This window comes from Polyodon spathula, chromosome 5 (genome assembly GCF_017654505.1).
Source record: "Polyodon spathula isolate WHYD16114869_AA chromosome 5, ASM1765450v1, whole genome shotgun sequence".
Lineage (NCBI taxonomy): Eukaryota > Metazoa > Chordata > Actinopteri > Acipenseriformes > Polyodontidae > Polyodon > Polyodon spathula.
The window spans coordinates 28,018,614-28,162,078 of record NC_054538.1 but is presented as its reverse complement, the minus strand read 5'-3'; the positions used below and the strand labels follow the sequence as shown (position 1 = coordinate 28,162,078).

Below are 143,465 nucleotides of genomic sequence, written 5' to 3'. Positions count from 1 at the left end.
TTTAACTTAGGAGGCTGTGTGGTCCAGTGGTTAATGAAAAAGACCTGCAACCAGGAGGTCCCCAGTTCATATCCTGACTCAACTGCTGACTCTCTGTATGCTCTGTCTTTCAGGTGAGACATTGTTGAAAGTGACTCTGCAGCTGATGCATAGTTCACACACCCTAGTCTCTGTAAGTTGCCTTGCAAAAATTAATGAATGCCGCAGATGCCTTGAGACTCTGAGTTTGAGCAATTACATCACATAGCAACCATTGCTGACTTCATTCCAGATTAGAAAATAATGATATTTGAAAAAATGTTATTAGTTTGTGAACAAAACTTCGACCATCTTATATGTGATTATATTATGTGTCTGTAGGGGTCAAAAAATAAAAGATAATGATACAATAACTTGTGCTAAAGAATGTTTTTAGGAAGTATAATTAAAATTGGCTGAGTAGCACGCAGATGGGGGATAATAATTATCTTTGTTACAACAATTAAACACTTTAAAACCTCCAATGAAGCAAAAGTCTGGTGGATATATGATATGTTGGGCCAAAAGTGTTTGACTCCTTCATTCACATAAAATAGCCAATAACCCATAGTCCCTGTGGGGTAAAGTAATACGTTAAATGAATAAAATATCAAATTATTCCATTAAGGGCATGAGCATAACAGTAAGATATATAAACAAACATATGAATTAATCACTTTTGACTATTATACCTCTATTTTATTTTATACATTTTTTTCTAAAGTCATGGCTCTAAATACATTAATCATGTATTTGAAAGAGGTTAATACTGCTGCCAGCCATGCATGAATGGCCTTCTCTTGTTTGTATCTGTTACTATGTTCTTATGCACAGAAATCAATGGAACTGAGAGCAGAGCTGTCTGTAAGTTAAAGCAGATATTATAGGAGAGAGTATTACAGCAGTTTAGTGTCCTCTGCATTTGGCATTTTCACATTTCATTCAGACTTTCTTCATGCTATAGTGGATGGGGGGAACTTGTCCCAAAAATATTAGAAGAGTTCAAATCAGTGCTGGACCACCTCAGTACTGGCATTGTTTTTTTTGTCTCATATCCATTAAAGAAAAAAAAAATTTTTTTATATATAATATTATATATATATATAATATATATCTATATATATATATATATATATAGTCTTGGATGACCCTTTGTGTGTCTGCTAGATTCTAATTTTTGTACACAGTGTCGAAACACAGTCAAATTAAATTTCCAAAAAACTGATTTTTACTACTACTTCTGAGAAGATCTGTGGTTTCTAGAATCTTAAGATTCTAATATCCATCATATATATATATATATATATATATATATATATATATGATATATAGATATATATATATATATATAATATATATATTAGTGCCATTTTAAAATGAAATTTGGCTTTGCAATTCTATCAGCTTATCACAGCAATGTGCTTCGTACATCTGTGAGTCTGTACTATTTATAGAGACTACAAAAGATCAGCTTGACTCTGATCCTGTGTGAAAAACAAATCTGAAACAGTATGAGAACTGTGCCACAGCCAACTTATACAGAAGCCTCCTCATCCCGAATGTAATGCGAGTGACATTTAATGGACCTCTGTATCTGTTCCAATGCCTGCCCAGAGGATTTGGTTATATGGGTGTTGCTTTTTTTCTGCTAGTTTTGGGGACGAGCAATATGTTTAATCCCCTGTATAACTGATGATAAATTACACACCATATGGTCTACTCTTTGGCTCTTTAATGACCAGGTTCCCTATTCAATATGTACCATCTGGGTAAGTCTACAAGGTGGTGTTTGCACTTGGATGCCCGTTTTCAATTAATAACCAAGGAGAAAGATGCTGGCTCACAGACAGTAGGGTTAGGCTGATGTGTTAATGATACAATGCATTCTATTTTTGACTTGAAAATATGCTAAAATGTGACTATATACAGAGGGAGTACTTAATAGATTTAAACAGTGTTTTATCTAAATATTAAGGCTGGGGTGATGCCTAATTTTTCAAAACAACCCCCCCCCCCCCCCCCCCCCCCAAAAAAAAAAAAATGGAGTAATACATGTGGAGCTGTCAATTACTGTGTAACATTGCTAGTAACACTTTAAAAACTATTATGCTCACTAATTTTATATATATGAAATAGCAGGAACCGGGATTCATCAGACCAGGCAATGTTTTTCCAATCCTCCAGTGTCCAGTGTTTTCGTTCCTTAGCCCACAGCAACCGCAGTTTCTTGTGTTTTGTTGAAAGAAGTGGAACTCTGTTAGGTTGTCGGCTGCCATACCCCATTCGTGTCAAGGTACGAGGAGTTGTGCATTCTTTTATGGGTCTTTCGGCACCAATGTTGTACTGGACTGTCAGTTGACTAACTGTAGCCCATCTTTTGCTCTGCACAATTTGTGTCAGCCTCCTTTGGCCTCTTTCATCAATGAGTTGTTTTCGACCACTGGCCTGCTGTTGGCTCAATGTCCTTTGGGTGGTGGACCATCCTTAATACACACGGGAAACTGCTGAGCATGAATAACCCCAACCGGCCTGGCACCTTCTACCACACCCCGTTCAAAGGCACTTAAATCTTTCATCTTGCCCATTTATCCTCTGAATGGCACACATATATATTCCATGTCTCAATTATGTCAAGGCTTAAAAATGAACCTGTCTCCCCTTCATCTACATTGATTGAAGTGGATTTAACAGGTTACATCAATAAGGGATCATAGCTTTCACCTGGCTTCACCTTGTCAGTCTATTTCACGGAAAGAGCAGGTGTACCTAATGTTTTGTACACTCTGTGTGTGTGTGTGTGTGTGTGTGTATATATATATATATATATTTACATTATTCTTGTTGATTTGTACAAGTTGTTTAAATCCATAACAAGGTCGGACTAACAACCAAGCAAGAGAAAAAATAAACTCATTCAAAAAAAAGTTATCACTCTCCACAACAGATTAGTAACAAAAGTGTTGTCTGTGGCTTACACTTTCATTGTGTTAATGAACATGATAGTGTCCACATTTTGTTTTAATATAAGCAATGACCTGCACTTGCTTACAATCTGCCCAGCATTACTGAATACCTGCTCACTAGGGACTGACGTTGCCAGGATGCTTAATACTTCTGACCAAAGATACAACTTTTGGAAAGACCTTGGTTCATTTTTACACCGGGGTAGTTCAGATGAATAAATGCAGATTTTGTTCGAAGTTTTGTGGGGTGCCATCTTATTAAATGGTCATGCAGATTAGTTGTGTTGCCGGAGTATTCCAAACATGACTTTTGTTTGATATCAAGAATGGCATTTTTGATATCAGTGTTCTAATCACATTTTTTATATCAAAAATACAATTATTGATATCAGAAATGCCATTCGTGATATCAGAAATGCAATTTTTGATATAAAAAAACATGACATTCCTGATATAAAAACTCCATTCTTGATGTCAAAAACACCCTTCTTGGTATCAGAAATACATACTAGTGAGCATCCGGTTTGAATTCTTGATATCAGAAATGCATACGAATTAGGTGACGAATTACACCCGGTCTGTATGTCTGTTTTGTGTTTGGCAAAATGTCTGAGAATTCTTGTGACAAGGTCAATGTTTTACGAGCAATTCATAGAAAATGCACTTCCATCAGAAGAGCTTTAGATCTACAAACTGCAGGCCAGCGGGAACGGCAACAGATTAATTCGGCAATATTCAATTTAAGAATTGAACATTTCCTCAGTAATGAAACAAGAGACTATGCTGTAGCAAAGCCTTGATGATCTTGATGATCTCACAAGGCTTATATTATACAGTTTCTAATAATTAAGACAAAAATTGTAATGCTCAGTTAAACCATTCTGAATGCAGAATTATTATTTTTTTTAATATATAGGTTATACAATGTGTTATGACCATACAATAAATTGTTAAATCTCTTTTTCTTCGTCTTTGAAAAAACTCTAATGCTATTATTAGAGTTATTGTTAGACATGTCCGTTATCGCCCGTTCTGTAGATGAAAAAACATGCCTTAATAAAGCAGAAACATTATCAACACTGTTAGCCATGGCATTCTTGGCATACCCAGGATAACGTGCTTACAAATGTGTCGACCGGAAGTCTCCGTCTTATTTGTATGCATTTTTTAAGTCCAAAATTGAATCAGCATGCATTTTTTATATACAAATTTCAGACCAGATGTTCATTAGCATTAATTTTGATATTGGAAATAGAATTGTTGATATCAAATATAATTGTTATTATCAAAAATAGAATTGTTGATATCGGAAATAGAATTATTGATATTAAAAATAGAATTGTTGATATAGGAAATGGAATTATTGATATTAAAAATAGAATTGTGGATATCAAAAATAGAATTGTTGATATCAAATATAATTGTTAATATCAAAAATAGAATTGTTGATATCGGAAATAGAATTATTGATATTAAAAATAGAATTGTTGATATCAGAAATGGAATTATTGATATTAAAAATAGAATTGTGGATATCAAAAATAGAATTGTTGATATCGGAAATACAATAAAAGGTGCTATTTTTGATATCAACAATTGTATTTCCGATATCAACAACTCAATTTTTGATATCAAAAAATAACATTGAGAATTGCTGATATCAAAAATAGAATTGCTGATATCAGCAATACATTACTGATATCAGTATTAATTGCTGATATCAGCAATTGAGGATTAAATGTTAAAACGGTTTGCAATATGGGTATGCCAAAAATGCCATGGACGATAGTGTTGATAATGTTTCTGTGGTATTAAGGCACATTTTTTCATCTATGGAACGGGCCAGAACAGACATGTCTAACAATAAAGAAGCATGAGAGTTGGTGACTTTAACATGCAGGTCTTTTCAAAGACAAAGAAAAAGAAATTTAACAATTTATTGTATGGTCATAACACATTGTATATCCTATATATTTAAAAAAAAATAATGGCATTTTTGATATAAAACGTGATTACAATACTGATGTCAAAAATACCATTCTTGATATCAGAAATGCCATGTGTGATATCAATAATGCCATTCTTGATATCAGCAATTGACGATCATAGCTTGTATACGGAAAGTTACTGGAGGAAATGCATCAGGACTATACTTTGTAAAGACAACATAGAGCATCCACTTAAAGCTCAATTTACATAGATCATATTAGACAAACTACTCTCAGACTATAGAAAGAAACAAATTAAGTAATGAGATAGGAAAGTTAAATATGACAGGTTGCTTTCTAAACAGCACGATTGTATTCTCATGTACAGTTATTGAAAAAAGTCCCCCCTCTCCCCTTATGGAATGGCATCACTGCTTTAAACAATGGAACCCAATGAACAAAAACACTTATTTACACAAATCCACTTCAGGTACTGAAAACGACTGTGCTGCTAGAGGCTGTGTGAACAGTTTAAAACTAAAGTAAACTCCACTACAAAATAAAACTTGTTTGGAACAGAGCAATGCCTCCATATACAGAATGTATATGGAGATGGCCAACTTCCACCTAACCCTGGGAATAAACTGTCATGCCATTTATTCCAGGGTAGTCTGTTCCCTTTATGCAGCTGCCTCACAGGTCGGGAGGGAAACCTAACACCAAGAATCTCGATCTCTGTCACAGTCACCCATGGTGTCTTCATTACATCATGACACTGGGTGCAGCACACTTCATAAAAGAGAAAGTGGTATCACTGTGTGTAAATAGTACACCCAGTCAAATGAATGCTATTAATATATAAGAGGCAATGGCAGAGAGTAATAAATCACACATGAATGTAATTGTTGTTTAAATCCTAGATAACAAATTCACAGGCTTCCTGAAATCCCCCCAACCACACTTATAAAGCTGACAGGAAGGCAATTGAAGAAGCTCTGATACAATAAGAAATGCTGTATTTGTGTGTATAACTTAATTCAAATATTGCATTACAAAGACATTAAATAAGTATTTAAAAGGACCAGTTGTTTGTAAATTAATTTGCATATTATATTGTATGTAAGCACCCTTAGTACCTGTGCCCAAAAATATTTTCACAACACAGAACAATGTGAACCGGCTTTGAAATACACAAGACAACACCTTATTTCTCTTTAAAAATTCATGACTATTTATATTTGCATTAAACACAAAATATTTGCACTGTGAACAGTTACTTTAGAATTAAACAAGAATGTGTTGCAATGCCTTCAGAATTAAACAGCAATTTATAATTAAACAGTAGAACCCTGTACAGGGCATTATTTAAGCAATAGTGCCCATCGATGGAGGCTCTGTGTGGTAGTTGACCACGACTGGCAAGGACACTAATGAAAAGTCAAGGTCAACTGCCAATGTAGATCCTTCATCGAGAGGGCACTATCGCTATTATAAAACGAAAAAGCCAACATTTGCGTGGATTGATTTTAAATTTGATTCACAGTTGATGTGGTGATGTTCCAGTTTGCATGTAAAACCTGATAGAAGCCCACTAGAGCTGGAAGCTGATTGGCTGATGATGCTGAATCATTTTCGAATGCCTTCTATTGCGATTATAAACCAGTAAACATATCTTTAATCTTATTATTTTTAAATTATGAATATATTTACCTTTTCAAGGTTGTGTTTCTCCTTTTTCAGTTTGTAAAGCTACATAATCTACCATGAGGTAGTGCCCACCCATGAAGCCTCCTGATTGGTTGATGAAAGTTATGTTAACTAGGTGTACAAACATTAACCCTCCTTGTGATGAGTCAAAGGGGTTTCGGTCTGCAATTCAGCCTCCCAACAGTAGAAGGCATCAAACCAACTCGGGACTTCCCTTACCAAGGTCTTGTGACCATGACAAAAGTCATCTTTTTGAGGGGCGGCACCTTGGTGAGGGACGGAAGTACGAGTATGTAAATTCCAGCCACTGGAGTCAAGTGAAATTAAGGATACCTGTCAGTTTGGGATTGGTGATCCACTGACTACCGGGGCGGGGTTTGCATACTAAAGGGAACGTGCTACTGTGTTCGGGGTTGGTCCTAAGGAATAGAGGCGGGGGAAAAAAGGCTGGAGGGAAGTACGTGGGAGTTTGGACTGTGTCACGAACGGAGGCCTTACTAACTTGGCTCTTTTCTGTTTTTATTCCTTTTTGTTTTATTTTTGGATTTAAGCAGAACGCGAAGAGGACTAAGAGGCTTCCGTTCCTTTATTTTTGATTACTCCAGCACTCCCTCCCTCACATCCTTCTTTATTATTTTTTTTTTTTTTCCGTGTAATATTAAATAAAATTTTAATTTTTACACGTAAATCACTGTCTGGAAAATCCATTTTTACTCGCACGCCTCACACTCCTGTTTTCCACTCTCTCTCTCTACAGGGATTTGTGACACCAACCCTGACCCTCCAACCAGATAATCATCCAAGGACCACAATACAGGTAAGTAAGTTTCAATTTTTATTGCAATGAATGGCCACAATAATCTTTACACAATAAAATACAATCCCAACTAAAACTATAAATTTGACATCTATCTAAATAGCAATTCTTACTAAAACAATTGGATTAGGTTAACACGATTTAAAAACAAGTTCAATTGTGCAAATAAGCAGAGATGGTCGACCATGAGAACAGGCTGTAGCACAGAAAAATACAACCTTGTATTCCTTGTGTCCCGGCTTGTAGTATCACTCTAGGCCAAAAAAGGCCCTTGTCCTCTTTGCTATAAATTAGCCCCACACAGACAAGCCCCGTCAAAACCCGGGGCCGGCTTTTCCCCATTCTGAATGATGACCCGCTGGTCACTATCCAGCAGGGGGTCAGCCCAAAACCCTGGGCCCAGGTACCTGCTGTAACAAGTAAAATGAACAAAACAAAGCCACCGTCAGTGCAGTTCTGTTGCAACGTATTGTATCCCAATTTTAAGTTTCTAATGATACTCAAGCAGGTTGTCTTATGTACAGACCACCACAATAATTATGTACCATCAGTATAATGCTATTTCACAAACTTCATAACTCATACATAGTAGTAAAGTCAATATATGTGTTGTACTGTCGAATAAAATGGTTTCCAATCGCACACTGACAAAATTATTCTAGCCCTGTGCACTTATCTGCAAGCTAGACAGGGTCACCACTCAAACAAAAGTACTCATTCTTGGTTGTAACTTCCCTTTATCTCTTGGTCCAACTTTTTCAGGTTCTTCCTGTAGTCTGTACCTCCAGCGATTTGTCTCATCCACTTCTTGGTCTGGGTCCTCCGGCAACACAGTCTGCCCTGCTCTCTCCTGCACTGTGCTGACAACACACCTTTTATAGGCAGTTAGAAATTGAATGACGTAATGGGTGATGCAATTAGGTTCCTCTGAATGGCAATCAGTTCTGCCATTTGGCCACCAGTGTACTAATAATAAATACAACAACATAGTAAAACACACAAAGCAAAAACTGTACATAATAAGCAATATAAAATAAAACAACCAAATAATCACAGCAAAATTATAACAAACAATGTAAATCAATCAATAAAAAGTGAAAAACTGCAGTGCTCAATTTGGCCACTTATGACACAGACACAGTGGTCATTACCCATTAAATAACTGACCTCAGAAACAATTAGGTGCCTGAGCCACTTTTTAGGATTGCAATGGTATTATAAAGCAAACAAATGTTTTTTGTGTATAAAGACATTTTATAGCACTTTCGATTACAGAGCATATTACGTTAATAACTAGATAACTACCAATGGTTCCTGTTCTTACATGGCAATTACTGGTGGAATTAGTTTGTAATTACAAGGACATACTTTGTACCATGGTGTAACCATGTAATTGTATCAGTTAAGAAAATATTGTTCACAAGCCTATTACCATGTAATTACAAACTAATTCAACCAGTTGTTAACATGCAAGAGCAGTAATTGTTGGCAATTAATCAGTTATTAAAACAGAATTACATGCAATGCATGCTCTGTAATCTACATTTGTACCAGACATTTTTAGGACTAGATTGCTTAGGTTGATTGAAGAGTTTGTTGAAATGACCTCCATGTTTCATTTGCTTGACTATTTAAAGTTATTTCATTGCCATCGTGCTTCAATGAAACATTGGGGTAGGCTCTGTGATGACAACAACACATTAGACATGACCAAATTAACACAATCATACAGAAGTTATATATAATTATAATATGACTGATGGAACTTAGCAGAGCTAAATCAACTAATGAAGCCGTGGGAGATAAACTTGTTAAATGTTATATCTATTAAATGTTGCCAAAGTGCAACTGAGTATCCTGATATTTGAATACTGTATTGGCCAATTAAATGCAAATGCAAACAAAAACATGTAATGGAGGAACTGGAATCAGTGACCCTGCTGATGCTCATGTATGTCAGTAAATCCAACCATTACATAGTAATAAACCTTGTATAAGAGTACAGCCAGGGATTTATTGAGCATCTTTTTTTTCTATTGTGAATTTATTGGTCATAAAAGTGAGGGACTATGGTCAGACACGATACTGGCAGAAGGCATTAGAATTTGTTCTCACCCCACAGCTCTCTGAGTACACTTTAATACTGGCATTCAGGCCTAAGTGTCTAACAGACTGCTTATAATGCTGTATTGTGTTGTGCTTTTGTGATGTGGACTAATGGGCCCCTGATGTAAAATATATAAAAATGATCCCACAATGTCACCAAAGCCCAGAAGTGTGTCCTCTTTATGAAAGCCAGTGCTACGTCCGCAGTGAATTGAGATGACTTGCTTTTTTGTCCTTGCATTCAAATGTAATATCTTTATTTTTATTTTTTTTAAAGGAACTCCACTGATTTATTCATCCAGAAATTTGATTCATTGCTGGTTTGGCTATGTAAATATGACAGTAAAATGTACTATAGTTTACTGCAAGTCTATTCAATTGATGTCTCTCGAGCTCCACAGTATGGTTATTTTAATTTAGAGGTGAAGAATCCCATTTAAAATAAGTCTGTTGATGGATTTGAAAAGACTGCAGACAGTCAGTAGAATAATAGAAGTACAGTCAACATGTTTATGAGTTTAAGCATACAATATGTTAAATGCATACAAAACGAATGAACTTCTGTCTGTTTGTCTTCTGTAATATTTAGTACTTTTTAACAAATGCCACGATTCTCTGATGATGCTGAGACATTGTTAACAAGGCAATTGAAAAGGAAATGCAGCACAGCTTTGAAGTTTCAGCCTTACAGGCTTTTACAGTAAATAGAGCACATTATGCTACTTGGTTTTCAGAGCAGTTTAACATACAGTCTGTGATTATTTTGCAGCAAATCTTGCAGAAAATTTTAAATTTGTCAGTGGTGGCAACAGCTTCAAGCAATTTCTAAAGGGAAAGAATTTTAAGGTTACAAACGAGAGGAGGCCATTTGGTCCATCTTGCTCATTTGATTGTTAGTAGCTTATTGATCCCAGAATCTCATCAAGCAGCTTCTTGGAGGATCCCAGGGTGTCAGCTTCAACAACTATGGTGCAATTTGAATGGGCAGATAGCTATCTGTAACAAAGTGGTGTGGCTTAGAAAATGAACTACATTTAACAAATTTTGCCATTTTCATTTCCCTATTGGCGTGAGACTGCTATTCTCTGAGCAGATTAAAAATTTAATTACTACTGTTACTAGGTTCTAATCGGGACATGACTTATAATATCTAACGCAGCGCAAGACTCAAGACAAAATGCAAATGTATTCAAGAGATGGGTGCAAGTACTTCCTAAGGACCCGTTTTTTAAAACTGATTTGTTAAATAATTTCTCAGTTTCTTGCTCATACTAGTTTCACATTTATTTTAGTACAATTTAAACCAATTACTGACAAGATAAAAAATAAATAAATAAATGAATTAAAAAAACTTGAGATAGCATACATGTACTGATGTTCTATAGCATGCAAATGCTGGTTCATACACACTGCTTTAATTTTGCCTGCATTGCTTTGCATTCACAAAGGCTTATATTAGTTACAGTTTCATACTATGTGTCGTATTGTCCCCTCACAGATTTCATAGTAACTAGTAAATAATGACACCAATTTAAAAATACCCCAGAGATTAGCAGATACAAAATGCACCTATGCAAATATGATGTGTTATCTGTGACCTAATATCATAGGGACACAGATACAACACATAGTTCACATACAATGCATGATTTAACCAATCTGGAACAAAAATGTACATATGACTCATAAAGGACATTGGGAGTGTATGTTTGTCCTTTTGGCCCATGTCTAAACAGTAAGTAACAGCACAGTATTCTTGTTTTATGGCATCAACATGCTCAACGGAAATGTCTGGATGCTATAAGTGGTTACTGCCAACTGAATTGCAAATGGATGTTGGATAGTAGATAACCAAGCTCATAGTGCCGCTGTAGTGTCATAAAAATGAATACTATCAGGAGGTAATGGTTTTCTTTATTATTAACTCTCTTGTTAGGGGTGTGACAGTGATGAATGGTATATGTCCTGTGAGATTAGCATTTCTGTCTGAATGCATCACAGGTCAATTCGCAACATATGACAAGAAGTGTCGTCGTAATTTAAGGATATGTCTGTTTGCAATTCCCTGGCATTAGGGTGTGGATCGTCTTAAGCCCATTGGGCTGAGAACACTTGCCTATTTCTTCCTTAATTTCGCATCACATGCAGTGTTGATTAATTGTATTTGTATACAGCAAGATTAACAGAATACAGTACATATATCTGGTGACCCCTACTGGATAAACAATAATTATCACCCTCATTGAAGGACTAAAACAGAAGTGAGTTCCAATAAAAAATGTATTGTTGTTATTGTAATGGCAGTGTGCATCCAGTTGAACTTACCAGGAAACTAGTTACCTTACAATATTTTACAACTTCTAAGATTTCAAGACTGTGTCTGATTACCTTCCAAGTGCAGGACAGTAGAAAAACATTTTGATTTGAATTAGTTTTTGATACAAGTACTTAAATCATAATTTTGTTGCCTTGCGTTACAATTCTCTTAGTCCTAATGAAAAAAAAAAAACAGAACATAGTATTTCTTTTTTTTTCTTTCAACTTAACAATGGAATTGTCTCCAAGGCATCAAGTGCATCTTTTTTATTCCGTACATAAACACATTTTAAACACATTAACATTGTATTACTATATACACCCTTCCTGCATGCTAGACAGTTGATGATATTCTAGGAGGAGACTACATATAAGAACATGATTGCAGCGTCATTTTTGTGTTCTTCACAATATCAGAAATGCAGTGAAGATTTGAAAAGTTACTGATCTATTTCTATCAAACCAAAAACCCTTTCACAATAAAAATAAACATTAGATTATACCATACTGACTATGTGTATTAATTATGTCTTATTCCTGCACTATTTAGTCTCCTAAACATAACATTTATTAATAAAGTATAATCACGATTCTAATGACTTATGATTGACAGACATTTTATTAAACAGAATTTAGACAGAATAGTTAACAGAGTTGATGCAATTTATCTGCATAAATCTACATGGCAGAGGCCATGTGCAACAGTCCATAGCTGTAATTTGTTTTTCGGCTGGAGTTGCTTTTCTTGATACTATGGATTCACACATCCAATTAAACAGAGCAATGAGTAAATAAGACTGCTTGTTATTTTAGAGTTAATTCCTGCATACTGTATCCGTTCTCAAAATGAATCTATAACAGCTTCTGAAACTGCTGTTGCAGACTGCCAAAATGAATTCAGGTAGTTGATGGCTATTAATAATTTGCAACCTGCGACCTTTGAGTACCTTAGAGTAATGTCATGAAATATGTTTCAAATGTGCAGCAAGATCCGTTAGTATTTATTGTGTGCATATTTGTTTATGACTGAAAATGATTTGAGACATATTACATAACATAGGAAATTCTGGGAATATAAAGAAGCCATTCTGCCCTTTGAGGCATGCCCCTTGCTATTATTTTAGACATTGCGGAGTTAAATATTTCTATTAACAAATTTTAAAAAGTGTAAGTTATTTTTGTATCCATGGTGGACTGTTTAATTTTTTTATACAAATATTTTGTATTTTCATTTTGCACTTTGAGAAGTTTTGTTTCACTCCTGTTTACTTGTATTTATGCTGCAGCTGATACATCCTGAAGGCTCATTTTTCTCTCTTGTGTGTGATTAATGAAATGTTTAGGTAGCAATGTGGTCCAGCAGCTTATCAAAACATGTCCACAAAGTTATAAAAGATCTGCCGTTTGGCTGCTCAGTGAAGGGGTTCAGAGTGGAGAACGAGTGTGGAGAGGACGTAATAAAGTAAAAACACATAAATAACAATTGCTAAATGTCCTGGTTAATAAACCACCACGACACTTGTTATTGTTTATTATTTGTTTGGCCAACATGCCTTTTTGTTTGAAAAAAAAGTGTTTTGTTTTGTTTAAATCTTTTATTTGTTTAGTTATTAAAACACTGAGCACCGTGGCGTCTCAGTTTCACCAGCCAGTGCTTGTGTTTTGGTTTCTGTTTGTGGTCTGACGTCACCGTACAGCCATCACTATCACAAAGTGTAAAGATACACCTCAGGTATTTTAGTAACTGTGTATTGTTGTTTTTTATATTGTGTTGTCACTTATAATAATATTACATAAAAGCTTAAACTTATACTTGGCCTGGTTTAATTATTCTGGTTTGTGACAACTCTTTTCCCGGTTCCATCCCTCTATCAGTGGGCACCCCTGTAGTCGTTCATTTCATTCTAGTCTCACTATCTTTTGTTCCATTTCATTTTTGCCTCACTATTCCTTCTGTTTTTTCCCTCCCCTCTCTATCACTCATTAGTTTCCAAGTGGGGGCAGCAGCACGCTACTGACAGTTAGCGATACCCAGTGCGCTTCCCCTACCCAATAGTCTGGTGATAGTTAGTGTGGTCCAGTGCACTCCCCCAGTAGGCTGGTGGTAGTTAGTGTGGTCCAGTGCGCTCCCCCAGTAGGTTGGTGATAGTTAGTGTGGTCCAGTGCGCTCCCCCAGTAGGCTAGTGGGTGGTGAGCCTCCTATCTGTCTAGTAGAGTGTATAGAGGGGTTTGTTACAATTCTACTGCTTGTTTTCACTCACTGCCTCAGTCTTTTCGCTTTGCATAAAAGTAACGCACTGCATTGAATATTCCTAACTCAGTTGAAATGATTAAATTTAAAAAAAAAAACAACAAAAAACAAAACCATTAAAACGACAGTTTAGTACTTTTCATTTCAACAATATAAAATATGTGCCACAGTGTTCCCGGGGATAGGAATATCGCATCACAGTATTTCCATATTATATGTTTTTAGAGAGCTTAGCTGCATATAATATTGTAGCGTGTACCGATATACGCTCCTTGCAAAGAAACCGGCTCTTTTGTACAGCGGTATGCTTCGGTGTGATGTGCCTGCCTGCGTTAACCAAGAACGCTACAATAGTATGAGTTAATGCAAAACCAAGAGAGTCTATATTTGTTGCTTGACTTGTGAACTGTACCGTAGTGTGAATTTCAGAATTGCTATTTCAGCTCCATGTTATTATATGGGTTTATTCAGCCAGGTTTAATATCTCACAAGACTATATGCCAAAGGAACATTTCCTTAACACTACTTCAGAAAACATTCTCCAGTCATTTTTTAATTTCTTCCCATCCACCTCGTATTCGTATTCTGGTGTGTTTATATGAGTGCAACACGTTGTGGGGACCAGCACTTATATTTACATTTACCGATACTGGGATCTGAGGATTATTTGTCCCTCTATTGTGTGGTAGGTTTTATCAATTGTATGTTTGTAATTTATTTTCTAAACATATAATAAACATGCAATTAGCTATGTGTGCTCTGTTGGTTATAGCACATTATCTCATTTTCAGTAATTAAAAAAAAATATTTTAATTGAAATGATTTACTACAGTTCAGTAAAGTATATTGCAGTTCCTGTAGCTTTGCAGTATATATGCTACAACAGGTGAGGGCACTGTTGCTTTAGAAACATACTGCATGTCTAAAACATCTGTTTTCAGTAGTGTGAAATACATTCCTACCCCACATACAACAAAAGAAAATACCTTTAATATCCGAGAAAAATCCTTCAGAAAGCAAGGACAAGTTGTAATATATTTTAATCAGCTTTGTAAATTACTTTTAAAAGCTTTTTTTTTTCCAGTTTAGGTGGTTTCTGTAGTACCGGTCTATTATTTTCAAGTCGTTCATGCCTAAACAACTTCTACTAAGACAGCATGTTAGCCCATTGAAATCTGATATGCTGTTTTTTTTTTTTTTAAATTGAATTTATAGTATTTTTCCACTATTAAGAAAAGAGTTTTCAAATACTGTGTTTATCATATGCAATACATATACTTCTGCAACTTTGCGGTGGACTTCTCATTTTGCCTTGTTCGTCGTAAAATTGCTTTTTCTTTTTAGAGAAACTGATTGTCTGTTTATGGTTTAAGTTTGCCAAAAAAAATTATGTATAACTAAGGGTTTGCAATATAAACAGTTGCAATACAAAACAGCCATCACTACCACAAGGTGTAAAGATACACCTCAGGTATTTTAGTAACTGCATGTATTGGTGTTTTTTATATTGTGTTGTCACGTATAATAATATTACTTAAAAGCTTAAACTTATACTTTTCCCGGTTCCATCCCTCTGTCAATGGGCTCCCCTGTAGCCGTTCATTTCATTCTAGTCTCACTATATCACTGGTGGGTGACTTAATCACATACAAAGGCATAAGCCCGGAATACGCTCCTTGCAAAGGAGCCGGCTCTTTTGTACAGAGGTATCGGCGCTATGCTTTAGTGCGAGAGGTCCCGGGTCCGGGCCTGCCCTCCGCCTGTGTGTGGATTGCCTCGCCCTGTGTGATGCAACTGCCTGCGGGAACCGAGATCGCTATAACCGATATATATATATATATATATATATATATATATATATATATATATATATATATATATATATATATATATATAATGGTAAATGTACCTCAGTTTGACAATAGGAAAACATATGACATTGCAATTGATTGTACCTGCACCAAAATCTCACAGCGTACCACTTTCAATGTGACAGAGTATCACTTTCTAACATTACACAGGTTAAGTTTTAGTACGTGTAACACATTGTGACAGTGTACCACAGCAGCTGGGACTCGATTCCTGAATCAATACCCTGTTTGTGGACAATGTTTGTTAGCAATGTAATATATATATTTATTACAAATGCCTTTTACATTGTAGTCCTATGTTTGGAAATAGATTATACAGTAGGTTTTTGTAAAGATTTGTTTTGCAGGCGTAGTCCTTAATCATAAAAAACTAACCTTATAAAGTAAAACATCAGTTCATCAAGTTAAAAGCCTGACAAAGCAAAGGCATACTCCATAAAGAATAAATAAAGCATGGTAAACAATTAGACCTTTATATGGTCTGTCACAATAAAGTGGTAAAATCGAACCTGTAACATCTCTATTTTTTACAATGTGGAAAAACTGACATTTCATGTTTGACCAATAGGAAAATAATACACATCTAAAAAAAAAAAAAAGTTTGGCTAGGCATGGAGATTGACCTTCTCACTCACATCGTAAGAAGGTGGTCTCTCAAGAGGCACACATCGGTACTGCTCTGTGGATAAACTCGGTCTCCAGTGCTGCTAATACATTACAGCAATTTTCATGGGCACTGTATATCAGATTTGTACGCAACACAGTCAGTACGCAAATAAGAGGGGTCAGAATAGATGAACAAGCATTCAATTTAAAAACAACTGAAGATGTTCTTGTCAATAGCTTACAGCTATACTTTATTGTTCACTATTAGAGTTAAAAAACCTATCTGAATGTAAACGTGTATTCATATTGTGTGTTAGCAAAGTAATCAACACCTAAAGTACATATTCGATTTAAAACGATGATCCTTTGTATGCTTTACATGATTATAAATTGTTAGTTCATCGTGTTCTTTTAATGATAATGTAAAATGCTCTCATTTATTTAAACTTTTATTCACATTTTATAGTTGATAAATCATGACCAGATAAATGCCCTAATCCAGCTACAATTTCTGAAGGCATTCAATACAGAATATCTGCACTGTATAAGCAATATATGCAATATCAGACGTTAAACACCAGTATTTAAAATAATCAAAGAAAAAACATAATTGTCCCTCCAAGCCCAGTATATATTTTCAGTTTCCAGAAAGAACAACAATGCAAAAACTTAGTCAAATGATATGCTTTGTGGCAAAAAGTAGGTCAGGTGATCCTGTATTTTCAGCCATGGTGACAAACTGTCCAGTGTATTACAAAACATCATCGATTGCTTTGCAAAAAAATACTCAAATTGTTTGTATGTATCTCATAATGAGTAAATATTAGTGTTTAATCAACATTGGTACTATTTATCTTTTACTGTACTATGACATATGTAGGTTTTGACATGGTTATTTAACGGTTTAGAAATAATTTGGTTATGCTTCACTATGGAACCTTATGGTAACAACATGCTCCAAAATAACTGCAGAAAAACACATTTTAAACTTCAAACAATATCGCTGTAACTACTTTGCTACAGTTTTAAGTTTTTAGAACTGACTTTTAACTACCGACATTGCACTGTTATTCCTAGTTACACTTTGAAGTTATTTTCCACTGTTGTAATAATACAATAGCTTTTATATTGGGATTGATATAGTTCAGTTTAAAAAAATATGCTCAATACAAACCCCTATCTGTCTATAATCAACTCCTTTTTTCAAGAAATTATCGAGCAAATTTCTTTCAACATAAGAATGTTTGTTTTTTCTGAGAGTTCACCAAACACAGTGAGAAAGATTTCTTGGCCAACTTTAATGGGTTTTTTTAAAATTATTATTATACTTATTTGCTTAATTGACTTTCTTCAAATAGACCATGGTCTTTCCCAATTCAAAATGTATATACGCCACTTGTGAAAACAATTTTGTACTAGAATTTGCCTTTTGTTCAATAAAATTCTATTATTTTATGTTGGTAGTTCTCATGGAAGCTCATTGAGATTCCACTGATTTTCCCATACTTTCAATACTTATTTCTTTCAAAGAGTACAACAAGGAGTCTCTCTTTAGATTCCTGGCATATACATCGTCTGACAGTGATGTAATGGTCAAACCCTAAAGAGATTGGATGCAAGGAAACTGGTTATACTCAGTCCACAAAGGAAAGGGGCACAATCGGCTTAGAGCTAAATAAGGTCTGAACCCAAGCCATCCTCACAAAGGTTGATAAAAGCAAGCATTCATGGCAGCTGACAAATCATCAGTGAAGCATGAGAGGGAAGAAACCCTGGACAGTGCTTTTAGCCTTTCCCCACTTTTCACACACATCCCCATCATATGGGAAAACAACTGGTGGACTCAGCGTGTACAGAGGCACAATGCTTTGTACCCATTGATGTACAGGGTTGCACAGTTGTATTTAATGAATGCACAAAGTATTTACTGTATAGGTAGAACAGTCCACCAAGCCCCCCCCCTCCACACACTTCACTTTCTTTACTGTCCAGGTGCACTTCACTTCTGCTACACTATGACATATTTTTTATTTTTGAAAACTATCCCATAACACACAAATTATTAAGAAATAATGCAATATTATCTCGTAATTACGCAATAAATCTTTTGTTTTCCTTTGTGGCACTAATGAGCTTCCGTAGAACTGTGACTTTGTCTCAGTAAAGTAATAATCACAGTTTAGATTGAGGCAAACAAATAATAACAATAGAGAAAAAATACATGTGTTACATGAAATGATAAAGCTTCATGTAAAGGTGAATTTAATAAAAATTACATGCCGAGAAAAAGATAATTGCAAGAGTTTATAACCAACCATCAAAAATGTACTCTTCAGCACAATACTAAGCAGCATTCACAGCCGATCAAATCTTTAGGAACGCTTTCTTAATGAGGATTACTACATGAGAGCAGAGAGGTTACTCCAGTTCACTGACAGCACCCTGCCTGGCTGTGGCACAGTTACTGAGCCAGACAAAAAATACTTGGGAGCTGAACTGAGTTCAGGAAAAAAAAAAAGCACTCCGATCCCATTAGGGCTGTTTTGTACTGGATAAACAACAAAGGTTATTACTAATAATTGTAGATTTTAGATCAGAATTACTTTGATTGTTTTTATTTCAATTGAATTAAAAGATTTTAAAGCCAATGTGACCGAAATAAGACGGTTTGTATCTAGCATTGCACTTTCAGGAAAGTAAATATTTGTATAATTTGGCCATCTAAGCAATAAGAATTTTGTTATTTGATTTAATGCAAAGTGTTTTTTCACAAAAATCCTGATATATGGCAATTTATGTTACTAAAACAACTGTATGGACTGCTGTTTAATATCAGCCTAATACAATATTCCTAAATAATATAAATATATATGAAGAAACAGTGCATCTAAGCAACATATTATGGTTCTTCAATTTTTTTTATTTTTTTTGATAGTGCCATTATTTATTATTATGCATTTTGTCCTCCTTATTTAGTTTACCCTAGGACTGCAGGTTAATATTAAATATTGTGCACAGGCAAATTGGTTTATGTTTGTATTATGATACAGTAAATTATTTATCATGACATACTCAGTTGGATTGATCTTTTGCTAACTTGTGTCTTCTAAGTAATATCAGTTTCTTGGTTACTGGGGTCATTGGTCCATGAATGAGTTCCCTCTCTGAGACATCTGTACACGACAGACTGAACTAACCTTTGAACATCCACAGTACCCCTGTGAAATGGTCCAGTGGAACAATAGCTAAGTGTTGGGTTACTTCCTAACATTTGGCAATACACTGCTTCCAGCTGTCTGGCTCTAAATCGTCTTCATCTCCTTTATAAACAAGAACGCTGACAAAGACTTTATTTCTCCACTTACTCCCTCTCATGTATGTAGGTCACTGGAGTGGACATCTGTATTGATGTGTTTTTCTCCTACAGAATCGCAGTTTTAAAACCTCAAATGCATGTTGTCCTACACAGTGGGCATCTACCTATCTTATTACAGTCGCCACCTGCTGATAAAGAAACGAAATTACGACTACATGAAAAAGAAAGCAGCGTGGCACTGAGTTCTGCGACGTCGAGCATATCAGTGAATACATTTTACAAGAATATGAAGGATAATTCATGCAAAACTGAAATAAATAAATAAACACAAAACGAAATACATCATCTACTGGAAGGGCGGGACACTAACGCTGGTGAGTTCGATTATCTTCCAACTGGTCTGGTCTGCTGGCTATTCAGCGTAGAATCGAGAGCTGACGACTGATGAAACCAATCAAATTAACACCCTTAAAAAGCGGTTGCTAAACAGGTGAACATTTAACTAATTAAAAACAACAACAACAACAACAACAACAAAACAGTTAAAAGGGCTGTAAACTGCACAACGAAGCAACAGACTTCCTGGAACTGGAACAACTAGTCCCGCCTCTATTTCCAGCAATACTAGTCCGTCACACTGCTCTTTTGAGGTCAGTGAGAATTATTTTGCACAGACAACAACCAGAGGGCTTGTTTCTGTATTGCAAGATCGTGAGTTCATGTATGATAGATAGGTCTTTCGATCAGTTATCACTTCCAATCTGTGAGCACCGTTATCTAGAAACGCTGTATAGTACGACATTGTATGATATGCAAACGAGCCCCACGTCTTTCGTGCGAACAAATTACAACTACTGTATATAAAAACAAATAACTTTATATTTTGGTTTGGCAACAAAAAATAAATACATACAGAATGACAAGTATGTAACATTCTTAACACCCTACACAAACCCGATGTCGAAACAAGCCAAAAATCGTGTTTGTATTTAATTCTATAAAATCGGAAAAACAACTGTGGTTTTTTAAAAATTATTATTTCTCTGCTCACAGAGCTAAAACAAAAAACGAGTTGTTTTCCCGTTTTCCATTTTCTATTTATAAAAGGAAAAAACAATTTTGTGTTAAAATGGTTGTACGATGGATTCCTAATGATTTTGACCTATTGAATCCAAAAATGCTGTATACCAAGCTGACATTTGTGTTCTTGACTCTCAAAAATGGGAAAAACAGAATAGCAGACAACTCTACTATATACCTCTATAACTAAGTAACTGGAATAGACTGGTGATCTAAGTGTCCTGTCCTACATTTTAGGCATCCACAAGTCAACTAAAACTAAAATTCAAACTGTACGAACATGTCTTAAAGGGGTTTCTAGGTATGGTCAGTTATTTTCAAAATGGCGGCCATACAAATATTGATTATCTAGGCATCAACGTACGTCGAGAAGTATGTAGTTATTACTGTGGATGAAGCCTTGTTCTGCAAGCCATAAAAATTCATACATGATAACACATGCATAAGTTTATGCACCGCCCAAAGAATATAAAATAAAGATAAAGTATTAAGACATTTGAAAAAGTGAGTGACTTTCTTGGTGGACTTCCATTTTCAGATAGAATAAGTCTGTCCTTAAAAAATTCTTCAACCTGCATCTGGCCAAAGTCTTTTGCTTTAAGAAGCACATTTGTCATGTCCATTGTTTCTTGATCTTTTGTCGCAATGTTTTCCAGTGTCTCGCCCTGCATTCTGTGTTCTATCAATATGCCAAATCTCTTAAAGAGATGGACAACTTGTTCTTCAGTTTCAGAGTCTTTGTGTCTATGGCTCATGCTTGCTTCCTTGTGAGTCAGGGAGTCATCTAAAGTGAGAGCATAAAGTTGCCTTGTGTGAGCTGCAATTTGTGCTTGCAGTTTGAAAGACAGACTTTTGCATTTATGTTTACTTTATTTGCACAAATAAGAATTTCAGATTTCGCTTTACAATTAGCTGTGCCAAGAGCATGGAGTAATTCTTTATTTCCATAATGATGTTGTCCACTAAAATAGACACTTCTGTGACTTCTTTAATTTTTGCATTTAAAAAAAAAAAAAAAATTATTTTATATTACCTAAAGTGAATAAAATATATTTGGAAAAAAATGTTGCTTGGTGCTTAAAATGGTAACCATGGTAAGACTACGTATGTTTTACCCTCATGAAAGCATGTTAAAACGTAGTGATTTTGAGCCTTCGATGAATCTCTGGGACACACTGGGCAGATACACTGCTGTGCAAAAGTCTCAGACATTTTTCATATTTTTTGGGGGGGGTTATACTACGATAGAATCAATCTGCTTTAATACTGCCATATAATCAACCCATGCCATCTACAGAATGTCATGTCATGAATACATTTTAAATTTTAAAGTAGTGTAACCATTTTTCTTTTCAATTTTTTTTGGCCGCTTCTCGAGCAGATCATTTTGGTAATCAAATTCAAATTAAACCCTGCAGTCAAGAGTTAAAAAACATTACTATAACATACCCTTCTCTCAAAGTTTGGATTGTAAAGTGGGCAGTGTGTAATTAATGTTTGCAAACACCAGTCTACTGTATAAAACTAACAAACTTTGTAAACACAACAGTAAAAGGATTATCATTTTATATATATTGGGTAAAACACCTTCTCTCAGGGACTTGGGTGAATTCATTCTGTTAATAATAAAACATAGCCTGTCTTAGAAACACTTAATTAGTGAGGAAACTGAGGACAGTCCAACCCATCGTACCATCTCAGTAAATAATGAGGCCAGGCGTAAACTGAGATTACCTTCAAGCCTGATAAATACTTCTGCTCACTCAGAATGTATGTTGAAGTATGATGAGAGGGTTACTACAGTTCAATCTGCCTCATTAGAAGCATTGCAATATCCCAGCTGCTGAGTGGAGATTAACGGTGCTTATGTACAATAGTGAGCTGTTATTCTAAGTCCAGTCATTACTATAGGTTAGGTAGACAAAGAAAATATTGTCCCAGAAACTAATCTTCTTCTCTAAAAGAAACTACATTCTAGCATAACAAAGATAAAACTGAACTTGTCCTTGGGCCAACTGTACTGTATATCAGTCGTACTAAGTCATTCATTTTGTAGTACTCCAAAATTTCTCTCACTCTGTTTCATGATCTGGCCTTGGCATATCTGGTATATGAACATAGCCTTATCCTGAACATAGCCTCGGAATGGACATATAGACATATATATATATATATATATATATATTATATATATTATCATGAATATATATATATATATATATATATATATTACGTAGATACCTATTTCCTAGTATTTAAATACATGATTAACAAAACTGGCACAAACATGTTCACACTGTTGAATTAATATGACTGCAATCTAAACAGCCATTGATAATTGCAAGCTTTAAAGCTTAAGACCACCTGCTGAGGCAATTAACATTGACCTTTCTGCTAAAGTTCAAAACATGTTAAGACTATAGGAAATACTTGATAACAGTGGCTGCTAAGAGAATTTAATTTTTTTTTTTTTTTTACCATTTTTAAAAACAGTATATCGCAATGTTTTTAATGAATGTAACTATTAACAAATGTAGTTAGATTTTAATTAAAAATTATAGATACAAACTATTCCAAATGCATACTGTGTAATCAAGTAGGAAAGCACTGTAAACAGTTAATTTACTCATTTAACATGAGACTCTTAAGGGAAATGCATACTGCATTGTAATGTTCCTGTCTGGCATGTATCAAACAATTAGCAAATAGACTCTCCAATGTGCAACCCCTCCTGAAACCGAGACAATGTGGAAGTTGGGATGGTCTGTTATTTCCCAGTCTGCAGATATTCGCACTTTCGCTGGTCCAGCCTCGTTGTATTTGTGGTACACATTACAAAGTAACCCAGTGGTCCTAGGGTTTAGTCCCTATCGTGACTAATTTTAGGGGTGACTGGTCACGCAAGCCCCATAATTCTGGCACTAGTTTCTGGCCTGATCTGTGGTTGAACCATGGCCTGCCTTCAGTTCTCAGAGGTTGAAGGTACTTTTATAAGCAGTGGGGGAAAAAAAAAAGACTGTTGGTGATCACCAGGAACTGTAATTGAGACTCTATGTTCTTGTTGGAGAAAAATGTTCTATTTGTAAAAAAAAAATACAAAAAGTAAATATTTTGCTCTGTCATCTTCCTGCTTAAGTTTGAGCATTTTACTGTGCATTTTACTGTGAAAGCAGCTCAACTGTTTTGGTTGTGGTTCATGATATAAGTCTATCCTTCAGTATTAAACCAAATAAACTGTTAAAACATAAATTCCTCTGTCCATATTAGCATGCATTCAAAAACATACTTACTGTACAAGTACAATCAGGTCTGTACAGGCATTCTGTTTGCTCTTTGTTAAACCTCTTAAAAGATTAGCAATAACAGTTGTGTTACAGTCCAGGTGTACCAGGGGTATAACTTAAGGATGAAATCAATTACCATTAAAAAATAAATAAATACTAATCCTTGTGCAATTGTGAGGACCTAATTTGTTAAATGTTACACTGCTTGTGAGGAAAACTTCAATCATGTGTTACATAATTGAATCTCACAAACAACACATAACTAACTAGGGTAATGATTTGAAGGATTTGTTGGTAAAGTTTCAATTTGCACAGATTAAGGCAGTTCTAGGATATTAAAAAAGTTTACAAAGACACTTTCAATGTATTGTGGTTTAACAAAACCAGGCTACTGTTATATGTGAAGCATAAACTAAATCTTGTAAAAGCATGTTGTCCTGATAAACTTCCTAATCTGAGACGTCCATAAAGAGGTATGTGAAAAATACAGCGAACAAGGGGTGGGGCTTGGCTGGAGATGCAGTACTGAGTGTCCTTTTTTGATTCAGCGCCTTTAAACCTGTTTTACTCTGAAGAAAAAAAATTTAAACAGTGCGTGTAAAATAAACAGCGCGTGTGAAAATAAATTGGACCTGATGCACCTGACAAGCTATGAATAAATGGACCACTAAGGGTTAAACACTCAATCATTGGAGCTATTCACAAAGCTAAAAGACATCGGTGGACTCAACAAAATGTCATATTCATGAAACTCCCAGAAGTTTGTAAAAGTAGCAACAACAGTCTAGAACAGTTTCAGAATAGTTGATTGCTATAGATCACCACTGGTTCAAATGCATAAGCATGAGAGTACAGAAAAGTACAATTCAGTTTTGGAAATCCTTTCATAAAGAAAGAATAAATAACATTTAGCAGTAGTCCATGGCCAATTAACACTTCAATAAAAACAATTAAAAGAAGATGTCTTCTAAACTAGTTGTTTTATGTAATGTTGTGTCACCAAAGTTTACTAGTAAAATTCACCATAGTATGCAAAACAATAACCAAACACTCATCAATTGATTCCCTAAAGAGAAATATTTAAAGGCAGAATCCTTTTTCTATCATACACCTTTAAATATAAAAAAACACTGGCTCTCTGCAAGCAGTGTTGTTATTAATGCTTCTTTGAGTGGCTCACAGTGTATTTATGTTTTTATCTATCTTTTATTTGAGTTACCATGGCATTTGGCTTCCTCTTACCAAACATTTACTCAACTGGCAGAATCCCTTGAACAGTGACTATTATACCCGGCACAAATTCATGCACCTTCTGAATGCTAATCATTTTACTTGAAAGCGTTTCTTCAAAACTAAAAGAAACTGTTAGCCCTGCCAGAAGACAAAAACTTTAGGAAATGTTGCCTCGTCCATGTTTTGGGGTTAAAGCTGTGTCTGACTCTGTGGGATGAACCCTGCAGCTCTTCTGTTTCGAGAAAGCGTTTTGTGACTTTTCTTTTGTTGTGAAGGTCATGGGCAGCCCTCTCCCACAGTACACCCTTTGAGCAGCTCAGGCAGAGAAAAAAAAATCACTGCAGGGAATATAAATCACAACTGAAGCAACTTCACTGGAAAATGTTAGTCCATGAAACTCAAAATCATGGTCCAGTTTGCATGTAGTTTTTACACTGTATCTCAACTCGGCTGTGTTATAGAATATACCAGAAGGCACATTGTTCAGCCTCCACTTCAGATACAATTTACACAAGCAAGATCACATCTTGTCCTTCACGCGTCGACTATCATGGTAACATACTGTACTGCTAACATTTCTGGACAGATATGAATACTTCAAAGGTATTATATTGTCCCTGTGCGCCAGTTTTTATTTACATTATTGATTCTTCAAAGGGAAAAGTAGTTTTGACTTAAAGGGCTATAGCAGCATTTTCACAGATTTAAATTCTAGCCTAAATCAGTCAAAATCCTAGTGTAGTATTTGTGTATAAAGGGTGGAATACATCGATATTTTGATTATTACATCTTTGGACTGTTTGTTTATTTGCATACTGTCAAAATGGCATAAGAAGTTATACAGAGATGCCAAGGGTTGACTATCCCAAAGAGTTAGACTCCCAGCCCCAGAATGAGCCTTTACAGCTGGTGTGCTATGTCATTGCTCAAGGCAGGGTCTCTAGTCTCTGGTCCTTGGGGGCTGTTTTTAATCCAACCAGCACATAATAGTTTATTTTAAAATGTACACTACTTAATATTGCCTATGAAACACTTAATGTAATAATATTTTCACATGCATGTTATTATTATGATACAAATAACTACTATGACTATTACAAATAATAATAATAATAATAATAATAATAATAATAATAATAATAATAATAATAATAATAATAATTTATAAATAAAAAAACAGGCACTTTTCACTGGGAACAGACAAAAAAGTAAATAAACCAGCCAGATGGCAACCCTAGCAGTATATTGATTCTCTATAAATATACAGCTGTTAAAATACTGATTCAATCAAACTACCCCATGTTAAAAAAAAAAAAAAAAAAAAAAAAGATTTTTGAGTGACGACAGAAGGGCAAATGTCCAGACGAAAATGTCAATGCAGGGGGAGGGAAGGGGTCACAAAACGTATTATATTTGTGCAGTTTCCCTTGATACAAGTTTACAGTTCAAGCCCTCTTTAAACCATATGAATACTATTTACAAAAGAACGGCACTTAGAGTAGATCATATATAAGTGCAAAACATAAGCAAATAAAAAAGTACAGACAAACAAAGAAATGTGTACCTGCAATTAAAAAAATGACTGCAAATACATAAATGACTGCATTTTAAAATGTCTGCAAACACACACACAAAAAAAAAAAAAAAAAAACACCGGCAAACAAATCAAATCCCAAAACGGAAATAACATAGCTAAGTGTGCGGGTGTTGGTAGTGGAAAGACATAGATCAGATCGCCAATTGGATGAACATTTACTCAGTTACTATGAACCTCGACCGCAGAAGCAAACATATTAAATTGTATAATTTCTAGGGGTTGCCAAATTATTATGGGAAGGCACTGTATACACATAAAAATAACTGTATACACGATAAAAAAATACATATTTATATAGTCTGGAGTAATAAATGAGAGATTAATCTTTTATTTACACTACTCTTTTACTGGCCAAATTTTGAGCTTCATGTCATGAGAAGATCATGTGACTTTGACTGTTCAATGGATGGAGATTGGTAGAGGTCTGATTAGCAGGAATCACATTGATGAAAAGGGGTTACATACAAGTACCTGAAATGTATTTGGAAGTGCATGATCAAGTATTTGTATTTAGTTTTGGTAGTGGACGCTTGAACACTTTCAACAGGAAATTATTTGAATTTTCATTTAAATGCATTTGACCCTAAGTTTGAAATTTCATTTAGTGTTTCTTTTTTTCATTAGGTCACAGTTTTGCCTGGAGTTGCTGGAAGACCTGAACGATTCTGGCCATTTCAATGGAAAATATGAACACAAGTGTTTGGTAAGGTTTGCTTTTCTCGACGTGCTGCAAATGGTTTTAGACAAATGCAAACTGCTGTGGAATCTGCATAGGATAAGGCTGTCAAGAATGTCTTGCTGTCCAGCTGGAATACCCAATTAATTTGATGCCTTACCGCACAGGTATGATTATTATTTATAGAACTCTACAGAATAAGAAGTAAGCCTTCTCTCTCTCTCTCTCTCTCTCTCTCTCTCTCTCTCTCTCTCTCTCTCTCTCTCTCTCTCTCTCTCTCTATATATATATATATATATATATATATATATATATATATATATATATATATACAGTATATCCTTGATGAAAAGTACATTTAAAAGTTTTAATTTTACATTTTCAGTAGCTCAATTATTTAAGTTTTGTTAATGTTTAGGTTTAATTCACAAGTGGATACCCAGTTTTACAGGAACAGCTACAAAAATTTGAAACACTGGATCAAGATGCATGTCCTTGTGCAGATGAGACCATTAAGAAGCATCTTACTCTAATACAACATGAAAACAACTTATAACCGCCTCAAACATGGGAGTCTGCTGTAAATTTGTATTTGAAATTAAAGGAAAAGCAGATTTGTAAATGTTATCCCCACCAGTGCACAGTAGCTAACGTGTTTTTTCTTTATCTTTTACAATAATATTATCCCTCCTCAGCACTGAACAAATTTGTATCCTGCTATTTGAAATATAAGCCCTACTGAATTTCTTCCTTAACTTATACTTCTTGCAAGGTCTTTCCTCATACATGAAGACTGTACATTTAAATATTTTGCCAAATTATATTATACTACCAAATTAATTTGTACATTTTTAAAGATCTCACATTACTGAATTCCTTGACTCAGACTTTACCATTCAATAATAAAATCCAGTTAGTGATTTATATTTTTGTAAATGTGTTTAATGTGTAGCTCTTTTTCATTGCTCAAAGTAAGCACAGATAATGAAAAAAAAAATTACCAGTAATATAAAACTGGGGAATACAATAGGAGAGAGGCTTTCCAAAAATGTTTTGGAAAAAGTAGATTTTTTTTTTTTTCCAATAACACATAACATGCACTACTTTTAAGCTGTCGTTGTGAGTAACATTATAACAGTATGTATTATATACAACATGCAAGTCTTATCTTAATTTCAACCACAAATGGACTGTCCTTTTTGGAAAAATAATAATAGCTATACTTTGAATTGTGTATGTTGTTTTCCTTGAGTAAAAAAGCATAATTGCAGACATCAAGCATGCGGCCCATGTTTGCTAATAAACTGATGCTACACATTTTTTAAGTTTTTTTAATTACTTTTCAGTTCCCAGCATTATATTTTGCATTACAATAACTTCTCTGGGCCAAGAATTAAAATGGACATAAAATGTTTACAATGAAAAGAAATATTGACATTGTGTAGCCAATAACATAAACACATAATTTCACACCATGTTAGAATTGTAGTCTCTTTAGAGGCATTGGATATGAATGTATTTCTGAATATATTACTGTCATTATAACAAATTTACACATCCAACAGGATTCTGTATGACTAAAGTGCTGCAACAAAAATAACTGTCAAATATGGCAGTATTTTTTTAAGGGAGTAAATATAATCTTGTGACAGAAACAATAATTCTTGGTGGTAAATCTCTCTCCTGACCTGTGAGGGTGCTAAGTAATGGGAACAGAGTATCCTGGACTGGTTGGCCTGACAATTCACCAAGTACCTGGCGAGATGGTATAATTTCAAACCTGGTGAGAAGGTATAACCAGACACACTCTTTCAATGACAGGCCACAAACTGGGAGACCAAGAGTCACAATACCTGCCCAAGATCGACAGATCATTTTGCAGCACAATAAAAAGTCACTGCATCTGCTCTAAAACAGAGTTTGTCATTTTTTCAATCACATCTAGTAAATTTTATCCAAATATAAGTGATAAGTTTCTTTTGATGCTTAAATATAAGTGATATGTTTCTTTTGATGCTCGAATATACAGTGTTTTGCATAAGTATTCACCCCCTACCAATAATGTTACATTTTGTTGAATTACAAATAATGTACAGTTATTCAAACAAACTTTTTTTTATTTATTTATTCAAAGCTGTAGTGGTTAAACTGAACACTGTTATATGAGGAGGAGGTTAAGTGTCAGCAAAATTTGCACAAAATGTACAAAATGAAATTTGTTGGTTGCAAAAGTATTCAGTCCCTTAAGTCAATACTTAGTAGAAGCACCTTTTGCAGCAATTACTGCTATGAGTCTTTTTGGATAGGTCTCTACTAGCTTTGCACAGTAGGATGGTGACATTTTTGCCCATTCTTCAGGGGAAATTGCTCCAGTTCTGATAAGTTTGTTGGGGATCGTCGATGGACTGCAATCTTCAAGTCTCGCCATAAATTTTCGATTGAATTCAAGTCAAGACTTTGACTGGGCCACTCAAGAATATTAATTCTCTTCTTGTTCAACCACTCCACTGTGGCTTTGGCTTTGTGCTACAGGTCATGCCCTGCAGAAATGTGAATTTTCTCCCCAGTTTCTTGGCTGACTTAAACAAGTTTTCCTTAAGGATTCACCTGTACTTTGCACCATCCATTCTCCCCTCTATCCTGACAAGCTTCCCAGTCCCTGCTGAAGAGAAGCATCTGCATAACGTGATGATACCACTACCATGCTTGACAGTTGAGATGCTGTTGACTGGGTGATGTGCAGTGTTGGGCTTGCGACCGTGCTAGAAATTAGACCAAAAAGTTAAATTTTTGTCCCATCTGACCACAAAACATTTTTCCACATATCTGAAGTATAATCTACATGCTTTTTCACAAACTCCATAGTGATTTAAGGCTTTTTGAGTAATGGCTTCTTTCTTGTCACTCATCCATACAGGCCAGCTTTGTGAAGGGACTGGCTTATTGTTGATGTGTGAACACTGACTCCCATCTCAGACACAGAACTTTGCAGCTCTCTCAAGGTCATTGTTGGCTTCAGAGTGACATCCCAGACCAGCTTCCTGCTTGCCTGGCTGCTCAGTTTGGGAGGGCGACCTGATCTGGGTAGTGTCTGGGTGGTATGACGGACTCACTGAGCTGATAGGGCTGAGAGGGATAATCAGCGCCTTTGAATTTTTCTAGGTTATGCTTCATAAATTGGGATGCAGTTTAACTTCATCTGTACAATTCCTCCCAAATAGTTTGGTAATTTTATAAGCTGTCTTTGTAGAAATAGCTAACACTTTGCATAAGAATCAAAGCAGAAATCATAACATGTACAAAAGTAAGAAACTATAGCAAAGGAATTATAGGGATTGAGTTTGTTGCTCGGACAAGACCACCGCAGTAGTTGTCTAATGTTGACCAAACCCTGGAGAATTTTGTATTCCAAAATCCATGCTGCTTTTGAATTTTTTTTGGAAGTCTTATAACATTTCCGCAGGTGTTGGACAAGGGGAATGTGGAATTGTAAATTAAATCTATGGATGGCTGTGGCTGCATCCCTGCAGATGGCAGTGTTCGGAGTCCTGTGGCAAATATCAAGATCTCCTCCAGTGAAACTCTTTCATTTTGCTCTGAAAAATATTTATACAAATATGTTATGTATGTCCTGATTTAAATTTTACAATTTTCAAAATCATGTTATGACAATTTTTAACCCTATTAACATAAATTTATTCACAGAAAACTGTAATTCAAATCTATTAATAAAACAAGCATAGCATTTGAAAAAATGACATGAAAAGTAAGCGCACAAAGACAAAGTGACCATGTAAAACATTAAAAAGTAGAATTGTACCTTAAACAGAACCAAGAACAAAAATACCAGCATGCTTCCATATATCAATGTTAAAAAAATAAATAAAAAAAGTTACTTTATATGTAAAGTATCTTGATCATCGATACAACAGTCATTGACCATCGGTTCAGAGCCTTAAACACCATTCGTCATAAGGTGATGTATCTTGTAAAGCATGGCCTTAAGCATCCTGCAGGGCATGATGCAAAAAAAAAAAAACCCTTGCAGAAAGCTTATTTATATATGACACTGGTGCAGCTGTACTGTGGGAAAACTGGACGGTTCCACTATGTTTACGCGTTTTATGGAAGAGCGCTATAAAACAACAGTTGCAATATATTTTATAATAAAGTTGCATTTATTAGGAAAACGATTTGTTTTATTAGTGAAAATGTACTGTATATGGAACGAGAAGCACATACACGAGAAAAAAAAGTAAATAAAATGTAAACAAAAGCACACCTTCACAGCCCATCAGGGAATCTGCCCAGTAACCCATGATTCTGGTTTCATCTCTGCGTCTATTACTACCTGCCAAGCTAAACTCCACTCCAAAAAAAACTTTCTATGTCAGCAACTGTCATTTTCTTTCCACTGTAGCACATGTAATCAGCCAAAACACATGGGTGTTGCTACAGAGCATTGAGAACATTTTGAGTGGCCAGTCCTTCCTTGAACCTGAAAAATAAACAGTAAAATAAAATTGATAATCCAGTAAAGACTAGGAACTACACCTGCTATAAGGATTTAAATATATAATGACCTGTGTTTTGTATGAGTTCAAAAAGTTAATTAAGATTTTTTTTTTATTTCCTCATCGTTTCCCACGTATTTACTTGAACATAAATTTTAGATCCAGTATGTGATTTTTTAATTCTCAATTTATAAAGCTGGGTAAATTATTAGCATACAATAACAAAACAATTTGAACTACTCCAACAAAAAAATATACCTTTTCTTTAAAAAACATGTCCAGTAGTGCTGCACGCCATATGATCGCCCCACCAAAGGGCCAATCATATTTTGCAAACAAACTATTCTTCACCACTTGTATGTGTGTGTATATGATTAACAAAGTCTATTTTCTTGATATGTCACTAACTTCAAATATTTAAAAGTTTATCATTTATGTTGGTCGATGGTTATATAGTAACAAAAACCCAATACCTTTGAATTTGAAAGTGATTTCTAAATATACCACCAAAAGTAGTCCCTAACAATGGTCTTTCTATCCTCCACAGTTTGAGCGTAGTGTAAGCATCCGACTGTCTGAAACAGCACTGTTTCTGATCATGACAGTTCTGAGAGCATCCAATGATTCAGCATTTTCTACCTGTTAAGAACCAATTTAATCTTAATTCCTCAATAGCTCACAATTACAGTGTAGACAATAGGAGTTTGTGTTACAGACTAAGGAAAAATACTCAACTTTAAGTGTAAGTGGAGGGTATGTATGAAATGGATAAAAAAAAAAAATTCAAAAAACCACTGCCTTTGTACCTTTTCATCCATTTTTTTTATTATATATTTTTAAAAGAACGATTACTGAATAGTAGAAAACATGATTGGGCACAACTAGTGAAGGGTTAAATGTAGAATGCTTGCTGCTTGATGTTAAACTGTTTAAGTAACTGCATTATTATGCACTTCATGTGTTGCTTTTATCCTTTGTGAAACAATCCAGCAGGTTTTATAGATAACCATTAAATCATCAATTTCCAAAGAGTTGGAACAATTTAATTCTGATCATTTAAGCAGGTGATTTTTTAAAACAAATACCTGCATACCATTCAGCCCTCAAAGACCAGAGTTTCATTAATAGAACAAGTTAATTGATCAATAACTTAGATTTGTTCCCAGAAGTTTGTGATTTAGGGGGACCTATAAAACTTACTTGCTTGTTGCCATCCAGGAACAGGGTTGAGGACCACTGGTCTATCATCTCCCTACCTCAAAGAGAACTTTTCTGATTTCTTTATCAGTGATGTCTGTAATGGTAACAATAAAATCTGGCTTGTTGCAAATATGATCAATTAGATCTCTTCATTGGCCCACCATAAACTATTGAGACAGCTATCATTCTTCCAGCCAGATTGCTATCATTCTTCTCTAGCAGCTAAGAAAAAATGAGTTGTATTTTATTGTAATACTTTGTGGGTTTTGTGTTTCTTCCAACAACATTTGCTGTTATTATTGTCACATGAATTAAATACCAAATGGCAAAAATCTGTCTTTAATTTTTATCTATAGCACATATTAAATTTAACTTTCTATGACATGTTACAGTACTCAGATCTCCTCAGAAACATACTGTAAGAATAGGGACATTCCAGCATTTAGAACAGCTGTGGTACTACCTTAGACCTTATGGATATTTATATGTATACTCCAGCCTTTCCTTTAACTTGTGTGGAGTCTCTACTGTGACTAAAGAAAGTATATTTACAAGATCTTGTGGAACTTGATTATAACACTATGTAACACAATTTTTGTTCCTGGGTAGTAAGTGTTATTTCCTAATTGCTTATGCCTCAAAAGTATAGAAAATGGCTATTATTCCCCACAAACTTTGCTTTTGCGACCAGGACAGTGATATTTTGAAATTTACCAATTTCCAATGAGAAAACGGTTTTTTCGTTCACATAAAGTCAGAAAAAAACAACATAGGAATCCAAATTAACATGTATTTATACTAAAGTAATACAAAAATGACTACAAAAGATTTAGAAGTGAGTAGTTTTTTGGGATTTAAGATTATACTATAAATCACTTTCACGAATCAGCCCCCAAATGTAGTCTCCCATCATATTCTTGTTATACTGTCCTTGGTAGCGACGTTCAAAGTCCAGTATATCCTGGTGGAAGCGCTCGCCTTGCTCCTCCGAGTATGCTCCCATGTTCTCCTTGAATTTATCAAGATGCGCATCAAGGATATGGACTTTGAGGGACATCCTACAGCCCATTGTGCCGTAGTTCTTCACCAGAGTCTCAACCAGCTCCACATAGTTTTCGGCCTTGTGATTGCCCAGGAAGCCCTGAACCACTGCGACAAAGCTGTTCCAAGCCGCTTTCTCCTTACTAGTGAGCTTCTTGGGGAATTCATTGTACTCCAGGATCTTCTTTATCTGTGGTCCGACGAAGACACCGGCTTTGATCTTTGCCTCAGACAGCTTAGGAAAGAAGTCTTGAAGGTACTTGAAGACTGCCGACTCCTTATCTAGAGCTCTGACAAATTGTTTCATAAGGCCCAATTTGATGTGCAGTGGTGGCATCAGCACCTTCCGGGGGTCCACCAGTGGTTCCCACTTGACGTTGTTCCTCCCCACAGAGAACTCGGTCCGCTGTGGCCAGTCCTGCCTGTGGTAGTGCGCCTTGGTGTCCCTGCTGTCCCAAAGGCAAAGATAGCAGGGAAACTTGGTAAAACCGCCTTAGAGACCCATCAGGAATGCCACCATTGCAGCCTCTTAATGCCATCTCAGAAAAATGCAGATATGTATCCACTTAGGCAGCTGGAACTAAACTGAACTGGTGGGCTTAAAGCCCCTGTATTTATACTACTATTTATATTACTGGAAAGTTATATGAAGTTACTCCAAGTTTACTCAGCACTGAATCTATCTGGAATGTTCCGGAAAATAGGTGAATTTCAAAATATCACTGTCCTGGTCACAAAAGCAAAGTTTGTGGGGAATAATAGCCATTTTCTATACTTTTGAGGCATAAGCAATTAGGAAATAACACTTACTACCCAAGAACAAAAAAAAAAAAAAAAATTGTTACACGGTGTAATCAGTAGACTATGGATATTATTTTTGGACATTAAACCAATAGAAATATTTATTGTGATTTAAAATGAATAGATTCAAAAAGTAACTAATACTGACCTGTCATGTTGCATGTTAAATACTGATGACCCATCAAATATATATCGATCCTTAAGGTTATCCACAAGCAGGGTTAAAAACTCCCTCTCTGGACCATCAGTATCAACAGCTTCCTCAGCGCAGCTAGCATCGTCTGTTAACTTCTGTAAAGTTATGCAATAATAGGGTTTTCCAGTTTCTGTTTTGTATTGTGCAACAGTAAAGGACTTCTCGTTTCCTGGAATTGTGTTAGCTTCACTTCCATCAGAATATAACAGTATGCGTGGTCCCTCACACATATCTTTATTGAAAGATTTCTGTTTCAATCCTGGTCCTGGAGGGCCAATAAGCTCTTGATTGGTCCAATTAAGTAATTTAGTGTACAGTTTGAACAAAACCCAGGAATAACACTACCCTCCAGGACTAGGATTGGATGTTGTGTTATCGTTGTATGGTGGATTCAATAACTGCCAAACAACTGTTGTACGTTTAACTATATGTTTTATTTCAAACACGGCATCATAACACTTGGTAATTCTCTCTCACTCTAACACACTCGGTTCACTATTCCAGAACAAGAACACTCCATAACCTAACACCACATTGGAGACGCCTAATATACATGTATATTGTACACCTTTACCTTATACAACAAATTAAATATATGATTAATAAGTATTAATAAGTGGACAAATCAGCAATACTTAGATGCCACAATAGATTAAATTGTATGTTATTTTAATGGTTACATAGTGATATAGGTTATATATGTTTATGAATATATATATATATATATATATATATATATATATATATATATATATATATATATATATATATATATATATATATATATATATATATCTGTATAATATATACATATATGATATATAGTTCTTATTTATATATGTATGTAAATATGTGTGTTTCAAGACCAGGTTCTCTCAAAGTGCTGAACACATTTTAGCAGAGCAAATATGATTAAAATCTAATGGTTTAAAATTAATAACAAACATTCCAGTTATTAGTCAGCTATTTAAAATCATGTCCTAACTTTAACCCTTAGAGGTTCATTTATTCATTGCTTGTCAGGCGCTTCAGATCCAATTTATTTTCACACACACTGTTTAAATTAAACAGGTTTAAAAGGCATTGATTTGCAAAAGTACACTCAGTACAGCATCTACAGCCAAGCCCCACCCATCGTTCGCTGTATTTTTCACATAAGTGCAGAGAAAAAGTTTTATATTTCACATATTTCAAACCTAAAATGTTATTAGATCTTAATCTAAGTCCTATTAATAGATAAAGATAACCTAATTAAACAAATGACACAAAAACATGATACTTTTTCAACATTTATTTATCCACATTTATCCATTTATCCATAATAAAACGTGGAATTTCTTCTTCTGCCGCCATTCTTTTGTAGATCTGTTCGTATGTTTAGGATCATTTTCCTGCTGCATGACCCACTTTCGGGTCAGCTGCAGCTCACAGACGGATGGCCTGACATTCTCCTCTAGAATCTTCTGATACAATGCAGAATTCATGGTTGTGTCAATGATGGCAAGCCGTCCAGGTCCTGAGGCAACAAAGCAGCCTCAAACCATTGCACTTTCTCCATTTGTAGACTATCTGTCTGACAGTGGATTGGTGGAGCCCGAAATCCTAAGAATGTTTTTTTCAGCCTTTGTAGACTGATGAGCATCAATAACTATTTTTTTTCTGAGGTCCTCAGAGATTTATTTCGATCGTGGTGTGACGTGTTTCCACACACCTGTATGGTGAAGACCGAACTCACAAAGTTTCTGATCTTTATATAGGATGGGGCCTCCCAAACTCACCCCTGAAGATCTACCTAATACTAATTATCCCCTTATTTGAGCTGATAAAACCAGGGGTTCACTTACTTTTTCACATACCCTGAATCTTAATTACTCATTGTTTGTCTAATTCATACATCATTTTGTTTCAAAAGACATGGAATTGGTTAATATAAACCCTTTTGGATATTTAAGAAAAGTTTTGATTCAAGAAGGCTATCATGGTAAAACTATGGAATTTCCATAACTATCATTGGGATTCACAAACTTTTTCTCGGCACTGTACCTCTTCATAGACATGCATTCTGATAAATACTCTGCTGATCACTGGTTTTATCATCAAACTCCTCAATAATGCGATCCAAGTCATTATTTTATTACTTTAACATCTCAAAAAGCTCTGCAAATGTCCGTGATATTCTTTGAGCACTGGATGCAAAAGCAGCTGTCTCCTTTGTTTATGTCCGTGTTATCTGTGCTGCACGGTGCTATCAGATGCTCTTTTTTTCTGTCTCACTCAGCCATTGAAAAGTTTTCTCTGCTTTTTCCGGAGAAAAAAACAACTAGAGACCTGTGCTTTATGTCTTTTTGATGATGAAAATTGTAATGTTGGACCTGTTACGACGTAGGACCGCAAAGGGTTAAGGCAATGTACCAAGAGATGATTATAAACAAAATCTAAACATGAATATTCTTAAGCTGATGATGAGAACCCAGAAGCATTATCACACTTGAATCTGAATTCAGAACAAACATGGTGCAACCCATATGCCAGCTAATACCTATGCCCCCTAGTGATGGTGGTTATGTAGGGAGTCAGTTCTGGAGGAGTCATAAATGTGGAGCAGGGGACAGAGCATCATGACTTCCAATATGGTGTTTATCACAACCTACTGTTGTTATTAGCTGTAATCAGTCTTTGTTTGGGTTCCTCCAAGGCTCCTCCCAGGTAAATGCAACCACTTCTGTGTTAATCAGTGCTGGCAGAATTGGCATAAATTGTCTATAACAAGATTTTAGGTAGCAATTGCCACTTGAATATCCTTAATAGTTCACCATATGAGCAAACAGTGCATAGTTGCTTGGCTTCACTTTTATTATGGTACTGTATCATGTTGCTTCTTCAAAAGTTTTTCCAGCCAAGTCAGATATTCCTTGAATGTTGATGCATTCGTAAACTCGATCTGGCATTCTCAGCCAGAGCGTGGATTTCTTTCTATTTTCAATACCAATCAAACAATGCTTCGCGTGAACCATTGGAAACAAACTGAAGGTTTTCTGGAAAGAAAGAAAGAATGACACTTAGTAATTAATGACGTTTCTGTCGCCCATGAGGTTTATGGAATTGATGGAAGATTAAGTTGATCAACATGTGCTAGGAAGTGTGCCGAGCCTTATAAAACTTCGCAGTTGATCACCAAATGCCGCAGGTTGGGTCCAGGTCCAGAGAGATTTTGCAAAATGTTAAATTGCATTAAACCATGACGGGCACAGATCGATGAGTAGTGCACTCGAGTAAGGATGGATTCACAGATCTCGTCAGTAATAATAATAATAATAATAATAATAATAATAATAATAATAATAATAATAACAAAATTTATTTTGTATAGCACCCTTAAAAGCAGTCATCTCAGAGCGTTTCACAATTAATAGTACTGCAATAAATAAACAGATTATGCATAAAATAAACACAAGGAGATAAAACAATCATAAAAACACCTTTCTAAAAAAAGTCTTTAAATTAACTTTAAAAACACTCAAAGAAGCAGAATCCCTGATCTCTTGTGGAATAAAGTTCCATCATTTGGGGGCATAGCAACAGAAGACCCTGTTCACAGGCGAGCAGGAGGGACACACAACAGTCTGAGATCAGCAGAGCGGAGGTTGTGAGTGGGAGTGTAAAAAGATGAAAGATCTGACAGATCAGAAGTCTGTGCTAGTCCATGAACAGCCGTATATGTCAGCAATAAAATTTTAAAATCAATTCTAAACCTGATAGGCAGCCAGTGCAAGGCCGCCAAGACAGGAGTGATGTGATCTCTTGAGCGCAACCGAGATAAAATTCTGGCTGCAGAATTTTGAACAAATTGAATTTTAGTGAGGATGCTATTAGACACCCCAGCGAGCAGGGTGTTACAGTAATCGATCCTGGAGAAAACAAAAGCATGAACCAATTTAAATGCCAAATCTGCTATTCAAATGATGCCAAGTTGTTGTCGATATGCACATCCTAATCGGATTTAGCACCGTTTCTGTGTGGTAATATCAGATCCATTGTATGTGTGTACTGCACATAATAAGAAATCATAAAACAGCAAAGGGACAGTAAATGAAAGTAATTTGAAATTATTACTCTTTAGAAAAACTGTGGTATACTCATTTTTTGTAAATTTGACATTTAGTACTTAACTTTTACTCCTCATTTATATGTATTTGAATATTGCATTTTCCATAAACTAGGCTATTTTAATGTATATGAAGGGTCATTTCCAATAAGGAAATGGGGAAAATCCATGCCATTATAACACACAGGAGGCTGTATGGTCCAGTCGTTATAGAAAAGGCCTTATAACCAGGAAGTCCCCAGTTCAAATCCACTGACTCATTGTGTGACCCTGAGCAAGTCACTTAACCTCCCTGTGCTCTGTATTTCGGGTGCGATGTTGTTGTAAATGACTCTTCAGCTGATGCATAGTAAACACACCCTAGTCTTATATCTTTTAAAACGCTTTGTGATGGTGGTTCACTATGTGTCCTCTATATAAAATATATTAAAATTAAAAATGGGGAAAAAAAAAAAATTGCTTAAAGTTTGGCTTCAGATTTGAAAATACCCTCCTGGGTCCTTAACAGAAAAATACAGTAATCTCTGAATATAAAATTACTATAGAACCATTATCACCACACAACATGGCACAATATTTGAACAACAATAAAATTATTTTGTTTATTAAAAAAAGAACATTAAAATGAGATACAGTATGCGGTATCAAGCTCATTGTATGATTATAAAGGTCATCCTTCTTCCTACTGTACCTTTTAAAAAGAAGATTGTCATAGAAATAATCTGAAAAGTATATCAATATATTTATCTAAAGCAAAAAGAATCCCTCTTAAAAAATGCAAGGTTCAAAATAGCTATTCCCAGCATAACACAGACAATTGTAGTATCAGTTTAATTAACTCTAAATACAAACGGTACTGAACTTGAACTCAAGGAAAGTTATTATTTCAGTCTGTGACTAAAGTGTGGGGGTTAAGCATGGACACACATTGACAAGGAATGTTTAAGATGGACAATAACTCTTTGTGAACTGTCAAAAGACAGTAAATGACACAACTGAAGTATAAAGCTGTGGCTGGCTATGGCAATGATCTTGTTTTCTAAATGGCATTTAAAGGTATTTTGTCTTGCACTGTAAGAACATCAATCAAACAGCACGTTCATATACTGATTTCACATAGTATTGGATACATGGTAGAATAGCACTGTGGCAGTAATAAAGTTTGTCATCGCTTCTTAACAGCTGGTATGATGTACTACACCAAGCCCTGTAATTGTTATGTACCTAGTTTATGCATTCAAAATGGGTTGCATACTCTTGTCATAGAAAACAGTAAGGATGTGTATTTGTGTTCTACAGCAATATCCTGTTGCTAATCTAGTGTGGCTATAATTAAAGGTGAGGATGTAGCCTCTTAAAAAAAACATATCAGCAAAAAAATGCAACAATCTTTGGCAACAATAACATTAATAAATGACACCATGTGTATGTTTTTGTTCTCTCTTATATGTGGTCTGTAATAACCATTCTAGTCGTGTGTCTGCCCTCTTGATACAAGCTGAATACGAGTCATGGTCTAAGAACTGTATTGAGCACACTTGATTTGCTTTACAGAATCCTTCACAGACAATACTGTTGTCATAACTTACTATGAAATTATTAAAATATTGCTGAAACTCCTTACTGTGTGGTTTTTCAAACCTCTGTGCAAGCTCATATAAACTCTTTGGCTGAATATCTTTAATATTAAAGAATTTGGTCATGATGTATTCCAGTTTCCAGTCAGGTTTCTTTTCTTCATTGGCTTCTGTAAGATTCAGGTAATACTGCCAGATGTCCTAAAACATGGATATTAAAGTAAATAAATATGGGTGCACTGTGTACCAAAAACAGGAGATCATAAAAAAATCAGGTGACATAATGATCCTTCAACCCTTGTTGACTCGGGTAGATTATAGAAGCAGGCTAAGTAAACAGAGTTGAAAGTCAAAATGTCACATGAACCAGGAAGCAAATAAAAAAAAAAAAAAAAAAAAAAAACTACACGGCCTACAAGCAAGACTGCATCCAGTTAGACTGTGCAAGAGAGACAATCTCAATAATTGCCAACGTCATAAAAAGGTAAGCAAAAACAATACTAAACTTTGGAGCTATTGCCTTTATTTTCAAAGCATTTTTAAACTTAACTCCTATATTGAGATATACAACACATTGAGTACTTAAGAGTACTTGAAATCTAACTTTGTTTGGTTTTAGTTTTGTAAAACTGACAGGCGTTCATTAAAGATTGGAGTAAACTCTTTGGAAATATGGCCCTATTTGTTCTAACCCTAGCATTTTTAGTGTAAAAACAGGCTGAGATTCCACTTAAACACAAGGGTACATAAACATTGAGGAATATGTATTTTCTAATAAAAGGTTGGTGCGCTGTGACAGACATGAATTGGAAATGTGGCAAAGCCTTTGTTAGACACAATAAGGATGGTGCCTGGCAACTTACCAGTAAGTTGTAATCACTGGAGTCATACTGGTATAAACGAAAGCCAGGGTTATTAGACTGAGACTCCAAAACTCCCATGATTGGTGTTACAGCTGGTGCCACAAACAAAGAATTGACAGCATTCCCTTCAAAGATAAAGATTAAAAATTACTTCTGAAATGGTTATTTTCTGTAATTGGTTTCCAGATGTACCTGGAAATATAGTATTGTTTTTAATTAAATGGCTATGCATAAATCCATCTTACAAAACATTTGAAGAAATCCTGCAAACATTTGTACTGAATAAAGCCCCTAGGCATAAATACAGGAATATTGTTACCAGCCTAAAACAAAAGCACGTTATCAGTCTCTTTTGTATAAATATCAATAAATAAATAAAATACTCTGAACACAAATACAACTGTTTAGAGTACCTTGCTCATCCAAGAGGACCATTATGCTGTCTCTGTGAGTGTGACCATAGAAGTGACCTGCTATGACATTGCTGTATTTGCGGAAAATGCTCACGAGTCTTTCATTGAAGTGTTCTCTTACTGCAGTGGTATTTCTTGCAAAAGGCAGGTAACCAACAGGGACATGTGCAATGATGTACACCTTCCAAAAAATAGACAAACATTGTGCTAAATTTCTTACACTCCTACAAAAGAAAATACTTTTTTTCAAAGGAATTGTCTATTGTTTCATTATTTGGTAATCACAATTATACTAAATTAATTCGATTGCTTAGCTTCACACACTCCCACGCACATCATTTCATTGGAGTTGTACATTTGATGTGACAATACCCTACAGAGTGCTGTATGATACAAGCTAATATCTATTCCACAAGAGTTCAGAGCGGCTTTGCTCTCGCCCTGAGTGGCTGAAAATCTGCTTTTATTATACACAGCATATTATACACTGCTGTGCAAAAGTCTTAGACATGTTGCATTTTTCTACTCTGATGCATTGTGAGTATCAAGAATTTACTCAAAGCCTCCACTAGTGTTTTCTACTATTATAACAATACTTGAAGATAATATCCTTACGGAATAGAAAGAAGACAAGCGTTGAATTGACAACAGAACTGGCAGATGGCACAGGTGTCGTTGTCCATCAAATCAACAGTATGAAGGTCACTCTTGAAATCAGGACTTAAAGGATGTGTTGCAGTAAGAAATACCTGTTAAGAAAGGGGAACTAAAATATGCTCAAGAACACAGAAATTGGACTATGGAACAAAGGTCAAAGGTGCTTTGAACTGTTGATGGATGTACAATGACACCTGTGATTTCTGCCAGTTCTGTTGTCAATTCAATGCTTGTTTTCATTCTATTTCTTAAGGATATTATCTTCAAGTATTGCTTATCCTTGTTAGGTAGCTTTCTGGTTCTTCCAGTCCTGGGTTTGTCCCTTAGAGATGATGTTTGTCTGTACTTGTTGATTATGCTTTGGATACCACACCTTGAAAATCAAGTGATGCGAGCTATTGCACTCAATGTTTTTCCTTCTTTATGCAAGTCAAGGTTGTTATAATAGTTAAAAACACTAGTGGGGAGGCTTTGAGTAAATGGTTGTTGCTCATAATGCATCAGAGTAGAAAAATGCAACATACCTAAGACTTTTGCACAGCAGTGTATATATTCTTTCCAAACAGATATATAGGAATAATTAAACAGTGTAGCTAATTTTAATGGAACGGAACCTCCATCTGATACAAATACATCTCAGATGTGAAATTTCAGAAATGCCGATTGCCACTGCCACGATGGGACTCAAAATAACCACAAACTTGATACTTGGTACTTGATATATTGTTCTTAAGGCTTTCATTCTCATATAAATGAAATAAAAATGTTTCTTTTGGGAAAAATTGCATCTGATCATTTTGGGGATAGATGGATGAACAGCAAATATGTTTGAGACATACAACTTGTTTGTTGAAGTGCTTTCTGTGTGACAGTAAAGTAATATGGGGCATTTCTCAGGGGCTTTAATCAAAGGAGAGGTCCCAGTACAAACTATAGGGAACCGTGTTTTGGAACAACTTTTTAATCAATCATTTTACTTTTTCGTTAGTCTGTTGAGAAGTGTCCAATGTTCCTTCGAGCCACTCAAACTGTCCTGCAGGGTCTGTCATATTCTCAGTCGCATGGTTTGGACTGTAGTACAGAATGGTATTCAAGCTTATTAGCCTTAGGTTTGGCTTCACAATTTGTGAATAGAAACCACCTAAGGAACAAAACAACATAAGTGTTAACTCCTTACCGATAGGGTGACCATTTGGTAACAGCTTATTTGCATTATTGATGGGCTTAGGGTTAGCACTATTAGTTAATAATGCTAAAATACATGAATAAATCATGCAAATGAAAAAGTAAAGCCTACATGTTTATATCATACAAAAGGTAAATGCTTCTGAGGAAGAACATGAACCAGTAACCCCCACAATATATATAATATATATATATATATATATATATATATATATATATATATATATATATATATATATATATATATATAGATATATATATAGATATAGATATATATAAAGGACAAGCTGGAATAAATACATGTGCATTTAGATATGCTTCTTGATGGTTAGACTCTTATTACAATGTATATTATTGCCACTTTATTGTGCCATACAGGACAATGCTGCTTTATAGTTCTTTATTTTTAAATAACTTTTTCAAACTAGTCATCAGTTTATTAAGCTAGGTGTACTGTAGTCAACATCACAGCCTTGTTTTACCTGCTGACAAGGTGCTGAGGGCTTCAGTTGTTAGCCAAGGCTTCCAAAGCTCAGCCACTGCTTGGTAAATTTTATTAGTTGACACAGGGAGCTGATCCTGAAGAGGAAGATGGACAGTTTAATAGCAAACTGCACACAAATAATATCTTTCACTAAACCAGGATGTGGTTCCCAGAAGTAATTATGAAAGCAGAAACAACAGCTCATGAAGGGTCTCCATTACCAAAATACACTGGCTCAGATGCAAAGTTATATCTCGTCATGACAACCTATTAAGAAGAATCTACAGTATATAAAGTTAAATTATTTAGCTTATTCGTTTAATGTCTGATTCTAATCGCTTACCTGTGGCCAATAATCATGGTTGCCTAGGGCTGGGTAAACCTGAAGGCTTGGGAAGAACTCTCGGATGGTACGAGTCATGTTGCTTATAACATCTATGACAATTTCAGTGGAAAGCTCCTTTGCAGGAACATGTGGAGGGCTGTCCCTAAAGCAGAAGGCATATCAGCTGAATAACTTTAAAAGGTTAAATCACTTCTTAAAAATAAACCTTAAAATATGCTAATTTATCTTTGTGCAGTGTTTACCCAGAGGCAACAAGGTTGCCTAATGAGCACAAGACTTGCTTATACATTTTAAAATATTTTTTTCTGCTGCTGTATGACCACATACCCAAAACACCAGTGTGTGCATATATGACCATGTGTGAAATCCCAATTTTAGTGAAGGCCTACTGTATTGCATCCCGGAATCTGAAACAGCTTTAAAAGACAGACACTCTGTGATAAAGGACAACAGCTTTCGAAATGCAAAGTACAAAAGCAGCATTTTTTAACCCTTTGTAAAATATATTCCTTTCCAAGAGAAGTTAAAACACTGAAAATGCTTTCAAGGCTCTGAATCACAAGTGTTTTCTAAAACTGTGGTGTATTTGGGTCAGTGTCTTCAGTGAAGGGAAGTGATTACCACCACAAAATGGAAATAACACATGTCAGTAATTAGCACAGTATTTTTTCATTAAATCTAAGGGCCACAGTCACAAAGCATTTACCTCCATGCTATGTTTGTTTTACAGAACGAGCAAGATACAACAGGGGCATGGTTGAAGTCTTATATTAACTGACTGTTTGTTTTATCTGATGCTTTTTAACATTCACATTTTTAAAAATAAAAATGGTGTTAACTTATTTGTGTTTTATAAATCATACACACAAGAAACCACAGAGGAACTTACAAATCATCAAAGGTTGTTCAGCTTTTTAAATAATATACGTTATTTCGTAATATACAAAAATATGTACCCTGTCCAAATCATAAATGCTGGTTGCTGATCCACATCTTTCATGTGCTGAAAAGCTGACTGAATCAGCTGATAAGGTGAGTCACACATAAAATCCCCCAAAAACCCTGGGTTCTTGGCTGGGAAACCCTTAGATGAGAAACAAACTTTGGTGTGATCATCTGTGAGGTGGTAAGTTGAGTCCAAATGCAAGTCAGATACATGCCAAAACTTCCCTATTTAAAAAAAAAAAAAAAAAAAAAAGTAGTATGTCATTTTTACTATTACTGGACTTCTGTTACATTAACATAACAATTGTTCTGTATGGCAAAAAAGATCACAGTAAAAACAAATCCATAAGCAAGGATATCTGCACAATAAGCACAATATCAAACGTCACTCCACGAAGCATCATTACAGAAGATCACATGTTTTCATGTTTCAAAAGTGGATAATCAGTTCTCTAAATATATGCAACTGTGATATACAGACAGGCACAGACAGCTTGGTTTGATAGCTGACCGCCTGGCCGATTGGACGTAGACCCCAGAAATTCATTAGAAAGGGATGCAAATGAACTAAATAAAAGTGATGTGCTTTCTGCACTTTGATGATAACTTGTGTAGGGGCAGTCCTGCCTCTCTAACCAAAGTGTCAAAATTTGATTTATGATATAGTCAATAACTTAAACAAAAAAAATATTCTAAAACCTTCAATACAACTGAACAAGCGTTTCTAGGGATACATGTAAAATGTGTGCCATTAAAAGAGACAGACAGACTATATATATCTCCAGATTATAATATATTTAATAATTTATAATAATGAATGTCCCTTGCAAGATTCATCACAGTTGGACTTGTGGTTCTCTAGAGATTATTAATGTACAGGCTTTACTAAGTAAACAAGCCTGTCAGTATCCTACTTGCCCTTCCGAGCTTGTAAATTCAGAGCGATCACTGTGGTGAAAAAGCTGATGACCGTGACTTATATAAACTGTATGTACAGAACAGTATAGAACAGGGGGAAAAAAAGCAATTAAACATTAAATCAGAGTCTGATAAGAGATTCTCCAGATCTATGGAATACTAAGTGACAAACAGATAGATGTACATGAATGGACACACAGAAACATCTATATGTGAAACTCTCAATGACATATGCTAAACAATGTTATTAATGCATAAACACATAAACAGCAAAATCACATTTGTACACAAGTTGTTTGGCCAATTAACCCTTACTACTATAGTAGTACTATAGTATTTTCTAGTAATTTGCAGTATTTTGTAGTAATACTACAGGGCATCCTAGTAGTGCTATAGTGCTTTATGGTAGTAATATATAAAAGATAGTAATAGTATGGTATTTTACATTATTTTGTAACAATACTTTAAGACAGCATGGTTCTACTATAATAAACTACAGTGATACTGCCAAGTTAAACCAAGTTATACACAGCACACTAGTACTATTTTACAGTACTATAGTATTCTCATTTTACTCGTACAGTACTATAGTGTTTTTATAGTAATACTATACTACTTTTTGGTAAGGGACAAACACAACTGTCTACCCTAACCTAACCTAACCTAAACTTATCTGTTTATCAACAATAATTCTAAGGCTAAGGAAACACAAACCCCTTATTGGTAAAACTAGAAAATTTAAATTAGTCCCCCCCCCCCACTCCCATGCAAACAGAGAAAATCTATGTGTGACATTAAAACTTCTGTGGCCCCAGGGCCTGAAGGGGTTAATTATAATGCCGTCAATACCGGAGGAATTGCGTTTTAATTCATTTTGACACGGCATCCATCTGCAGTGATACAAACAAACACAAATAATGACTGTAAATATGTTGTTTAATCTTCTAATAAACCATCTGCTCGGTACCGGCAGATGTTGTTACACGTATCGACACAATACAGTGTTGCAAATGTCACTAATGTATTACTCTTGTCAAAAATATTCAGTTTTCTCACCAATAGCCTCTTCAGCAGTATGTACGTGATCCCTGTTGTCCAGTGGCGCAGGTGAAACAAAAGAACTGCTCCACAAGCCAAGAATTAACCAGCAAACACAACATTGCACACTTTCGACCATGTTTATACTGCTCTGACTTGTTCTTCCACGATGTCAGCATTCCATACACGGGACAGAGACACGAAACACAGTCACGTGGTTGCATTGTGAAATCTGCGTTGCTGCAGTACAGTAAAGGTAACGGCGTATGTTTACGTTTTAAGTAAATGAAACTGTCTTGTAGTTTGCACTGACCGTGTGTTGGTGATAATACCTAAATTAAGATTTTTGCAGGAAACCTGGCAATGGTCGTTAACAGAAACAAATTAAACAAGTATGGGGCTTTAGCATTGCTCCATTTTTTCCCCTGGGACAGTTTGGGACAGTTCAGGCTTTTTAACTAACACCTCAATGCATTCTGGTAAATGTAGTCAAGCTTCTCTTAAAGAAATGAAACAAGTGAAAGGTACCTGAGACAGGTAAAAGGTACCAGAATGCACTGTAATGTGAGTTGAAAAGCCTGAACTGTCCCAGTGTACACCCTACCATAAAAAAGCTATTTAAATTCATGGAGATTTTATTTAAACAGCCTGCAATGGAAATTGTTTTGCACAATTTTGCCCTGTCCTCCCCACCCTGCCTGGAAATCATATCCATGTTAACCCAGGTTTGGAGGTTGCATGACAGGTTTAGGGTGCTTGGCTAAAGCCCCTCCACCCTCATTTTCAGATATAGTCAAGAGAAATGGCATACTAAGGGACTGAAACGTTAACCCTTTGCATCATGCTAAAATGCCAGGCCAATTCAAATGTATCATTAAAAAATTGCATGACAAGCCTAAAAATTGCTTTTGCACGTAAGCATATTCACTGTCACTCATTTGCTTGTTTTACGCTAATTGTTTTACAGCACTGTGTTGCCTTTTCTAGGAATACCAGAAAATAACAATTCAGTTGAGCTCTGGCCAGAAGCTTTTTTCTCAACTGCAACAGATGATATTGAATCACTAAATATCACTTCATTAAGTTTCACTTTAATTTAATTGGCAAAGTGGTGGACCTTACTTGTTAAATCTAGATTGCCCCATATTCTTGAAGAACAGAACCCGGGGCCTGGTCTGATCACATTTCTGTACAAATAGCCTTTGTTTTGGTGCGCCTGTGCTTTGAGTGCTGCATTAACCGAAATGGCTAATGGTGTGTTGTTAAATTAATGAATGAAAGTGCAAATTGACAATTCTGGTAACACAGGCCTCTATTCATCAAAATGTTGGTGTTCAGATTTTTTGTAGAAATGTTTTCCGAAAGTTTCCTGTTTACATGTGTTTTTGTTAAATGGGGAGTGATTCATCAAAGTTTTTTTGGAAAAAAAAAATACATTGGGAAAGTCTTTTCAGTCAGATATTCTACCCGTTTGACGCATAAATTAAGGATGCTTTACATGGGGACCACCTTAAGAGCAACCTAATTTGAATGAAAACTGTCAGAGTTGATGATTTTTTTGCTGTAAAACGGAATGAAAGAGCAGGCTTTAATGAAGCACACAGATATAAATTAGTGGGTTTAAACCATCCTACTTCTTTTTAAGCCTATACTCGTATAATCCAGTGGCGGAGCAATTGGTTCAGCAGGTGCAACTGCACTCGGGCCCAGGCACACGGAGCGGTTCGAAAGGGTTAATTTATTTATTTTTTTAACAATGGTAATATCCTTTGCATTTATACTTGTAGATCATACACATTTGTATTACTGTAGCTGCCGGTGTGCGGTGCCAGTAATTCAGATTCTACTATCCTCCCTCATTTCAACGGTTATTTCTATTATCTTAATTATCCTAACCTAAAGTAGGCGAGTAGAAAACGTTCTCATTACGTACTGTTTCATAAATGCTAACATTCTGACAATTAAATATAATGCAATATTGAACACTTGATTTGGTGTGCTTGATATTTATAAAAAGGGTTAAATCAACGTTTGGGGGGGGGGGGGGGGGGGGGGGGAGCACAATAAGGTCCTGCACTGGAGCCCATCTTCCTCTTCGTCCGCCACTGGTATGATCAACTCGTTTTTACCTAATCTGCACTGTCACAGCACACAGCTTTGTTATTACTTAGAATTACAGGGTAGCAAGAGAGGCAAGTATTTTTTTTTTCTCTCGCTCTGATACTTTGTAAAAGTTGTAAATGTTAAAACGTCATCACTAGTAACCAATGAGAGAGCACTCCGAATTACGCGACAGGTGTCGCAGCCTAATGCTTACCCCCAGATATCTGGGCTGTGTAGTCCAGTGGTTAAAGAAAACTGACTTGTAACCAGGTCCCCGGTTCAAATCCCAGGTCAGCTACTGACTCTTTCTGTGAGTCTGAGCAAGTCAATTTCCTTGTGCTTTGTCTTTCGGGTGAGACGTTGTTGTAAATGTTCACACACCCTAGTCTTGTATGTCGTAAAGCGCTTTGTGATCAACTATCAAAGGCGCTATATAAAAAATAAAGATTATATTCCCTTTCTCCTTCTCTATCATCTTCTGCTGGCCGACTTGTTCTCTTCCCCTGTCCTCCTGTAGTGGAACCAGCGAGGTTAAACTCAGGAGTGTTCAGTCGTTTATTGCTTTCTGCCGTCTTCTCAAAACCCACTTATTCAATCTTTATTTGTAAATTCCTATGTATTTTTCTTTACTTAAATTTATTTTGTATATAGGATTGTATATATGTGTTTGTTTTTGTATTTTTATTTTCTGGAATTTGTATACTTTTATATTTTGTTTAATTTTATGGAAGTCGCTTTGGATAATGTCTGCTAAATAATTAAGTAATAAAATAAAAATAATTAAAAATAAATAAATAAAACAACAGCGCGCGGAAGTCCAGAGTACGTCTTCGGAATGTAGATAAATAAATGAACCAGACACAACGGTAAGAATTCATATAGTGTACATCAGTTTACTTTCATCAGTTTGATTTTATCAGGTTTGTGTTCTTGTGATTTTTATATATTAATTTACATTTTGTTTAAATAAGTAGCTAATCGGAAAATTTTTAACCCATATGTGTGTAATGCGTTTACCGGTTTATTTCAACAGTACAGACCTGTACAGGTCTCCAGAGCATAGCATCAAATCGTAAACTTATACAGTCAGATATATATATATATATATATATATATATATATATATATATATATATATATATATATATATATATATGTGTCTCACACACACACACACACACATCGTGGTTGGAGTAGTAGATAATATAAGTATATATATATATATATATATATATATATATATATATATATATATATATATATATATATATATATATATAGACACACACACACACACACACACACACACAGTGGCTTGCAAAAGCATTCGGACCCCTGACCAATTCTCTCATATTTCTGAATTACAAATGGTACATTGAAATTTCGTTCTGTTTGATGTTTTATTTTTAAACACTGAAACTCAGAATCAATTATTGTAAGGTGACATTGGTTTTATGTTGGGAAATATTTTTAAGAAAAATAAAAAACTGAAATATCTTGCTTGCATAAGTATTCAACCCCTGTGCCGTGGAAGCTCCCAGTTTGCACTGATGAAAGAAATTGCTCTAACGAGGACACAATTACCTTACCATTCGCCTCCACCTGTGAACCATTAAAGTTGCTTTCACATTTTCTGGATAAAAACCCCACTGTTGAAGGATCATTGGTAAGGCTGTGAGTCTGAAGGAAAATGAAGACCAAAGAGCATTCTACAGAAGTTAGAGATAAAGTAATACAAGTGCATAGATTAGGGAAAGGGTACAAAATAATATATATAAAAGTGTTTGGATATCCCATTGAGCACAGTTGGATCAATAATCAGGAAGTGGAAGCCAAGAAAAGGCCGTCCTTCAAAACTCAACGCTCAAACAAGAAGGAGACTTGTGAGAGAAGCCACAGAGAGGCCAACAATCACTTTGAAGGAGCTACAGAGTTCAGTGGCTGGGAGTGGAGTAATGGTGCACCAGTCAACCATATCAAGAGCTCTGGATAACATTGGCCTGTACGGGAGGGTGGCAAGAAAGAAGCAGTTACTCAAAAAGTACCATCTGAAAGCATGTCTGTGACCCAGAGTGACCCAGCTGCGATGTGGGAAAAGGTTTTGTGGTCAGATGAGACCAAGATAGAGCTTTTTGGCCAAAACTCAAAGCGCTATGTGTTGTGCAAACCTAACACTGCCCATGCCTCAAGACACACCATCCCTATAGTGAAGTATGGTGGTGGCAGCATCATGCTGTGTGGATGCTTCTCATCAGCAGGGACTGGGCATCTTGTTACAATTGAAGGAAGAATGGATGGAGCAAAATACAGGAAAATACTGCAAGAGACTCTGCTTCAGTCCACTAAAAAACTGAAGCTTGGGAGGAAATTTACCTTTCAGCAGGACAGTGATCCCAAGCACAAGGCCAAAGCAACATTGGAGTGGCTCAAGAACAAAAAGGTGAATGTCCTACAGTGGCCCAGTCAAAGTCCTGATCTCAATCCCTTTGAGAATATGTGGCACTATTTGAGAATATGTGGCACTCTAACCAACCTGAAACGTGGAGCAAATCTGCCAAGAAGAATGGGTCAAAATCACTCCAACACTGTGTGCAAAGCTGGTTCATACTTACCCCAAAAGACTTAAAGCTATTATTGCAGTGAAAGGTGGCTCTACCAAATATTAATGTGTGGGGGTTGAATACTTATGCAAGCAAGATATTTCAGTTTTTTATTTTTCTTAAATATTTCCCAACATAAAACAAATGTCACCTTACAATAATTGATTTTGAGTTTAAGTGTTTTAAAATAAAATATCAAACAGAACAAAATTTCAATGTACCATTTGTAATTCCGTAATATGAGAGAATTGGTCCGGGGTCTGAATACTTTTGCAAGGCACTGTGTATATATTGTTTTAATTTTTTTTTTCAGTATGGATACTGCTTATTTAATTATCCTATGGTAGTGTAACTCCTTACTGCTGAAATATTTACTGAAATTGTACCTTAAGTTTTTGGCAGTATTAGTGGACATTTACTGCAGAAATGTTCTGAAACTGATTATAAGAATGGATGCAATGTATAACAGTGGGACGGGGAACTCCCTGTCTATATGAACAAATTTGGAACTGGCAGGGAGGGGGTTAAATTTCTCCCTGCCAGGAAAACATATGAGAATGTGCCTGGAGCCCTAATTGAATAATTATTAATTGGGCTCCAGTCACAGGGGATAAAAGCCAGGGTAGTGAGCAGGTGTGTGTGTGTGCGTGTGTGTTCTTTTGTTTGAGAGTTTGCATTTATGTTAGAGTTTTGTCTTTTTTTTAGAAGAAAGAAATATCTTGTTTAAAAACTCTGGAACCTGACTGTTTGCGTGAGTTCATTTTGATTATTTATTTTTTTAACCTCTTTTTGTTGGCCCTTGTGCCTGTTTATTTGATTACTTTTGTTTAATAAAATAACTTTATTTTTAATTTAATCTGTCTCTGAGCCTCAACACTCTGTCATTCTGTCACAAACAGTTTTACCCAATGCTTATGAGTATGTTTTATTGTACTACATAGCCTACACCCAACTGTTTTTTTAAATTAAGCTTTAACACTCAACACTCTTAAAATCAGGCAGAAGTTCATATGCAATTTTGCACAGTGCTAAATCTTATACAGATTGTAAACACAAAATGTGTTCATTTAATTTTAGTTTGATAAGGTAATATAATGCATTTACTTGTAAAACAAATGCTGTCTTTTTATTTCTCGTTTCTACCTTGTGTTGTATGACAGCATGTGTTAATGATGTTTATCATATACACACTCAAAATAATTAGCATTGTATGTATTTATATTATTGCTCAGTCGTGATAATGACTTCAGAGATCATAGAAGCAACAATGAGGTTACTCTGGGTTGTCGGAGCTTATTAACCTGAAAATGTTCTCCTTTGCTTCTCCCCAGAGGCCAAGCCCCACCCAAGACCAGCTATTGGTTACATAGCAGTTGAAAACATGGGCTAAAGCTTTAATGACTCAATACTGTCGGAAACAGTCTTTAGTAAGAACTTTTGGGACTGCCACTTTGATAAATACCAGACAGCTCTAATTATGGATGGTTCAATTTTTTTTGGGAGGGGGGGGAGGGGGGGGGGAGGGGGAGGGGGGGGGGGGGGGGAACTAGAGCACCCCCCCCCCCCCCCAAAAAGAACGGAATTATAGTCCAAGCTCAGCTAATCATGCATGAGTACCATGATCGTACACATGTACTGCTGCAATACTGGACGCCCTGTTTACTTAAATTAATCAAAGGCAAGCAACCTTGGTCCTATCTGTCCATTGCATTGCTCTATCCAGTTCTTTAATTATTAATTGATCTTCAGTGGGGTCAAGCAATTTGGGTCCTGGTTGGAACAAAGTCCTGTAGACTGGAAAAGCTCTTCTTTATGACTATTCTGTTGATCTCAACAGTGTTTAAGAAAGAGTCTGAGATGCCAAGAAGTTATTTTTGAACAGCTGGTAAACAAGAGTTAATGGAACAAAAGAAACAGCAGTGGACTACATAATAAACTTTATTTCAGTCTGTTTTGCACTGGTTCACAAAAAAAATATCTCATATGAAACCGTTTTATCATTTTGAAGGTTTTTTTTTTTTTTTTTTTTTTTTTTAAACTGAGCTTATAAAAACATTATCTTCACAAAACATCTGAGCTGATGAAATGCAAACAGTAATAAAATACCGCTGGAACTCTGTAGTCCAGTAAACAGGGCTGAAATAGATTTGGAGACGTAGGGTTCGAAGCAGAAATCATGCCTTCTCGTATGTTCGGACAGCCTGGACATCACCAAAAGTTACAGTCTATAATAAAGAAAAAAAAAATACAAACAGATTAACTAATTACACTACAACCTGTACTACACCACAAGAAGCAAGCGACTACCTGCTACCTTTAAAACAAACAAAAAAATACACGTGAATAAGGCACTTTGAATTAATTTAGGATTATAACAAAAACATATAAATAACACTTTGTAAAAGCAAAAATGTGTCTTGTGTCTTATGTCATTCTAACCTAAATACTTATTAACAGTATGTGACTGATATAAGACTTAACGAAAAACCTAACGCATCACTACATGTGTATCTTACTTACCATAACCATTTTGCCGTCCTTGATCTCTCTGATAAATGTGGTCTCCTTGCCGTCCCACTTCTGCACATGCACAAGTTTGTCTCCATCCTGGCTCACAGTGGACTGCAAGATTATTATTATTATTATTATTATTATTATTATTATTATTATTAATCGAATTGATTTGCGTTAATGTTAAAACAACAACATAGATAGAACAACTTTAAAAACAAACAGTATACCTTCAGTATACGTAAATAAACGGTTTTTATTACGGTCATTCTTCATATGCCTTAAAAAAATTAAAAAAAAAAAAAACCGTCTTGTGCTTAGGTGAAAACGGGATACACTATTTGAGAAACAAAGGGGCAGCAAAAAAGTACACACGGGAGTAACTGTCACATTTAACAGTATAAATAACAGCACATATTTAATGAGCTCGAATCATTTGGCTAAAATGTAGGTACATTGAATTTTACGGTATTTGGTACTCAAACACTGCCTTGTTTCGTTTGTTAATTCTCTGGTCTTTAACCCGGTCTGTATTAGAAAGCTTCTGCAGTAAAATCACACATTGAACAGTAAATACATGGCCGTTTCTAAACTTCAAGGAACTTAGTCTTATCTAAATCTTAGCAACAATCTTAAAAAGAATAATGATGATATGTTGAAGCTCGGGGTTATAAAGTGAACTGTTACATTTGAAAGGGTTGTTCATGCTAAAATAAATCTTTGTATTCTTATTATTTAAACTTTATAAAATGCACATCACTACACTACTTGTTAAATCACGGCTTTCATAACTTTTCTGTTTAGTAGGCTACTTTGTTAGGAAATTAAACACACAACAACAAAATACAACGGCACGTTTTCAGAGAATGAATCATTTACAATTACAAATCTAAAACGCCTTTATCTGTCAAGCTTTGAAAAACGATTTTATACATAAAACGTCATTTGATTCTAGTCAACTTACTTTGCAGTTTCTGTCGTCTGCAGTATTTTCATCAAACTCCTCTCCAAGTTTGAAGGATATTTCTGTGTTCTTGAAAGTACTCTGTGTTTTGATCACAATCTTATCGCCCTCTTGGCTGATGATGATAGTTGGTTTAGTAACATTTCCAACTTGCCTTGTCGCAAAACCTACACCTGCAATAGGAAATAAACCCGGATTTATGCACTCGGTGTGTTACCAAACAAGTTGAAGATGTCATGAAAGCATAGCGTTTTGCATAACAACTATCATATAAAGAGGTAGCAGAGCTCTTCCACGCAGCTTTAACAAGGAGAAAGCTTTATAACTTTATAAAGTTGTGCTACCTTGATAAATACTCCAACAGCAGTGCACTGCAGTCTACACAGTGGCTTTACGACTGTTTAATATGATACCGGTGCTCTAATTCACATGTAGCAGTGAAGCTGCTCTTGCAACTTACCTAGGGCTTTCATGTACTCATCAAAGTTCTGGCTGTCAACCAATTTCCAGGTGGCACAGAATGCATCAACCATGTTGTATTTTTTAAAAAAGAAATATGTATGTAACAAACAGTAAATCTGAGGTAAGAGTTGATGTGTTGCACAAATCGACAATAACGTGCTATCAGATCCCTGCACACTCGCAACATTTCTAGCTAACATTAATACCCGGAGACTTGGGAGGAGTTAGACTCAGCACTATGTCTGGACCCCGCGATTGGCTAACAGTTACGCTTTCCTACATTGTGATTGGTTTGAAAATATGGTCAGAGCAAGGTGTTGTACATTGAAAAGAAATTAAGCACTAACGGGCCACAGTTCAATGAGATGACCCTATGCAATAGTAAAACTCTAAGAAGAATACATAAAAATGGGTAATACTTTTTGAAATACAGTGCTTTTGTTGTTTACTACTTTTTTTTTGTTTTGTTTTATCAGCAACCTATTTAATACTTACTATACTAACAAGTTCCCACTATTTGTACAGTAAACTAGTGACCTTACACTTAAAACTACCTTTGGTGAAAATACACAAGATGTATTTCTTTTTAGTGATGCAGCAGTGTACACAGAAGGCTATACTGAAAGTCTCTGGTTCAGATCACTTTGTCTTCTCAGCCAGCACCCTTTATACCACAACATTCCTGTTTTAAGTTACACCTGTTATGCCTGGATCATATTCCTGGAAAAACTACACTACAGTCCTGGCAACTGATCCCAGCTAATCTCTGGCTAATCTTTGGCGACCAGTGGGGCACAAGACCCTATTTTTTTTTTCCTTATTATGCTTGGCTACCTTTACCATTTAGAAATGACAGTTAAAACAAATAAGCCACTTTGTGTCCTCTTTCCATCTCAAATTCTTGGTGTTGCAGACAACTTTAATATTGAATGTTGGACACTCATTCTTGTCAAGCTTATTTTTATCCAATTTGTGACACATACCATACAAGCAAGATCTTGTATGACATCGACAGTTTTGGAACATCAGCTTAGCTTTAAATGCCATTTCATTTTTTCCTCTTTCCTTAAACTTTAAATTCAAAGAGATGCATACAGAGATGTTAAAAATTATGTTTATGTACTGTACTGTATATGCCTACAAATTAAATACTTATTTGTATTTCTTGTTTTTTACCATAACCCTTCGTATCTTTTTTCCAGATTATAGAGGCCATTCATTATTGAATGGATGGATACGCAAACATGTACGGTAGAGAGCAGCCCATCAAATAGAGCAGCATTCTGGTATGATATGAAGTATTTCAACAGAACTATATAATGTGGAAAACGCTTCAGCAACAAGGATGATTATATTTTCTACATTCAATTGTCTCATAGGTTCAGTAAAGCAATATGTCATGAATTAAATTATATTCTATTTGGAAAGGGACTCTTCAGCAAATAAAGTTTTTCAAATGGATTATTTCGTGAGCACGGCATAACAACTAATATATTTTGAATGGATTAAAATCATTTTGGGATTACACATTGTAACCTCAACCTCAGACATGTATTTTTAGTCGGCCGCAGCATTTAAAAAAATAAATAAATAAAAAAGAAAAATGTCTACCGTAGTTGATGAGAATTTACAAAACAGTACATCTAAAACAAAAATGTTGCCCTTTGAAACTTACTGTAGCATTATCCTTAGTGCAACGTACTTTAGCATTATCTAAGACACCTTAATTTTAACAGGGGTCTGTTACTTTATGAAAAATGCAATATCTATAGGTGGCCAGGGGTCACTGTGTATAAAAGTTGAATATATACACACACACACACACACACACACACACACACACACACACATATATATATATATATATATATATATATATATATATATATATATATATATATATATATATATATATATATATACACATACACACATTGCTGTGCAAAAGTCTTAAACACATTCAGAAGTTACAGTATATATATATACAGTGTTTTGCAGAAGTATTCACCCCCTTGCAAAGTTTTCACATTTTGTTGGCAGCTGAGCATACTCCACAATGCTTTCAAATTAGACTTTACATGCAGAATCTACACAAACTACTCCACATTGATAAAGTAAAAAATGCATATAGAATATAAATAAGTAAGATTTAAATAGATTCATCTCAGTTGCATAAGTATTCAACCCCTTTGCTACTACAACTATAAATCAGCTCAGATGCAAATGATTGTTTGAAAAGTCACAAAATTAATGAAATGGTTTCCACCTGTGTGTACTCAAAGTGGTTCAACTTGTAGATAATTTCCCTCAGGTATATAAAGACTTTCAAGCTGCAACTCACAAACTGATCCAACAAAGCAATCATGAAAACCAAGGAGCTTTCGAAACAAGTCAGGGATAAATTGGTAGAGAGGCACAGAGCAGGAGAAGGGTACAAGAATATTTCAAAGGCGCTGATTATCCCTCTCAGCACAGTGAAGTCCATCATTAAGAAGTGGAAGATGCATCATACCACCCAGACACTACCTAGATCAGGTCGCCCTCCCAAACTGAGCAGCCAGGCAAGCTGGAAACTAGTTTGGGATGTCACTCTGAAGCCAACAATGACCTTGAGAGATTTGCAAAATTCTGTGTCTGGGACGGGAGTCAGTGTTCACACATCAATAATAAGCCAGTTCCTACACAAAGCTGGCCTGTATGGATGGATGGCAAGAAAGCAGCCATTACTCAAAATGCCTCATCTTAAAGCATGTTGATGATACTGCAGACATGTGGAAAAATGTTTTGTAGTCAGACGAGACAAAAATGTAACTTTTCTGTCTAAATTCCGCGTTACGTCTGGCGCAAGCCCAACACTGCACATTCCCAGTCAACACCATCCCAACTGTCAAGCATGGTGGTGGCAGCATCATGTTATGGGGTTACTTCTCTTCAGCAGGGACTGGAAAGGTTGTCAGGATAGAAGGGAGAATGGATGGTGCAAAGTACTGGTGAATCCTTGAGGAAAATTTGTTTGAGTCAGCCAAGACTCTGCAACTGGGGAGGAAATTCACATTTCAGCAGGGCAATGACCCGAAGCACAAAGCCAAAGCCACACTGGAGTAGTTGAACAAGATAATTAATGTTCTTCAGTGGCCCAGTCAAAGTCCTGACTTGAGTCCAATCGAAAATTTATGGCGAGACTTGAAGATTGCAATCCATCGATGATCCCCAACAAACTTATCAGAATTGGAGCAATTTTCCCATGAAGAATGGGCAAAAATGTTACCATCTTACTATGCAAAGCTAGTAGAGTCCTATCCAAAAAGAAGGACAAGTACTGACTTAGAGGCATAATAAAATTGCAACCAGTAAATTTCATTTTGTACATTTTCCTTATAAGTTTTGCTAATATTTAACCTCCTCCTCGTATAACTGTTCAGTTTAAACACTGCAGCTTTCAATAGAAAGTTTGTTTGAATAACTGTGCTTCCTTATTTTGTAATTCAACAAAATGTGACATTTTTGGTGAATAGTTCTGTAAACCACAATATATGTCGATGTTATAAGCATAAACAATTTATTTAACGCCTCCACTAGTTTTCCACTATTATAACAACTTTGACTGTTATTAATACAGCTTAGATTGGATGAGAAGAAACCAAGCTTGTCATTTAGCAATCTTTAATTCACACTGATCAGAATCTTCAAAAACTTGTGATCACAACAACTCAAAGTAAACTATACATGAGCGGCTAATATGAAGTATTGTAACTAATCCTTCACATTTGGTATTGATCCTGTATACCAGTCCTAGGGTAAAATAAGATACTGGTATTGGAAAAAGTCTTCTTTATTTCTGTGTATTTCCTTGCAGAAAAGGGGTTTCCTTTTCTATAGGAAGCAAAAACAAAGCCTACAGCTATTAAAGTCTATATCTGAATATTTTGAATCTGACTACATCAAGTTTTCTGTTACCACAGGAATCTACTCATGTGTTCAGGCAGTTAAAGCAAAAAATAAATTAAAATAAGGGTTATGAAATTTAACATGTGACTTAAGCCTATTTCACACTGCGTTTGATAAAGCAGGGTTGACCTGGGTGTCAGATGCAAGTGCACAATACCCGTATCAATGCCTCGGGAAACAGTTTGTTACTGACGCTTCCATCCACACTTCCCTGTATTAAACCGTCGGCCTAAATGATGATTAGAGCAAATCATCCCTGCTGCAATCTGGCTCATGCGGTGTCTCAATCAACAAAAATATGGCTAAACAGAAATGTTCCTTGAGGAAGTGAAACCTTCATGCAGGCGAGGCTGTATGTTACTGTGTCACGAATGACCGTCAAGCATTTTGTCTCACTCAGCCCTGGTGAAAGCGTGTCAACATACATCGTGACGTGTATCGCTGTGACCCAGGTTAACCCAGGTATGTGGTTTCACACTACGCAGGATTGTGACCTGGGTAGCCAGGACCCGGGTAGAAGTGCCAGTGTGAAAGGGGCTTTTTATTCCACAAACTATCTATTTCCTTCAGCAAAATCAAAACCACATGGTGTGCAGGCTTGCACTCTTCTTGTTTGTAAAAGTGTAGATGTTAACAAAATCACACGTGACAAATGAAAAAAAAAGTGTACTGTGGTCTTTATATTTCAATCCTGTTATTGGCTATTGTTATCAGATGGTTTGGAAAAGCTTTTTTCCCTACAATTCTAATAAACATTAATAACGGGTTTGCAGATTTCAGTTGACTGAATAATTAATATACATATACTAAATATACAGGCCTAAAAAAACAATTGTATGGTAGTTCATTACTGCCGCCTAGTGTCCAGTACTGAATATTCATATTCAGACTATATTATACATACACTATTATTGTCATCTGAGCTTTCCATAACATTAAGATCATCTGTGCATACTATGTGACTCCTAAATCGAAAAGGGGCATGTTGCACTTGGATATGTTGTGCACTCTAGCACAGGAGGATTTTTTTAGAACAATGTATGACTGGCTACAGAGGTCATAAAGTCAAATTATGTATTTGTATATTTGGATCTCACATCGTTTAGTTGATATAAAACAATTTTTTGAATAATATTTATAATAATTGTGTTTGAGTCAGACTACATGTTCTGTTAAAGTTAGATTACCAGTTAAAATTTTCAGGGCAAGTATATTTACAACAATGTAAACATGTCTGTGTGTATATTCCCATGGGGGGGGGGTACAAAGTAAGTTAGGGCAGTCAGCTGTAGTATCAAAAATAAACCTAGAGTATGAAGCACCAGGGTACAGTGAGAAGCAAATATCAGGCGTTACAATTGTGAGTACAGGGGGTTCCACTAATGTATCTCATGAACAGACCTGTATGATTCCGTCTAACAAGAACTATGGTCTTGTGGATCCTGCTGTTTACTTCCAATGTTGCTCCTGGGCTACAGTCAACACTAGATTTCCCTTTCTTGTCAAAAAATACTCTTCATAAAGCAGCTTCATATCCCTTGTGGTGAATCTTTAAGGACTATGTTCAACAACTCCACATTTCAGCAAATGTTTTACATTTTATGAATGAAATGTTTTAGTAAGTACACTATAACAAATGGAAACCTTTTTTTTTCAATGAAAAAGTCATGCAGCAAAGGGTTAAAAAGCCAGAAAGAGTTTATTAACTTTCAAAAATCTAATGGTGAAGAAAACAAATGAAAAATAAATGTTTTTACATTTAAATGTCACTTTATCTCATAATGCCTAGACCTAAAACTCCAAAAGAGAATAAAACTAAAGCATAGGAGTTTTGTGTGTGTGTGTGTGTGTGTGTGTCTATATATATATATAGACACAGACACACACACACACACAGTGCTTCCTCACTATAAGGCTCTCGTTTATAACTCGCCTCAGATATAATACTCCTACATGTCCCCTCTATACTAGTGAATACAGTGCCAGTGTTGTTCAAACTGTAAACAACTTCTCATTTAACTTCCGTTTCTGTCTCTCCCTTTTGATACAGTATCTGAACTGAAGAAAAGCTGCGCTGGCACTTTATAACACAGACATCTTATTCAGCATTCGTTTTATAACTAAATAAGTATTAGGCCTATTATGTGGTTATCTTTCGTAATGAATTTACTTTTTTCCTGTGATTTTCCATGCATGGTTAATTCAGGGAAAGTTACATTTTTGTAAATTTCAAGAACTCATGGTTAAAAACGAAAGTATATGCACTAATATATCTCCCCATCAATAAAATAAACATTGAGTGTATCAGACTAGCACAATACACATCTGTGTGTTATGTGGGGGGGTTGGGGGCCCCCCAACCCCCCTCCCCCCATTTGAGAGACTAGTATTGCGATCATAAAACGCTCCGGACATATATCGCTCCCTCGTGGATATGTAATATGAGGGGGTTTTAGGAGCCTCACTATATATATAATATATATAATATATATATATATATATATATATATATACACTTAAATCAAGTGTTTACCAAAACTGGAACTATTAGAAAAGCACACGTTTAAGTATGTAGTATGTGATACAATAAATACAGCAGCAGTTGAGCTAGTGGCGAGAGGACTGACAAAATGATGCCATTGTTATTTATTTATTAATTTTACATGGGTAACATTACCTAAAGATTTTTTTAAATTACCCCCCTGCCCCCCTTTTTTTTAAATGGAAGTATCATTAATTAAAGCATTTCTTTTTACTGTATAAAACATGCCAGGCAGAGGTTTTACAGCACCTAATAATTCACAGCTAAAAGATTAGCAAACATTATATAAATCTGACTATTCAATACAGACGTACATCACCAAATTGTGTGGTGCAAAAATACATTCCTCCAGCTGCATGTTGACATTCTGTTTAAAAAGTACACATCTGCAACATATGAAAACAACAAGAAGTCCTATTTTGAGTTATACAAAAGACACAGTATTACTTGAGCTCCAGGTGTCTGAGCAGCACAGCACTCTAATATGCTATTACAAAGTACAGTATGGATGGAATGCTTTTTCAAACAGACAATAAAACTACCAACATCTTAGTGTTTCCAACAGCTTTAAAAAAATCTCCCCTTTTCCCCAGTCTAAGCGATCAAGAAATCCCAAGCCACTTTTGCATCACTGGTGTGTCCTGATGTTGCATAGCACTGTGCGTATCTTCATAGTTCTCAGGTAACATCATTTTCAGATGATCAGCCTGTCAGTCATGCACATTTTACACTGGGCCGTTATGTTCCCTTGCTCTTCTCCTCAGTTTCTGAAGGATTTGGGTCCGCTTCAGCTGAGGATGAAGTCTCTCCGCCTTGTGCTCCCTCATCTGTTGAAAGAATAAAGTGAAAACTCAATAACATATAATACTGCAGTATTTGTTTTCCCCATAAACTTTACAGACTGAACCACAAAAAAAAAAAAAAATACCAAAAACCAGTAAAGTAGACAAACAATTTGGCTGAAAAAGCATATATTGAAAAGTGGAAGCAAAGCCTCCCCCACCTCTTGTGGTGGATTGTGATGTTTTAAAATGCGCATACTGTATTGAAGGCTTATTTAGGATATTTTGGTGACCCAGAAATGCAGAGGGTGAATTTCACAGCGTTTAGTAATTTATTAATTTAATTTAATAGAGGAGCAGCTCCCTTAACTCAACAGTAGACAGGTTAAAAGTTGTTTACACACAATTTAATGCAACAGTAGCTAGGTGTAAATGGATGATATACTGCATATATAAAATCAGTCCCACATTTCAATGGCCTTTCTCTTAAAATACATGAATACATCATGCCATCAAGCCAAAATGAAAGCACTATTTCATGCAAGAAGGTACAACCCCATGCGCTGTAGGTCAGGTTACTTGCAAAGTAATAAATCTAAAGTAATAAATCTTTCAGTTTGTGTAATAAATATATAAACCAAATACATACAAGGGTTTTATGAATAAAAAATAAACACTCAAGTTGTTTATTTAAAAGATATAGCCCATGAGTCATAAACTTTGTGGGTTTTTTTTCACCGGTATACTTGAAATAACTTAATTCAAGTAAAAATAAATAAATAAATAAATAAAACAGAAATGCAAACAACCAAAACATGAAAAAGGGCTTCCATAGCCATTATTTCACAATACATTAGGAGGAAGTACACTGGGGGGAAAAAATATGAAAAAACACATCAATATGGGAGGAGAGAATGCTGAGGGGTATGGCTGATCTGAGAAGGGTGAGGGGAGGAGGAGGGAAAGTACAGATGGAAGAGGAAGTGTAGGCTGTACTATTATACAAAAAGGGGAGTTGCTCTGCTCAGACTGATCAGCAACAAGCTTTTCGATCACTTACTTGAGGATTCAATTTCACTTTGAATTACAATGTTGTGTTCCTCAATACAGGACTCATTATCTGCACATCTACTATTTTATTACACAGGTCTCTTAAAAGAAAAATTATGAAACACTTGAAAAGTCACCTGTAGCAGGAGAAATTAGTGTTGGTGTAAATGATATGTAAAATCGGGTTTGTTTTATGTGCTTTTTGGAGTTGTGAAGTTTAATTGATTGTTTACAGATGGTCACTCATTTGCTGCTTGCTAGGCTTGGTTGAGAGGAAGGGCAGTGAGTGATTGGCTGTACCGGACCTCAATCAGCAGGTGGCCGGGTCTCAACTGTGTCCGTCAGCAAAAAAACATCCGGTGAGAATCGTTCTGGGCGACTGCAACACCATGCTATACAGAGGGGCACTGCATACACTCAGGAGGAGAGCGCCCGCTCAGCAGGAACTGCAGCTACACAACCCTGAAACTGCAAGCGGTGCTTGTGAAGCCAATGCCCAGCCAAGGCCGTATGAAGCAGCAGGAGTCGTTATATGAATACCGGCTCATAAGTAGGTTAGTTCAGGGGATATTGATGCCATGTAATGTATAGCGAGAGTTACACAGCGTAGTTACATTTCTGGAGCGAGACACCTTGTTTATTAAGGCCAGCGCTCACCCTGTGTGGCACTTTTTATTTGTAGTTTTTATACTGGGTTTTATTTTGTCTTTAGTGCAGTCTTCTGTATGTGTCCTCTGTGCTTTACCATCGCTGGTAGCGTCACATGACCAGTTTGTTTACTTTTTCGCTGTGTTAATAAATCCTGCATGCCTTAGCGGCATTTCAACTCCCATATGTCTCTGTCTTGCATATCAGAGGTTACCCACACACGTGAGACGAGTACCCTGTCACATCACCTTACAACAGACTAGGATTTGACTGTCAAAAAATACAGTAAGTGCAAACAAAAACTATCGAGGCACCAATGCTCAACCAGACAAAAAGGTAAATACCAAACAGTTGGATTACAATGTATTTTCAACGACACTAAATAAAGGTGTTTTATCAATCAAAATGTGTGTTGGCATTTGTTCAAAACTGTTACGTATAAACTTGTACACACAGTACATGTGAAGAACACAAACAGAGCTATTTTACTACATTTCTGATTTAGGTGCACTAAGGTGAACCCCAATTTTGTAAACCTTATTAACTGGTAAAACTCATGTGAAAGACCCATTTAAGTCTGGTGCTTTCTTACAATCAAGTTTGCTATATAGGCATTTTTATTTGAGATAACTAGTCTGTTCCTCAATGCCCTGTACTTACCACTCATTGAGAGCTCAGCTAGTTTATGGGGCAGCTCAGATGTTCCCACTCCTGCCGGGGATCCCAGAATGTCAGGCAAAGCGTTCCTGCGGCCAGTCCTTCCTGTTGCTTCAAAATCTATGACGACATCAGTCATCTCTGATTCCTGTCGTCATAGCAACATCTGAAATTAAAGAAAACACTACAGTTAAAAAAACACACATTTTGTACTTTAGGCTCATACTGTAACACTATGGATAACGCAGAGTATATTGCATGTTGAAAGTAATTGATAAAAAGAAAAACAATTAGATATCTCTGGATATCATTATTTAAAAAAAATAAATAAATTCTGGGAAATGCCCACAGTGGTGTCCCTGTACTTGTTGCAATACTTTGCAATAAACAAGCAATTTGTTACTTGGCAACTAGAAAAAACTTTCTTAAAAAAACAAAAAAACAACTGATTAACATACTTATATTTACAGATGCTAAATATAATAAATCTGCAAGGTGCCTGAGGTGTCTGAACCAATGTCATGATTAATATAACCTATTACATCAAGTTTTTTACAGATAAATATTTATGCAGAATGCCATGTGACAAATGATCCCAAATGAAATGGTTTAAAACTTATGACAACATTCCTCTTGATTGATAGCACCTCATTTCCAAACTTAAGGGTTGATGTAAGGATAGGTGTAATGCACACAATTGCAGCTAAAATCCTCAGCTTGTGCATCAGGCTACTTAGTGGCTGCACTTACAGCCTAGAGGTGAGGTGAGTTAGGGGTATAGAGTGCAGTAGGTGCTGTATGAGATTTGTGGAGCACGAAAAATCAAACCAAACAAAAAAATGTCAAAGGAAGGGCAGCAAAGTCCTCTTGGTGCACGGAAATGAAAAGACAAAAAGAGGAGGAGCGGAGAGCTGAGAGTCCTTATTGATTTATCTAGAAAAGCTCAGCCAACATCAGTTATGCTACCAAAGAGGCCATATGGTCCTCTATTGTGGAGAAAGTCAAAGGTGCTGGTGTTACCAGGAGGACAGTCAACCAGGTGATGAAATTCAGCTATTAAGTCTAGCATGAGCTGCGGAGTGAGATGATACCGCCTTACCACTGCATCATCTGGCATCCCAAACAAAGTGACACTGGGTTTGAATATGCAGGGTCTTCTCTGTCTTACCCTTCTCCTCAGGTTTTCTTGCCTGTCCTCAACAAGAGCCAAGCGTCACCGCATCAGGAAGTGTACAACAGCAGCCATCCTGAGGCCAATGACAGGTCTCTGAAAGTGTGGTTTTATACAGCTCTAAATTACTTGCTTCTGCAATGGTTTGCACCTTGTCAGAGGAGATTTTTTGGAGGGTCAGCAATTGCCCAAGAGCAAATCTGAATCTTGTCTAGATAATTTTGAATGACCTTTACTGCTGCAAGTGTTTACCTCTCCTATTTTTGTGTCGTCTGCAAATTTAACAAGTTTGCTTACTATACCAGAATCTAAATAATTAATGTTGATTAGGAAGAGCAGAGGACCTACTACTGATCCCTGTGGTACTTCACTGGTTACCACACTCCATTCTCAGATTTCTCCTCTAATCAGTACTTTCTGTTTTCTACATGTTAACCACTCCCTAATCCATGTACATGTGTTTCCTTGAATCCCAACTGCATTCAGTTTGAGAATTAATCTTTTATGCAGGACTTTGTCAAAAGCTTTCTGGAAATCTAAATAAACCATGTCATATGCTTTGCAATTATCCATTATCTATGTTGCATCCTCACAAAAATCGAGCAGGTTAGTTAGACACAATCTCCCTTTTCCCAACCATGTTGACTGTCTCCCAGGATACTGTTACCATATAGGAAATTTTCCATTTTGATCTTATTATAGTTTCCATAAGTTTGCATATAATAGAAGTCAGGCTTATTGGTATGTAGTTACCTGGCTCAGTTTTGTTTCCCTTTTAGTGGATTGGTGTTACGTTTGCAATTTTCTAGTCTGTCGGTACAACCTGTGTCAAGAGGCTGTTACATGATCTTGGTTAGTGGTTTGTAAATAACTTCTTTCATTTCTTTGAGTACTATTGGGAGGATCTCATCCAGCCCAGGGGATTTGTTTATTTTAAAAGCTCTAGTCCCTTTAACACTTCTGCCTCAGTTATGCTACAGTTATTTAAAACTGGATAGGAACAGGTTGACATGTGGGGCATGTTGTCCGTATACTCCTTTGTAAAAACTTGTGAAAAGCTTTTGGGTGTTTTGCAGCAGCTTTAATGTCATCCCCACTCCCACCGCATTCATACGGAAAAGATGAGCAGCCCAGCAGTTTGCGCTTTCACCAGCAGAGGTCTCTGTGTACACCCTTAATAACTTCAAAAGATGTTTATGCCTCTGTAGGCTATACTTTCAGGTTATGTACTAACCCTTATCTGACACATCATAATAGCTACACAGTAAATCCACTATTAAATATGCATCAAACATTAGGATCATGAAGCACTACAAAGAGGAAGCTAATGAATTAATTAACTGCTCATCTGTAATATACATAAGGCATATGGTGGCTATAGTGTACATTTAATGGATTTTTTGGTTTTGCTTCCACAATCAATAATTTGATTTGAAAACTATTTTAGGCACCCTAACAATATTTGCAGGTTCTTCCACATTTTACAGTTGGAAAAGAATGTTTAAGTCCTTTTTTTATACTTTCTTAATATTATTTTAACAGCGATCATGTCTGCAGCTCTATGCTGTATCGGTTTGGATATGTTTACCCAGGGCCATCTCTCTCTTTCTCACTTACTCACACACACACAAACACACACATACACACACCCCTTTTAAAAGCATATCTACTTTTGTACTATAAAGTTCTAATGATAAAAATAGGGAAACTTCTCATCTTGATTGTTTAACAGCAGCTTACACAGAGTTGAACAAAAGCATGCTATTGATCAATGTACAGGATGAAAAGTTTATTCTTAATAGTTTCTGTAACAGTGAAACATTTTCCCAGAAATGCTCTGATGATCTTGTATATGGATCTAATACTGGCTCTAAGCTGTCTTCCTTGCATACCTCTAAAATAATGTACAAACACAATACTGTCCAATTGTGTATTTGGACACCTTAACAAAATAATACACCTATGTACAAGATATTAATACCATATAGCAATGGTTACTGTCAACATCTGTAATGGAACCACAAAGAAGGAATACTAGAATACATCTGTATACCAGCTGGAAGGACACTGAAAACTCGTAGACTGCATTACTGATATGGTCAGGCAGTTAAACTGTTAATACTGTTGATTGAAAATGGTAGCTTCTTTATTTATGTCTCTATATGCAAGAAATCACCAAAAAAATCACTAAATACAGTTGTATACCGAGTATGACGCCAATGGGCCTCATTTACAAAAGGGCACTACATTGAAAGTAGTGAGCCTAACGTGTGTGATAAATCTACATTTACTGCCCCATTTACTAACAGGGAATACATTAAAATACGTGCACAGTATTTGGCTAATTTACATACCATACTGTGAGCGATCATTTAATGTCCATGATAATGTCAGACTTACCCGTGACCACCGTGATATCAAAAGCCTCAGCAGTCCAGGTTTTATCTTTTGATCAGTACTCAGTAGCTTAATGTGAAGCTGGAGGTAGCTTACATTGACAGAAAATTAGCAAATCAGCAGACATCACTCAGCAGACAGGCAGAGGCAACGTAAAGTGAAACTGCACTGCTTAGCTTTTAATTTAAATTGTATTCTTTGTCTGATGAAAAAAATAAAAGGCCTTTTTCCTTTCTCCTTTAATGCACATACAATAAAAGTCATGTTGTGCAATGGCATATTTGTCTTTTTGTCCTGCTTACTTGCTTACACGCGATTTCTGACTCTATCACCAATTTTCTGATACAAAGCCCATCATTTAAATTGTACAATTTATTTGAATGTCTGTCACAGCCCAATTTATATATATAAAAAAAAAAAAAATTCTCTCTAATGCCAAATCAGTCTGTCTTATATTGTGCAGTTACACAGCGTTTCCTCCAGTTTCAAAAGACGAAAATGCAGCCAAAACAAAGTCAACGAGACTTTTTTTTTTTTACGGTGCGGCCCACCCAGTGAACAGTCTTAATTTAAATGACCCTTGCTGCCAGATTTTTCTGTTCAAACTAATTTTCATAACCAAGTAATTCAGTAAGATGTACTTATTTTCTGTCAGTGAATAAGTGAATCAAACAAATCTGTGGAATTGATTCACTAAACTGACTGAATCAAACCTCAAAAAATCAATTAAAAAAAACCTTGCACTAGTTTTCAGGCCAGAAAAAGAGGTTTAAATAGCGTGTCTATCATTGGTTAAAGCCTGGTTTCCATACACACTAATAAATTATCACTTTACTGCACATACTAAAATTAACATCCTTTAGTAAATACCATGTGAATACAGCTCATCTCATTATTCTGAGCTGGATGCTCATTTAAAACATCAGCATGCATTACAAGAAAAATCAAATATTCATTCTGATTACCATAGTGTGAAGCACTAAATTTAGTGCGCACCATAATATGCCAAGTATCACATGTGATAATGAATAAAACTGCAATAGTAAATACGGAAATAATTAATGTGCACACTAATTGCAATTATCGTGCATCATAAAGTTTAGCGCCTTTTCGTAAATGAGGCCCAATATCTCAAAGGGAAGTCAGCATTTGTGAAAGTCTAAAACGCAGCGTTGGTGACTCTCTTACAATAACATACATGCTTTTTCAATGAACAAGACAGGATTTACATACACTACCAGTCAAAAGTTTTAGAACACCTCCATTTTTCCAGTTTTTATTGAAATTTATGCAGTTTAATGTCTCAATGTACTCTGAAATTAAAGCATAGAACAAATAAACAATTGGAGATAAAAAATAAATCATGGAATCGTTTTGTTTAACAAAATTTAATCTAAATTTTTGACTCATCAAAGTAACCACCTTTTGCAGATATAACAGCCGAACACACTCGTGGCATTCTTTCTACAATGGAAATCAAATATTGTTCGGAAAGTTCTTCCCAACACTGTTGAGAAGTTCCCACAAATGTGTTGCACTTGTAGGTTGCATTGCTTTCACCCTTCTGTCCAGTTCATCCCAAACCAGCTCGATGGGGTTTAAGTCTGGAGACTGTGCTGGCCATTCCATGATTTGAAGCCTACCGTCTTGTTCTTTTCTTCTAAGGTAGTTCTGACATGGAGGTTTGTTTTGGGTCATTATCTTGCTGTAGGATACACCCCTGACCAACTAGGCATATACCAGAGGGTATTGCATGTGTATTGCATGGCGCTGCAAAATGCTGCGGTAGTCATTTTGGTTCAGGTCGCCGACTCTGGATCCAGCAAAAGAGCCTCAGACCATCACGCTTCCTCCTCCACGTTTGACAGTTGGTGTCACACACCGAGGAACCATCCTTTCGCCTACTCGACGGCGTACAAAAACCCTGCGTGATGAACCGAAGATTTCAAATTTTGATTCACTGCTCCATAAGACCAAGCCTCTTTTTCTTATTTTGCCATCTTAGCAATGGCTTTCTTACTGCCACCCGACCTGTCAAACCTGCAGCTCGAAGTCTTCTCTTCACAGTTGAAAGTGAGACTTGCTTACTTCGACCAGGGTTAAGCTGTGCTTGAAGCTGTTGTCCTGTGAGCCGCCTATAACGCAAGCTGTTGACTCTCAGAAACTTGTATTCTGATTCTGTTGTGGCTTTGGGTCTGCCAGACCTCTTCCTGTCAGAGTTTCCTCCAGTTTCCAAGTGCCTTTTGATGGTGTAGGAAACTGTACTCACTAACACCTTGGCTTGCTTTGCAATTTCTCTAAAGGAAAGACCTACACTTTTAAGGGTTATAATGGTCTGTCTGTCTTCCTTTGTTAATTGCCTTTTTCTCACCATTATGATAGCAATATACTAGTTCTGGCACGTACAATACTGTCCACATAATGCTTAAGAGGGTGTAGCAACACAGTCTGTTCCAACTCTGCTTTTATACAGACAGAGGGTTTGTAAGTAATCAATAAAAGTTGGGACACCTGTAGGAATTGTTAGCATCAACTTTCAAGGCTTAATTTACTTCCATTGCTGCAGAACAGCTGTAAGTTGTTAACCCATTACTTGTTCCCTGAAAAATGACTTTTTGTATAACTCTGAAATGTACATTATTTTTCAACCTAAACTTTTTTTTTTAACCTCTGGCAGTTTACCGCTTACCTTTGTACCATTTCAGGTTATTCACTGGACTTGAACTGCTTAAATTTCAATAAAAACTGGAAAAATGGGGATGTTCTAAAACTTTTGACTGGTAGTGTATAATAGTGAACTAGCTAAAAGCATGTTAAATTATTTTTAAAAGCTACACATTACTGCCATTTGATTTCTTACAAACTCTATATTCGAACATATTAAGCCCAATTCACTTACTCCAGGGCAGCCTTTGCACCAGTTTTCTCTACAGAGAAATGAAAATAGGTAGTGTAGCAGCAGAAAAACAAGTGTAGCAGCAGAAAAACAAGTGTAGAAGCAAAAAAACAAGTGTAGAAGCAGGCGTCCACGTGCACCATTGAACTAACACACAGAATTATTTATTTCCAGCTCTGCAATATTACTGTTTTGTTTGTATTTTGTACTTAGCCAGTGTACAAACATTCAGAGTCACTGTCATAATTGTGTAATGTAAAGATTGTATAAAACAGTTTATGGGAGCATACCTAAATGGAATACGAAAGGTGAATAGAAGTCTTTGATAAAAGTCAGGGGACAGGCTTGAATGATAACCTTGTAAACAGTATATTTTTTCAAATCTTCCCAGGTAATGATATCTTACATAAAAGTCAATGCTAAGCCTATACACTGCATTTTGTGCAAATTGATTTTGATAACAGCATTAAAACAGAGCTCTTACTTGTCAGCTGAAAACATCTACGTCTCAAGGACTCTGAGCTCTTCAGTGCTATCCAGCCTTAATCACTGCCTCAAGGTCATTTTGGTAACTGGAGAGCAAGTCCTTATTTTTCATCTATTATGTAGAAGAATGATCATGAAATGTCAAGTTATAAAACAAAATAAGGAATAATTGAATTCTACTTGAAGAATATATGTTCATAATATAAGGCAAGACTGAAAAGGTGAAGAATACATTGGAGCATAACTCTAAATTGACAAAGTTGATATCAAAATACATTCTTCAAAATTGGTAACAAATTCAGCTACAGTACGTTGATGCCCTCTACATCATATATCAAGAGTATACTCAAGGCTCTTTTTTTTTACCCTGTTTTACATAAGCTACATTTACTTTGTATTTATTTTTTTAAATATTTTTTATAAAACAGAAACATGTATGAAAATGAAGGGCAAAATTTACAGATTTTCACTAATAAGATTAGTTTTTTCTTCAACTTAAGAATCGATGTAATATAACACCTCAATCTGTAAGGAACAGAAAAGATGTGAAACTTGGCAGACGATATTGACAAGATAATATAAAGGATCACACTTCAGTTCACACATATTCCCTGCTGGTACTTATCCTGTCCATTGCAATTCAATCCAGTTCAAGTGGTGAACCCTTATTTAAGACAAATGGGCAATCAACCAAGATCTGTCTCTTTTTCTGATTGGTTTAAGGAAAAATCATGATGTCATTGACTGCATTTAACCTGAAAACACTGAAATGTTCTTTGTATTGCTCTGATCTGTGCTTGGAAAGAGGAAACCTGCAAACTGTTGTCACCATGTAACCTTTAAGATGTCTGGTTGTAACTTTGCAACTCAGAACTTTTATCTTCAATAAACTGTACTTATCTGAAAGCCAAAAGAAGCTCGCAACTTCACTTTTCCTTTTTTCATGTACGCCATTTAAATTCAACAGATAGCGTCCACTCCTAGGAGAGAACTACTACACGAAACCCTTAACTTCCAGATGTTTAATCCTTAACTAAGTACAGTGAATGTTAGTAGTGTAGTAGGCTCCTGGAGCGGGACATTCAGGGCCTGTGCTTTGTGTCTACCATATTATTATTATTAAGTAAAAATCACTCTGTTAGACTCTAAAACAGAAAAAGTTAAGCTTTCAACTCTCAAAGTAACAGTAGCCTGCTTCTGGATATCTGGATATACCTTTTTAACATATCGTTGAAATAAAATTGTAACTGGAAAAAATCGTTATTTTCATTTTTTTTAAAACAAATAAAGAACACGAGATAAGACGACACACCTTGTTTGTTCAGCAAGTTGTAGAAGTACAAACAAGTGAGGTATGTTTTGGGGTACTCTGCTATTTTTTAAAAAAACGGATTGTTTGCAAATATTTTTGAGATACAAGAAATTGTCAGCCTCATGCTTTGGAGTGCGTATCTTTGGGTTCACAAAGATACTATACATATCAGCTGCTTAAATATTTCAGCCAGCTTAATATAGCTTAAAGATATGCCACTATGAGGCATTTCCATTGTACACAATAGAATAATCCAGTAATGAGATCATTACTGTGCTAACTGCAGAAACATGTCATACTTAACAGAGATGCCAACTTCTGAAATGAGAAAATAGTAGCATGTGCCGAGCAAGCGAGTCAGACATTTTTATTTTTTTATTTTTTTAGGCAAGTGGCTGCTAGCCCCTAGAAATTAAAAGGTTCTTAGGCTCTGGCAAGCCAATGACCTCATTTTTTGCTGTTCAATCATTTTGGTAATTGTAAACACACGCCATTTAGAAATTTAAAAACCCCCAATAAAAATATTTCAACACTGACTTTTATTTTTTGTTAAATTTGGAATTCTATTTATTCTGGACTTAAATATGGATTCCTATTTACAGCATATGCAACTATAAACTAAAATGTTTGTTTTACACAACATTTGGTGGGGTTTCTACACGACAGCAAACAAAAAATACTAAAATTAAGGAATCCAAGACCATGTGACTTAATCCCAGCCTTACTGACAAGCAACAAATTAAACGTGCGATTGACAATGGCGACATCTGAGCAGCAGTTTCAAAGGACCCCTAAACTGGTTACTATGCAACCCGGCTCAGAGCTTTTACTATGTCATTTAAAATGCCACAATAAACTGTCGGTGAAATACAGTATTACTAAGAACCAATAATTAATTAAAAAAAAAAAAAAAAGGAAAACACACAAACAGTGTCCATTTGCTCAAACAATAATGGCACATGGTATTTCTGTTCCATGTCCAATATATTCAAATTCCATGTCCAATATAGTCAAAATTATCTAGCATATTTTGCAAATTTCATTGCATTGTTTTTGGGTATGTTGTAAGTGTTCGGTGGCTACCTCTGATCAAGATGAGAGTGTATTTCTCAGACTTCGGACTCACCATGCATCCACCGAAGAGCTACAGCGTCGGAGGACAATGCAGCTCTCGGGCAGCTTACAAGCATGCCTGCAGGTGCCCAGACAGTCTACAGGGGTCGCTGGTGAGCAGTGAGCCGTGGACACCCTGGCCAACCTAACCCCCCCATTGGTGTTTTGTTGTTATAGTTTAATGTAGTTTGGCAGGGACGATGTTTGTTTCTACAGCTACATCTCGTGAGGATGCGTCGTCAGCAGCTAATTAGTTACTGACAAATTGGCTATCGATCATGAGTATTACAAATCTCATGCAGAATGTGGTTGAGGGATAAATTAGGTAATTGATAGCCAGTTCAGATGGATATACAATATGCAAACAAACATGTTATCCTTTGTAGTCATGGTCTACATTTGCTCTGAAGTTACTAACAAGGGTAAACAAGGGTTGCATTCCCTGAGATGTTATGTATTGTTAACTTACAAATAAAAACACAATACTTCGCTTTTCGATTTTTTTTAACAAAAGATGAAAAAACATACTACACAGGTCTTAGAATAAGTAACGGGGTTGCGAAAAATATAGCGCTACACGTTCCTACATGTTGCTACAACTGTTTAAATAATGTACTGTGCCAGAAATATAATGAACCTTGGTTGTAAATCTCCCTTCCAACCTGTGAGGGTACTAAGCAAGGACAGAGTTTTTTTGGACCGGCTGACCTGATAGTTCTTTCCCCGGGTCGGGAAGTCGGTCAGTCTGGAAAAAGGCGAGACTCTGTTGCAAGAACATACTGACCTGGAAGGGAAACAATGTAGCAGCCACAGATTGTAAAGGCAGCTGCATTCGTTTACCAAGGGGTCATGCGTGAGAGCATATAAGCGGGGCGGAGAATCGTAATAAATTCCTTCGCATTGGTTTGTAGTGAGTTGAAGCCAGAAGGACAGTAAAAGTGTGTTGGTTTTGAAAACTGTGAGTGTTGTGTTTTTGTTTGTTTGTAATTGTCTCGTCTTGTCTTGCACGTTACCAGACAGTTAACACAGTTCCAGAGCTGTCGCCAGGGGCAGCACGAAACCGGACAACACCGCACCTTTGTCACAAATAACACTGTATTCGCACCACTAGCAATAATTCACGCACTAACTGGCTTGTGTATGTGTTTTGTGTTTTGTGTGGGTGTATAATAAAAACAGGACTATTATTTGTGGGGCAACACAGGGATTATAAATTAAGTAATACACGCCGCTGTATTACTCACCTCCATTATTATTTGTTTTGCCTTCGGGCACTGGACTTAAAAATAAATAAAACAAACCTTTTCACCTGGATTACAATTGTCTGTCTGTTCTTTAATCACCCGCACCTGCACACAATCAACCACTTTGCCATTTTCACTGGTTAACATCCTGCCAATTTTTGACACTTATAACTTTGTAGTCTATTTCAAAGCTATTTTCAAAATGGTCATCTAGTGCACTGGGGTTTGAGAGCTGCCCTCTTCCAAATCACTGCAGGAAGAGCGGCTTTTCTGGCTTTTCTGTTCCGCACCACGTTATGGATCATTATTGCTGCATTACCTGTTTGACAATGTGGGCAATAATCCTTACACTATCAATGCACTAGAGCAGGCATTTTGAAAAGAGCTTTGAAACAGACTTTAAAGTTGTTAGTGTAAAAATTTGTCAGGATGTTAACAATGAAGATACGTTATTTAAACAGTTGTAGCAACACGAGGGCATATACTGTAACGCTATATTGTTCGAAACCCTGCTATTTACTCTTTCATGCTTCCTTATTCCATCTCTAACCCCGGACTGTTGATAACTTGTTCAGCTCAACAAACAAATCCCTACTTACCTAAATGCTAGCATCTATTTTATCCCCTTCCCTGCTGTACTGTTGCTGAAACACCACTTAGTAGATAATGCAACACCAGCTGATAGAGATCAATCCTGAAGCAGTTGTAAATTCAACTCCTTGTTGACGGCTTCTGGTTGAAGCATGCTCTTGCTGTTTGTGATCAAGGAATCCACAGGTCTTTCTGTGGTACACACCATTGTTATTATTATTATTTTTTATTTCTAAGCAGACACCCTTTACCCAGGGCGACTTACAGTTGTATATCAAAAATACATAAAGAATTACAGCACAATTTAGAGCAAAGCAAAATACAATGACTTCAGTCCTAATAAGAGCAAATACAAAACACAGTACGATTTGACATCAGAGCAGATAACAGTGTTAATAGTTATATCAGGGTTAAAGTAATCCAAAAGTTAATGCACCTATAAAGCAGGTAGAAATAGACTTGCTCTCTAACACTGGAGGAAAAAAAAAACCTTCAAAAAGTCAGTAATGCAAAAACTAACTTTCTTTTTATATCGAATGTTCAGGACAAAGTGTTACCTTGGGGTCATATGTAAAAATAAATTTTAAGACATCTTAGGCTAAATTAAGGTTTACCACGATGATTGCACCCGCTGTACTGCACATTTTGTAATTCAATTAAATATTTATTATACATCAGTATTACAATTTAAAATAAAATATTAAAACAATTTTGCTGCAGGATTTTGGTGCCTGTCTGAATTATTAATGCCCTAGTGGTCCCATGTTGTAATTTTGATTGATGTGGGAATCTTTTTGTATGTTGCCATTTCTTTTTTTGTTGACAATGCTTTGCTAATTTAAAATGGTTAAACATCAAACATTTCAGTAAAGTACCCTTCATGGCACAGAAATGCATTCCATCGACGGTGATTAAAATTCCTTCAGCAATCTTCCAACATCTTTTGAATTCTCAGGTGCCATGACATACTCGGGCAGTGAAATGCAAAAGGAGAGCAAGCACACTGGTTTCTCTTGACACCAATCTTTATTGCCACCCCTGCCACCACTTCTCTTGCAGGCAAAGGTCTCTGAACTAGCACAACCTTCAAATGGAAAATAGGCTACTTAGAAGAAAAGCACACAAAGCCAGTGGCGCCTTGGGGGGGGGGGGGCAAGGCAGGCTATGCCCCCCCACCCCCACCAACATACCAAAAAAGAGCTCAGCCTTGCTATAACGTTTCTTTAAGCAGGTTATACAGTGTCTGTGTTGTTTTGATGCACACCAGACTGTGACAGCTGAGAGCTCAATCGATCAAAATTGCGGCTCGAGCAGGGGGAGGCGTGGCTACCAGACTGCATGTTCTGTGATTGGTTGTTTATGTTCCGTTAATGTGTTAGGCACACTAGACTTGCAGGCGAAAAGAGAGAACTGTAGGGGGGGGAGTGGTTAATAATAATGCCGGGTTCGTACGGTCATGGAAAAGACGTGGAATTTTAAAACAGCGATTTCCAGGCCTGGAAAAAGTATAGTAAAAGTCAAGAAAAAATTGCTTAAAAAAGGTTTACACTATATCTTGTTTAAGACTGCTGTTTTCCTTTTTCTGTCTGTTTCCTTGGCTGTTTCTGCATATTTTATTTGTATTTTCTGTGGTTGCTAAGTAACAAAATTGGCAAAGAAGGCATATATGTCATTGCTTAACCATTGCCAGAAGAGCAAGGGGGGGTGTATATATATATATATATATATATATATATATATATATATATATATATATATATATATATATATAAAATTGTGGAAAACTGTAAAAATGTTTGTGCAGGCACTTGATTTTTGTGACTGTAACTTGATTGAGACCATAGGCACCTAACCCATACAGCACTGGGGAGGCAATAACGGTATCCATTTTGCCCCTTCACTTTTTTGCTCAGTAGACACTATTATTTTGTTATGCTTTTGTCTTTAAAAGGCTTAATGTAATAAAAAAAAAACTGAAAGTCATTCAGAAGACAACAGAAGTCTGACATTGATAAAAGAAGAAAAAGAACGAAAAAAAACACAATAAAACTCACCCTACACAAACATTGGTTTGACCCACCTGTTTACAGCTGACGTTTGCCTGTAACAAGATGCTGGGCAGTTTTGGTTTGAAGACAACAAAACAAATATGTATTAAATAATATAGGCTAGGTAGCTGTTAAGTTTAATTTGTTTTTATTATGAATTAACTCAATTATATTCTTTAAAAAAGACAAGAGAACAAGGCATTTTTTTTTTTTTGTGTGTGTGTATGGTTGTGTTTTATTTTTTGTGTTTTTTTTTTATAAGGAAGAAAGTTTGTGTTACTTTGCATGCGAAAATATCCTGCGTTTTCCCAAAAACTTCAATCCATGTATACAGTTGAATTCTAATTAGATTTTCTATCGTTAATCATGTAAAAACAGAAAAGTGACATTTTAAGAAAATCAGTTTTATCATGTAAACGTACTGATAGGTTGCTCCTCACGCCCGTTGCCTGGTTGCAGTTTGTGTGAAGATCACAGACAGGCAACGATTGCATTCGTCATGCATGATTCGTACTACAATAGGCCATCTTTGAATTAGAGTTATCTTTGAATTAGACAACCATGGTCTTTGTTTTCACTGAGAGAATAACACACTTGACACTGGAGAAAGTTCAGTGTCAGTCAGTACTGAGATCGTTGTATCCGGGTCAATCCTGTACGTGATTGTTCTAATAGGGCTAATTTCCATTGAAAAAATCAGTTCTTGCTGTTGGGATCGCTAAAAACGTGTGTTCGTTATAAGAAGGGTTTGTTATAGTGAAGTTAGCCTGTATTTCTCTTATGCTGCAATGTCAAAACTGGCCTTTTTTGAGCATGAGAATTCATGTGAATTTCTATATCATTTACGAGTGAGAATGGTCTTACACGTCTTCTGGTTTCTGTTAACACAAGTTATGTTCTAAACCAGTGGTGCGCTAACTTTTTATATGTTGCCGCTTACTTAGCATATTTATTTGCTAGAAGTGCTTTTGAATCTGTTTTATCTGTAACATTTCATTGGCACTGTGGAGCACCTGATTGATGGTTTTGATGTCTTAGCAATGTTTCTGTATTTAGCACTGTCATACCAATACTCCAATTCAAAAGCTGGCAGCTATTAATCATTATATTTAAATCAAAGTCGTTGCAGTATTTGTAGACTAATCTTCATCCGATCTAGTATGTATCAGAATGAATGACAACAGGCAGCAATTCCATTTTGGTGTAGCTAACATTAAATTGCACATCAGCACTCTCTGAGACAACATAACCCAATAACTGAAAGAGACAGCTTTCACTGCACTCATAGCTGTCAACTAAAAAACACATTCAATTTTCAAGGTTTCCATGGTTAATTTTAATACTGCAGCGTATACCATCCTGAGGTTGTGTAATATTAAAAGAAAAAGAAAAAATGTATTCAAGTTTAATAATGATTAGTTTATCCAATCCTAAATCTGGATGAGACTGTGTGAGGACAAAAGCTAAGAATGAATGTAAAATGCAATCTGACGACTGACAATTACATTTACTAATGATGTTTATGTAAATTTGCAGGTTTAAACACAGCATGACAGTAAACCATCATTTCAACTTCAGTGTGTTCTGTAAGCACTAATGGGACTTACATACTTTATAATATGTTGTCAGTTGTGATATTGGTTAAAACCTGAGATCAGAAACCCTCATTATAACCGTCATGTAGCCTGCATCACATAAACAACCACAGAACTGGACACAAGGTCAAGATCAACACAGAGACCAAAATGCTCCCTTCAGTTTTGAGGTGGAATTTAAGCAGGATTTCTTCTCCCATCCACTACATTCACTCACAATATGAGGATGCTTTGTGTTTACTGTAAATACACTGTTCCTGGAATAATCCTGTGGGTACTACTCCATGGTTATTTAAAGAACAGAGCAACCAACAAGTGGGATTTATCAGTGGGCATACTAATTAGCAAACAACTTGCTGCCCACATTATGTATCAAAAGCTTCCTTTTCATCGTTCAGTCTGGGCTAATGTAATATACCGAGTGGGTGTTTCACTGGAAAATGAAGCAAGTAAAACTCATATAGGTTATTTAATGCCATTTGACTGCCTCATAACATGTAACGGTTCACTGTTAAAAGAAGAAAAAAAATACCGAAAAATACAACAGTGTAACCAAACTATGTTGCTGAATTTTCTTTCATTAAATTTAAAGAGATATTGTAAACTGCCAAACTTGCATAACATTACCAGTATAAAAAAACAGTACAATTTGTTTTAAAAAGTGTTGAGCAGTTTTGTAGGACAATCTTAAAACATTTGAAATAACTGCAGTGTACTGTTTTAGACTATATACCGCCTACATTATGTGTGTATTTTGTGTTTTATGTTGTATGTGGTGATATGTATTACTGTACATGCACCACGTGGGCTATTCACGGTGATACAATGTCGTGTTTATGCAAAATTGTGGGTCTGTGGAGCACAAGTATTTAAAATGTATGTTTGTATTTAGGCACAGAAATTGCACTTCACGACCAGATTAAAGTGGGTATGACATAGGGGCATGGGGAGTGCACAATTAGTTCAATCTGCAGACATTTTAAATAACTGACTGATTAGCAATTGAGTCTAGGCACAGTTGCATAAAAGAGAGAGTGTTTCACGCACAGGGGGTTGGTGAATTCACAGTGGAGTATGGGAGAGAAAAAGGAGGAAGAATTAACAATTGCTACTCATGCTGGAAGGACCAGCACGATACTTGTTTGGGGTTAGTCCACTGTTTGCTTGTCTGTTTGTTTTGGCCAATGTGCCATTTCTTGTGTTCAGTGTTGTGTGTTTTGTTAAATCTTTTATTTTCAATAAACCAGTGCAACAGCACTGTCACCACATGAGCCAGCCTGTTCACGTAGACAAATACCGTACAAAGGAAGTATCTTTACCCAAACTAGATTGTTTTATCAATGCAAAATTTCACTCATATCAATGGCTACATTTACAAAGGAAAGAGGTACCACTCTACGATTGTCGTGCTTTTATTCCTGAAAATAAATCCCTTGCCACATTAGTGTCATTTTATGGTAATTAAAGAGAGGCTTACAGCATACTGTGATGAGTCAAAGGGTTTTCGGTCTGTGATTCAGCCTCCCGACAGTAGATGGCACCAAACCAACTCGGGACTTCCCTTACCAAGATCTCGTGACCATGGCAAAAGTCATCTTTTGAGGGGCGGCACCTTGGTGAGGGGCGGAAGTACGAGTATGTAAATTCCAGCCACTGGAGTCAAGTGAAGGATAAGGACACTTGTCAGTTGGGGATTGGTGTTCCGCTGACTACAGAGGCGGGACATTACATACTAAAGGGAACGTACTACTGTGTTCGGGGTTGGTCCGAAAGTAAAATAGGAGGAGTAACGGGTGGAGGGAAAGACTGGTTTGGTGCAGCGGGATTTTTAAAACAAAAAAACAATAACATTTCTTTTGTCTTTTTTGTTTATGTATGGGTCGCCACGAAGACAATTAAAGACGAGTCATCACGGTTTGTTTTGGATTTCACCCCTGCACTCCTTCCCTCACACCATTTTGTTTTCTTTTGTTATTTAATTATTTTGTTGTGTATAGAGAATAAAAATAAATTATTTTATTTCTGTACACATAAATTACTGTCTGGACATTCCATTTAATACACTCTCGCCTCACACATACATTCATAAGAACGTACCAATAATTCAAAGAGGTGTTTACAACAACTTTGTAAGATTTTAGAACGCTGTTACAGAAAATGTCCAGTTTTTCTTACCCAATTGTGGCTGTCTGTAAAATGTTTCTATTTAGATTCCTTTATAGCACAAAAAGGATTCCTTAACGTGCTATGCTAAAGTTGTGCCAATATGCTACTGCTACTACTAATTACATTAAGTATGTATTTTTTTAACTGTGTAAGTTAATATGTGGTTTGTTTTGCAACTATCAGAATCACTACACTCTAATATGAACATCATAAAAAATGTGTCTGGAAAAAGATGTAGGACTCTACTTCAAATCAATAAAAGTTCAAGGAAAGGTTAGAACTATTATAATTATTATAAGAGAAGCATTTTGTAATAAAATATTTTTCGACAGCGAGATTCGATGATCTTAAGGACCGTAAGCTAAGGGTTTACTGCTTCATCTTAACGGAAAGCTCAGATCATTTTTGAGATTTCAGTAATTTATCAGACAGTCTGGGGGTAAGCACTAATGTAGCTCTGTGCCCTTTCCCTGGATATTATATATATATATATACACACACACACACACACACACACACACACACACACACACACACAGAGTTTTATTAAGCCTTGTGTTATTTGTTTTGATGTAGTGTGATATGCATTTCTTAACACAGGATTACAGGAGATAAGGAAGTGAATTTCTGTCAATTTGCTCTTTGAATTTGATACATTTTGACACAAGGAGTGATGTTAAATTGGACCAAACTGGCCATTCAGGCATTCCACACTTGGAATGCACATTTCCACAAATCTAGTAGGATATTGTTTGATGACACCAAAATTCTAGAAAAAGAATGTTCCATTCTGGGTGCCAAAAGTCATTGTAAACATAGTCAATCAGTGTTGAGTTTACAGTGTATCATGATATCTGGCAATCTGCATGTGTAATCATTGTGCATGAATATATAAATTCTTTGAACACGACACCCTCAGTGATTCCATATATGTGTCCTTTTCAGCGGTCACTCTTTGCTTCAGTGTAAACAACTCCACACAGCAGGGTGGAGTTTTTGAAATCCAGGACAAATGGCAACTGCTAATTAATCTTGCTGCTGCAGAAGGAGCTTTCTCAATAAGAAATTAAAATAGCAGTGCTTATCCCTGCAGTGGTTCACCAGACCCCCCACTCTGCAGTTGTTGTCATGGCACTATGTTCAGTATCCCTGGGTCTATAACCGTTCTGCAATTTCTACAGCATGTGTAATATTGGGATTTAACTTCTTAGAGTGAAACTCTGTTGTAGTAATTGCTGCATTTTATATTGCAAACCAAATGAGAACTATATGATAAAAACACATTTTGCATTTATAAAGAGATGATACCTCTAGAGCAGGGGTTGGCAATTCTGCTCCTGGAGGGCCGGTGTTCCTCCTGTTTTTTGTTCCAAGGTTTACCTAGAGAGGCTGGAGTCTGGATTGAGGTTGACATTTATGATAATAACTTACAGAAGTTAGTAAACTGAGTGCAAAGGTTGTTGCCAGTTACTACGAAAAATGTGAATTTCTACCTTGAAGGGAACGCTGTTGTCATGCGAACGGTCAACGGTTAGTATATAACAAAGAAAAAAGTGTGTCTGTTTTCACATGTATATCTATACATCAGACAGAGATTGTTTGAACTATTATATGACACAGAATTTAAACATTCATAAAAATGTACCAAAATCCTAATCCCTGGAGTTTATTAGCCCTTGTGTTAACAACAGTTTAGTATTTGATGGATGGGATGCAAAATTTTGTGCATGTGTGTTTCAGGAACGTATGAACATAAAAGCTAGCATGACCTCTGCCTGAAGGTCATTGATAATTATGTAGTCGGTCAGTACAACAATTTGCTGATATATATGCGACTAGCGAGTCAAACTACTATTATTTAGCTATTTAAAATATATATATATATATATATATATATATATATATATATATATATATATATATATATATATATATATATATATATATATACTATGGATCTTTGTGCCATCTAACAGCGACTGAAACAAATTAATATGTATTGTGTTTCTTGCTTGTGTAGGATACTATTTTATATATCTCCTGGGACTTCCGATTGTTCAGTGATAGTAGTATATGTTGACAATTCCCATACTCTTTTACTGATGTTCAAACGAGTGTGTGTTGGCACACCAATGTTGCCTTAGCCTTACCCCAAAGGGAGTTATTTTTTGCCAGTTAAATTAAGGCAGTTGTTCCTCAGCTATTGGAGCACGTGTGTATAAATGTTTTGTTTATTTTCTTTCTTTGGTTACTTTGTTGTATTGCCTCTTTTTCTGATTGGGGTTTGTGTTTGTTGTTTCTATTTTTTCGCTGCTACACTATTAGAGAGGGACTGGTCTGTTCCAATATTGCTGGCCTGGTGGCCTGTTGCTGTATTCTCTCCATTGGTACTACATGTTTAATCTGCTGTAGGTTTTGTAAAACTCTTATGTATGGCTGTTTAGTGTTTCAAGTAGTGAAAGCTTTCCCAGTGAGTGATTTGTTCTCTACTGTGAATTCAGGTATGTATAATGAATGACTCCTCTATTCTCACATGGAATGCACATGCCTTGAACTCACCTATCAGTAGATATAAATCTCTTGATTTTTTGCACTGAAAGCGAGTCGCAATAGCACTCATTCAAGAGACTCATCTTAAATCTGCAGATGTTCACAGATTTCAAAATAAAAATTACAGAAATATTGCACGCTCGTCCACTTCAAATAAAATTAAGGGGTTTTAATTCTGGTGAATAGGAAGCTCAATATACAGTAAATATTATTAACCAGGGTAATGATGCAAAGGGTAGATTTTGATTTTCCCAATGTATTTGACACTCAATGTTTTGATAATATTAGGTGCATGTTATCTGCTGTGTTAGATACTCCAGTGATAATTGGAGGGGATTTTAATTTGTCCCTTGATTCTAAAATGTATTACTCACACATCACTGCTGTTAACTCTCCAGCTACCAAACACTTCCAGAAATTTACATGTGATGCATAGCGATTAGAAAACTCCAAAGTTAAAGATTATTCTTTCTTCTCACAGACGTAAAACATATTCCAGAATTCACTATATTTTTATCTCTTGAAGTATACTTCAGTTTAGTACTCACACCACAATAATGGCAATTCTAATTTCTGACCATGCACCAATTTTATGACTTTAGGTTTATCCCAGGACCAGTCTGCACTCAACCATGGTGTTTTAACTCCTTTCTTCTTCAGAATGAAGAATTCTGAAAGGTTATCATTGCAGCCCTGTTATCAACCCACAATAATTATGGGAAGTTACAAAATGCTTTATCAGCGGTAATTCTACTTCTTTTGCATCTTAAATAGGACAAGTTATAAACAGATTTCCCAAGTGGAAGTGGCTGTACAAACCTGGAAAAGCAACAAAAAAAAATAACTTCTCAGAAGACAGGGCAAGACAACTTGCTTCTTTAAAAGCTGAATCCAAAAACTTGTCCAGGACTAAGGCAGAGTTTCTGTTACACAAGCCTAGACAAACTTATTATGAAAATGCAGAGCGACCCTGTAGACTCTTAGCTCTAAGGCTGTCAGGGCGATTGGCCTCGCGATTGGTGATCGATGCAATAAAAGACTCCAAGGGTACACTTTTTACTCAACCCGTCCAGGTCAATAACGTTTTAAAAACCTTTAGCTACTCTAGAGGAATTAAAAGTGGCTGCACATTCCTTGCAAAAAACGTAAGTCTCCTGGTCTAGGCGGCATCCCGTCCAAATTACTACTGGTAGCCTCGGATCAGGTTGGCCCTTTGATACTGAGCTCAATTAAATACTCCATTCAAGTCGGCTCTTTTCATAGAGATCAAAAATGGGCTGTAATTTTGCTCCGTGTTAAAAATGGTAACAACCCGCTTGAATGTTTTAGTTACAGGCCCTTGTCACTCCTAAACTCTGATCTAAAATTGTATGCTAAGGCAATAACCAAAAGGCTTGAAATCAGCATAATATCATACACCAGGATCAGACAGTTCATGAAGGGACGCCAATCTGCATTGCCTCCTTCACGTAATTGACTCGGCCCCTCATCAGCCTGCATCCTGTGCTATTCTATCTGAATCCTGAAAAGGCCTTTGACTGGTTGGAATGGAATTACTTGTGGCCAGTCCTGGAGAGTTTTGGCTTTGGTCAGATGTTCATTAATATGATACATGCTTTATATAACAACCCGACTGCATGTGTGCAGACAGGCCCTGTTACATCCTCTCAATGTGTGCTTTCCAGGGGCAGGATGTCCCCTCTCCTCTTTTGTTTGCTCTCTCGTTGGAGCCCCTTGCTCAGTCTGTAATGATGTCGCCTGACTTCTCGGAGAGCCACCCACAGTTAGGACCAAACACTCGGCAGACACTATACTGTTATTCCTCTCAGATATATCTGTCACTTCCCCAAGCTCTGAAATTATTTTATGAATTTGGTTCCACTTCTAGCTATAAAATAAACTGGTCCCAATCAGTCTTGATGCCTCTAAACTCTGACTAAAAAGTCCCCTCTACATCTTGGTGTTCCTCTCCAGCTTCAGACTACTGGTTTTACTTATCTCTGCATTACTATGCACTAATTTTCAACAAATGTACAGATAAAACATTATAGCTCTTTGACTAAAATCAAATCTAACTTACTCAGACGGTCACCACTGCAGCTCACTCTGCATGGCAGAACTTCAGTTATAAAGATGAATGTACTTCCACAAATCACCTTTTTCTTCTCTGTGCTTCCCTTATCACTTCCACATAAATATATAGAAGAAATGAATTCCACATGCTCTAGTTTTATCTTGAATGTTAAGTGCCCAAGAATCAGATTATCAGCACTCATATTCACATAGAATATGCACGGAGTGAAAATAAAAATAAAAATGAAATTTTAGTAAATAAATTGCAAAAACTAAAATAGGTAGCTTTGTATAATTGAACATTCTAGAAATGCAGTAGTTTTTCTCGGTTATCAAACAAGAAAGAAGTGAATGTCTCTTACTATTCCCATTCACAAATACCTGAACAGGAACCACTTCTGAGTAAAACCAGTACAACGTTCACAAAAACATAACTCTGATTTCTGAACACTGTAACTAAAACATCCAGCCATTAGCTCTCATGCTGAACTGTCATGCACAAAAAAGATGCATACGCACAATACAGAGGGAAATAACAGTTTTGCATAAGTTCTCCACAACCAAATACAACTTGGAAAAATCACATTCAGTTGGCTTGCAACACCCCCCCCCCCACCCCCCCACCAAAAAAAAAAGTTGGGAGCCCAGCTGCACTACTTAACCAAAAGAAAACTGATGAAAATAAAATCTGCAGCAAAATCTGAATCAGTCAAAAAACATATCTTTGTTTTTTTATTATTATTATTTTCCAACAAAACATATCGTAGCATTATTTTAAGATGACTGTGAACAAGCCAGTAATCAATAAAATAGTAGTACATTTTGTTCTTTATACTGTTCAAAACGTATTCTTTGGTAACTGATTCGACATGTCCATATTTTATTAATACTGAATACACTGTTGACATTTGTCAGCAGGGCGATCAATTTTCAGAGTTCTCGTTCTACATCCTGCCTACAGGAAGGCAATATGTTGGCTCTGAATTTCTGCTTTGATTGACAGTCCGCTAATACTCCTTTGCTACACTTTATTTTTCTACAGTTACAGCTGCAGCCGTAATGCTTTTCACTATTAATAGAAAAAATACATAGAATGTCATTGCTCAGACCCTGGTAACTCTAATTAAGTTACCAAACCAGAAATACACATCTAAGGCTTGAATTAAGTTGTATCTTATCATTTGAGACTTTAATTGGTGTTTTTTCCATTCAGAAAAAAATGTGTAAATAACGATTTGGAGTAAATAGCTCTGAGAATCTAGCCCTATATGTAATGATGAGTAGTAGTTGTTATTTATCTCCCATCTCCCATACAGTAAAAGCATGTCCTAAATACAGCCTAATGAAACTTTTTCTAACCCTTATCCCTGTAGAAAAATGTAGTGCATTACTACAATTTGACATTGTACCTGTTTAGCAAAGGCATGGATCTTGGCCATTCCACCCAACTTAACCCAATGTTGGTTGCATCACTTCCAATTTACTAACTGACTTCTACAGTGATATTATATTGCCAACAAGAAGCAAATTCTGCCAATCCTTTCTGACAGTGAAATAAAAAATTTGGGTAAAATTTGTGTACAGAACCTAGTGTCGTGAAGCCAGCCTTACCAGTGAATAATTCAACATTTAAAATATCGACCAAAAAATATATTTCTATATATTGTGGCACCAATAAATAAAACAAAACAGAATTTTAGCTTTTCTTTTTATATAAATGTTTGTGAGGCAGGGTAAAGGTAAAAAGGTGGGGTAAAATCTGGCCTCCCGACAGGTGTTGGCACTAGAGCTACCATCCCGCATTTTCCTGGAAAGTCTAGACAGCAGCAGGAGATTGAACACTTAGTTAGAGAAAGGAGGCAGCTGAGGAAGCTGGAGAAGAGCAGAACAAAGTCAGAAGGAGGGACTCAATCTGTTACAAAGGGTCATAAAAGACAAGCTTGCAACATTGCACAGAGCTGAGCACCTACGGAAACACTACAAAAAGAAAGAGCGTGTGAGAACTAACTTTTATAAAGATCCACTCAAATTTGTAAAGAAGACATTAACCAGTGAGAAAAATGGCACACAAGTTTGGGCTGGAGAGATAGTTGGAGGAAACATAGATTCAAAAAGGCAGGAGCCTATGTCAATTCCTTCAGACATCCCACCTATCAATCCACCAGAACACCAAATGGAGGACTGTGCACCTAAGTGGAAAGAAGTAGAGTAAGCTGTGAAAAAAGCAAGGGCGTCATCATCTCCAGGGCCTAATGGAGTTCCGTACAGAGTGTACAAAAGTGCTTCTGGAGTTCTATGAATCCTGTGGAGATTTTCACTTCAAACCTCTTCAGATGAGAAGGGAACAGCACTCTTGCATTGCTGGAGACTGGGTGAAAGATGGTCAAGTACTCATCTGCAGAGTTCTCACAGCTGTCCACAACAACATCCCACTTGTTCTGTCAGCATAATAGGTTGCCCAGCCGTTCTCCAAAAACAATTCAGCCTGTGGATCCTTGCTGTACAGGAGTTCTACCTCAAAATACAAGGGTCTTCGTAAGTACTTCACAACAGGGTAATCCTCAGCTCCATAAAAGTCATTGTAGGTTGAATCTAATGCAAGCCGCATGATGACCGCAAGAGTGTACAAGAGAACTTCTAGAGTTCTACGAATCCTGTGGAAATTGATGAAAGTGGCATGGGAAAAACAGGTTGTACCAAGAGCATGGCGACGATCAGGTGGAACAAATTTAGTGAAAAGCCTACTTTGGAGATTTGCAATTTAGTTTTTGAACTTCAGAATTCAGCACTACATGGCAATGCCTAGAAATTGGAATAATGGCAGGATGTACCATTTCTCCACTGCCTTTACCATGGCAATGGAAGTAATTACTACGGATGGGTAATGGGAGAAGAGTGCTTGGCTTCTGTAATGTGACTACCACCAATTCGAGCATACATGGATGACATGACAACCATCAATCAGTTATTGCACAAATTAACCAATAACACTGAATGGGCACAAATGCAATTCAACCCCACTAAATCAAGGAGCATCTCTATAATTAAAGGTAAAGTAGTAGATAAAAGGTTCAACATTAATGGTGAGGCAATACCAACAGTGTCTGAGAAGCCAGTAAAAAGTCTTGGGAGATGGTATGATGGGGATCTAAAGGACACATTTTGTGTGGAAGAAGTTAGACAAAAAGCAGTGGAAAGGTTGAAGAGCATAGACAGCAGCGTTTTTCTGGGCAAACAAACTCTGGTGCTTTCAGTTTGGTATACTGCCAAGACTGCTGTGGCCACTGACTGTGTACAAGGTTTCCATGACAACAGTTGAGAAGCTGGAAACTTTAATCAGTTCATAGGTCAGGAAATGATTGGGAGTTCCACGCTGCCTCAGCAGAGTGGGACTTTATGGTAAAGGAATACAGCTGCTACCAATCTCTGCTCTAACCGAGGAGTTTAAGTGCGCCAAGGTCCGACTGGAAATGACGGTGATATTATGGGGCAAGTTTACCATGGAAGAGGGGGTCTTGGTCTCAGTTCAGCTCCTCCTACATGACATAAGGCAACCCCAGCTCAACGTAGGATGCTTGTAGTCAATGAGGTGCAAAAGCAGGAGGAGAGGATCAGGTGTGTAAAGGCCATTTCCTAGGCCAAGCATGGAGAAAGGACAAGATGGGAGAGTGTGGAACAATGCAAGATTGGCTGGCAAGACGTATGGACAATGGAACAGAGCAGATCAGCTTCCTCATTAGATCAACATATGATGTTCTCCCATTACCACAGAACCTAAACCTCTGGGTTGGTGAGGATCCCTCATGTCCTTTGTCTTCATAACCTGCAACATTAAGGCACATTTTGACAGGCTGTAAGGTGGGTCTTAGCCAAGGATGGTTTACTTGGCGCCATGACCAGGTGCTCCAATGTTTGGCCTTAGCACTGGAAGACAAGCATAACCTGACCAATAAGGTGCCACCAGTTCTATCAAATCATTACACAAAAAAGACAATATTCCTCCGTCCAGGAGAGCAACCACCAAGAAATGGTGTTAAAACCAAGCCGCACCCAGGACAAGTGGAAGCTGCTAGAGACTGGAAAATGTTGGCAGATGTTGGTCAACGACTTATTTTTCCACCCGAGATTGCCACCACTAACCTTTGACCAGACACTGTCTAGTGGTCAGGATTAGCACGCCTTGTTCATATGGTAGAGTTAATAGTACCTGTGGATGAGGCGTATGAGAGGAAGAAACTTCGGTATGCTCAACTAGCTGCTGATGCAGAACAGCGAGGATGGAGATGCCAGGTTTACCCAGTGGAGGTGGGTTGTCGAGGAATTGTGGCACACTCTACAACCCAGTTTCTCAGAGATGTCAGGTTCAGTGGCCAAGAGTTGTGTCACACAGTGAAGAACTTATCTGAAGCAGTAGAAAGGAGCAGCAACTGGCTGTGGTTGAGACAGAAAGATTCTGGCTGGGGATCTCAAGCATAACAGGAAGAAAGCAACGATGATGTATGGTAAGTAAGCTCAGCTGAGTTGAGAGGGGGATGGAGGGGGGTGATGCTGGGACACCAGAATCACCATCGAGCCCTCTTGAGGTGTCGTGGGCTAGTCGACAAGACACAGAGGATGGAAGGTGCCCACTTGAAGACCCCAGAGATGTACCCTACTTAGCTCAATCCAGACGGTTGTCATGCTGATGCGCTGGGGAAGCCGCACTGTGGCTGATCCCCGGAGCCAGCATCACAGCTGTTGTGTGTGCTGATGAGCTGGGGAGGCAAAATAAGCTGATCTCTGGAGCCAGCATTACACTTCAGCCATTTATGATTTTAGGTGTCCAAATTTAAAGAGATTTAAAAAAGAAAATTTCTTATATCTGTCTATGAAAAGTAATTACACAATAATGTATTAATGTTAGAATTTTGAAACCACAAACATGTCTTAGCACAAATTTAAAAGTACTGTGTACCTGATATCAAATCGTACTGTGTTTTGTATTTACTCTTATTAGGACTGAAGGCATTGTATTTTGTATCTTGCTCTTGTACTGTAATTCTTGATATGCATTTTTTTTTTTAAATAAAACTGTAAGTCGCCCTGGATAATAAATATCAATAATGATAATAACACTGTGTAACAAATGTTTTATTTTTTTTTGTTCCTGGGTAGTAAGTGTTATTTCCTAATTGCTTATGCCTCAAAAGTATAGATAATGGCTATTATTCCCCACAAACTTTGCTTTTGTGACCAGGACAGTGATATTTCAAAATATCACTATTTCCAATGGGAAAACGGGCAAATGTGTGTTTTTTCGTTCACATAAAGTCAGAAAAAAACAACATATGAATCCAAATTAACATGTGTTTATACTAAAGTAATACAAAAATGACTACAAAAGATTTAGAAGTGAGTAGTTTTTCGAGATTTACGATTATACTGTATTTATCTACTCACTGAACTTCTTGCACTGGCGTAAAATTCCCTTATGATGTTGATTTTTTTTTTCTATTTCCTTAAAAGGAATGTCCATATTTTTTTTCTTTAAGTACATTAACAGCCCATGCTGTATTTGTTTTTAGTGTTTTTTTCAATCTTTGTTTTCTTCTATTTCATTTAGCTGTTCCTTATCTACTGTAATGTGTCTACTCTTTGACAGTTGCTGGTGCACTTATTTAATTAATATATATTTTTCAGGTGGACTGCTGTCTTCACTCAGAAAGTTGGTGTTGTACCAGTTATCTGGAGTTTCATCCCCAAATATATTAAAGAAAACAGGTGGAATGTCACTGATTTTTGGCAGTGGTTTTGTAACTAATAACAAATAAAATGACAGTTTGTCATGGAATTTAGAATGCAGTGGTGCATAGTGATTTATTCATTGTAAAGCAGCTCATTAGTATGCAAGCCATTGTATACACTATATATACAGTGCCTATAGTAAGTATTCACCCTTGGACATTTTCACAGTTTGTTGTGTAACAACCTGAAATCTTGATGCATTTAAATGGGATTCTTTTTTCCTTTTATTTACACAACTTACTCAGCACTTTGAAGAGGCAAGAGAATTTTTTATTGTGAAACAACAGTTAATGAAAAAAAAAAAGAAATGTCTTGGTTAGATAAGTATTCACCCCCCTGAGTCAATAATTGGTAGAACCACCACAGATTCTCAATCAGATTCAAGTCCGGGCTTTGACTGGGACACTCTAGGACATTCGCTTTCTTGTTTTTAAGCCACTCCAGTGTCGCTTTGGCTGTGTGCTTGGGGTCATTGTCCTGCTGAAAGGTGAATCTCCATCCCAGTCTTAGGTCTTTTGCAGACTAAAGCAGGTTTTCCTCAAGGATATGTCTGTATTTAGCTCCATCCATTTTGCTCTCTACCCTGACAAGCTTCCCGATTCCTGCCAATGAAAAGGATAGCATGATGCTGCCACCACCGTGCTTCACAGTAGGGATGGTGTTACCTGGGTGATGTGCTGTGTTGGATTTGCACCAGACATTACGCTTTGAACTTAGGCCAAATAGTTCAATTTTTGTCTCATCGGACCACAGAATCTTTTGCCACATCTTTTCAGAGTCTCCCACCTGCCTTTTTGCATATTTCAAGCGGGATTTTACATGGGCTTTTTTCAGAAACTGCTTCCTTCTTGTCACTCTTCCATACAGGCCAGATTTGTGGAGTATCTCAGCTATTGTTGACACATGGACAGTTTCTCCCATCTCAGCCATTGAACGCTGTAGGTCTTTCAGAGTTGCCAATTGCCTCTTGGTGGCTTCTCTGACCAATGCCCTTCTTACCCGGCTGCTCAGTTTGGGAGGAAGGCCTGCTCTAAGCAGATTCTGGGTGGTACCGTATACCTTCCACGTCTTAATGATGGACTTGACTGTGCTCCAAGGGATATTCAAGGCCTTTGAAATCTTTTTATACCCCTCCCCTGATCTCTGCCTTTCCACACCTTTATCCCGGAGTTCTCCTTGGTCTTCATGGTAGTATCTTTGCTTTGAATGCACTACCCAATTGTGACCTTACAGAGACAGGTGTATTTAATCTGAAATCATGTGAACCACTTTTATTGCAAAGAGATCGATTCAATTTAACTTATTGTGTGAATTCTGAAGGCAGTTGGTTGCACCTGAGCTTATTTAGGAGTGTCATAGCAAAGGGGGTGAATACTTATCTAATGAAGACTTTTCAGGTTTTTTTAATTGATTTGTTTTTTCACACACACACACACACACACACACACACCATTTTGTTACACACAAAGTGTTGGGTAGGTTGTGTAAATCAATTGAAGAAAAATACCATTTAATTGCATCAAGATTTCAGGTTGTAACACAACAAAGTGAAAACGTCCAAGGGGGGTGAATACTTCCTATAGGCACTATACGTACAGTCATGTGATGCTGTTTAACCAATTAGATGTTTGTTTGTTTTTTGTTTGTTTGTTTTTGTTTTTAGCAAGCCTGTTATAAAGTCTGTTTAAGACTATGTAATACTGTTGTAACTCAATATTGCCAGAACGGGTCGACACAAGAAGCACTCAGATCAATGTGCCTACTATACAGCTGGTGAATGTGTAGGAGTAAAAAGTTTCAAAGTGAAAGCAAACGCAGAGTTAACCCATTTATACTATGTCGATGTTTGAACCATGGCTTTTAGTACCCTAAGACTGAATGTGAAGAAATTTGACATTCAAATTTTTGCATTTGGAACAGCAAATTTTGACTCCTGAACTTGAATATTTTCAATTATTACTGTTATGAATCTGACTTTTTTCCTAATTATGTTCGCTAATTTTACCAATTTTATTGTAAGTGATTTGGTAGCTTTAGCAACCGATAGGCATTAATGGGTAAAATATAAAAATATACATAGTTAAATCAGTAAAGAATCGGTCTTTATAACAAAATGACAGTTGATACAGTTGGAAATTTAAGCTGCTGACAACCGGATTCAACATAGAAAGTGACTGATATGCACTGAAATACTAAAACAAAACAGTGCTTCATTCATAATCAAAATAGCAAACCGGTTCTCAACAAAAAGATTTCAGTTTTTTTCAATGGAAATCTGGTAACCCTATGTTTTGATGGCCATGCACAGAAGAGTCAATGCATAAGCCTACAGCTACTGCAAGTTTGCAATAAAAACGATGAGTTGTGGCATTACTCACCTCCATTGTGCTTTGTTTTCTTGGGGGGAAAAAAAATGTAAATCGATGATTGATTTGATAACTGCTTCATCGTTCGATTCACGTGTCCATGGAAATATGTCCGGAAACAAAATGCCGCCAGAGATGGAATATTTTACTTGACTTACATGCACAATGAATTGTGGAAATTTCTGCTATTTTACTGGAAGAAAATAAACATTTTGAATACTATTTCATTGCAACATACGAGCACTGTAAAAACATGTTGTTTTTTTTTTTTTCTTCTTTTTGAAATAACTATTTTAGGTGGCTCATCTGGAAAAGTATACTGCAATTTAGCTGGCCGTCAGCTGGAAATGAGAAGGCTGTTATAACAACTGTCACTTTGACTAGTATATGTGTAGACTAGACATTACCTTTATTTTATTTTGCCCACGTTTATCCTTTCATTCTTGACTCAAAAAAGCATCTCCCAATAAATAATTTTGAAATGTTTATAAATGCCATTCTAAGAACTTATATAACGTCTCCTGGCAGTATTTGAATGATAGGGGACTTCTATTGTGGTGACCCGGTAAATCTTGATTCCAACAATCTTTTGAAAACAAGTCAGTGCTATTTTTAAATAGTACTTTGATGGCGGAAATTGTATTTCCAGGACTTCAACTGAAAATGCCCAAAGAATTCACTCAGGTAACCCAGCAGGAGGCAGGTCTCTCTGAAGTGGAGAAAATGAGAAAACACCACAAAAGGTTAAACTATGATGCTGGATTTGTAATTTTCGAAATTAAGGAAAACCTACATATTGTGTGTAAAAAAAAAAAAAAAAAAAAAACATTCCATTTTAGGTAATGTAGGAGCTTTTAATTTGTTTGGCGTTTATATAAAGCAAACACAATCCTGTCTACCCTCTCCCCTAAAGTTTTTGAATTCTCATTATTTAACTACCTATTAAATAGTCATATGGTCTTAAAACTCAAAACCATGCTTGGTTAAAAAAATATCTGTAACCTGCAAGAGGCATTACCACTAATAATATAATAATATCCTTATCGTGTGATCCTTTACAACACAATGAGAACAAAGGATGAACTACAGCCTGTTTACTTAGATGTATGTACTCAATGCTGAGTTACTGAACAGATGTTCACTATTTGAACAACCTCATCAACAAGTGAGAGTAAAACCATTGAATTCACTTTATTCTTAAAGCATGTGTACAACATTTCTGATAAACAGCAGGAGACTGACTTCAGGCTGCTAATTCCAAATCATCATTAGATCATTTCTATTTCTGACAGCTTTATCAATCTTGCCCAATGTCTCGTTATTAACAATTGATTTTTATTTTTTAGTTCAGCTAGTTGAATTATCAGTCTCGCTCGCTTGGTTGTTGTTGAAAAGGCCAGAGGTTTACTTAACATATCTTCTCAACAGTCTAGCAAGAAAATATGATGTGGATTCTTTCAAATTAACATTCTAGCGCATGACGATTTATAATTCTGTTCTGCCAGAGCTGCTGTAAAAACAGCAAACATCTTGCAGGTCACATTACAAAGTGCAATGATAAAAGCACCAGGGGTCTATGATGTTACAGTACTTTCAGTTTCAGCCATTTTTGTGCTCAATATGATAGCTGCATTATCACTGATACATGAAAACAGACTGCCTACTAAAGAAGATTCACAGACCCTGATTAGCACAAACCTTGAACTACCTTATCAATTATTTTTTCACTGATTGACTTTACATTTACATTTTTTACAATGTTACAAGCTTCAGCCAAATATAAATCTGCAGTTTATATCCTATTTAAACCAAAGCTTAAGAAACACTGTCACTTACACACATTTACTAATGGCAGTAAAAACAGTGCGACCAATATACAACCAAATAGATTATTCCAGGATTAGAATCTTCACAGTGTCTTGAGTAAATGCAGGGACGCCAGTCTTATTGTACAGTCGTTTTTTTTTTTTTTTTCCCCAAGTTAATCTGGTCATGTATGCTCCCCTAATCAAGTAATTTATATTACCTACAGTTCAGTATATGCTTTGGCACCCCACCTAACACAATCCACTTTATGATTTGATTAATTACTTTAAATTTGAATGACAATTGTAGTTTCTTGTCAGTTAAAAAAAAAAATGTAATCAAGTTTAGTGAAGGTTAAAAAAGTTTTCTACATTTTATTTATTTTTATTTTTTTACAGGTGTATACAGGGAAAGTGTTTATCAAATAGCCTAGTTGTTATATACAGCTATACCCTCCTCCCCCTAAAATTAAAAAAAAAAAAAACATGAACGTGAATTATATTGGAGACAGTCTGTAAAGCCTGCAGTACGTACAGTATTACTTGTTATCTATGCAAGTATAGATATATTATATATAAGTATATATATATATATATATATATATATATATATATATATATATATATATATATATATATATATATATATATAATGTGTGTGTGTGTGTGTGTGTATATATATATATATATATATATATATATATATATATATATATATATATATATATATATATATATATATATATATATATATATATAATATATATATATATATAATACATATATGTTAATAACAATTATTTTAATAAAACAATAATTCGACATGAGCAGCTTAAACTTTATTATTTCACCGTATTTGAAAACATTTGCAAATAAGAGACCAGAATATTACACTGAATGCAAATTGTCTAGAGCGTGTTTTTGTAATCTACTGCAAACACAAAATCTTGTTTATTGTAATGTCTCTATACACACAATGCACATTAACAATGCAACTTAGAAGAGCAAAAACGTGTGTGCACTCAGTGACTGGCGGAAGGAACCGCAGAGAAATAAAATGACATAAAATTGGTATTTCTTAGAAACTTACCCAGTAAGTAGAACTGAAAGAAGTAGTGTACTTCTTCACTTAAAACCTGGAGAAGACCCGACAGTCCACTGGGAAAGCGTCAGTAGCGAAACCCTCATTCATCGTGCTGCCTATCAAACTGTTCGCTCTCTAATTCTGCTGTGTACATTGCTGCTCCGCAATGACATCATTCGGGCATGTTCCATGTTCGAAAGAGGTAAGACAAAAACACTTGTGCACATAAAATGCTTAGTGCTGTGGTGCTTGGTTTACAGTCAGTGGCAATATACCTGTATTTTCTATTTGTATTATTATAATATTGGGACACTTGTTTAACCAAGCAAAAGACTACACTTCGCTGTGTTGTTGTTTCTACTGCTGCGAAATATCCGTGCAAAATTAGGCTCACCTTTATCAGTATAGGCTGTTTTTTTTTTTTTTTTTTTTTTTTTTTTTTTTTTGTTTGTTTGTTTTTTCCGGCGGGCTGGTGAAATAAACTATCTTGGTTGTAAAGAAGTCGTTTATTTTGTTATCAATTTTATTCAGACATAATTTGATCAAAGACCGATTAATCTATTTTTTATCCAAAATGGGCATTATATTATGTGTATTTTCGCCCAATTGTGTAGCCCACATATTGTGCTGCTCACCACTTGAGGTAAATCCGAGGGCAGCAATAGTATGTCGGTCTGCATAAAGATAGTACTGTAGGTATGACATGTTACAGTTTATATTGTAACAGTTCCTATTCAACACAACTGAACTAACCCTACAGTTCTATGCAGTGCGTTCGTCATCATTAAATGTTTCGAATATCCTGCGCAACATCGTATGCATGTAAAAAATGCCAAAATATGCATATATTGTAAAACAACATCACATTTAATATTTTATCATTGACATTATAATTGTATAATTGCTGGCTAGGCAATAGCCTATAAAACAACGACCCTTGTATGTGATTTGCAGATCTTTTTACGTACCACCGTCTTAACAGTTGATCTTGGACCTCTCGTAGAGGTTTGAAGAGCTAGAAGCAGTGATATGAAATGACTCTGTCTACAGTAATCTTTTTTATTTTATTTTTTTCTTTATCCGTTGTCGTAGTCGCATTTTGTTGTCACGTGCAGGTTTGATTTTCACTGATTTTCAATTGTTGGGTGAAAAAGTTCTTGCAGCGTAATTGTCATCTTGTCTGAATTTGTATAAAGGGTTGTTTGTTATACTTGAACAAAATGATTGGATTTTTTGGGGATTATTATTTTTTTTAGAACTATTCATAAACACAGTATTCTAATTATTTGGGGATATTATATTTTTAACTATATAAATATATATATATATATATATATATATATATATATGAAGTCACGATTTTAATTACATATCATTTTATTTCTATATATACTACAGTATTGTCTGCATGGCACATTTACATCTTTCAAGAAAATAATATAACAAAGGTTTTTCACTGACTGGCTTTAGGAAAGACCACCAAAAGGACCCTTTAAAATAGTCTTAAGACCCAAGACAGACATGAAAAAAAAAAGAACCTTTACATTGTCTCACAATTTAAAGGGATTAGCAACAGAGAGTGGTCTTAAACGTGAGCTTGTATTAGACAGAGTAGTTTAGAATATGAGTAGCCTATTCTGTATTTTAAAATAGATATTTTTAAGTACAGTGTCACTGAGGTGACCATTCACTCTGTATTTTGAGTAGTCCAATCCTCCCTTTTGCTTTGTGGGTGCCTATTTGTACTAAAGTTTTCTATCTATTTTAAAGTAGCCTTTTAGTTTTATATATCCTGTTATAACAAGGCTTATTAACAGTGGGAGACAGGGTGGCTACTTGGTTATACATCGATTATAGTATGTGGGATTGATTTAGTTAAGTATATTTATAGCTATACACATATGTTGCTTTCCTTTTTTAATTTAATATGCACTTGGTTTGGTTTCCTTTTTTGTACTGAATACGTAGGCCTAACCACCACGTGTGCTTTATTGTATTATTTATGCTTATTTGTCCCTAGGCTATTTTTAAGAATCCTACAAACTTCTCCAAATAGAACCTGGTATCACTTAGAATGAGAAGCCTGTGAATTATCTCTTTGTTATTAAACCCTACTTTTTAAACATGGGCTCCTGTTTTGGTATGGCATGGCAATCCTGCATCCCTGAATAAAAAATGTAGTTAACTGTGGTATACTGCAATATAAAGGCTCAATTTCATCAATCTTTAAGAACATCCCTTTAACATTAATTCATACTAAGAATAAACCTAATTATACGATAAGCCCAATTTTGCAATTGATCTAAACAGTGCCACTGTTTAAAACATTAAAATATGGCATTAAGAAATCCTGCCCTGCTAGAGGTACTGTTATTATGTAATTGGCAAATGTAATTAAATATGCCATTGTACATGCTGCATCAATTGAATAGACTGAATTTTATAAGTGCAATATAAATTGGTTTCCAGCCATCTGAAGTGCAGTGAGGTGATGAAAAGCAGACAAATACTAGATATAGGTCACTGCTTAATAAAGTGTTTTCAGACATCTCTGTTTTAGCAGCTTGTTTCCAGTGCACTGCTTTCAATTCATCTTTCACTGGTATGTCACCTCCCAGAACCAGCAGTAGTGTGATTCCTAACTGCTATCAAAACATGCAAGTTGCATTTTATACAGCAGAGGGGCATGGATAAAACTTAACATGCTAGTCCGGCAACACATTTGTGTTATTATTATTATTATATTATTATTATTAATATAATAATAATAATCACACATATAATAATAATATGAGTACTATTATTAGGATTGTTAGTTGAGACTGGTATCCTAACAATCAACCCTCAAAGCAGTGTCAGCATACAGTGAGGGGATAGTTTTACTAGAGCTTAGTGAGAGAGCTAATATATATATATATATATATATATATATATATATATATATATATATATATATATATATATATATTCATATGAGCTTAACATGCAGCCTACAGCACTCAGTATTCCCAGGTGGTCTCCCATCCAAATACTAACCAAGCCCAACATTGCTTTCCTTAAGCATTGCATGGTAAGTTCGATTTGAAGAGCTTTTTGCCGTCAGAGACGTTGCCCAGGGGTCACTACAAGGAAGTAGCTCTTCTTGACCCCCAAGAAGTATATGTGAAACAATAACAAAGAAAGCAGCTTGTTTAATTTGTTCAAGCTTCCCATTAAACAACTTTCTCCTCCTGTTAGAATTCGGTCTCTACAGAATAAAAAGACATCACAACAATAACTGCATCCACCAGCCCTAAAAAAAACGTCTAGCTCTGTTGTTCTTACTAAATTAATCCATTGAGGTTTAAGTTCACAAGCCTATAGGTTTCCAGGGATAATACGTTGATTAATTAACCCATTGTGCCACCTTACCCTGTTTGGACTGTTTGGATGTGGCTGTGTTACCATCCACCATGTTACTTATTAATAAACACATACAGTTCTCAATCTACAGTAATTGCTTATCATAACGTGATCGTGTTAATGTATATTTTACTAGGAAACTTGCAGGTAATAAGAACATTTTATTTTCCTCTTTTGATGTATTATTCAATCTTTAGACCTGTGCAGGTGTCATTTGGCACTCATCATGGTTTCCATGAGAATATAGATCTCAGTCCATTTTCTGTCTCCGTGTGCTGGGAAGCAAAAGGATCAATAGCTTCTTAATAGGTACAAAGATCATTTTTCTCACTTCCATTACTGCGGAAGGAACATATTGGACTGGTAAATTTGATTGAATGGTTTTACTTGAACAAAAGCCTGAAGGTGCCTATAAGTCTCACACTAGTATGCTGCTAGGATGATATAGCTGTCCATGGTAATGTCTTAAAAAGAGAAATCTGTTAGGATGTTAACATCCATTTCCATTTTTGGTATGTCTGAGGAAAGTTCCTGTGCACATTAATTTCATTCTAGAATGTCTGTTTTATTACAGATATAAGAACCAAAGCTATGTACAGTTGCAACCAAACTATGAAAAATAGATTAAACCTATTATGCTGTGAGATGTATTTGAAATTTGAGTTGCCTCTCATTGTCAAGTTGGTGAAAAATATTTTGTTTTTGCATTGTAAATGATTATGTCATTCCTCTTAAACTCATAGCACACACTTCTTACAACAATTGTAATTACTACACTAAACAGCTGCCTATTCTTCTATAATCAGTTTCACATTGTTCTCTGAGAGTGGGTATCATACATGTATGTATGAGTTGTTTTTACAAACCTCTATGATTAAGTTTATTTTTTTAACGTTTCAAAAATGTCAGTCATTCTGGAGGTACCCCTGCAAAGTTCAATCAACTGCCTTCCCTTGTTTGCTGGCTCTTACTGCTTCTACACTATACCACAAAGCAGAGTTGAACAGTGGCAGCAGGACAGTGTTAGCAGTACAAGCCGCTCCAGGAAGGATGGCGAAAGTGGCAGAAGTATCAACCGCTCCAGGATTGACTCCAAAAGCTCATGTACAAGCTTACAAACCTTTTTTTTGCACAAACATTTTAATGTAATAACACACTGTACAAAATGAACACACACAACCCTCTGGCGCTTTAATCATTTTCACACCTTTCATAGTGGAGCACCATCACAAAGCACTTTACAAGATAGTGAGGAACAATGCATAATACATAAAAATACAAAAATGCATTGAAATACAGGGCATAGTACATTAAACCACTGGCAGCACATGGTACAGATGAATTAATTCATTGACCTAACAGCAGTTTTTGACACCATAGATCATTAATAGCATTATTCTTGACCACCCTCAGAAGTGTGCTGGGATCTCTGGAACCTGTCTCTCCTGGATGTCCTCTTACCTATCCAGATGCATGCAGTCTGTTTTCTATGCTGGATGCAGTGGTGTCACAAACGCAGTAACGTGTCACATGTGGTGTCGCTTAAGGGTCTGTTCTTGGGCCTCTTCTCTTCAACATCTGTATGCTTCCCTTGGGTCACCTGATCCGCCAACACACCATCATGTTTCACTCTTATGTTGATGACACCCAGCTCTACTTAAAACTCGACCCTGGAAGCCCCTCTGCCATGGTCCTGATCTCAGCTTGGATGTCTGCCAATTTTCTTCAGCTCAACACTGAACTCCTAGATCTAAAACTGAACTTAAGAATCTCAATGTATCTGCCCTGAATCTCGGAAAATTGGCTGCTGCTGCCTTCCCCCACTGTAAGATGCCTTGGTGTACTTTTTGACAGCAACCTCTTCTTTGATGCCCACATCTCCTCTGTGATCAGATCTTCCTTCTACCGTCTTGACTTTCTGCTCACCTACAATGCCCTTCATTAAACAAGTCCTGAGTACCTCTTAAACCTGCTGACCCGGTCTGTCCCTGCCCGCAAGCTGAGGTCCTCCAATTCTGGCCTGCTTGTTGCCCCCAAGCAAAAGTGCACCACACTTGAAGAACGCTCTCTGGAACTCTCTCCCAGCTTTGGTGCGTGATGCTCCCACCAGCACTCGCTTTAAATCAGCTCTCAAGACCCACTTGTTCTCTCTTGCTTTCCATGCTGATACCTGTTTTTGCTGTTGTGTTGTTGCTACTTTTTTCTCTCACATCCACATTGTTTTCGAATTCTTTTTACACCCTAGCCTTTATTTAATGTATTATGCATTGTTTTTCACTGTATTTCATATATTATGCATTTTTCACTGTATTTAATGTATTATGCATTGTTTTTTTTTTACTGTATCTTGTAAAGCGCTTTGTGATTGTGGTCCACTGTGAGAGGTGCTATATAAAATAAAGATTGATTGATTGATTGATTGATAAAAACAAAAATGAGAAGACCAGACCACAGCAGCATGATTTTGGAAATAGGGACAATCAACATTGCCACACAAAAGGAGGTTGAGGATGGAACTGCATTGTTTTTGATGAATTTTTAAGTGGTTTATGGATTTTGTCATAGTGGGTGAACAAATCAATTATTACACCAATTAAAAAAAAATAATGTTAAGGGTTATTCAAAATACAGTGGACCTCTTCGTATTACTGTACATTTGCACATTTTGCACAAACAACTGGGATTGTATTGTGTCAAGTATAGGTGGGTAAAGGATTAATGGTGCAGTGTGTTCTTTGTGAAATAGTTTTACTATTTTCTAAACATATTAGTGAACCCTTTTTTTCTGAAAGTAAGAAAATGACTTATTTTGTAACACACATTATTATGCTAAACTCTTAGCCTTTCAAGATAATTTATTTCTGTAATATTAAGCAAATTAGATTGAGCTTACTGATTTTGAACTAGAGCATATATGTGTGAGTATGTGTGGCAGTGTGCCCCGCCCCAGTGTATATTTTTGTGTTATATGTTGTATGTATGGTGTTAATGTTGGTGTATTGTAGTTGGTACACAGGATATAATATGGGTTACAAGCACAAGTGTTTAAAATGTATATTAATGGAATTTAGGCACGAGGATTGCACAGCACCTCACGTGCGGGTAAAATGTAATAATATGTGAGCTCGGGGAATTGCACTAAATATATTCACGTATTCGCATAAAAGCAGCATGTTGTCACTCACTTGGGGTTGTGTGTTGGGGAGAGAGAGAGAGAGAGAGAGAGAGAGAGAGAGAGAGAGAGAGAGAGAGAGAGAGAGAAATGCTATGCAAGACTTCTATATCAAATTAAATGCCACAAATATCAGGGAGTTTCACTGTTGAGAAAAAGTGAATGACACTCAGGCTGCCATCAGTAAAATTGTAAATAAATGGTTAAATGCATTATTATGTTTTGTGTTATCCTTTACTGTACATACAAGGAATCGTGAATTCACTGAAACGGAGTGACAAAACTCAAGGCAGAAACCGTTCATCTTTAATGGTGAACATCAGTGGGGCAAGTATGAGCATCTCAATTTTGTATTTTTATTTGAAATGTTATTTTCTTTCTAATATTCTGTAATATGAATCTGATCAAATCAAACTGTCTCTAACTGTCAGAACTAATGACACAAGCCAGATAGATGACTCAGCTTGAGCAAACTCTGACTTGACTCGACTTGAGCTTGGCATGTCAAAAGACTCGATCAACTCACATCTTTAACCCGTGATTCGATTACAACACTGGTTTACGCACACTAGTAAACCACCCCCACCCCCCCAGTAAGTTTCGAGGCTGCAGTTGTGGAACCCTCATTGGAGTTGCCAGAGGGCAAGCTTCAGCAACAGCAGGGTCTGCATGCCAAACTGGTTCCCCTGCGCTGCTGGTTAATAGCAGGGAAGTGTGCTGTACCATGCATGAACTGACCCTGCGAGAGGACAGAAGCAGCTGCAATTGGTGGTTTCCTAAGCTCTCAGGGAGACCTTGTTGCAAGGCGGGTCAGAGACGTGGTACTTTGGCATCACCAAGACCCTGGGCAGGCTCCGAGAGCCATTCTACTGGGGATTATGCCACCTCAATGTGGAGACCTTCTTCCGTCACTGCAACCATTGCACAGCCCAGAATGGCCCGCTGAACTGCTCCCATGGTCCGCTACAACAGCAGCGGGTGGGGCCCCCCGGAGCACATTGGCGTAGACATCCTCTGCCCCTTCCCTCAGAGTGGGGCAACAGGTTCGTCCTTGTCATCATGGACTACTTTATGAAGTGGCCAGAGGTGTATGCGGTACCGAACCAGAGCGCCACCACCTGTATGGAGGTACTCCTGGACGGGGTGCCCTAGGATCTACACAGCGACCAGGGCCACAACTTTGAGGTGCAGGTGTTCGGGAAGTCTGCTCACCATTTGGACTTCCCAGAAACAATGAAACTGAGACCAACACCTGCCCCTGGTACTGATGGCCTGCTGGACGGCTGTTTTGAGTCAAAAGTGCATGCCAGCGGCGCTCATGTTTGGGAGAGAGCTCTGCACCCCTGTGAACCTGGTGTTCCATAGGCCGCTATCACAGGACAACCCCGAGCTGGCTGGGTCTCCAGCAGCTCTAGGACCAGCTAGACACGGCAAACGCTTTTGCCCGGGAGCCTCTGGAATCGACTTGTCAGCAGCAGAAATTGACATATGGCGAGAGAAAGGACTGTGTCCGAAGCTGACCAGTCACTGGGAGCTGCAGAGTGATTGAGCGGCTCTCAGATGTGACCTACTCGCCCCCTACTGTCCTGGCCTGGACAGTACTGAGCCGGTGGGGAACTTGAGGCCGCAGCAAGCACGGGCCCTCCTGCATCAACCGCAGACACTGGGGCCCTGAGCGGAGCCAGCACCCAATGGACACGGCCTTCACCTTGCCACAGACAGTGTTCTCGTCACCCGCCCCAAGGACTCAGTGACTTTGTTGTGGACACAGGGCAGTGGGCCGACAGGACGGGCTAGAGCAACCAGTAGCTAATTTGTGTATAGAGGCGTAAAGGACGCTGAGACTGCATGGTTTTGAGGAAAATGTCTGTTGTCTGTTAAATTGCTGTTAATTATTGTGTTATTGTCATGGGTTGTTGTTGTTATAGCGAGTGGTCTTATTGTGTGCTGTGTGCTATCGAGTGGTGTTCCGGTATATATGGTATGTCACTGTATCGGCAGTGGTAGGGGCTGCAGGAGTGGTTCGTTCCTGCAGTTTGCAGAGCTAGAGTGGATGTTTCCATTTGAGGAGCTGTTACCTTGTTGTTGGTTGCTGGTGTCTGTTTAAAAATAAACAAAAGCAGAACTCCAGAGACAAGGTGGGATTGCAACAGTACCAGTTTATTTCAGGATACCAAATGAAACAATGAATCCCTATTTAGGCCAGGGTTCATGCCAAAAATACTCTCTAGCGCCTTTCCCTATCACTCACTCTTTCTTTCTCGTTCTCACTCTCAGACTCTTTTCAGGATTCTCTCTCAGTGCAGGTCCCTTTTCTCTCAGCCTCCTCCTTCTCATGGTCTCTCACTGCATCCCTTAAGGTATGATTCTTGGTGTGGTCTCCCCCTGTTATGTTTCACTATATACTGATGCATCCCTCAGCAGCAGGCGAACCCCCCCGCCTACGCCACACACACATTAACACAATCTCTCTCTTTCTTCACTTTAACAGCGTGACCCGTTCCATTATAATACATGTAACATATAGGACAAGACAAACAAACGAGACACAGTCCTGCAACATGACGTTTTGTAAGTTTCAAAATGGTAGAGGTACAATACCAGTGCGGTGGCTGTTGTGTAATTTTCCCATATATTGGACTTTTTGACCAATATATCTGAATGCATTCCTTTTCGTAAAATTAAATCTGATAGTTTGCGTAGCGCTACGGCAGAGTGCTCTGCCTCAGATCCAGTAGTTCGTCTGAATTTGGTACTTGACCCAGGAATTGTGGTAGATCTTAACATCCTAAAATAAACCTACTTTCATCAAATTTTTTAAATTTTTTAAGTGTATTTACCAGTAATCATTATTTAATGTTTAGATCATGAAAATGAATACATTACGGTAAAGCTTATTCGTATTCTTATTCTTACTTCCTGTGAGAAAAAATTGTAATGTTTATTTCACTCATAAGAAAGTAACACATTACATTTTGAATGGTAGATACATATTTTTTTGATTAATTGTATTCTGGAAAGCACAGTCTGCTCTACTGTAAATATTCCTCAAATACTGTTTGTATCAGGTGCTGTCTTCACTGAGACAGAAGAAACATAAGTCTTATTGACATCCTTTGCCTCTCAGGAGTAAATTACAGGACTTGCAATTACTGAGGGAATGCAACTCTAAATTGCACCTGCTCCTCCCCTTGACAACAGTTCCTCTACAGTACTACCATATGGTCTAAAAATAGCAGGCTCCTAGAAATGACCTTAGCATGACTAATGAAGCACACTCTGAGTCTTTGACGTATTATTTCAGTTTTCTTTAGCAGATGTCAATGAACCTATAACCCTGACCAAACTTCACAGGTAATTTCCTTTGACCAAAAAATAATGTACTTGTGTTATTATGGTATAATGTTAATAAAAAGATGCTGTAAATAGTGTGTGTGTGTGTGTGTGTCCCCGAATGTAAGGTTGGCAGCGATGGGGTTAAATCTGTTCCTGCCAGCAATCACTGATGTGGCCATTTCCCAGTCAGGTGTGTGTGTGTGTGTGTGTGTGTGTGACAAAGAGAGAGGGAACTTTATAGTGAAGGCTAACCTTTTGTTTTGGTCCTTGTGCCTTGTGCCTTGTGCCTTTCTGTTAAATAAATGTGCGCTTTGCACTTTAAACTGCAGCTTCTGTCTGAGTCTCTAATTCCTGCCAGTAACATCTTGGGCTGTGACGCTATGCTGTCACAAGGACCAATTAATATTGGCGAAATTGTCAAATTGTGTGCTGAAACTGAAAATAAAGCCTTGTTCGTCATTCAAACTGATGCAGAGTGTGACCCACTTACCGTATGTTACCCATAAAGTACTGTTCTGCTAGTTCCCTATGGTATGCAATGCTTCCCAATTATATCCCAGTGGTTAGGAAAGTCTCATTAGCAATGTCATGTGCATGCACAGGATCACAGGTTCTCAGCCTAGTAAGTACTATATTAACAGGGAGGGAATCTGGCTGTGGGTCTTTATGAACAGTGACTTTGAATTATGATTACTGGTGGTTTTGTGAACCTGTATTTTAGTGACACATTTTAAATGCTAGGGAATCCTGAAAACCTGAAATATTTGAAATGCATAAACATGCCTTCAGGAGTTGGTAAGAAATTACAAAAAATAAACCTGTGAAGCTGATAAACGGTTACAAGAATGTTAAAACGAGAACAACCAATCACAAGGAAAGGTAAATCCCACTGAACATGAGCTCAGAGGATAAGGAGGACCAGCTGGTACTAAATCATTCCAGGAATTGGGCTCATTAATCATATTGAAAAGTGATTAGTTTGAGCCAAAGTATAAATCTATTGTATTTTTTTCAACTCAACATGCCTTTCAAATATAATGCAGCCTAGGGTTCAGCTGGCGCTTGACTCATTTTGGGTTGAGACAGACATCCTTACTTTTTTTTCTTAGCTATGGTATAAATATTCTGACAGCTAGATAAAATGATCACTGGCTTCGATCAGTCAATTTTTATTTTTATATAGCATCTTTCACAACAGATCACTGCAAAGTGCTTTACAAGGATACAAACATTAATAAATATTACAAAAAGTAACAATAAGCAGTAAAAATGAACAAAACAATAAAAACAAAACAATAAAACAGTAAAACAAGCAAGACAGGGTAAGAAAACATTTCAAGACATAAAATAGAATATAAAAATATGTTTTAAATATAAAAATATGTTTCAAATCTATACCGAGCATCAAAAGAAACTTATCACTATTTTAACACATTTATTTTTTTTTAAAAATAAGGTATATAAATGATGGACACTGATGAAATGTTTTTTGGTTTCCTTTTTAGTCACTCTTGTCATCCTTGATTTTGCCTGAAGCATATGCACTTAATTACCTAATTAGTGAGATAATTGATTGGACACTGGATATAGAGTGCTTTCAGCTGTTGAATTGCAAGCTTGAATAAAAGCAATAAAGAAAACCATAGTAAAAAACAATATATCACGTCTGTCAAGAGAGCAGCGCCTTTGTGCAATTGGCATGTTGGAGGCTGGACTAGGGCAGCGTACTGTGGCTCGCCGTCTTGGGTGCTCACAGCCAGAAATTTCAATCCTGGCGAGACGGTATAACCAGACACACTGTGTCAATGACAGGCCACAAACTGGGAGAACAAGAGTCACAACACCGGCCCAAGATCGACAGATCATTTTGCAGCATCTTCGTGATGTCAGTTGTTAATCAGCACAATAAAATGCCACTTCACCTGCTCTAAAACAGAGTTTGTCATTTTTCTAATGAACTTTATCCAAATATAAGTGATAGGTTTCTTTTGATACTCAGTATAGTTTTAAAGGCAGCAACAGTGGAAGCATTCCTTACAGGGCTGGGCAGGACATTCAGTAATTTAGGGTCTTTATAGCTGAATGCTCTACCACCTGTTTTTTTTTTCAGAATTTTGTTAATACTAAGTAACCTGGCATCCTGTGATCGGAGTGAGCATCTGGAACATATGGGGTTAAAAGATCATTTAAATAAGACGGGGCAAGGCCATTTAAAGCCTTATAGGTTAAAAGCAGCAACTTAATTGAAAACCGGACAGGAAGCCAGTGCAAAGATGCCAGCACAGGGGTAAAGTGTTCTTGTCTCTTATTCCCTGTTAAAATTCTAGCAGCAACATTTTGTACAAGTTGCAAACGAGAAATAAAATGACTACAAGTACCAGAGAATAGGGCACTACACTATACAATCCTTGAAGATACAAAAGCTTGCATCAGTTTCTCAGCATCTGCTCGGGAAACAATACTTTTCAATATTGCTTGGATGAAAGAAAGAAATTTGGGTAACATTTTTAATGTGTGGTTCAAAAGAAAGATCTCGGTCAAAGATCACGCCTAGTTTCTCATTCCCACTGTAAATTCAGGAGCGAAGTCGTCAAGGACGAAATCAGACAAATGTATATTATTTTGTAATTTCTGAGATCCCTGTTTGATCTGAGTTTAACATTAAAACGTTTTTAAACATCCGATTTTTTATGTCAACAAGACAATTAAAAATATTTGCAGCAGAGGTGTCACTATGTTTGAGAGATAGATATAATTGGGTATTGTCAGCGTAAAACAATGAAAATTAACTCCATGCCTACAATTAATGTGACACAAAGAAATACAAAGATACAATATACAAAGAAAACAGAATTGGGCCAAGAACCAAGCCCTGTGAGACCTCACATGTAACCTTTGACAAAAAAAGTCTCCGTAATTTTAACAAATTGAAGCCTGTTTGAGAGATAGGATTGAAACCAAGAAAGGATACTACCTAGCAATCCCACCATATGTTTAAGGCAATTGTGACAGGGATGGCTTTGTGGTGACATCAGGCCAGAAGCAGGAACAACACAGAGAGACACGTATGGTGCAAAGGCGCTTGCACCGTTTTATTTTGAAACAACAATAAAATGAAACAAATATCAACAAATATACGGCTTTGCCCTGCCCCCTTCTCATGTACAGGACTCCTGGCCTTACATCGATCAATAAAACAGAATGATTGATAGTGTCAAATGCAGCACTTAAAGCTAGTAATATAAGAACTAAAGGTAAGCCCATGTCAGAGGAGAACAACACATCATGTACCACTCGAATAACACTTCCTCTACAATGTCTACAACTTTTAGGTTACATTTCCTGGAAGAGAAACACTCCAAATCATAACTCTGTGTGTTTGGGTGTGTGTTATTGCATAAAAATAACATTTGTAGTCATGCAAATCAAATTTTTTCTGTAAAAAAGAACAAAAATAAAACTGCAATGGTATATATTCTTTATGGTATACGGCAGGGTGGACAGAGTGCACAGGCTGTTTCTGATTGTATTTGTACACAGCTATATTTAGTAAAATACACATCTGAATTGCTGCCATTACCCTTTAAACAGCAGGGGTAAAATCCATCCCCAGTTACTTCAACACTGAGTGGGGGCAGCTTGTTCAGTAAGAAGCTTTAAAACAGCACAGCCCCCATTACGAGCTTTCCTAAGGATTCTAGCACACACAAGAATAGACTTGCTTTTATTCTTTATAGTTCATTGCCCTCTCATTTTGTATTTGCAACAACTGAAGCATTAACAGCTTGAACCATGCAGAATTGCACATCTCGTAGTCAAGCAACAGTGGGATTTTTACATACACCGCACTGTATAAATCCATCTAAATCACAGCCATACTTGCACATCACAATTAAAAAAGCCAACACTGACCTTCAATTACGATTACAGATTTCAGCAAATCTCATCCCGAAATTGCACAAAATACAATGGGTCATCGCTGGATCTAAATACTGCTGTCATTTAAATGTTATAAACATTTCTTACAAAAAATAAACTACATTTTTAACCTGTCAACCCAATTAATGTTACATATACAAATAACACAGTTCACTGTTCATTGTAAGATAATTAGCTTGATAATGACATTAAAATACATGATACTGCACAAAAGGGCTGTGCTGAATTTCATTAATATTATAATTTAACTAAATAAATGATATGCTCTAGTTTGCAATTCAAATAACTATTATTTTCTGAGTTTGATATCATTCTCCTTAATTTATTAAAAATTCACTTTAAATATTAAAGCATTTGCCTTTTTTCTTTTAAAATTACCAGATTTTTTACCTTCCCATGTTTATACCACAGAATATACTGCAGAACCAAAGATTGCTTGAAGTTACAGTTGAGCTTCTAAATATATACGTCAAACTTTTAAAGTGTATCGAGAGCAAGGAAATACCTTTGCGTTTGGTTTTTAATGTGACTTAGAAAAACCCGGTTAAATTCAGACATATGTTTGCAAACCATCTATACTGCAGCATTCTGGAAAATTGTGTCTTCTCTTTTATTATTATTATTAAACTTGTGTTATGCTTTTACTTGTGCTGTTTGTGATTTCATAGGAAATAAAAACACATTTGATAGTTATTTGAATAAGACATTCAACTGAACCCTTTTCTGGTTCTTGCCCATTTAAAGCACTTCTAATTTTAGATAATTGCAGTTTTTTTTTTTTTTTTTTTTAAACTGTACCCATACTTTTTGATGTTGTTGCAATTATTCTGAATGATCTTGTTTAATTATAGAACTATCCAGTTTAATGTAGGATGCTTCAGTTGTAACTGCTTTTCTCATTGGGTTCATTGCTCCTGATACAGGGAGGAATAATAAAACGCCATGTCGAATAGGAGCCAGTGCCATCTAGTGCGCAGTGTCCCTCCTGGTATTTGTTTCAACTGACCAATTAAGCTTCTAATAAGCACCAATTAAGTAATTTAGGGAACAGTTGGAACAAAAACCAGGAGGGACACTGGCCCCCCAGGACCAGACTTATCCACCTCTACATTAAATGACAACGCACTTCCACAGGGGGTTGGGGCTTGGCCATTGAAATGCCCATCATTTACTGTTGCTAGTTATTTTTATGTAGGGTAACTGCGTTGTTTTCTACTGGCCTATCTATAACCTGAAGGTTACCCTTGTTTCTGTCTTTATTGTAATGTTGTTTTATGCTTATGAACAAATGTTACGTCTGAAAATAGTTCTGTTGATGGGCATGTACAATTATTTGAATAACCCCAAGGCAAATATAAATAATAAATAACATCCTATATAAAATGTAGTACACAACAGATCTACTCATTGAAATGGGTATTCAGTTGGTTATAATGTTACACACAATATCCATTGCATTCCGTTTTTATTTTTCGTACCTACCACATCGGTTCATTTCTGCAGCATTTTGTACAGAGGAAGTGCGTCACATGAGAGTTGCGTCAGTGTGTGTCTGAGACGGAAATGGCGCAGAGGCTGTAAACAATCTGCAGAGAGCAAGCGTCCATTTTTATAGAGGCTGAAAACAGAAAACAGAGATGGGGGCTGTACTTGGACTCTGCTCTATGGCCAGCTGGGTAAGAAACAACAGAAAGACAATCTAATAGCTAGATAACAAACTAAAAACTAAAAGTTATAGGCTCTAAGTAGTATGTAATTTGTCGGTACCATCTTGGAAGCATAAGACACATTCACTATTCAATAGATGACATCATGTCTGAGATGAGACGAACAAACAACAACATGGTGCTGCTGGGCTGTGACCTGTTTACAAGCGATGACTCGTGCGCATAAATATAATAACATTAGTATAATAATAATAATGAAAATTATATCATGTGGATATACTTGGTTTAAACGTATTTGCGGTATGTGTATTGAAGGGTAATGTGTGGAATAGCGTTCTTTAATAAAGGAAGAAAATAGTAATGTCAGTACTTACAGTTGGTGTTTTCATTAAATTACAACTCCAAATCAAAGCGAAATTAACCCACTTTAATTGGTTTCTCATTACCCCCCAAATTCCTTTCCACAAACTAATAAAACATGTTGTCCGGCAGTAAGATACATGAGCTGTCATGTTGTCTGGCTTTGTTAACCTTCATCAGTATAACAGCAAAGTAACATTGTACCTGTTGTGAAACTCCCAGGGACTGAAAATAAAACGAGGGACTCCTGACATTAATATCAACGATGTCTTAAAAACTGTACAAAGTGCGGTTTTTCTGCTTTTTAATTTGTTTGTGCAATTTACATAACCCACCAGATCACTCATATTAAGCGTCGCCTTTTTGTTTCCCTCGGGGATATTATCGTTCAGAGAATCAGACGCATGCACATAGAAAAACAAATAATAAAAAATATGAACATTTTCAAAAAATAACAATTAAAAGAAAACAACGTACTGTATAGAAATAAAGAACTGAGAAAATCTTAGTGTTAAAGGACCAAAAAGAAAGTACACAGAAAGAGTACACAGAACTGCAAATGCAAGTCAAAAAGGAAGTTAGAAAGGCCAAGAGAGAAATAGAAATGAACATTGCTAAAGAAGCTAAAACCAATTCCAAAATGTTTTTCCAATATTACAACAGCAAGAGAACATTCAAAGAGGAGATTAAATGTTTAAGAGATACAAATGGCAAAATCATAGAGGAAGAAAAAAAAATAGCAAATATGTTAAATGATTACTTTTCACAAGTTTTTACAAAGGAAGATACTGACAACATGCCCCACATGTCATCCAGTTCCTATCCAGTTTTAAATAACTTTAGCATAACTGAGGCAGAAGTGTTAAAGGGACTAGGAGCTCTTAAAATAAACAAATCCCCTGGGCCGGATGAGATCCTCCCAGTAGTACTCAAAGAAATGAAAGAAGTAATTTACAAACCGCTAACCAAGATCATGCAGCAGTCTCTTGACACAGGGGTGGTACCGACAGACTGGAAAATTGCAAACGTAATACCGATCCACAAAAAGGGAAACAAAACTGAACCAGGTAACTACAGACCAGTAAGCCTGACTTCTATTATATGCAAACTTATGGAAACTATAATAAGATCCAAAATGGAAAATTACCTATATGGTAACAGGGTACTGGGAGACAGTCAACATGGTTTTAGGAAAGGGAGATCGTGCCTAACTAACTTGCTTGATTTTTTTGAGGATGCAACATCGATAATGGATAATTGCAAAGCATATGACATGGTTTATTTAGATTTCCAGAAAGCTTTTGACAAAGTCCCGCACAAAAGATTAATTCTCAAACTGAACGCAGTTGGGATTCAAGGAAACACATGTACATGGATTAGGGAGTGGTTAACATGTAGAAAACAGAAAGTACTGATTAGAGGAAAAACCTCAGAATGGAGTGTGGTAACCAGCGGTGTACCACAGGGATCAGTATTAGGTCCTCTGCTATTCCTAATCTACATTAATGATTTAGATTCTGGTATAGTAAGCAAACTTGTTAAATTTGCAGACGACACAAAAGTAGGAGGAGTGGCAAACACTGTTGCAGCAGCAAAGGTCATTCAAAATGATCTAGACAAGATTCAGAACTGGGCAGACACATGGCAAATGACATTTAATAGAGAAAAGTGTAAGGTACTGCACGCAGGAAATAAAAATGTACATTATAAATATCATATGGGAGATATTGAAATTGGAGAAGGAATCTATGAAAAAGACCTAGGAGTTTTTGTTGACTCAGAAATGTCTTCATCTAGGCAATGTGGGGAAGCTATAAAAAAGGCTAACAAGATGCTCGGATACATTGTGAAAAGTGTTGAATTTAAATCAAGGGAAGTAATGTTAAAACTGTACAATGCACTAGTAAGACCTCATCTTGAATATTGTGTGCAGTTCTGGTCACCTCGCTATAAAAAAGATATTGCTGCTCTAGAAAGAGTGCAAAGAAGAGCGACCAGAATTATTCCGGGCTTAAAAGGCATGTCATATGCAGACAGGCTAAAAGAATTGAATCTGTTCAGTCTTGAACAAAGAAGACTACGTGGCGACCTAATTCAAGCATTCAAAATTCTAAAAGGTATTGACAGTGTCGACCCAAGGGACTTTTTCAGCCTGAAAAAAGAAACAAGGACCAGGGGTCACAAATGGAGTTTAGAAAAAGGGGCATTCAGAACAGAAAATAGGAGACACTTTTTTACACAGAGAATTGTGAGGGTCTGGAATCAACTCCCCAGTAATGTTGTTGAAGCTGACACCCTGGGATCCTTCAAGAAGCTGCTTGATGAGATTTTGGGATCAATAAGCTACTAACAACCAAACGAGCAAGATGGGCCGAATGGCCTCCTCTCGTTTGTAAACTTTCTTATGTTCTTATGTTCTTATTAATATCCAGTTTATATCTGTTTTAGTGTTTTATACCTCGATATTTGCTTTCTTTAAAGGCCACTGTGATTATGGTAATGTTATTTTTTTCAAGCTTCGAATCTTGCTGCAGTGTCCTGCAGCATCAGATGTCAGTTTTGGCAGGTGATGGCCAGCCGCTTGTGACTGCACATTTCAAATACATGTCCCTGGTAGATTTTTTTTATAACCATAGAGCCACATAATTTTTAAGTTCTTCAAATTTTTTATCTTTGAGATTGCACCCGAAAGTCAAATGTAAAAAACTTTAACTTATTTGTTTTTAAATGTGTTTTTAATATCTTTTTGGTTCGTATTTTTATTTATTTATTTATTTATTTGAGTAATAGATTGATTATAGGAGGGGGGTCGGGTGGTATATACCAACAATGAAACCGCATTGTGACCCCTCAAACTTCATTGGTCAGAGTTTTCCGGGGCGGAGGTATATATTTATCATGGAAAACTGTAAAATGTTTTTGCACATACTTTTTTTTTTTTTTTTTTTTGCACGTATTTTTTGTAAAACTGTTTGTTAACCAGCCTCATGTGATTTATCAGGTTGATCCATCTGATAAAATGACAAGTTGTAAGTGAAATAATTTTGGAATTTGTTTTTTCTACAGTTCAGATTTTAACCTATTGACATGATTAGGCTGACAAATCACCTAACAGGTAACCCCCTACTATCTGTGATATACACCAAACTCGGTGCTCAGGTTTGTTCAAGCAACAAGGAAAAAAAAAAAGTGTGTGTGTGTGTGTATATATATATATATATATATATATATATATATATATATATATATAATATATTAGGGCTTGAATTTCATCACAGGATTGCAGGAATCACACATTTTTCAAGTTCTTCCCATATATCCGCAACTTTCAGTAAAATCCAGCAGAGATATTTTAAGACTGCAAGCTGTTGTGTTTTTCACCCAATTTAAAATGCCTAATTAAAGCGCTACAACAATCTCTAAGGAAGTGGATGTCAGTGATGAAAGCACTATGAGCCGCATTCTGAGTATTGGTGGGTAAAAGAAATACATAAAAGTAGTGCTGGATATTTAAAATGCCACAAGACTTTATTCTCTCGTACGTGATTCTTGGCTGCCATCTTTAAGCATTATAGAAACTGAGTACAGTTCAGTAAGTAAACAGTTTTGAAAAAAAAAGACTATTAAATCTGTCTAGGTGTTGTTTTGCAAGCGGTGACTTTTGCTTTAGAAGAAGAAATGGAGCACTGGTTAAAAAGAAAAGCACCTTGCACCGATGAAGCAGCTGATCCTTCTGCTGCAGGCAAAAAAAGTTTGCCAGACTCCTTAAATGAAAACAATGCAGAATATACAACACAAACAAATGATAGCAGTGAAAGGAAAGGCAGAAAAGATACATTTCAGCCAAACTGGCTGAAGATTTACCCATGGCTGGAGTGTAATAACGGTGAAATTAATTGTTCAGTCTGCAGTCTTTATGGAACTGTAATGTTTGCTATCCACTGTTACAAAACGTCAGCATTATTGAGACATTCTAGTGGCAGTATACACAACGCAGCTTTAAAATGCGAAGTAGAATTTTCATGTCAGGCAATGGCAAAAGCAATGGAGAGTGCTCTGTCTCACAGTGATGAACAGCAATTACGTTTCCTGAAAGCAGCTTATTTTAAAGCAACACCAGTGTGAAATTATGATGCAGTAAAAAAAATTCCCATTCACCCCTAAAATTTTGGAATCCCCCTTGGCTGCAAAATTAGGGGCGAAATCTCCCCAACACACAAACATTTAATTAGTCCTGATATGTGCATTTTTTTGTGTGTTGCTTGCGTTTGGTGTAAATCGGAGATGGTAGAGGGTTACCTGTTGGGTGATTTCACAGAATGACCAGTAAACTACTCTGATATGCTTGCTATGATTACACAATACAACCCAAAATAGACAAAACTGTTGAGCAGTGACATCTATTTATAATATTGCTGATTGAAATGAAACACATTTGTTTTCTAACCTTATGGAATAACTTACATTTCTTTTTTAGATCCCTTGTCTGTGTGGGAGTGCACCCTGTCTGCTGTGCAGTTGCTGCCCCAGTGGAAACAACTCCACAGTCACTCGACTCATCTATGCATTCTTTCTTCTCCTGGGAGTAGGGATTGCTTGCATTATGTTGATGCCAGGAATGGAAGGACAGTTAAAAAAGGTAAGGTAAACTATAGGAAATACAGCTTTAACTGCATTCATCTTCCAAACTAAAATATCATCAGAATTACCAGCCATTCTTGGAAAATTTCTAGTACAGTGTCCACCACTTGCACCGTCCAGGGTTATTGCGGGCAGCCGTTTATATTGGGTGTTGATTCCAATAACAAAGGCATCGCTTATACCGTGTTAAGCACACCGTATATTTCAGGCAAACTCAGCTGTTTGGCTGTTATGTGCCATTCACATAGATTTAAATAACAACGAACTGCTTTATACTGTAGTAATCGTTTTTACTAGTCCACCAATCAGCTGTTTTCACCTCATTACCTTGCCATTCACATAGATTTCAGTAAAAAAAAAAAGGAGCACTTTACTGTAGTAAAAGCTTAACCGATTGATCAGTCAGCAGTTTGCACGTCGTTACTGAGCGATTACCCCTGTACTCTACCATGGCTATTTAATCCCTGTACGCAATGTCGGATTTATAGCCTACCTGTATTGTACATTTCTGCACTTGCATTACTTTGTTTGCACTTAATTATTATTACATTCCAGGGTTCGACTTTAACCATGGCCTGGTGGCGTGGGGCCAGTAGAGAGCGCAGTTTGGCCAGTAGTTATGAAGCACGACAGGACCGTCTGGGCCGGTTAGATTTAACTAGTATTTTTTATATATATATATATATATATATATATATATATATATATAGGGCAGCTGGCTCTTTGAGCTAATATATATATTATATATATATATATATATATATATATATATATTATATATATATATATATATATATATATATATAGTGCATATGGCTTCCATTTCATGAATCCAAGAAAACGAGCCAGAGTGTCAAAAAGATGAAAATTAATTTACAAACCATTTTTAAAAAAAATAACTACGAACTAATCCGCACGTCATATTTGTTGTACAGTCAGAATCTGAGACTACGTACCGAAGTGCTGTGTTGGTACTCATTCCCGTGGCAAATCTTTTACAAATCGGGTTTTCTACAACTAAGCAACCAATAAGCCAAAAGGAAAGCGCTGAAGTCAATAAATCATAAAGAATGTAATTATGAAAAAAGTGAAGACAAACATTTAGAGTGGAGGCTTCATTATGACAGAGAAAAAAAGTAACGTTTGGCGTCAGTTTCCCAGACTTGCAGATAAAACAGCAGCTTTATTTGTTATGAATTCAACATTTAGTTTACATCATGTCCAGTCTCGCAGTAAGATGTCCCGATGGACACCCAGACACTATCACTCAGAAAGATTGGCGCTGACTTGGGAGAGGTTACACAACGCTTTAAGTAGGATTGTTATTATTTTGTATTATGAATATTGTTTTAATAGTGTTTATTATTAGGATTAGGGATTGAAATTTTGAATAGTTTCCTATTTGAATACACAGGGTGCAACCTTTTTGTGTATTCGTGTATTATTTTGTGTATTCGATTACCCGAGCTGGTAAAGTTTAGCCGTGTTAAAACAATGTCCAAGATGAGATTTCTTCGCTCTGTACCTTATTTCCTTTTAATGGTCAGTGCAAATGTTGACGTTGCGCCATTCATTCACAGAAAGTCAATAGTAGATGTTTTAGGTTGAACTACAGTCCAGAGTTAAAAAAAAAAAAAAAAAAAAAAAAAAAAAAACCTTTCCAACTCCAAGTATCTTGCATTTTCTTATTAGTCATTGCGTTGTTGTGCTTAACATTTAGTATGTCTTGATATTCATCATAACATTAACCTTTCTAATTTAAATGTTACCCAAGTTTGGATTACTTCTTTTAGCATTTGCTATATGCGTGTTTATTGGTAACATATTGTAAGGCTTCTTTTAGCCACTTTCTTTTGAGACGTGGGCTCTCTTTGGTTGCCATACACAGTTAGAAACATACTGAAAATAAAAACCATCATGAAAAAATATATAAATATATTGGGCCAGGTAAAATTGCATCCAGGCCAGTAAAAACACTAGCTCAGTGGCCCGAGGGGCCAGTAGATAAAAATCTAAACGTAGAGCCTTACATTCACAGGTTTTCATACATTTTTTTTATTAGTGTAATGAGAGTGTTAGTAAAGATTTTTAACCGCATACACGCTTGTTTGTTTTGATTACTGTACTGGTGGTTGGGGGACATTTTCAATGTCAGGTTATTGTGTGGGAGTTTATACCATCCATCTCGCTTACTGGGGGTGAATCACGTTAACACAGACACGCCCATTCTAAGCGGTGGCGGCTGTACTAGAAATCTACTTGTTGAAGCAATTTTTTTTTTTTTTACCAAAAGATATTAGTATATGTGAATTATTGATGCAATGGATCAAGCATTGCCTCTTTTGTCATCTTGAGGCTGAATGACCCAAATATATAAGTAACAAATATTTTTAATGGGATGTTTGTTTTTTGCTCAAGATTCCTGGATTTTGTGATGGCGGCATGGGGACATCCATTCCTGGAATTCAGGGACATGTGAACTGTGATGTCCTGGTTGGCTACAAGGCAGTGTACCGGATTTGCTTTGGGATGTCCATGTTCTTCCTGCTCTTTTCATTGCTGATGATCAAGGTGAAGAGCAGTCGGGATCCAAGAGCTTCAGTACACAATGGGTAAGAAAGAATATTACCATTAATGCATAAATATGTACACTAAACTGAAATATTAAGTTGGCTGCTGTGCTAATTTTCAGCATGGAGATGGGATGAGTTTGTGCATCTGGTTTTTAACCACGGTCCTCGGGGACCCCTGTGTCTTCTGGTTTTCATTCCAACTGAGCTCTCAGTTACTTAACTAAACCCGTAATTGAACTAATAATTAGCTTAATTAGGCCTTTTTAATTTATTGTTTGTTCTTAAGCAGTTGGAGATTTCAACTTAACATAAAATTTTATAAATAACTTGAAATATGCAAATTTAAGAGCTGAGAACAGTCAAATAGGTGTAATTAAGCTAATTATTAGTTCAGTTAAGGGCTTAGTTAAATATTTGAGAGCTCAATTGGAATGAAAACCAGAAGACACAGGGGTTCTCAAGGACCATAGTTGAAAACCACTGGACTGATCAAGTCACTAATCCTAGTTTAAATATTTATACAAAATGTAAACTATATGAAACACTGCAATGCCAATAAATGAAACTGTTCCAGACTGTAATCTTCAGTATATCAAAGTTTTGCAAATATCATCTTTTTATTATTCATAGAAACTGACAATGAAAAAACTGTTTTTAAATAAAACCTTGCGAATAGGACCATGTGCATCTTTAATTGTGTATTTCACAAGCTCTTAACCCTTTCCCAGGTTCTGGTTCTTTAAGTTTGCGTCTGCTGTAGCCATCACTGTTGGAGCTTTCTTCATCCCAGAGGGACCCTTTACCACAGGTAATGTATGCTTCTGTACTCATGAGGCCAGTCTTTTTCAATACCAATAAAGAATAGTCTAGTTGTGAGTGGTTTCTATTCTGAGCATTGGAAAATCAATTTTTGAAATTTAATTTGTGTCAGTGTTCACTTATATGAGCTGTAACACATTTGTAGCTTATGATATTGATTTTTTTTTATGGGTTCATTTTGGATAAACTGGAAATAAAATAGAGAATTCAGCTTTACCAGTTACCTCAATTTTTTAATATATATAATATATATATATTATATATATATATATATATATATATATATATATATATATATATATATATATAGTTAACATTAAAAAAAACCCAATTGAAATACAGTTCATTTCATGTGAATGAAGTTCATTGAGGATAATGTTTCTTCTAGTCAGGATTAAGAGATGATTTAGGTGATGCAGTTCTATTATTGGGAAGTAGATGTGGCTCAACCTATTTTTATTTGTTGGTATGATCAGTGTGGTAAGGTAGTACAATTGTCGGACTGGCCAGCCACATACCAACACTCATTCAGTGAAAGTCACTGACAGTTGTTATACGTTGTAGATCTTTTGACACTTTTATTTGTGGCAGCAACAGGAAAGAAAACAGAAAATAAAACTTAGCTTCCTCGGAGCTCTGACTAAACTTAATATTGTTCCTCTAACTTACTCAGGAAAGGATGAGCCTTTGTCCCTTAGTTCATACAAAGCAACAATCTTTTTTTTATAATCCAGAATTGTAAACCCAGTCCAAAATACAGTTTGTAACACGGTTGGTCAGTATTGCAAAGCACATTTAAATCAAACCTTCACAAACAGTGTTTGTCTCCTATCTGTCCCTCTTCCTCCCAACAAAGCACACTGTCATTTTATCCCTTCCTGGGTTAACAGTAATTGGCTTCACTTGTGCTCTATAGTCTGGCTGATTGGCAGCCATCTTGACTGCAGGTGATTGTCCCGTAGTTGCCTTCGAGCTAAGATGGCTGTCAGTTACATAAGCCTCCAAGGGCTTAGAAGCTTTGACTTTCCAGCCAGTGACTGCATCACAATCAGTGTACATTTGGGACTTAAAGTAAAGGTCCTATGTTTGTATCCCACAGTGTGGTTTTGTGTCGGCATGGCTGGGGCTTTCTGCTTCATCCTGATTCAACTGGTCCTGCTGATTGATTTTGCCCACTCCTGGAACGAGTCCTGGGTAGAAAAAATGGAGGAAGGGAACTCCAGATGCTGGTATGCAGGTAAGTGTTTGAAAAAATAAGAATCAGGAAAATACATTTCTCCTAGTGTACGCTGTAGCAATCTGTCAAAAAAGTATTTAGATACCAATATTGTTATCCAGTGTAGCTCATACAGGGTTATTTCAATAAAATATACATTGATCTCTAAATACCTTTTAACTAATAATGTCCCTCTTTTCAAGTCAAGACACTGTAGAAAAGATAGATATCTCACAGTAGCACCGTCACTGGAACAGATGCTGAAGGACAACAAATGCCATTTCATGTCAGTGTTCCATGTGAACTGCACATGTTTTTATACTTTAATCTCTTGTAGCTCCTCCTATAAAAGGGTGTTTCCAGTACTGTTTAACATTATGTCAGTTTAATTTAGGCTATAACAGGTAATATAATTAATTATTATGGTCTGTGCATTTCATTCATTTTCATAATATATATATATAAAAAATGTTTATAATTAGTGCAGTCCCTTCAAATGAAGGAAAAATAACTCACTAAAACATGAGTTTGATGCAAATCACAATTATTCATACATTTACAAGTAAATTGCAGACCTTATGAAAAGAGACAGCGAGACACATGCTCTCTCTGAAAATGTGATACCTTCTCAAAATAACAAGAACTGAGGCAAGAGTTTGCAAAATTACTCGTAAATGTTTGAGTTTACTGCCCTTCAGATTTCCTCTCCCCAGGTGTCATTATAGGATATGTGCAATTAGTCCCCTGTTCTTGTTATATGTAGGCTGTTGTTTACACTCCCTCTGCATTAAAATGGATATTGCAATATGTTTATAAAAAAGACTTTGGCATTTATATTCCATGTATAATAACTGTGAATACATATTCATCATCACCAACTCCTAAATAAAGAGCATATTTTATATTCACTGTGTGGATGTTTCCACAAGTATCAGTTTAGGTAACAATAATGCCATAGTGTTAGTTAGGGGAGGCACAGTTTGATGGCTTTAGCTATCAGAACGTGCCTATGGAAGGCATGGTTTTATGGAACACCAGGTGACCAAAGGTAAAATCGTGATCCCTTCTAGGCTAGACTAATAAAGCAAAAGAAGCAAAAAGACGACCCCTCATGGATTTAGCAAGAATAACTGGTTACAAAAATAGTGCTTATAAGAATATGAAAAATAAAACTGCAAATTAGGAATATTTCCACATTATCTTGATTTAAAATCACTACGAGCACATTCTTTTTTTTTTTTTTTCTCATGTTCTCGACAAACACAGGATATCGCAGTAAAAGAATCCCCTGGGTAAGACAAAGTATTTAGAATCCCCAAACAGAAGCACCCTGACATGTTTACTATCAAAAGAAAGGCAATTTATTCTGAGGAATGTAAAATATATGTAGGATAAACTATAAAATACTTAGCAAGAGTTATATATTTTTAAGAGTTTTCCATCTTAATTGATATAAAATACGGCTCATGGTGAGGGGCAGAATGCCCAGTCTCTTGGCCAAGCCCCAAACACAAGCTAGCCAATAAGGACGCTCCGCAGTAAATTGAAAACATTCCTTTACCTTAGTATAAAACCACGAATTAGAGAGCCATGTTTTGTCCCCGACCTGAGAAGAAAAGTTACTGAGGTTAACAAAGTTGTTATGTGATTTGGGCATGCTTTGTTAGAACATCAGTATATACTAAGGCTCAATTAAGAATAAATTGTTGCCTAATGCCTTAGTTTTATCGAAATGTTGTTCTTGTGTAGTATTGACTGTAGTTTTTTTGTTTGATTTTCTGAATATTGTTGTGTGATTGCATCGTTTAAATACATTCAGTTGGTTTGAATAGATTCCTAGTAAATGATTTACTCTGTGTAACAAACACAATCTGTGAACTTTAGATCAAGTAGTTATAAGAATGTATTATAATATGTAAATCTGGTGTCATTTTCAGAGAGAGCTGTCGAGGAAAGGTTTATATAACAATAAATGGGATTATTCCAATAATAATTTGAACAATAAAATACCACAATTTTGGTGCAACATTATCTACAAGTTTAGACAGTGGTTATAGTAAAATGTGAAAGGCAGCTTCACGATACTTTACAGTAAGAACTCCAAAGAGTTTATTGTATTTATTGATGTTAATCAACTGGTCAGTAACCAGCCCTGGGCAAAACCCCAAGCTAGATTAATGTAGTTGAAGTTGAAGGAGGTATTAAGGTCATTAGAATAAACTCCTTTTCTTTTGTTCTGTTTCCAGCCCTCCTTTCTGTTACAGCTTTGAATTACATCCTGTCCCTGATTGCCTTGGTACTATTTTACATCTATTATACCCACTCTGAAGGCTGCACTGAGAATAAAGCCTTTATCAGCATTAACATGTTGATCTGCATTGGTGCCTCTGTGTTGTCTATCCTGCCCAAGGTCCAGGTACTGAAACTTTCTAACTTTCGTATCTCCTTTGAAATTGTTACTGTTTTTTGGTGCCTATATTCGTTTTTTCTTTCCTTCACAGGAGTCCCAGCCACGGTCCGGTTTGTTGCAGTCTTCCGTCGTCACTTTATACACAATGTATTTGACCTGGTCAGCCATGACTAATGAACCTGGTACTGTATATTTTAAGACTACTTGTTATACAATTCAGTTTTTATTTCCACAAATACAGAAATGTACAGCTATACTAGTTATTTGGGGTGTGCTCTCATTAGGTAAATCCTTGTCTTTTTTATGTCTATTATAAATGTTCACTCTTCATTTTACTACTCAACTCATAGCCCCACTCTTCCAGGGTTAAAGGAAATATATTTTAACTATCTTTTTTTCCTGTAATTTAGTAATGTCTTCAACTTGGGCAGTGGTCAGATGTTGCGACACATTATTTAACATATACTTTTTTTAGAAACCATTTGAAAAACAAACCATTGCTTTCTGGCATACATATTCCTCTGGAATGTTTTTTTTGTTGTTTTTTGCCTATTTTTTTACATTTTTTCATGTATGTGTTTTTTTCCAGATAGAGAATGCAATCCTAGTTTGCTGAGCATAATTGGCTATAACAACACTGGAACTCCAAGCAGCCATGGTCATGTTATTCAGTGGTGGGATGCTCAGGGAATTGTTGGCCTGATTCTGTTCTTGCTGTGTGTTCTCTATTCCAGGTCAGTGCTTTTAGATATCTAGATGTCCTTACTGATATGTCCCTCAATGTATTATTAATTGATATGTGTGTTTACTAGAAGCTAATTCCTTGACATTTTTTTTCAATTGTACATTTGTTTTGTCTTTACTTGTTCCTTTCTTGGTCCTTTATTAACCCAACCAAATTTCTCCTTTTTTTTTTTCTTTTTTTCTACATTTATATTTTCAGTGGTGCATGTTTTGTTACATATGACTTAGTGAGTCTAGAGTACTAACATCAACATATTTTCTGGTTACAGCATTCGCAACTCCACTAACAGGCAGGTGAACAAACTGACACTGACCAGCGATGAAGCCACACTGATAGAGGAAGGAGTCAACAGGACTGATAGCTTTGATGAGGGAGATAATGTGAACCGCGCAGTAGATAATGAAAAGGATGGGGTTACTTACAGCTACTCCTTTTTCCATTTCATGCTGTTCTTGGCTTCACTGTACATCATGATGACACTTACTAACTGGTACAGGTATGTGGTCTTTCCAATTGATGTTTCTTTTTTTCATATTAAAACTAGAATTTTATATGGCACTCCTATCCTTATAGCAGCTTTTTAAAATTACCAAATAAAAAAATAAAAAGTTTATATCTGTTTGCATTATAATTGCCTACTTTTTAAAGCTGCATTAGGATAGTACCGCCATTATTTAAATATAATCCTAGGGTATGTTATTTTTAAGGCGTGGATATTATGCGAATGGCCTGTGTTCAAGTCAAGAATGGTGAGAGGTGATCTGTGTAATGAAAGAATGCTTGATGCTAAACTTGCAGCTGATGCTTGAGATATTGAAGTTTAACATTTATTTTTAAAGGAAAGGTTGGTAAAATGGTGACTTATCAGCATGTATCAATTATTCATAGTATAAATTAGAAATGAATTGTGATTGCTGCCAAATACATTTAACCAGGCCATTGCCTAAAGAATGTAGACAATACATTTCACTTATGACATTTTTTGTTTTACAGCCCTGATTCTACCTATGAAACAATGACCAGCAAATGGCCGTCTGTGTGGGTAAAAATTTCCTCCTCGTGGATCTGCATTACCCTGTATGTGTGGACTCTTGTTGCTCCACTGGTTCTTACAAACCGTGATTTTGACTGAATAGTGTTACTGTTATGTGCTTGATGCTTTCTTACTCACAAAGTAGTTGCAGTAAACAGGATTCAAAGCTGAAACAAATTTGTAAATATGCATGCTATCATTGTGGTTGATCTTGCGTACTTGTTTAACTGCATGTCTGAGAATAGTTCTACTTTTCACATATAGAGCCTGAATAAAGGCAGTGTAATGTTAAGACCTTGATATGTTATCAAGAAACTATTGGATTTATGAGGGATGGGTCAAGATCAGTGTACTGAAATATGGAATTTCTGGTTTGTTCTGGTGATGTTTGGCAAGTCCTGTAAGTGATTAAGAGGGTGAGAAGGATGGATGTATAAAAAAGTGACTATATAGCTGTATGTGAAATGCTTATTAATCAGGTAGGATAATATAAAAATGTAATAAAGGGAATTTACATTATTTGAAAAAAATGAAGTACTAATTATCTGTGGAGATTTTCTTTCAATGCACTAGTAAGGTGTTAGGTGCATTGGCATACTAAGCTATCCTAACTATTGTGTAATATCTTGACCTGTAACCTCATTAGTTTTCCACAGTATTACGTTTTTACATTTCATTTGCTGTGATTTATCTTTTGTTTTTGATTAGTATTTTTTATGTTTCTACCATGTATTTTAACTTGGTATTGCATTGTAGATGTACATGTATTTTGTTCAATAATATAACCGGAAGTGACTTGTTTATTATTATTATTATTATTGCCTGCAAAGCAGCTCTAACGGTATTACTGAAGGAGAATACTGTTGTAGTGATAGCATTTTTATTTATTCAATAGAATATATATTTAGGGTATGTTCTAACTATTTAAAACACACACATCCTGCACAGGGCATTTTAAAGTGACATTTAGTGCCATCAAAAAGGACACCTTAATACTATATAACTGAATACAAATCTAGAATTGTTGTGTTTATGTACAAGGTCCTGACAGCGTTGTCCTGGGTACAGTTGTCAGTTTAGGGGTCAGAGTTGAAAGAAAAGGTGAAGCTACACTTTCAGAAAGATATGACATTACTGTTTCATCTGCTTGACATATGTGTTGTAAACCTTTTGTCATTAAATTACTTTAAAGGCAAATAATTTTTTTTTGTAATTGTCTTGATTTAACAGGTGACTGCAGTATACATAAGTGACTTTGTAAAGATTTAAATATAGTACATAGGTCACAGAAATATAAATTAGCAATCACATTACCGTTCACATTTTTAGTTTAATTTAGTGACTTCACAGGGAATTTGTTAAACACACAAAAAAATAAATAAAATCAGCCAGTATATAGTTGATCCCTGTACTAAAAATATGGTATCTAATGTACTGTACATAAACATATTAGGAACTCTCTGACACCATTGTGAATTATATTCTTTAAGTCAAGCCCATACCCATAAAAACAGATGCATGTGTAGGACAGACAAAATTAAAAAAGACCAGCAGTTTATTGTGAACCACGTCGCATCAAGTAGCAGTGGATGTATACAGGATGACAACATCAAAAGCAAAACATTTAATTGTTGGCCCATTATATTTCCAAATAATGAAAAACTAGGACACAGAACTTACAAAGGAGGAACGAAACTAGATACAGGCACTACCATTTCTTTTGTAAACTTACAATATAAAATCCAGTAACAACATTTTAAACTGTTTTTCAGGAGCTTTTACAGCAAAGTAATAAATAATTCATATAAAAAGTAATAACATGTCAACCAGCAACAGAAAATGTCCATTACCACACTGAAATTGTACAAGCTGGGGAGATTTTCTGAATTGTCATGTTAACCTAGAATGAAAGACACAGTACTCAGGCTAACATTTTACCTTTGTCCTATGGAATTTAATGAATATGAAAAAGGATATTTTACAACCTCCTTTTTTTTCCCCCTTGGGATAATATTTATAAATACAGCAATTTTGCCTAAAAAGGATTTCATTGGCACTCACTGCTGGTAACAATGAACAGCAATGTACTGTACATACCATTACTACCAATCTGCAAAACAAAATCGCTCAATTATGTAAATTGGCTAGGTTTGACATTTGTGAAGGTAGGTTACATCAGCTATGGCCTGGAATTAACAGTACATTTATTTGCAAAATCAAATAATGAAAAAAATATATACTACTCTTAGTATTTGCACAGAAAAGTACCAAAAGATACTAGCAAATACACAGTTCATCATTTTGATGAATATTTACAAGCAGCATACCCTCACTCTTACTTCACATTTCCAAAATAGGTGTTTCTACAGGACTCAGTTCACATAAATTGAACAGAGTTGCTTCAGTGGCTTCAGCTTCAGTCAGGGGCTCCAGCCTAATCAGCTTGCTCCGAGAAGTTTCCTCCAATTCAAAAGTGGTGTCAAGAATATCACTTGATTCTTTAGGGTGCAGCAACTGTGATTCACTTAATTCAGGAATGAGAGTGTTTGTTTCAGAGATCAAAGTGGAACATCCATCCAGGAAAGCCATGTGGGGACAGGATTTGTACTGGATCAACTGTTTATCTGAAGGAATAGTTGTTACAGTAGAACATAGATCACTACTACAGTATACCCCACTTAAATATATGTCACTTACAGACACCCACACATCACTATATTGCACTCATCAAATAAAGACAAGGCTAGATATTTCAGAGGCATTAACAGTTGCTGCCACTTCTTGGTACTAAACGACTTGCTGTAGTTCAGTTTGACAAGGTCTAGCTCCAAATCACCATTGACCAACTCGCAGGAAGTAATTAGATACAAGGAAGAAACAGATTTGTATTTAATATGCAGTGTTTGACTTCAGTGTTTTTTGTCTTGCTGATTTAAGGCAAGAAAGGGGACCAGTGTAAATGCTGCCAATCCTAAGTAGAGGTAAACCCTTAGTTAGTACTCCTTTATTAAAAGCATTACTTATTTCCTCAAAGCATACTTTTGTTAGCATTATCATTTAAACTATAGCTAAGAATCCTACTGGTTATCTTTACTATATATTATCAACTTACCAGCATAGGTTTCAGAATTGTTGTTTTCTTTGGACATTAAGTCATCCTTAGGAGGTTCTGTCCCCTAAAATTTTCACAGTAAACAAACATTAAAACAGACAGATTGCCTCAAGCAACATCACATTATAGAACTAACATCCCAATGAAACATGATTAGACACTGAATTTTAATTAAAAATATTTAAAAAGCAAGCAGCACAGCAATACATGACACATGCACAGTGCAAAAACAATGAAAATAAAAATTTCAGGTACGTTATTTAAACAGCTACTTAATCTTTAAGTGCTTTTATATTTTGCCGAGGCCAAATTGGGCCATCTCATTACATTTAGGGCTCTAGAATGTGGCTATACAATGTGCACCAGGACACAACAGTGTGAAAGATTGCTTATTCTAATTGCAGGAATGATTATTCTCAACTATATGTCACTACAAGATACAGTATAGGATACTGCTATGTTTTCTGACACATCGCAAGTTATGGATTGCAACTCACATTTGTAGTGCAGATGTTAAAATCGCTTGTGTTCACCTGGCAATTTGGATTGAAGAGCTGGGAGGGAAAAATTAAAAGATTGTAAGCAAAATAAGCAACTTATAATTGTTTATTGTAAGCAATACCTACACCACACCTCAAAAAATTGGATTAAAGTAAAAAAAGGCAATGCCAGGACCTGCGTCATCCATATATCAAAATAGCAGTCTTTATTGTTCATATACACTGAACAAAAATATAAAAGCAGCATGTAAAGTGTTGGTCCCATGCTTCATGAGCTGAAATAAAAGATCCCAAAAGTTTTCCATACGCACAAAAAGCTTATTTCTCTCAAATTTTTTGTGTAATGCTCCGTTAGTCAGCATTTCTCCTTTTCCAAGATAATCCATCAACCTGACAGGTGTGGCATATCAAGAAGCTGATTAAACAGCATGATCATTTCACAGGTGCACCTTGTGCTGGGGACAATAAAAAGCCACTCTAAAATGTGCAGTTTTGTCACACAACACAATTCCACAGATGTCTCAAGTTTTGAGGGAGCGTGCAATTGAATGTTCATTTCTCTACCAAAAGCCACCTCCAATGTCGTTTTAGAGTATCTGGCAGTACGTCCAACCAGCCTCACAACCGCAGACCACGTGTAACCACGCCAGGCCAGGACCTCCACATCTGGCTTCTTCACATGCGTGATCGTCTGAGACCAGCCACCCGGACAGCTGTGGGTTTGCACAACCAAAGAATTTTTGCACAAACTGTCAGAAACCGTCTCAGGAAAGCTCATCTGCGTGCTCGTCGTCCTCACCAGGGTCTTGACCTGACTGCAGTTCGGCATTGAAACCGAATTCAGTGGGCAAATGCTCACCTTTGATGGCCACTGGCACGCTGGAGAAGTGTGCTCTTCACGGATGAATCCCGGTTTCACCTGTACCGGGCAGATGGCAGAGAGCGTGTATGGCGTCGTGTGGGCGAGTGGTTTGCTGATGTGAGCGTTGTGAACAGAGTGCCCCATGGTGGAGGTGGGGTTATGGTGTGGGCAGGCATAACCTACCAACAATGAACACAACTGCATTTTATTGACGGCAATATGAATGTACAGAGATACCTTGACGAGACCCTGAGGCCCACTGTTGTGCCAGTCATCCACGCCATCACCTCATGTTTCAGCATGATAATGCACGGCCCCATGTCGCAAGGATCCGTACACAATTCCTGGAAGCTGAAAATGGCCCACTTCTTCCATGGTCTGCATGCTCACCAGACATGTCACCCATTGAGCATGTTTGGGATGCTCTGGATCGACGTGTACGACAGCGTGTTCCAGTTCCCGACAATATCCAGCAACTTCGCACAGCCATTAAAGAGGAGTGGGACAACATTCCACAGGTCACAATCAACAGCCTGATCAAATCTATGCGAAGGAGATGTGTCGCGCTGCATGAGGCAAATGGTGGTCACACTAGATACTGATTTTTTTTTTAAGGTATCTGTGACCAACAGATGCATATCTGTATTCCCAGTCAAGTGAAATCTATAGATTAGGGCCTATTGAATTTATTTCAATTGACTGATTTCCTTATATGAACTGTCACTGTAATTGTTGCATGTTGCGTTTATATTTTTGTTCAGTGTAATTTTAGGTTTGTGCTTAAAATTTGCTTACATCGAGCAGGAGATCAGGATCAATACTGAACTGTTTCCCGTGCAACATGGCCTGGAAATCTTCTAAGCTACAGTCAATACTGTCCAAATAGTCCATCAGTTCAACTCTGTAGAAACAAAGAAGCTCTCTTTACACACTTCATGATAAAAAAGGTAATTAGGAACAAACATTAGTACACCACTGTATAAAGAACCAACCAACAAATAACTCCAAAACAATTTACACACACTTTCAACTACATGTCTTGAGTCTAAACAGTAGAGTGGTATGTGAGCATCATGCACAACAAGCATTTCTGTAACTAATTTTCCAAAATAATTGGAATAAGGCTACTTCTTGAGCATCACATGTGCGATTGAAATTAGTTTGGTTGCAATGGATGCCCATGTTAATTACCAGTACTACTGCTAAATTCAAACTGAAGAAACAATCAAGAGTGTTGGACACAGCAATATTAAGTAATCTGTTTACTGTCAAACTACTGCACCTTATTGTGTAGCCCAATCTAGCATTAACTCTACTACCTGGTGATTGCAGTGAACACAGCATTGTTTTAAAAGACTGGAAATACCAAACTCTACTTACTTGCCCAGAAGACTAATATTCTGTGAAAGGGCTCCATTTTCATTTAGAATTAAATCCATCATTTTCACAGGATCTTCCGAACTAAGTGCAGGCTGTTTGTTTGTTTGGAGAGCACTGCTGGCCAAGGGAGTACTTTCAGAAATGGCTGAAGAAGTTTCAAGAGTCTCAGCTGTAGGTAAGCTTGTTGACTTTTCACTTTTTTCACCGTTCACAATTACCACGTCATCACAACTGCCATCTTCCTCTTGAATGGTTTCAACCATGTTACTGAGACAAAAGGAAAAACAATTTCATTCTTTCAAACGCTATGAAAACAGATTTTAGTACTTAAACCAGTTTTAAAAATCTAATCTCTACAATACTTTGATGGTGATAAACACTCACAAGGATGCATCAGTACATCTATTGTTAACAGACTGCAGCAGGTGTTCAGGGTTAATATTGCTCTTTAAAAAGGTCAATCATATCTGCAGATCCTTCATAACAACATTCAATCAGTGAGTGAGAGGCAGTATAGGTATGTTTCTTCATTTGAAGATAGTCAAAAAATGTTAGCCATTTTCAAGGGTGAATGCTATTGCTTTCAGTGGGGTTCAAAAAATGATTTTATAAATGTAACGGAATACTACACAGGAATGCAACAGCTATTAATGTGTCTGTTCCTAAAGTTAGCCTCTAAGCAAGAAAATTACTTTTATTGAGACCTACGTTGTATTTTTGATCTCCTGATTTCTTTGGGTGGTGCCCTCCGGCTTTTTTAAGTCTTCTGCAGCATCATCAGTAATATCACAGATAGCAACATCATCAGAGGTTCCCTGTTTTTTCTTTAAACCACTGAGGCTGCTGGTAGAACCCTAAAAGACACCATACATATTGTTAGCATTTGCATAATTTTCTGCAAATGCATCTCCTGGGGCATGATGTATGGCATATCTAAAGTGAAGATGATGGATGTGACAAAAAGATTTGTATCTGATATGGCCAAAGTTTAAAACAATGCATCAGTGATGCTCACGGACATCGATAAAAATGTAGCAACTCAAAGCATTATGTCTTTATCCTTCAGAATTCAAAATGTCATAAAACCCCATAATGGCAACAACAAAACAAGCTACATACAGGTCAAAGCGAAGGCTACTGTTAGTGTTTCCATAACAAACAAAAACTTGCCTATGATATATTTAAAGGAGTTGGAGGCAGCATGTTTACAATATATATCTATCCCCTCACAGGATACTTGATGATTATTGGATCATTTCTGACAGCACTGAAGAATATACCACAGTGCAGATGTGGATAAGAGGACTAAGGAACTGATTATTTTTATTTATTTATTTTAATAGCGGTACTTTAAAAATGTATTGAAACATGAAAATCTCCCAAGTCATGTTTTTTTATAGTTGTACCGTCACACCATATACATCCATTCTCAAAATGTAACTATGTTTTAGCTTGTAAGAAATAACTAGTGTAAATCTAGCAATGTGCGATAATTGCTTCAGTGGATTCAACAACCTCCTCATAAACCTGATGGATGAATTTTGATTTGCTTCCATTGTTGTTCATCAATAAAGGTCTGGAAAAAGCAAAAGGGAAAATATTCAAAAGTCACTCATGTTATATTTCAATGTTGTTAAAAAGTGAAAGAGAAAAAATTTTTTTTTAAAAAAATCGAACAAAAAATGAAAGACCTTGAAAATGCTCTACTTCCTAAAAAGCATGTTCTTTAAAAGTACCGGTGTTTACTGTCAAATATCAAGAAGGCATGCAAACTACAGGGAGATAACATTACTCTTTATCCCTAAACACTAGTGTTACAAATAAATCACTTAGGCTAGCCTTACCTTTTGCGCTTTAAGCTCACCACTCGGTTATTTTGAACCAATGAAATGATGAACTGTATAATCTGTAAAAAAAAAAAAAGGGTCAAAACTCAATTAACAGTTATTATACTGGTTGCAACGCAACATAGGTTTACTATAAGTATGTAAGTATGGTATACAGCAAATTCAATAAGTTTAGCTTTATTTCTGAGAACTTCTAAAACAAGTTACTAAACTATTAAATCAATCCAATGTTTCTAATCTAAATAAAAGTACCTGAACTAAAAGCAAGATTCAGTTACAGATACCTTTTTTATGACTTGTTGTTGATTAGCATGCTTCTGTCTCAGATCAGACACCTCTCTCCATAGTGCTTCATTCTCCCTATATAGCACAAGTTGAGAGCCAACTTACGTTATGCAGTAAAATATAGAAACAGCTTGGGAAGTACAGTAATGGCTTGCGACACATGTACTAGCAATTAAACACACACACATATTGGTGACCATAACTTTCTTTAAAACAAACTACAGCAATGGCAAAAAAATAAAAAATAAATAATGCATCTCCTACAATTATAGGATTAAGATTAAAAATAAAAAATAAAACACTATGAACATAATTTAGATATTTAACACCATCTAATCAAAGAAACTACAAAATGATATCGCAAAAGTCTACTGGAAGCCATAACAGTAGTACAGTATTTCATGTTAGATTTTGAAATGTCACATTTTTCAATTTGTCAGTTTTTCATGAAGTATATGGAAAACTACAAAACAATATGTAATTTAAGATGTTAACATTATTCAGCAGGTTTCATTTAGACTTTATAAAGCAAACTTAGTTAATTCTATAAGGTGATGCACAACTTTTGGTCATAGCTGGACATATCTACAAAACAAATTTAGGTGATCAGTTCTGAAGACTTATGAACCAATGAGACAAGAACCCATGCTAACCGTAAAACTTCAAATTCTCGCTGGGTCTCTAATAAGCGCCGGGGCTGCTAGGAAATATGATCAATAGATGCTGGGTCTGTTTTAAACGCTGAGTTATGAATTATAATATAATGTATGTCAGAATGGTCCAGCCAATACACACACATGCACAGCGAGCTCACCAATTTATTTTTCAGCAGCAATGAAGAGACCCTGAGGCTCAGGATGAATGATAAGAAAACTGCATTTTATTTATTTTAAAAGGTACATGTAATGCATACAGTTTTTTTTTTTTTTTTTTTTTTTTTTTTGATGACATTATTCATTTTAAAACCAGTAAGTAAAATACAAACTTGTTTTCTGAAATTAACAGGGTTGCCTTTTAGTCTATTTGTATGTGTTTTTTGTTGTTTTTTTTTTTTTTTTTTTTTTTTTGTATTAACAGTATTTCGTGCATTTGAGTCTTGCAGTGAATATTCGTATTTATCAATGTATACGTTATAAAAACAAATTTGTTTTAGTTTTCTCATAAAAGTGGTACTTGTATTGATATTACTGTTAATCTTTAAACATTTTTGAGTGGGCCTACAGTATAAACTTATTTTTCATATTAACACAGTATTTCATGCGGTTGTTTTTCAATGAAGATTTGTTGCTGGTTAATTTTTCATTGGTTGTCCATGCTTACCAATGTACACATTTTGAGGGTGAACAATACATATAATATCTGTTAATAAAGATTATACTTATTGCTTTTATTAATTTTAAAAACATGTTTGTTTTTTTAATGTGCTTTAATACCTTGTGTTCCGATATTTACAGGGCTGTCTTTAGTGGATTTTACTGTTTATTATTTTATTACCCACTTATTACCCACTGACACAACCTTTAATGATGTTGCTAGAATGCTGTAATTTACTTAAGTTGTTTCTATAAGGTTGCGTGCAGACAGCTTTTTCATGATTGTATCTGAAGTATTTGCGCCAACAGGCGCCGGGGCTATTGGCAAATATTGTAAATAAATGCCAGGGTGTTTATTTAAAGTGTTACGGTATATAGGTCTCCTAAGGTTGGGCAGGTAGTCGATTATTTGATTAAATGTTTTCAGTTTTTTATCTCCATGATCAACTGCAATACAAACTCAAGGTTCATTATAACAGGTTGCAGCTGTTTTCTTATAACTACTGGGATAATACAGCTCCATTATCACGTTTTAACCCTAAATATCAATCTTAGAAAGTATGGCTTGAGAAACTATCAAATGTGCATGATGACCTGTATGTGGATATCCTCAAGAATGTCCATATCATTCATGTGGCTCTTAAAGGGCACATAAGGACCTTTTAATTTTATTGTGTTACAGGTTCCTATGTGTTGCTACAGCTGTTTACGTAAGGTGTGTGTATTTTTATTTATTTATTTTAATTTACATTTTGACCACTTTTTTAAACTTTTAAATTCCATTCCATGCCTCAAGATGGCTTTCCATGTACCGCATGGACCTCTCAGAACTACATTTCCCATCATCCTCCTGCTCACTGGTAAATCCATCTCAATTAGATATGTACCTTTGCAATGTTGTAAGCATCAATTCAAGACCTTCCTGTTTTGCTTGCGCATTCTGGACACTGGACTGGATCTTTGTGAGGTCTTCTTGGCAAATTATGTTGTCCTCAGGTCTTGCTGAAGAAACCTACACAATTACCCAGTAAGTTTTCAATTTATTATAAGTATTACTACTTTATACTAAGAATTAAATTAAAAGAACTAAATGTGCATATGTTTCATTTTTGTATCTTTTATAGTCCCATGTTATGTGCCATTAATAATTACTTTTTACTGTTTCAGGATAGTTAACATGCAAAATACATTTCAGTAACACACATTCCCAGAATCCCCACCATGGTTGTAAATTCAAAATAAGAGCTATCAGTAAGCTGAAAACTTAATGACCATGACATAATCAGTAAGTACACAGATGTGCGGAATAAGAATTTGTTTCATGCCAACTTGATAAATGGTTCTCCATATATATGCTAAAATGTAACTGTGACATCTAGATGGATGGACTGACAGACACTCCCGTATACTGGATCTCCAGAATCTCAATAACTTATGCCAGACACTGTTAATACCAAAGTCCATAATAAAGTTCAGGTTTAGGTTCAAAACTCTTTCGCTCACCTAAAGTGCCCTTCATCACACAGGTCCCGAGTACCTCCTCAACCTACTGACCCGCTATGTCCCTGCTCACAAGCTGAGGTCCTCCGAATCTAGCCTGCTTGTTATCCCCAAGCAAAAGTGCACCACACTTGGACAGCGCTCATTTAGCTTCATGGCTCTGACTCTCTGGAACTTGCTCTCAGCTTTGGTGCATGATGCTCCCACCATCGCTCGCTTTAAATCATCTCTCAAAACCCATCTGTTTTCTCTTGCTTTCCATGCTCCTTAAGCCTGACATCTGCTATTAGCTGTTACTACTATTTCACATATTATACTATCATGTATTCTGTACTTTCCACTGTATTTAATGTATCCTGCATTGTTTTGCTTTTTTTACTGTATATCACGTATATGCATTTCTCTGTATTTGAAGTATTATGGATTTTCTTGTATTTACTACATCTTGTAAAGCGCTTTGTGATGGTGTTCCACTATGAAAGGCACTATATAAAATAAAGACTGATTGAATGATTGATAATAAATAAGAAGTTCTCCAGATATATGGAGAAATCTGTGAAGTGTCCAGCGAGGTAAAATAAAGTCACCACATATGATTAAGGAAGCATATCAGGGGGTAATAAACAGATAAAAATGCAATAATATTGCACCATTCCATGTCAAATTGGCCAATGGTCCCCACCTCGTTGTTTTAGATTCCTTTGATATCGCATATTACCTGGGAGTGTTTTAGAAAAAATCCCAAAATATTAGCTCCAACTCTCACTGAAAAAGGACCATGCTTGAAAGGTCAGATCTTTCAAAGCATGTAAGATATCATTTTGATACTCGCTGGACATACAGAACTGTTCTAGTTTGACAACATGTCAATGTATTACCTATTGGTTAATGCAATGGAGGCAAATACAGTTGTTGTCAGAAGTTTACATACCCCAATGGAAATGTATAATTTATAGAAATTTCCTGGAAACAAATAATTGTAGGGAAAAATCTTTTGTAGCAAAAGTTTTGTTTTTGTGGCGGAGGAAAAAAAGTTACAAGAAATAGATGGCATGACTAACGATTTTTGACCGTTCTTCAACACAAAATTGTTCCAGTTCATTCAAATTCCGAGGACTTCTCTTGTGCACAGCCTTCTCAAAGATTCTTTGACTAGGCCATTCCAGAACCCTGATTCTATTCTTCTTTAACCATTTTGAAGTAGATGTTGATGTGTGATTGGATCGTTGTTGTGTTGGAACTTCTAGTTGCACTTTAAACCAAGTTTTGTAGTGGAGGGTTTCAGATGATTTTTTGGTATGCTATGGAATCCAGTTTACCATGTATAGGACTAAATTTCCTGTGCCATTAGAGGAAAAAGAGCCCCATAGAAGGATATCACCACCTCCATACTCAACAGTAGGTATGGTGTTCTTTCTTTATATGCCTCACCAGATGATCTCCAAAAGTAACGACTATCAGTGTGACCAAATAGCTTGATTTTTGTTTCGTCACTCCACAAAACTTTTAACCATAACTCATATCCATCATTCTTATGCCATTTTGCAAACTTTAAGCGTTTTCCTAAGAGTGGCTTTTTCCTTGGCCTGTGACCATTGAGACCTTCACCATGCCACACCCGACCTATGGTTGAAATGGAAACCCCAGTCCCGCTTGCAGTCAATTCACTTTGAAAATCTTTGGCAGTCAATCTCGGATTGTTATTAACCTTCTTCAAAATTATTTTTGTTCTTAGTGAAAGAACCTTCTTTCTTCTAGACCGAGGGAGCGTTGTGACAGTACCATGTCTTGTACTTTTTGATAATAGAATCAGAAGTTGAAATTGGGATATTCAAATGCTTGGAAATCTTCTTGTATCCTTCTCCAGCTTTATGACAATTAATAATTCAGATAGCTCTTTATTTTTTTCCCATATTGACTTATTGGTAATGACAGCAAACCTCCTATGCCTAACCCTTTTATACTCTAAGAATGATCACCTACAATTTAGCATTTTCTAGACTTCTAGAATTAGGTTCTGCATTATCATATTGAAATTTCTAGCACCTTGTAGACAATACTATCATAGCATCAAATACTTTTGAATTAGCATTTTTTGGAGTTGCAAAAAAAAAAAAATTACTGAAATAAAAAACTGTAGAAATCTACTTCTTGCAACTTTTTCCTCATCCACAAAAACAAAACTTTTGCTACAAAAAAGATTTTTCCCATAATTATTTGTTTTCGAGAAATGTCTAAACATTATACATTTCCACTGGGGTATGTAAACTTTTGAGGACAACTGTATATATAAACGTGCACTGAAACCAATAAAAAAGCCAAATTACACTTACGAAAACCCCTGAACCACTGTAGTTATCATCTTCTCTGCAGTTATCAAACAACAAAATCTATACATGCAACATCAGTGTCACAAGTACTTCAAGAATAGAGTTAACAATTTGAGGTTCCTCCAGTGGGGAACATGCCAGAATGTAGTCTGTTTGGTGAGTAATGACTGTACTGTGCATCAGTGGCTATAAAGTGTTCCTTTAAAATATAACTAGAATGTGTTCTGTGAACAAAACCCAGTACCCCTCTGTGCCACTGCTATTCATTGACAGCACAGATTAGAAGAGTTTGTCATCACAGATTTGGTTAGATAATCTTGTGGTTCAAATACTGTAGGTGGAGATCTAGAGTAAATTAAGCCAAAATGCCTACAGTTTACCTTTCTTTTAATATTTTCCAGCAAGTCATCTTGCTCTTGCTTGAAAAATGGATGCTGAAATTCAATTGGACCATCACGTTCCTGTTTCACAATGCCTGTGTCCATATGAATAACTTTGCGAAAGCCATCTGTCCATATTTCAAACAGAAAAAACAAGAGGTTATTAACATTCATTTAACAGTTAATTTCAGTGTGCTCACTTGAAATACTCAAATTTGACTATTGTTATTAATTCTATTAAAAAAACTGTAGTTTGAAATGTTGCTCCTTTTATTTTATTATTATTATTATTATTATTATTATTATTTAGTATGTAGTTAATTTAAGACCTGGTTAATATGTCTGAAATTACATGCTTGCATTTTTATTTTACTGCCGCACAACTGAAACATTGCACACAGGTCAAGTAAAGATCTGTCAAGTACTTACACATGTTAAGCTGCCTGACAAAGCTTGCCATGTTGTTGTGCTTAAAATATTTTGGGAGTATTTCTTTGGCAAATCGCTGCTCATCCAACACAAGAAAGCTCTGGCCATTCTTTAAAAGAAATATATATATATATATCATTAGGAAAATTTATATATATATATAATTAAAACTACCATATTCATACATTCCTACCAAGAACACACCCAACAGTGTGCTACACAACCACAACAAGGATAACTATTCCATGAGAAGGGCGTGTATGTTATATTGACAATTAACCGATCGTTTTTACGAAAGGAAAGCAAGCCCAAAGTTTTAGCGCCATTGCCATATAGCTATTTTTGTATAAATGGACTGCTAACTGTCGTAACAAAAAAAAAAAAAAAAAAAATCTCTTGAAATACATCACTCAACAGTTCTGGATAGCATCTGCAGTTGTTAATCTCACATCTATACGGTATTGTGCGACACTAAACTGAGAAGCTTAAGGGCCTTCTGTGTAATGGATGAACAAGTGGACAACATATAATTAAACCTGTACTTAACTAGCACGATTGTGATCATAGCTACTTGTACCTAAGCACAGATAAGATAACTGCAATGTATTTTTCATTCCTGCGACTGATCAAATTCCAATGCAGTACAGTAGTATTATTAACAGTCGGAGTACATAAACATTATATTTTTGTTGCTGTTTTGTTTTTAGTTTTTGTTTTTACCTGGCTCCAACTGATGAATTCGTTGGTAGCGGCATCCTCGACTAAACTCCATAGCTTAGTAAGAAAAGCGGGCACATTGGAATTTTGTTTCATTTTGTTTCAGAAGACAACACGTTAGTCCTAAAATAACGACAACGAAAACAAGACAAGTTGAGTCCACATAAATGATCACATGACCATAGTCTTCCTGTGTAGTTCTCCTTATACAACCGGCGCTGATTGGTGTTCCTTTTGTTTACGTACCCATCAATCACGTGTATCAACAAGCTACACGGTACGCACACGCACTGCAGTAAACGCGACAGTCAGTGCTGCCATCCAGCGGGTAGGTTTTGATTCTGTTTTGCGACAGATAATGGTATGTGGTTGCCTCTTTTTTTGGCAGTTTTAGCAAAACGCAGCCGGGGGTGGGGGGAGTAAACCTGTGTTATGTGTGTTTGTCCTTTTAATTTCATATGGTCTTGATTTGAATTGATTTTGTTGTACACTTACTG

General features: G+C 36.3%; 5 protein-coding genes across 7 annotated transcripts; 1 reads left to right on the top strand and 4 right to left on the bottom strand.

The window, feature by feature from the left end:
* Nucleotides 1-40,209: 40,209 nt before the first annotated feature.
* Nucleotides 40,210-48,235, bottom strand: smpdl3a (sphingomyelin phosphodiesterase acid like 3A). 2 transcript variants are annotated; one of them, XM_041250206.1, is made up of 8 exons: nucleotides 48,071-48,235; nucleotides 46,108-46,321; nucleotides 45,149-45,293; nucleotides 44,804-44,900; nucleotides 44,114-44,277; nucleotides 42,480-42,660; nucleotides 42,067-42,191; nucleotides 40,210-41,404 (listed from the first exon to the last, which is right to left on the bottom strand). In XM_041250206.1, exons 1-8 carry the CDS (start codon nucleotides 48,189-48,191, stop codon nucleotides 41,033-41,035), a joined length of 1,419 nt encoding a protein of 472 aa, XP_041106140.1. In that variant the 5' UTR covers nucleotides 48,192-48,235; the 3' UTR covers nucleotides 40,210-41,032. The 2 variants fall into 2 exon arrangements, with proteins under 2 accessions (XP_041106140.1, XP_041106141.1); XM_041250207.1 differs by lacking the exon at nucleotides 46,108-46,321 and having other exon boundaries at nucleotides 48,071-48,158.
* Nucleotides 48,236-54,675: 6,440 nt separating this feature from the next.
* On the bottom strand, nucleotides 54,676-56,876 carry LOC121315793 (fatty acid-binding protein, brain). The gene is made up of 4 exons (XM_041250205.1): nucleotides 56,691-56,876; nucleotides 56,231-56,403; nucleotides 55,276-55,377; nucleotides 54,676-54,980 (listed from the first exon to the last, which is right to left on the bottom strand). The coding sequence occupies exons 1-4, from the start codon at nucleotides 56,761-56,763 to the stop codon at nucleotides 54,930-54,932; spliced, it is 399 nt and encodes a 132-aa protein (XP_041106139.1). The 5' UTR covers nucleotides 56,764-56,876; the 3' UTR covers nucleotides 54,676-54,929.
* A 6,300-nt stretch (nucleotides 56,877-63,176) lies between these two features.
* On the bottom strand, nucleotides 63,177-99,251 carry pkib (protein kinase (cAMP-dependent, catalytic) inhibitor beta). The gene is made up of 3 exons (XM_041249315.1): nucleotides 99,007-99,251; nucleotides 66,323-66,485; nucleotides 63,177-64,009 (listed from the first exon to the last, which is right to left on the bottom strand). The coding sequence occupies exons 2-3, from the start codon at nucleotides 66,456-66,458 to the stop codon at nucleotides 63,921-63,923; spliced, it is 225 nt and encodes a 74-aa protein (XP_041105249.1). The 5' UTR covers nucleotides 66,459-66,485; nucleotides 99,007-99,251; the 3' UTR covers nucleotides 63,177-63,920.
* A 15,166-nt stretch (nucleotides 99,252-114,417) lies between these two features.
* Nucleotides 114,418-129,513, top strand: LOC121315792 (serine incorporator 1-like). Its single transcript, XM_041250204.1, has 10 exons — nucleotides 114,418-114,525; nucleotides 119,354-119,515; nucleotides 121,936-122,129; nucleotides 122,819-122,898; nucleotides 124,009-124,146; nucleotides 126,372-126,541; nucleotides 126,627-126,717; nucleotides 127,125-127,269; nucleotides 127,549-127,776; nucleotides 128,274-129,513. The coding sequence occupies exons 1-10, from the start codon at nucleotides 114,487-114,489 to the stop codon at nucleotides 128,410-128,412; spliced, it is 1,386 nt and encodes a 461-aa protein (XP_041106138.1). The 5' UTR covers nucleotides 114,418-114,486; the 3' UTR covers nucleotides 128,413-129,513.
* A 337-nt stretch (nucleotides 129,514-129,850) lies between these two features.
* hsf2 (heat shock transcription factor 2) lies at nucleotides 129,851-143,160 on the bottom strand. Of its 2 annotated transcripts, XM_041250201.1 has the most exons (13): nucleotides 142,972-143,160; nucleotides 142,252-142,360; nucleotides 141,823-141,950; nucleotides 138,500-138,624; nucleotides 136,299-136,374; nucleotides 136,012-136,073; nucleotides 135,683-135,743; nucleotides 134,876-135,021; nucleotides 134,168-134,434; nucleotides 133,583-133,688; nucleotides 131,923-131,979; nucleotides 131,426-131,489; nucleotides 129,851-130,937 (listed from the first exon to the last, which is right to left on the bottom strand). In XM_041250201.1, the coding sequence occupies exons 1-13, from the start codon at nucleotides 143,062-143,064 to the stop codon at nucleotides 130,654-130,656; spliced, it is 1,578 nt and encodes a 525-aa protein (XP_041106135.1). In that variant the 5' UTR covers nucleotides 143,065-143,160; the 3' UTR covers nucleotides 129,851-130,653. The 2 variants fall into 2 exon arrangements, with proteins under 2 accessions (XP_041106135.1, XP_041106136.1); XM_041250202.1 differs by lacking the exon at nucleotides 142,252-142,360 and having other exon boundaries at nucleotides 142,972-143,156.
* Between the last annotated feature and the right edge of the window lie 305 nt (nucleotides 143,161-143,465).

Excerpts from the sequence above, each read along its gene's own strand:
- LOC121315793 (XM_041250205.1), bottom strand. The coding sequence starts at position 56,763 with ATGGTTGATGCATTCTGTGCCACCTGGAAATTGGTTGACAGCCAGAAC. Across the intron at positions 56,404-56,690 it reads TGAGTACATGAAAGCCCTAG|GTGTAGGTTTTGCGACAAGG; the intron begins GTAAGTTGCAAG and ends TTCCTATTGCAG. Across the intron at positions 54,981-55,275 it reads AGGACGGCAAAATGGTTATG|ACTGTAACTTTTGGTGATGT; the intron begins GTAAGTAAGATA and ends TCTTTATTATAG.
- hsf2 (XM_041250201.1), bottom strand. The coding sequence starts at position 143,064 with ATGAAACAAAATTCCAATGTGCCCGCTTTTCTTACTAAGCTATGGAGT. Across the intron at positions 142,361-142,971 it reads AATTCATCAGTTGGAGCCAG|AATGGCCAGAGCTTTCTTGT; the intron begins GTAAAAACAAAA and ends TTTCTTTTAAAG. Across the intron at positions 136,375-138,499 it reads ATGCTTACAACATTGCAAAG|GGAGAATGAAGCACTATGGA; the intron begins GTACATATCTAA and ends TGTGCTATATAG.
- pkib (XM_041249315.1), bottom strand. The coding sequence starts at position 66,458 with ATGACTGATGTCGTCATAGATTTTGAAGCAACAGGAAGGACTGGCCGC. Across the intron at positions 64,010-66,322 it reads AGCTGAGCTCTCAATGAGTG|ATGAGGGAGCACAAGGCGGA; the intron begins GTAAGTACAGGG and ends TTCTTTCAACAG.
- smpdl3a (XM_041250206.1), bottom strand. The coding sequence starts at position 48,191 with ATGGTCGAAAGTGTGCAATGTTGTGTTTGCTGGTTAATTCTTGGCTTG. Across the intron at positions 42,661-44,113 it reads CTCAACAGACTAACGAAAAA|GTGTACATCATTGCACATGT; the intron begins GTAAAATGATTG and ends ATTTTTTGGAAG. Across the intron at positions 42,192-42,479 it reads GGTCCTCTTGGATGAGCAAG|GGAATGCTGTCAATTCTTTG; the intron begins GTACTCTAAACA and ends TTATCTTTGAAG.
- LOC121315792 (XM_041250204.1), top strand. The coding sequence starts at position 114,487 with ATGGGGGCTGTACTTGGACTCTGCTCTATGGCCAGCTGG. Across the intron at positions 119,516-121,935 it reads TGGAAGGACAGTTAAAAAAG|ATTCCTGGATTTTGTGATGG; the intron begins GTAAGGTAAACT and ends TTTTTGCTCAAG. Across the intron at positions 127,270-127,548 it reads CTGTGTGTTCTCTATTCCAG|CATTCGCAACTCCACTAACA; the intron begins GTCAGTGCTTTT and ends TTCTGGTTACAG.